We start from the raw sequence: 144,179 nt of genomic DNA on the forward strand, positions 1-144,179 counted from the left end.
AAATCGTACCCAATGTTGAACTAATTCACAATTTTTACGCTAGAGCGGTTCCTTTGTGCCAACTACTGGTCTGGTCCGACCAACCCGACCGACCCGGCCAACCCAGCCAACCCGACCAAACCGACCTCATCGAGTTTGCTTTATCATTGTTGTCATAAACGTGAATGTCGTTATTATTGTTGTTGCCAATGCTGCTGTTATTGCGCGCCTGGAAAATGAATAATTTATTTGTTTTGTCATTCAACATTGTAAATAATGAGAGAGATTTTCAATAATCTTCTTTGTTAATATTAAAATTAATTTGTTTACAGCTATGCTACTTAATTAACCAGAGCATTCTCGTACGCAGCACGCAGCCGAGAAAATCAGTTACACCCGCTCCCACGCTACCTGCCATCCTCTGCCCTCCTCTGTCCTTATTCTCCAGAGACATTATTGCACAACTTCAATCCCCTGCCAAACCGTACTCGTGCCACATAAATAACGAGCAGACATCGGCTGACCAGGCATCGCCTGTTTATGTAAATACGTGTGTACATGTACGTACACATGTATATACATAGCTCCTATTTAGATAAGGTTATGGCCTGCCTGCATTTTAAAGCCTCGCCAGAACTTTGTCCTGCTCAATTATGCAATAAATTTATCACTGATTTCACACACTTGGTCCGAGGCGGAAACGTACAGTGCATTGGCATTTCTCCTCTAGTCTGGCATGGAACTCTCCTGCTCGCTTCCACATTGTTGCCTTCTCGTTCTGGCTGCGGTTTATTTGCCTTCCAGATGCAAGTAGTCGTAGTGGATGTCTCTTTTGATTTGGCACGCACAATTGCCTTCATTTAAACAATTTCATTAATGCGGAGATTCAAATTATGAAATATTTATTAGCCTAGCGCGTTACATATACTTGTATGTTGAAGATTCCCTTGTTGTTGTTGTTGCTGTTGTTTTGTTGCGGCTGTTGGTGTTGCTGCAGCAATGCCTTAAATATGCATATGAGAGAGACAATTAATTTGATGATGGGTCGGTCGTGCTGGCATTTTATTTATCATAAGGAATCAGCATTTAATTGCATGAAATTTGTTTATTTCCAAACAACACAACAAATTAAAAGAAACACAAAATACATGAATGTATCTGCTTCGATCGGCCGTTGGCTTCGTCCGCGATTGTATCTCGCGATTGTACGCCCTGAGATGAGAAAAGCGTGTTGTCAGCCCACGACTCGCATCACTTACAATGCCATGTGTGTGTCTATGTATATCTCACGCTATAAAATAAAACGATGTGTACCTATGACCATAAACAAAGCCGCTAGGGAGAAAAATTAGAACAACTTAGCGACAACACGAGGCGACAACACGCTGCCTGTCATCATTTATTTTGTCAACCGAAAACAGTTCGACGTCTAGCTGGCAAGCTACGAATATGTATATACATAGATACAAAAATTCCTGCATACTAGATGCTTTCTCATATTCTAAGACTAGCATAGTGCCTGTTAATGATGTGTTGCCGTCCCTGCATTGCTTTCTGAAAACTCTGGTTGTCTGCCATACCGGACGCCTCGTCTGTTGAAAGTCCGCGCCTACACAAGTCATTAAGTGTTAATTTAATGCCCCAAGATCTTTATCACAGATAACAAATGCATGCATCTTGGCGCTTGTTTGTGTGTGCTTGTGTAAGACTGCCATCGCCATCTGACATACATACTATATGTTCATACGAGTTTAAGTTCGTGGAAAGTATTTTGTAAGCAGCAGGTGATATATCGGCCAGAGAAGTTGGACAAGAACGCGCGTGGTCATGTGATACGTCGAAGTGTTGTCGTTCGATCAAAGGCAATTAAGTGTCTTCTTTATGCGAGTAGCTATCGAAATACATACATACATACAGTATGTTGATTTGCCGACAATATATTCCGGCCGATAATTGATTGATTACAGAGACAAGAGAGCGGCTTCTAGATTGCCTTTGTTGTGATGATCCAAGACAAGCGGCATCAATTGGTAGCAGGATAGGATTGGTAGCAGGCAACAGCAGCAGCGATTACCAGTAATGCTAATCAAACAGCTATGTATTTTGGGCAATAAAAGAGCCAAGCCAGAAGTATCTCAAGCCCAGATGGAGCGGAAACTTTTTAATTAAAATTCGGGAAATTAATTAAATATTTTTCTGACGCGAAAAAACAGCGACGGCATTGACGATGACGACTTTGAGATTACATTTTTACCTACCTAGCTACCAAGGCGGGAACAACAATAGCATCAACACCAGCGGCACAAAGACGCGAAAACTTTGGCCCAAAAAACGGCATCAGAAGCACGCAAGAAACTGCAGGAGAGGAAGCAACAAAAAATCAGCAGGCGCCTGCTTCTGATGATGAACAGCGAGTTGTTGGTTGAATGGGGAAACAATAGGGCAACAATATCAAGTGCAAAATAACAAAATTCACTTGCCGCACTGCAACTTTAACATCACCTCACAAACAACAACAGCAACAACAACAAGCCCGGCAGGAATTGTGCGAAAAGCTGTTTGAAAAAAGCGCACTCCCCTGGCAAATGCGGGACCAGTCCATTCCACAGGTAGCAATAGAAACAATAGACTTGTTTGACTATGCTGGGAAGCATATGAACGGAGAGAGGGACCATGACCAAAATAAAATGTTATAAAATGCAGCAGATAAGGCAGACAATCCAATCTAGAGATCTATCTATCTATCTTCTATCTATCTATCAAAGGGCGTACGCAGCTTTTTACAAAGGGGGTTACATTTTGATTAATTAATGCACGATGCGTTTAAATAATAATTTACGCATCTGATTAATAAAAAACTTCAACAAATCCAGCTCAATTACATTCTAAAGCGAAATACAAGTAGTGCGCCAAATAATAAATATGTGGTCGATTTTATAGAGGAAGAGGAATCCAAAACCGTACGTTCAGAAAAGTTAACACGCCCACAAAAGTTGGAAATACTTGAGCTGATTTAGGTTGAATTGGAGCTATCGAGCTAGGAGTATACATGGGCTTACAACTTACTTTGTATGGCCGTGATGCATATCTGCAACATACCATTTACAAGTATATGGATTTCTATACATATATTAGAAATGAGCTTGCAATTTACTTGTATTTGCAACGTCCCCTCTTTCGATTTCTCTGACCTTATCATACTTAAACATTTTGTGATTTCTGAAATTGAGCTAAAGTTCAAAGTTTTCTTAATTTTGCTCAATTTTTTCTCCGTGTTCTTTTCAATTTATGGTCGAAATTTCTCTGCTGATTCTGTAGCATTGTGCATAAACAAATTTATGCCAACGCACTCTTACGGAATGGAAAAGCACTTTTATTTGTTGTCTAATGAAAAATATCAAATAAAAGTGCCCAAAACACAGTAGTGCAGCAAATTGCATCGCTTTGTAGTTAGCCTGAGTGGCAGGTGGCCTCGGAGAGCATTCTTTGTTGTTGTTGTTGCTGTTGCTGTTGCTGTTCCTGTTGCTATTCTTTTGGAACGTGCCAATAAAATTGGCATAGAAAGCTTAGCGCAAACCCGACTGTGGCAACCAACCGGAAAATCGTTGGGCGCACTAATTACTATTTATTTCAAACGAAAATTGCTAACGAGGAAAAGATATTACCATAATAATCAGCAAAAAGGTTGCGCAGGCTGCCATCAAGTGCATGCCACATCGAGTCGGGGCGCCCTGAACAAAGCCAGAGTCAGAGGCAGAGTAAGAGGCAGAGTCAGAGTAGAGTCGGTAGGATAAATTAATATTTTTTATTATTTAAATTACGCGCATTCCACATTCCTGCATTCCCCTTTTGCCGGGGCAATTTATAAAGACCGGCTACTGCTCTGTTGGCCGCTGCTTCAATACTGGCCAGCAGTTTTCCTCTAATAGTTTTCATCAGGTTGAAAGTCTTGGCAGCTTTTAGTGCAATTGGCTGCTGGCGAGCAGGTAAACGAGCTTGTTTAATGATCATTATGACTGAAGAAGACACTCGGCCATGCAGCATGAAGCCTCTGCTCGACTGCAGTTTTGATTCAAACAGCTTTTGACCAGGCCTTAATAAATGGCACAGGTACGTAGTACTGGTAGCAGTGGCTTCGACTTGTTTTTCTGCCTCGTGGCATTTGCAAGTACAGCCCAACAGCGCCTCCTCCCATGTACTATACTATACAAGTACGTGTGACTGTGTGGAAGTACGCAGTGTGCAGCTCTAATTAGTCTTTCTTTTTTCTCAATTAAATCTCCAAGAGTCGTTGGACCATCTTCATCTTCATCTCCATATCCCTCCCCGTTCTCCGGTCTCCGGTCTCCATACTCCACTCTCCATTCTGCGATATTCGTTCTTCGTCGTCAGTCGACTAAGCAAATGATGTGCAGTAATTAGTGGGGCCATATACATGAGCACAAATATAATTCAGACGGCAGATTCGTCCGACATTCCTTGGAATCAGCTTCGGCGGCAATGGCCTCGACTGCCGCTGATAAATAATAATTTTTTCCTGTTCCCTTTCTGTTCGCTCTCTGAGGCAACTTTTATGGCGCAGCCACAAGGATGACAGGTGCATTGGCCAGGCCTGTTGGTTAAAGACATATAAACGCGCAAATATATATGTACATACGAATGTGTGTATGTAACTATGTACTAGTATATGCATCTGTCTCGTGAAGAGGCGGGCGCACTTATGTATGCACGAGTGTATCAGTATATCATACATGTCGTCTTGCAAATGTACATTTATAATCGAGCGCACAAATACGCATTACATTGTACGAGTATGTACGTGTATGTATGTATGTAAGTATGATGAAGTAATATCTACAAGTGGAGAGGTTGCTGCTTCTGTCAAAGCGGAGCGAGAACAGACTTAGCAGATCCGGAAGCAGGCAGCTTGTAGCTGCAAAATGAAAACATACATTGCGGTCGGATGGTTTAGTAAGTAAGAAATCGATGGCACAGTGGGCTGAATTCGCTCAAAGACTATCTGAACTAGAACGAAAGGCGACGTTGTAATTATGAATATGTAGTTACGTAATCTTAGACGAGTGTATTGACGTATTTGATAAGCCATATATGATTGCTATTGCCAACTCATTAAATAAAATCAAGCGATAGCTTATTCTCACTTTAGACTCTTTAGCTTTATTATGCAACATTTTAACAACAAACATTGGCTTTGTGCCACTGTAACTACAAACGTGCTCATCAACATTGTCGTTTATCGGAGACGCAACTGCCAGTGGCCAGTAGAGGCCAGATCGGGCCAGCCTAGTCAAGCAAACGGCTAACCAGCTTGCCAAGACAGGAAAGAGCAGCACAGACCCGGCTCGAACAAATCGTGCAATGATGAAAGCCATGAACAATGTCTTTGATTTGTTCTCGTTTTTGCTCCAGAAGCATCATTTTTGTTCCGACCACTCGCTTCCATGCAGCAGCTGAAACGGCAGCACGTCTTTCCCCCTCCATCCCACCATCCCTCCATCCATCCATCGCATCCTCTGATTTGTGTAAAGGCGACTAATGTGTCAACGGAAGCCATTTCGTGCCATTTAGCTTCTTGTTGCACGCTTCGACTGAGTCGACGGACCGAGCCAATCGCCAGGCCCAGTCGCTCTTTATGTGTGTTTTCATTGCTTCTGCGGCTGCTGGGCTCTTCGGCAAAAAGTGTAGTTAATTCGCCAAGTAATAATATTATACTTATGAATTTCATTGGACGTTCGTTGTCGTCATCATCGTCGTCATAGTCATCGTCGTCGTCATCGTCATCGGCGGCGCCGCCATCGTCGCTGTTGTTGTTGTTGTTATTGGAGACAACATGCTGTGAAGACCAGCCGAAGATGTTGCTGTTGACGTGGCTTCCAGCTAAATTGGCTTCAATTTTACGGTTTCTGCTGTTGCTGACATCGACAGCAACCGGCTCCGTCTTAAAGCGACATCATTCATCTGTGGGTCGACGGAGCAGCTCGCCTCCATCAACGTTGTCAGCTGCACAATGTCGATGGGAATGCGACGATCATCATGACGATGACAGCAACAGCAATAGCAATAATAATAACAAACAACAATAGCCAAAGGGCAGCCGAGCAGGCTGCCTGCTCGCCTGCTCTGTAGTACAAATTACAAGTCCGCATAATTATAATCAACGTCATTTAACGTAGCTGGACGTCACTCTCGCAACAACACCAACAGCAGACGCAACATTTACTTTAGTCAACAACATCAACGTGTAAGTCCACACAGCGCCTAAATATCGTAGCTTACATACAAGTATACAGACATACGTAGTATATATAGCATATTCTTGTATCTATGTGTATCTGTTGACACCAAATCTTTACTTCTGCCTGAGCTGAGCGCCGGAAGTGCTATTTATATCGAATTGCCGACGCGTTTGACATTTACCTAAAAAGGCCGCATTAAAGATTTAAATGGAACGCCCCCGATTTGTGGGTGTCGCTTTGGCAGTTTTGTTGGGTTCTGTACTTTTGACATGTAATCAAATGTAACCGCACACCAGATACTCGCAGACAGGAAGACTCGACATTGATGTCGTCCAGGTTAGGCCCAAGCCAGTGCGGTCACGAAGCTGCGCGGCTCAGCCACGACCATTTAATACAATAAACCGCCGCTATGTCAATGCAATGCCGCAGCAGAACGGTTGTTGTTGTTGGCGCTGGGGTTGGGTTTTTGGTTTGGGTTTGGGTTTGGGTTTGAGGATGGTGTGGAGTTATGCCAAGCTGATTACAAAGTCAAAGATGGTTAGCTGGGAAGACTTAGAGCGCGCTGTTTGTGCCCGTCTCGAGTTCTCGAGTTGTGCGACCTTCTTCATTAAAATTATGACAAGCCGTAATTATCTTCGATTTGCTTTCGGCTAAAGCCAAGCCAAACGCAACGCGCTAATTGCGTGAATTAAAGTGAGTAAATGAATAGGAACGGATGTGTGTGGGGAGCCAGTCAAGCCAACCCGTACTCTCCCTTGAGCAGTTAGGGAAGAAGTCGACTCAGTCGCCTGGAGCTTCGAGCAAGATGCGTGACCAGGCTAATTAGCGCGCTTTGGAGCCGATTCAAAAATCTGCTCGCTTTTATTTCGATCTCTCAGCTGTCACAGCAGACTTGAGATGTTAACATACGAGCCACATCACATACCTCATAATTATGTAATTATATACACTTAAGCATTGCAGCACGACATGTCGCGCAGCCAGCTACTGCGATCCGTTCTATTATACAATATGTACTTACAAGTATATAGCAACATCAAATTATAGCAGTTATATAATTTTTCTTTCCTACCCATCTGACTACTTCCAGGCAGCTACATGTACATCCGCAACCGCTGCTGAGAGACTCCGAAAAGTAGAAGCGACGAGCGCAGCTCTGGACTTGTGACAAGCGCAACTAATGAGCCCAACAACACGCACTGAGAGACAACAACGACAAGTATTTTCCCCAGCTCTGGAACAAGTCGGAAACAGAAAGCAGCAACAGCAACAGCAGCAGCAACAGCAACAGCATCAGAAACGAAAGTAAAACTGTGTGGCCATTATTATCATTACTAAATAATCGTAACTGTGATAGTACCAAAGACGAAACGACAGCAATAGCAATAGCAGCAGATAAAGACGGCGGCGCTGCAGCACACAAAAAGGAAAACAGTGGCATCTGTAATTACAAGCGACACGTCCCAGATTTCAAAGTAATAAATGTCGTACACTCAATTCCGACGACTGGCCAACTGTTTGTAGGAGCCGAACAGCCAACAAAACTGACCGCCTCCCTCCCAGTCGCGTGAAGTACAAAAGGCAGCCAACAAAATGGTGCGTATGAGGCATGCGGCAGCAGCAGCGGCAGCAGCAGCAGCAGCAGCAGCAACAACAACATCATCGAGACGAGGCACGCGTACAAGTTCAAGGCGGCCATCTTTAATCACATGTTTTATATCCTGCCAAATGTTGTTGTTCCTGCTGGACCGGACTGGATTGTTGGCGGAGGCACGGACTGCAAACAGCAGCAGCAACATCATGCTTAGCAGCCACAGCAACAACGCGACGACGACGGCGACAGCAGCAGAAACAACTGGGGGAAAAGGCGGGACCGCAGCAGTAATGTCGACTACGACGGCGATACCCATTTGGGATCATGCCATCGATTTGAATGAGGATTTTCGCATACTATGGCAAATCATTAATCAGGATATAACATTTGAAATACAAGCACGTACATTAGGTTATGTCGGCTTCGGATTCTCGCCCGATGGCAATCTGGCTGGTGCGGATATGGCTATCGGCTGGGTGGACAAGGGTCAAACGTATTTTCAGGTAAGCTTCAGCTTTTTTAGCACGCAACTCTCTTTTTCCCCTTCACCGACCCGAGCAGGCGAACGGGAGTGACTAAGCAGAAGACAAAAAGGTTGCACAACTATTTTTCATTTTTAACATTTTCATTTTGGAAATACTATACACGCTCTGCAGGGCGGAAATTAAGTTCCTGGCTAAATGAAACATTGTCGCCTAATACCAGGCCATTTATTTTCGGCGACTCTTCCCGAAAAAAGTGTGCGCGGAAGGCTGGCCAAAGCACACTCATTTTATATAAATAATATAAAATTGTTGGCAAAATAAAAGCAACAGCGAATACCCAAGTTGCCTACGCGGCGGCTTCTAATTAGTTTGTAGTGGCAACACGATACGGGGTGTGGTGGGGCGGTGCGGGGCGGGACGAAGCACCACCAATGCCACTGGTGGGAGAGAGACAAGCTCTGCAGAAGCTTAGCCGCCACTTGCTTGGTAGGGATACCTGGTGTATGAATAATGGAAGACTCATTTGCTTGAGCCTGACAGCTTTTTTTGTGTTTAAATGCTTCGTGTTGTGTTCCTTTTTATGAATTTAGACTGTGATGTTCACTTAGTAAGCTCAAATGCGCCCCGATGGCAGCTGGTGAGTTATAAGCTGTCTCCCATTTACACAAAACATAATATGGTATTATTAAAAAAAAAAAAGACTGCTCCTAAAAAATCAGATGAGCCCCGATAATGGATAAAATCATGCAAAAACTCCTTTTAAGGTTGACTTTGAATGTTTTCCTTTCGATAAGAAATGATGATGAAGAGCTACTAATATCATAATATTTGGCAAGCAATCTCTGCTAGAACTATAATTTCAGAAATCAGAGAAGAAGATAAGCATCCCATTTAATAATCCCATTTAATAAACTTGTGGTTCTTATCCCCTGCATCTTAAAGTGCAATGGGTATTGGGTATTAGATTAAAGAGTACTGTGAAAAATATTTAACAGGCAAAGGTATATATGTATAGTAATCTTGATCAGCATTAGAATTTAGCCAAGTCCATCTGTGTGTCCATCCGTTAGTATGAACACCTACATTTCAGAGACTATAACAGCTAGAGACTCCAAATTTTGCACACAGATGCTCCATAAGTCTATGGACTACACGTATATTTCAAAATTCGCAGTTCTCCGAGAATTTGTCCGACCTACATCTCAGAGATACTGCTCGTATAAGACTGTTTTTACTTGCTACATTTTGGACATGTATTGTAGCTCAACAAATGCTCTTCATGCTTAAGTAGCTTTATGCCCAGTGCTTGGTGTCGGATGTCAACTTGGGCAGGGCATCTTTAAGCCCAGTTCAACTTACATACTCGTACAAACATACAGAGAAAAGCATCGCCAAGGTTCTTTTGATACTCAGAGAAACAAATTCGATGTGATGGCGTTGTTGTCGTTGCTGCTTTTATTCCTTGATGCGGCCCTGCTTAGACGTCTGTTAGAGTAATAGGACTTGTCACTGTAAAGTGTCTAATGAAATGCGAGTATTGCGTGTTGTGGTTGCGTTGGTCTTCCTCCTCTTTTTGTGGCTCCTGCTGGCAGGATATGCCCGCCCGCCCACTATGCTTGTGAATTGGGAACATGGGCTGGGGGAGTCAGCCAATTGTGTCGCTGACACAAACAGAAACTTCGCAATTGCCCACTGAGGGTAGACTGGGCTCTGTTTTTTTGTTGTTTTCAGTTGCTCATGTTTTTGTCGGTGTGTGTGATTTAATGAATTGCAAGAGCGCAAATGTCACCGTCACCCACGATGTTATTGTTGTTGAATGTTAAATTCGAAGCACACACACACATTAATATGTGTGCTTAACGATTTCCCCTACCTGCTCCCTTCCCGGCTCCTTGCCCTTCTTGTATGACTCCTTGTGAGCGTGTTTGTGTGACGGTGTTAATTTCCCACCTTGACGTGTTGCTGGCAATTGCGAGTGCTCCAAATTGTAATTAACTGCATACGAATAACCTCAAACTCAACTTCGAACGTTCACGAAAGCTATAGCTTTTGGATACTTATGTTGTTTGAAGGCAACGGTGATTTTTCAAAAGGTTCGTCGCCCCAGAATGTGTCTTGTGTTAATTAGAGCTATTAACATACATGTATTTTAATTAACTGATGATGTGCAAATGTAAGTAAAGTTATCTAGATCAGTTTTCACTTATCATGCTGTCAGATCGATTTATCACGCTGATTGAGAATATATATACATTATGAGGTCGGAGAAGCTTCCTTTTGAAACCTAATATACCCTTTTCACCATTTGTTAAATAAAGTATCATGCTACTTATTATGGAATTCTTCTGGTGGCGTAACACATTCAAATAATGTATATTTTGTTCGAGTGATTAGCTGACTGCCCAACAGCTAACCATATTCCAACACTTTCTCTGTCGCAGATACCAACAAAAATTCACGCCATATTGAGTTACATTGCGATCTTTTTCGGTGAGGTTGGGAAATACCTATTAGTCGCCTATTATTTGTAGATACTTCGCGATAAGTCTGGCACAAGCATGCCGCCATCGGCGCCAAGCCTTTGGGCGACCAAAAATTCCAGCAATTCATTTACAATTTTTATTACAGCGACTTTAACGATTGTGCTTATCAAAATTTTAATTAATGCGGATCAGAGAAACTTTCTGATGCGGCTTTAACGCCTCGCCTTACCATGCGAAGGGCTTGGCCCTAAGCAAAGAAAAGCAAAGCCGTCCGTTAATTAGTGAGCCAAAGAAGCAGCAGCAACCGAAAGCTGTACTTGAAATACTTATTTTCAGTACTAGCCACAAGCCATTAACTGTTAGAGAACAACATAGCAAAAGAAACAACTACAGCAGGCGATTAGTATCTCAACAGTACTTAAAAGGTCATTACACCGTGCGAACAGACAGCGCAGCAGCAGCGAAAAACTTAGCCAGCGACTAATTATTTAATTTTGAGCTTTGAGCTCGCTGTGGCCAACCGAATAGCCCAAAACCATGCAGCCAACCAAAGAGCCCTACCAGCCGGGGGACTGTCAGTCATCCAGCTCCCCAGGCCCAGGCCCATGCCCATGCCCAGCACCAGCCACAGCCCCAGTCAGAGCCCCGCCGCACCCTACGAAAAAGCAGCGGCACAGTCGTTTGCCTCTCAGCGTTAACCCATTAAGCGCAGAGATAACAGATCCATTATAGAAGTATTACGAGTACAATGTCTTGTCGTTTACGTCGTCGTCATCTTTCGCTAATGGCCATCGATGTCTGCGCCAAGCGTGCACATCACTCAGTTGGCCCTCGTCCGCAGACACGGATGTTTCTATGTACGAGTATGTATCTATGTATGCATGTCCGTCAGCCGTCCAGTTGTGTGGCCATCCGCCTCACATTCAAGTAGTTGTGGCAATGCTGCACAAAAACATTTGGCAACCTTTTGAACCCTCCTAGCTGGCATACGCAACGCACTTTGCGTAGCTTGTGTACCTACAAGATACATTAACATTAGCACGTTGTTCTACTTCGACATAGTGTGCTGTTAATTATAAGCGAATGATTAATTATGGCCACTTCGGTGGTAGCTACATCGAGCGAGTTGTATTTGTAGCAATCGGCTGTGCCTCTGCTGCCCTCCTCTCTTATCGCCACGTCTCTTCACATCTGCGTCTATCCCAGCTCCACTCCATCCGGCTTGATTGGCGTATGAGTAATGAGCTTTTTGTTTCGCTATTCGCTATGGCGTTCTTTTTTATGATCCGCCACCCAAACGCTGAGCATATTTTTTTCTCAAGTCTGTTTTGTTTCTGTACGTTTGTGTGAAATTGTTTTTCATTATGCGAGTACAACTGTGCTGCCCACACTTAAGTATTCGACTCCCTCCACGGCAGACTCACACTCGCGATCACACACATCATCACGCACGCACACACACACACACACACACACACACACACACACATTCATGAACCGCTTGCATGTCATCAGTTGAGTTTCGTTTTTCTAGGAGCGCTTTCTTTGCTTTCTCACAGGAGAGGAAAAAGTTGTTAAATTGCTTTCGTAGCGTGCGCTGCGCTTAGAATTCAATTAGTTTTTATAGACATTATCCAATTTGCTATTGTTGCCGTTTCTCTAGTTGTTGTTGCTCCAGCGGTACGGGCATCTACCACCGACAGTTTCCTCAACCGCCAGTTTCATTCGCACTCGCGTGCGCGCATTCCCATTCTCAATCGCATGGTACGTCGCTGCTCAATAGCCCTCATTTTCCATTGTTCTTTAAGCACCACCGACTCTCACACACACACACACTCACACTCACACACACACACACACACACACAAACTCACACCCATGCGCCCACCTACGCACACACTTAATAAATCATAAATAGTATGTGGCGAGACACAAATACATGTCTCTACATGCATACATTGTTCAAAAACAAAAAAAATTGACAAGAAGCGGACGATGTGCGAGTAGAGCTGTGCGTGAGACAAAAAATTCATCCTCACGATCAAATGTTTTGTTTACGCTCACGAAGTTGTATGTTTTTTTAAACGGTTCTTTCTCATACGTTTTCGCATTTTTTGTACCGATATTTTGTCTCCCCCAATATCTATTGATATACTTGTAGTATTGTTTCTTTTGCTATTTATAATAGCGTTATAATATATAATAGCACAATCACATACTTTACTTATCTGGTATTGCGGCTTCCCATATCTAGTAATCTACACTGCATTGGTGAAAATGTAAAATGATGCGTATGTGAATATTATAATGATATTTAGAGGTTTTTTGTCACAGAAAAGATTTGTACAATGTACTTGTACATTTAATATATCGTATGAGAAAATGAAAATATTTGAAAACACATTGTTGTAATATCGATTAACCTTGCTCCCAATAGTTTTGTAAATATTACATAAGCTGCTCAAGCCCAGATTCAAGAATATAGTGCAGGAACCACCCCCTCCCCCCTCCAAAAAAAAAACAAGCGAGAATGCTATAAACGAAGAGCAAACCCCACCTTGGAGTACCCCATACCCAAACAAACTTCCCGAACTAAGTTATATCTCATTTAGCTGAAGCAAAAAGAAGAAGTAGAAGAGGAAACCCCATTCTGCAATTTGTGGGCGCAGTACTGAACTAGAGAAGAATTAACAGATTAACAGAATTCCATACTAATAACATGTACCTTCAGAATAACGGGCACTATTTACGAAATTATACAACAGGGGAAAGGGGTAAAAAGGAACTGAACTTGCTGTTGTTTGGTATGCGGTTAGCCGTTTCTGGAATCCAGGCGTTAATCCAGACGGAGGGACAGATGGATGGACTTGCATATCTGAATCGATTTCGCTCGATATGCCGATTAAGAATATACTTGCATGTATATACTTTATGCAGTAGGAGATGCTTCACTCTGCCTCTTAAATACTTTGCACAAATCTAATTAAAGGTTTGCCCTACGGGTACAGGGTTTACAAGTGAAAAAAAGAAAGGGAAATACTTGTATTTACCTTAATTAACTGTGGAGTGGGGATGCATCAGAAGTAAACACAAAATGTATCCATTTTCTGATCTATGTAGGAGAACTTAGGTTCGGTTATACTTTCCACCAGGATGGATGGACAGTCTGCATTCCTCGTTCCGTACATTTGAATTAAATGGGAACAAGGTGTATTTGAGTTTGAGCAGCGATTTTGTTAAATTGCATATTCTTATTCTTTTTGGACCCCGCTGAACGTTGTTATTTTTGATTTAACGCCACTTCCTGTGGTATCCTTATATTCTTAAACACTTTTCGCACTTAGTGTACTAATTACCCATATTAAACGATAACAAGCGATTTGCTTGCAGGTATAAATGGACAGATCTAGTTGTAAACAATTTCTGTGTCCGTTTAAAGCATAGATACTGATAAAATTTTAATTTTTTCTGTATGTTATTTGTTAATATGGGATTTGAATGTGTCTGGGAAGCCGGCAGAGCAGCATTCAACTGAGGCAGCTGCAAGCCCCGCAAGGCACATGTTGTCCGTTTTGCGAACTGTTGAGAGGACAAGGGCAGTGCACTTTGTTGAGATGCCTTTGGCAGGCAAAGCAACCTTCCAACTACTTAGATTAAATGTCATCATAATAGATTGGCCAATCATTAACGAGTATACTCCTCCCTATGACATACTCGTACATGTGTACAACCGCACAACATCGCATCATTTGAACTATCTCAACTATTTTGGAATACACGTATATGTAGTGCTTCCAAACTCTGAATAATTTGATATTAGTTTGTGTCACGGACGGCAGTCAATGTTCTGCACATGCTGTGAGCACACTGAACTAAAATTACAGCCAAATTGAAATAGCCTGTACCTAAAAGATAGAAACGATTAACTATTAGGTTGGTGCGATGGCCCCATAACGTCTATACATTCTTCATCAGCATTTCTGTCTGTCTATCCTCCGTCTGAACACCTGGATCTCAGAGAGAATATGAGCTGGATACACCAACTTTTGCACACAGACATATATATTATTTTATATGGATGTAACGGAAAATTTGAAGAATTAGGGAAAATCATTTAAGAAAAATAAAACTTGTCCTTTCTCGGACCTTTATGGACTCGTCTTGTCATACTGATCAAGAATTTAAGCATAGATTATATAATACCTACATTCACTCTAAGCTAGCATATCCTTTGGCTACAGGATATAAAAATACTTCCAACTCATTTGCTTGTTTGACTGACATAAATGCTTGAGAACATTTCTAGTATTAGAGGAATTATTCTTTCAGTGCATGTCTTGTGCTAATAACCTCAAATATCCAGCAGCCTTAGCCACTTTCGTTGACTGCCTGGGCTGCCTGAAACTTCAAATCAATTAACTGCGGAATCAATTTACGATTTATACATAAACTTTATAATCAATTGGCTTAGGCGCATGCTCATCCGGAGAGGCAGCCGTTAACCGTCTGACTGATGCACGCCTGCCGTCCTGTCCGCTTGACTCCAAATCCATTAGGCCATACAGGCTATAAATTCTCAATTATAGGAAGTAAATATTCACATTCAGTGCGCAATCTTGCGTAGACGAGCGGGCCGACAAAGGAGAATGTGCTGGCGCTGATTTTTGGAATTATCGGATAAGTACTGCATAGGCCAAGTGCGGCAGATGACTGGCAATGTTTAATGACTTGCAGCTGGGTTTGTGAAATTTAATTTTATTACATGCATGTGACATAAACCGTTGGCATCACAAAATGAACGGACCGGGAAGATCAGGTTGTACGGGTATATACTATACTTGTACATTCTGAAAACACTAGGCTCGTATAAGGCGAAGCATTTTGATAATTTATTACCAACTGGCAGCCATAACGCAAGTTTCAAGCCGCGAAATGTGCCACTTGCCAAACATAGGATGGTCAGGTTGGGCGCCGGATCGGTCGCGGAAGAGTCCGGGTCAGCTATTAGTGCGTCAGCGTCAGCGTCGCTCGCCACAATGCCAAGTGTATATTAACAGCAACAACAACAACTCAAATAACCACAGCACCGGGCTAAGACAACGATAATTGCGAAAGTACCGTTTTGTATAGAATTTTTGCAGCCTGACCTCGACTCGCCGGCTTTCTTTCCCTTTCTCCTCTCTCTATTCGGCCTGGCTTGAAGTAGCAGGCCTCGCATGCCATGCCTCTCATTGCGTCTGCAAAATATTTTTGCTGTTCAACAATTTATGAGCGTTAAAAAGACTTAGAAGTGGTTACCAGTGGTTGGATGCCCCATGCGGTCGGCCGTCGACGTCTTCGTCGTCGGTTGTCGCAGTAAGCCTGTTGATTATTTTGATAATGCTTGTGGACCCCACTTCGGCTATGGAGAACCGGTTTGCAGCATCTTCAGCCTCAGATGCAGCTCCGGCTCCAGCACCAGCTCCAGCTTCAGCTCCAACTCGACTCATGTGTGTACGTGCTTGGGAAATGAAAATTACGCTAGTCATATTAACGTGTACCGTTGTTGACTCTGTCGACAATGTCGACGATGTCGACGTCGTTTGTAGTACCTGTTGTCGTCGCTGCGTGCAACAAACTGCAGAAAGAACACAGAACCACAACATCGCTGGGACCAACTGCGCCCAATATGGTCAACGCTCTTTTGGCCATGTTTACACGGTAAATGTGTTAGTCGGAGATATGCTTTTTTAGCATACCTTCCCAGGCTGCAAGTATGGACCTAGGAGCAGCTGCCTAATGGCTAATCACATTTTGATTATAAAAAAGTTGTGGTTGTAGATGTCGCTGTTGTTGTTGTTGTTGTTATTTCTGCGTAACGGATATTGCTCGCGTGAAAGCATATTTATGTATTTTAGAAGCCAAGTTATTCGGCATAAATATTGGCATGTGGCTAATGGTGAATGGTGGATGGTGAATGGCGAATATCTGGGTAGCTGGTAGCTGGAGTCTTGGTGCATAACTATCTCGTACGCATACGAGTTGTTCTCAACTGCATCCCATCAAATTTTTTATTCATCATTAATTAAGCGCTAAAGAGCCGCCCGCTGCGAGCTTCGCCTGTCATCGTGTTGAAATTGGAAATGGGAAAGGGCTGTTGATGGTTATGTGGATGTGGATGCATGGATATACATATGTTACATATGTAGGCAATAGCATACGCGTTTGTATCTGACTGATATACGATTATGTATGTACATGCATGCACACTAAGTATGTATACACAAAACCACACAGAACTGATTTGAAAATATAGAAAGAAGAAATAAAAACTCAACCGCAGCCGCTGCAGATACATGTATGTATCATCGCTGGGCCCCAACTTAGCTGCGTGTTAATTACTAGAAACCACTGGTCATTTGAACGCTGCGGCGCGGCGCTAGAATTGGGAGTGGGAATGGGGCGAGGACAACAACATTGCTATTTCATGGCACTTAGTCAACGGGGCTCTTGATTAAAGCCCATTCTATAAATACGAGCAGACTAATACCCACACACATTTGCGCATAAAGGTCTAAATCGGCTCACAGTACGTAGGCCGATGAACGCATCAATGTGCAACAGGCAGGGCGGAAGTGCGGCTTCAGTAACAGCAGCGGGAATTAACAGCCGCTGACTAATGATGAAATGCGTGGCATTTGATAAACGTGTTGCGGTCGGGCGTCTTTCATTTATGGAGAAAAGGATTAAGGCCATCCACCGAATGGTTGACGCTTTGAGTTAAGCATGAAAAATGACTGTCGGCCGGCCGCTCGGTGCCACTTGAAGTAAACGTAGGTGTTTAAGAATCGTCAGCAATGGGCTGCCGAGTGTCGTGTAGACAGCTGGGTATTAGCTTGGTTAGAGTGAGGTCAGCTTCGGAGTAATGAGAATATCTAAAAAGGATAGCCTTTACAATCCATGTGTTCACCCTTATTATCGGAAGATATACAGCTTCATGAATCTCAATCAATATTTATGAGATAATTAAAATAGACAATTTTATGGTTATTTTTTTCCACATAGCTCTTCAATTCCAATTAATTTTTTACTATGCGCATTAATATTGTTTTTTCAAATGCCCACACATTTCCTTTGTAGCTTACCTGAGTATTATATAAATAAAGCCCTCACAGATGATATTTAAACCACCAAAACCAGAAAAAGAGTCGGCAATAATAAATCGATATACATGTTCATGAATCGGTTCCTTTCTTTTGGCAAACAAGTTGACTGCAGCTAATTCTAGTTATTATGCAGTAAAGTGCACATTTAGTGCACATTTAGTGCACCAAGACTTTATTAAGAATGACAATATTTTAAGTGGTTCCATTCATTGATTGACTGTGCATTCAAGTGCCAAAAATAAACCTTACGCTCATTTTTTGCCCAAATATAAGTACAATAAAAGTTTTGAGGGACCTTAAACGAGTGGGCCACTTGACCATTAATGCTTGACCTCAAAGCTTGGGCAATTGGACCCAGAGGCACAGTTACAACGCCCACGCAATAAGCGCTTCATACACACATACTAACATACACAAATCAAAAGTTTCTCAACAACAAATACGGGAAAGATTCTGGTGCTCGTACTTGTGCTTTTTTTTACAAAGAAAAAAACCTTAACTAATGATGCCTAAATTCCCAATAAAAATGACGCCGGCCAACAATATGGTCCATTAGTGTGTTTTTTGATGTGCCATTATAGAAATGTCCAATCCCAGCCCAAGTGCAGGTCGCATTCCTGCCTCCAACCGAAATTTGAAACAATTTTAATAAAAAGCCCATTGTGACAAATTTTAAGTAATTTCATTTTTACTTCTCGTCTACAACTTTATATTGTTCTTGCACTTAGGCGGGGCAGGCGCATCGCAAAACAAATTAGGCCATGTAAAAGGAGCGAAAGAGATGCGAAAATCTGGGAGCTGGTGGAAGGGAGAGCAACGAAGCAGTAATAGGCGAGTCCGAGTCCGAGTCCGAGTCGTGTTCAAAGCTGCTTTTGTGTGTTCTTAGGCGTAAAAGTTGCTTCCACGTCATTTAAGCGTCCACAGCATTTCGGGTGCCCTAAAGGCTACGGATTTTGTTGGACGCATTTGTTTACACCTATTGTTTCGTCGCTCCAACTACGCAGCGTGGCGAGCAACGCGTCAGCCACATAGCCGGTTAAAGCTCGTTTTTCATTTGTTTTGCGGGATTTGAGCATTTGGAAACCTTTTCGTATCCCCTTTTGCTGTGCCGTGGCATGAAGAAATATTGCGCATACGCCAGCGAGTGCGTCACTCATGCCCAACATTTGGCCCTTTGAGTCGGCGAATTTGCAAGGACCAGAGCTACACGTAAAGGTACGGCTGAAACGTAAACCACATGGCTGCAGGCGCCATCAAAGCCAAACGAAAACTTCGCCAATCAGTGTAAAAACACAAACGGTTCCGACATACAGACAAACAGACAAAGCAGCGAGGGCGAATAATCAAAAAATCCGGCAAGCGATTGAACACCATATGCCACTCACACACAAACAAACAAACAAACACACTCCCGCACAGTAGGACATAAACAATGCAATGGGCACTAAAATATATCTTTTTATCGATGAACTGAAAATATCATTGTTTTCAGTGTACGAGCATTCACCTACAGCAACATTTATACATAAACCTTCGAGCGCATCCGTGCCCGCACCCGCACCCACACCCACACCCACACATATACAAATACATACGTATACGTATATATCCCACACAGTTCGCCAAGCAATTGTGCTGAGCACAAGTTCTTGAAAACCTATTGAAGCTATAAATCCTTTGTGTTTTCAATTTTTATTTTATTGCTCTCTGCAGGCGTGGTATGGCTACGGGCTATGGGCTATGGCTATGGCTCTAAAGCACGGCCAACAAGGTGCGATGTCTGTGCGATTGCTCGACTGCTCGGCTGTTGGGGCGTGACTCGTTCGAAATAGAAATGGAAGCAGCACCCAGACATTCAGACAATCGTACTGGGTGACTACCCATATAACATTGGGCACCATGCACTAAAGTACAATTTAAAAGATACAACAAAACACTTGAATGGCTCTTCGTTTGTTCTCTCTGTCCATGGCCAAAGGACGTACAAATGCGCTACAACATCGGCCATTTGAGCTTTGAAAGTAGTTAAGGCTTTGTGTAATCGCATTAAAATACATCAATTTTGTTTTTGTTCATACGGCTATAATTTTTGTTGTTGTAAATTTGGTCTGCGTATGGATAAAGCAATAGAGCTTACCAACCTTGGACCCAAATAATATTTATGATCATACATATGCACAGATGGATCTATCGATTCGTTCCTTCATGCTCATCATATACTAGTAAATATGCTTTTATCATGAGGTCTACTCATACTTAATGAACTTCGTGGTACATAAACCCTTCTGTGTATAAATTAAGTATTAATTTTACTGCCTAAAATATTAAAATATTAATGGCCATCACACTTCTGTTTTCTATTAGAAAAAAAATTAACAAAATCAACAAGCAATGTAACGAATTGCAGGATTAAAGACAATGATGTAGGGTTATTTTAAAAGTTAGAAGCAGTATTACCATTCGTTTCCGGGAATAAGCTGTGAGTCGCCTAGACATTGTAGACAAAGAGAAAGACAAACAACGTATTCTAAAATAAAATCCAAATAGGCGAGCTTCTAATTACATTTGGGAAATCATTTTCCAGTTATGGCAAGCAATTTCTACATTCTTTTAAGGCGGTACAGGCTATTTAAGAATCGAACCCGCTTGGCCATATCTAGCATTCTATACTTGTTCCATAGTCTACAGTGAGTGTGCGCCTTTTTACAATTGTTGCTGTTGTTTTGCAGCCATGTAAACGAAAATAACCGACTTTTCAGCTTCTTGGAAAGTTTATTTTAACCTCAATGAATGGGAGAGCTCGCAAAGGCAGAGTGCACAAGTAATAATCGAATTTGAGTGAATTAAGATTGGGGAATTGCGTTGAACTGAACAGTATAGCCAGTAAAAGTCTCGGCACGAGTTTCTGAGTGTATCTTGGTTGGAAAGCAAACATACGTAGAAGATGGGGTGTATGTGTGTGTGGTTTTCCAGCTGCGGCCCTTGCCTTTTTATTTGTTTACCGATAACACTTGGCACTAAAAGGGACCGTAAGGCTGCTCCTGCTCAACCTGCCTCTGCTCGTTCCCTGACGTGACAGTAATCAGACGCTCTACAAATAGCAACAAGCCACTCGCACGCTCCATCCACACTCGCCCTCCATGTGCGTTTTTATGTGTGTGTTTGTATGCTCATCAAATAAATTGACACACACAAGTGTTAGTCGCTTTGTCTGACAGCTTTTGCCCTCTTGGCCTTAGCCTGACTTTAAGAGCTTGGTTAATTTTGTTCGCTTTTTTGATTTGACAATTTTGCTGAATTTAATTTGGGTCTGGGCCTAATTTGGTTTTGGGTTTGGCATTTTACGACGCCTGGCTCAGCAATAGAAAATTACAATTCAAATTACAGCAAACATCCCCGCATGTAAACAAACAACGAGTTGCAATTTCCAACATTTTTCTACCTACATCAAAAACGTCTTACATATCTGCCTAAACAGCAATCCAGTTATATCCTAATCGGCTATCCAGCCAGCCAGCCAGCCAGCCAGTCGCACACATTCAACCCTACCGGCATCGAGGCAAAGTTAAAAAGCTTTCGAGGCACAGTGAGTGCGGGGGCGGTGGGTGCCAATTGAAGTTTTAACATACAAATGTAATTAAAACGTTTTTCGCAGACGCCACAGGGCTCAACAGCAAAATGAAGTGAAATTGTGTGTATCTGTGTGGGTAATACTCGTAGTATTGGTTCGTGGACGGACGGAATTGTCCAAAGAGGAGTCTAACAACAAGCCGGCCCGAAATTGTTGCCTGCGGACGCAATAACTTGAGATAAGGTGTTTGTTCCCATGGGCATATTTGGGGGTGGACGAGCGAGCTGGTAAAAACCTTTTAAAAGTTGTCAAAAATCAGAGGAGAAACGAAACGTGCCGCACCAGTCCATGCTCTTTCGAGACTGTAACTTGTCGAGGGTTGTGCGTCGAAACAATGCCTGTTGTTAACCTTCTTCGCCCTGTTCCTGTTCCTTTTTTTCGCCTGCGTCTCTTCTCCAGCTCCTTTGCTTGCACTCGTCTTGAGTATGACAAAAACAATGATATTCAACTTTTTTTTTTATCTGCCAGCCAGTCTGCATGCTTAGCTTATAAATTTGCTTGCCCCTTGATTTTGGAGGACGGCAGCAAAAAATAGCAAAGGCAGATAATAGAATGGAGGACGATTGGGCGACAGGGCGAAGGACACATAAAAACGATATATAAAAGGGGACTCATATCAAAGCGATCATAGATTTATAGCCTTAATAATAGCCGGCCAAATTGGTCAAACGAAATGAGTTTTTCAGCAAACAAGTAATTAGGAAAAGGATTTGTATTTGAGATACAAGTACGAATTTATTCGGCGCCGCAAAGTATGCTACAATAACATTGTTCTCCTTTGCCGCCGGGCGACTAAAGTGATCAAAATTATTTAATTCTGAATAAATAACGATACCAGGTTATGAGGAGAATTGAGCTTCTTTTCACTAAGAATGAAATAGTGTGCCTAACTGGTATTTTACATATGTATCTTAAAATATGATATCAAAATGGACCCAACACCTTTAATGTATCATTCTTAATGATGCCGAATAAATTTAAACAATTTTGAACCTCCAAAATAAAACTGAAACAGGAAAACTATGTTGTCGCGAATCTCGACTATAGTACAGAGTATATAGTATAGAATAGTATTGCGATGCAAGAAAAAACTCTGTCAGTAATGACAATAACGCGTCTTACTTAATTAATTTTTGTAAAATGAACGTTTTAAAAAAACATTTTTTAAAATTTGAAATAGAGTTTAAGTGCTATGAAAGGTAGAGAGGGAAAATATAAAACTAAACAAGTAGAGAAGCTAAATTCGGGTATCTCGACTTTGAAATACTCTGTACATAGTGTAGAATAATTATGAGTGTATGTGTGTGTTTCTGTGTGTCTGTGTATGTCTCGTGTGCCTGAGCAAAGCAATAACAATAACTGTTAAATCGGCCTATCATGATGAAACTTGACATTTGGACTTATAATAACTAAATGGAGGAATTTACGGAGTTACGATTTGCGGGGAGAGGGGGGGAGAAAGGGAAATTCCAAAATATACATTTTCTGCGTATTCACATAAGGCATCTTGAACTAAAATTTGGTGTTCCTAGGTCTTATAGTCTCCGAGATATAGGCGATTATACGAATGGAAAATCGGGAAAACCCCCATAGGGGGAAGTAGGGGGCAAAATCAAAAAAACAAAACAAACTTGCACAGCGTACACACATAAGGCATCTTCGTGCATTTGGTCTCTCTAGCTCTTATAGTCTCTGAGATCCAGGTGTTCATACGGATAGACAGACGGACAGACATAGATCGACTCGTCTTGTCACTCTGAGCAAGAATATATTTTAGTAATATATAATATATGTATATACTTTGTGGGGTCTGCCACGCCTCCTTCTGCATGTTATGTTTTTCAGCTCGCGCAAACCTAATATGCTCTTGCACATTTCATGTACAGAGTATAACTAGAGAGAACGCTACAGTCGAGCAAGTCCGACAGTGAAATACCCTGTACCCAGGTAAACTTCCGGCGCTGAGGTATATGCGCCTATAGGAGAAGCAAAATGAAGAAGAAGAGCGAACTTGATGCTGCAGCTTGTGGGCGTAGTACCGAAGTACAATTGTTTCGCTAATAACTTATCTCAGAATTAACACATTTAGATGAAATTTTAATCAAAAGTAGATAAATTTTTAAAAATTATGTGTGCAAAGTTTGGTTAGGGTAGCTTTTGAAATGTGGACGTTATTGAAACTCTGTAGAGGGGGAAGGGGGGGAAAATTTCAAAAAATCAGATAAACTCGTCCTCGAATCTGGATACCAACTTTGGTTATTCTAGCTTTTATAGACGGTCAGACGGACGGACGGACATGTCTAGATCGATTTCTCTCGTCATGCTGTTTCAGAATATATATACTTTATGGAGTCGGAGATGCTTCCTTCTGCATGTTACATAGTTTGCACAAACCTAATATACCTTTTTTACCCTACGGGTACAGGGTATAAAAAGAAGAGCTGCAGTTAGTGGTCGTAGTACCGATTGACTGATTTGGATTTATTTATATACATAGCTTAGGGAAAGGGGGAAACAATCGAAAAAAAATTAAAATAAACTTTTGTTTCCCAAGGACTAGAAGAGCCTACATGCCAAGTTTCAACCGTTTCCGAATTCCAAGCTTTCATCCAAATGGACGGACAGGTGGACGGACTTACAAGTCGGAATCGATTGTTCTCGTCATTATGATTAAGAATGTACTCATTTATGATGGTACGTTCTATATTTATAGAAATGAAAATAGGCTTGTATTATTGGAGAGCTTACATACCAATTGGCAAAGCCGGCGGACATAGCTATATTAATTTGTCTCGTCGTGCTAATCAAGATTGTTCCAGATATTCCTTCTGTCCGTTGCATATAAATATTTGTGATTAATGATTAATAAAAAAAGGAATTCGAGATGATATACCACATAACATATTATTTGTTACGTTTTTTAAGTAGTTTCACGTTTTCATCGATAGCCGTGTTGTGTGTGCATGTCCTTTATAGAGGCTGAGACATGTACAAGATGAAGCGTACAATCGAACTTGAGCCTAAATTGGTTGAAATGGTGCAGCATTAAGATACTAACTCCATTTCTGGCCTCGTTAAAAGCTGCTCATCCCCATTATCTAGAGCTGTGCGACTTGCGAGTGCGATTCTGCCAGATAGCGCACCTAAAGTGTCAAACTCGCTTAACAAACAGCAGAACACAGAATTTAGAAAAATACTTTTGGACTCAGTGCGTCTGCTCGTTTCTCCAACTGTCATTCAGTCAAAAAGTCAACCGCTCCTGCAGTTGGACAGACAGTGGGAGCCTGGTGCCACTAAGTTGATTTGGTTGGACAAAAAAATCAACGCAATTGAATTGCACAATCAGTCGTTCAGTCCCCACCCTCATCCTGGCCCACACCCACACCTACACCCACACCCGTACACCACACAAACACTCACACATACCCGCTCAATTTCGCACACTTTCGTTTCAATTCGTTCGCTTCGTTCATTCGCTTGACAAATGGAGTGTCATAAATGCAGCCCTTAAGGGTAACACTCGCTTGCTTTTCCTTTATGCTAAACGACACGTTGTTGGATTCGGCCGTCCTGGTCCTGGCTACACCACAACACGCCGCCCTAACCCGCCGCCCACAGCATCAGGCGCTGCCAGCAGGCCGAGCAATGCCAACCAACAAACACCCAGAGCGGCGGCCTGTCGCTAAAAACGCACAAGGGGATTTAAAATTTATTTGAATTTGCTTTTAGTGCGCGTTGTTGTTGTTGCTGTTTGGGACCATTTTTTGGCTTTGGGAGATACATTCAACAGATTTCGATGGCAGCCGTTACACATCACATTTAAAAATCGGTTTCAATACAAACAACCCCGCTCGTCAGCGACTGACAGCTCCTTTCCCTCCCACCTCCAACCCCATTTGCGTGTCACGGCACGTCGAGACATCAGTCGTCAGCTTAACAATATGACAAATATAATTTTTCGTCTTTTTATAATTTCATTGTACTGTGTATATAAATGCGCCCGGAGTAAGTAGCTATGGGTGACAGGGACAGCTGTGGGCGTGTCCTGTTGCCAGCAATTGGTCGGTGCGGCAGTCGCGAGCAATTGCAAATGATAAAAAATTCGAAGAGTCCACATTTTTACTCATTTCTGTCACATTTTTCGCGCTAGTTGTCTGCTAGTCTGTTGCTGTTGCTTGCCCTGCCCTGAATTCATTTTGAGTGATGTGCAAAGTTTGTTAATTGAATTCGGTTTCTGAAGTGTGTGACATATTGATAATGTTCCAAGGAAGCAGGGGGGTTTCATTAAGTGGTCTTTACATGACATTAATTGCGTATGACCAAGGTTATATCGGGCTGCACCACAGTCTCGGGAGGATGTTCAAACATACATACTATATGTAGAAATTAAAAGTCCCAAGAAAATAGTATGCTACATACATTCACATCCCAATCCATTGCATTAGACTGGCTGTTACACTTTACTAAAAGTGCAAGGGGATATTAATTTTGGTGTAAGATTATAACACTCAAAAGAAAAATGGCATATGAATAGGTACATATAATATATAGTATAATCAGCATGTTCGAAATGTCCGTCTGCCGTTTTCCGTCAGATTACCATATCTTTTGTATATTTGTCATACAAGCCATATGATTTAGGATCAGTTGTTGTAAAACAGACTTTTTGCTTATTAACATATTTGAACCAAATTTAATATTGGGAATGTTGTTGGCATCATATCTGAGGGTATTGCACCACCCGTAGGACTCGAAAATTTACTACCAAATGAAAAAACGTAAAGAAATTATTGAAAAATATGAAGTGCGGACAAAGAACGGCTTGTATGGAACTCTTTTATATTTAATAACGAATTAACTGACTGAATAAAATGAAAGAAACTAATCATTTAATGGATGCCATTTTTCATTTTATAAAAAGGCTTTTTATGTGCAGCACTCGACCGAATAAAAGCCCAGCGAGCACGGCATCTAAAACTTGACAGCATTTACTATTTTATTTGCACAGAACAGGAGGGCTGACAGAGGTAGGCTGAACCAGGAAAATAGTAGATGATGCTTTTATAAAATATTAACTAGCAATTTCATTGATGAATATACATATACAAAAGCAACAAACAGACAACTGGAAAAGCCAGATCGACCAGCTTCACATTTTGAAGAAACATATTCCCTGTGGGGTCTGTCGTTTTTCTAAATGAGCTTTACTTAATGCAGGATAGAACCATTTTTGTGTATTGCATGTCATTGCATGTCACAAATCGACTATATTTTCCATCCATGCGCTTGAGTTCTCCCACCGCGTTATTTATGCAACGATTGCGGAAATTAATTGATAATAGATGTCCATCATCGTTAGTTTATGTTAACCAATAGTTTTTAATTACCTTAATAGCCCTCTTCAAACTGGCCTGATCTTAATGGACCAATGCAGTTGTGGTTAATTGGACTGACGAGCCATGGGCAGACAACCAGACAGCCAACCTTCCAGTTTGTTGCCTAATTAAATGCCACATGTGCACAAAATATATATAAATGCATATACATATATACATTTTATAACAATCATGGGGGTAAATCAATTGCTGTCATGCCCATTGCTACCATTACTATACTATATATAAATGCCAAAGACAAAGTTATTGATATTTAATCTAAAAGCTGAAGTTCCAGCGGCCATTACCCATTTCATTGAACAGCTTTTTATGTGCGGCACCCAACCGCCTAAGAGCCAACGAGTCCGACAGCTAAAGCCTAACAGCACTTACTGTTTTATTTGCCGAGAGAAGGAGGGCAGATAGAGGCAGAGGTATGTAGGCTGAGTTCGAAAGTCGTAGACGATGTTTTCGATTGCCAGGCTAACTTGCATTGCATTGCACAATTTGTTACTGTTTGCTTTTATAAAATATTAACTAGCAATTTTCAGTGTCTGCATACACACGTACTCGTATATATGTATGTTACTCTATAAATGCATAGATGGTGGGCTTTGCATACATAGACGCATATACGAGTATATGAGTCTAGTAAATGCAGCTGCAGAGTAGACAGTCAAAACTTGATCAAGCTCAAGGCGAGCCTTTCGAATACGCAAATGTAGCAGACGAGCAACCAAACAATCATCAATGAGGGAGGGGTTCAAAGGCAACTCAGGCGATTCAACTTGCCAAATAGCCAGGAAAACAACTTCAGCTTTGTAGCTCCAACTCCAGTTTCATCAACAAATTCGTTTGCTTGGCTCGGCCACGGTCTCGGTCTCGGCCTTGACTACCACTTTAATTGATATATTTGCTTGCAGCGGTAATTTCAGCAAACTGAAATCAGCAGTTCTGCTTTTGGCAATATCATCGGCAATGACGGCAAAGTTGCCAACGGAAGCAGTCGGCTCTGGGTGGGATGTGAACGTGAGAGTGGAGTACGTAGCTGGAGCTGGTTTTCTAGCATGCCTCAACATATCGTATATGTACGTAATCAAATGTTCAAAAGCTGCCCTCGCTTTGGCCATAGTCAGCAGACTATGGCTTTAACATACATCAAGGACAGGCAGGACAGCCATCAAGCCAAACAAGCAGAAGGAAAACAATTTATAATGCCGTTAAGTTGGCACTGGCAAACGCACAAATATTGAAATTCATAATTGAGAGGCTTGCTTAAGAAGTGCTCCTAAAAGTATGCAACAAACCCCGATGGTGGAACTGACCGAATCGGTAATCCTGCTGCATTGCGATGGAACCCAAGACGAAGATAGTTGATCCTCACACTTATCGATTGCCAACATTAACAGCATCTATGTATATGTTCTGTATTAAATGTGTACGCACTCTTTAATATTTTATACAATTCATACAAACAAGCATTTACCAGATCTAAAACACATGCCTAAAAGTTGTTGGGCTCTAAGTTTATAAATGCCATCATGACGAGACGTATCCAAGTGGCCATGTTCATCTGCCGGTCCATCCATTTGTCCGAATGTCTGCTTCAATTAACGCTTCTTCCAAACGAAGGAGATCCTGCAATGTTTCTTAGAGACATATGTAGCTGGATTCTTTGGATGAGTTGTATGTTAAAATTACTCTCTGCTCCCCACAGCAGCAAAGCATGCATCCACACTGTCTTCAGGACTGCCTTTTAGAGCCGAATTTTGTTTTCGTGCCTGAGTTTCGAAAGTGGACCTAAGAGCGAATACAACTTTTTGATTTTTTATAGAAGCTGCTTCCATTTCACTATTATGTTAGTCTTCCAAGTCCTTTCCTCCTCCTGTGCAAAATTATCCCAAGGTACTTAACCGTTTCATTGTCTGTCGATTCTCCGTTTTAATGAAAACTTCTGTCCTTCATTCTTTAACCATTTTTCGCCCATAGTAAGTTGTTCTTGTAGGTGCAGCGATATTTATGTAAACCATAATACTTTTTGCTATAAATGCTGCATAATCAGCATATGTTGGAACTTTATATAACATCTAACTATCATAGAAACGATATGATAAAATAGACATTTATTTGTAGAATAGTTTGCGTCAGTTATGGGGTCCGAATGAAGACTATGGTTTACTACACAGATGGATTTTGCGAAATTAAGTTTTTAGTACAAGGCACCACAACCACAAAAAACTACATACAACTATAACAATTTCATTTAGAAACTATGTAAATTATCTACACTAGGTATAATACATATTTACTATTTCATCAAATAAATCAACTGGGCTATTTACAAAAATACTATACTAAGTAAAGGATTCATCAAATCAATGCCACAAACTTTCGATTCCACTCACTGAACACGCACACTTAAGCAAGTTTAGACAAATACTTATATGCGAGCATATAGACAGATAGCTCACATTTTGATATTTTGAACTATGTATGTACTATGTGGCAACCAACCCTTTTGGTGTATGCTACTTATAAAGCGGAGCACTCATACACAATTTGGTGGTGGGGTGGGTGTTGGGGTAATAAGTTTAATGTGTGCTGTGAGCATATTTTAGGGCTTGCTACTTGAGCTTTTCGCTAGCCGGTTGTCAGATGTTGCTGTTCCTGATGGTTGGCTGCCCCTGCACCCACCCTACCCGCTGACTGCCACACTGACTGCGGCACAGATTGCTTACACTTGCAACAGCAGCCAGCTTCAAGCAGTTAAGCCTGAGCTTGATTGGTAGTCGGTTATGTGCGGGGCATATTTCAACCGTCTTCTGTATACTTCTTGAGTTGATGTACTGGCCCCAAATCTGAAATCAGCTGAACTGTCCCAGCTGACGTTGAATTATCATAAATTGGTAAAGTTTGTTTTGGCGAAACAACAACAGAACTTGTCTTCATCAGATGGACTGATGGTGTGTGTGCAAAAGTTTTCATCAACGTCATGCAACATAGAAACTGAGTACTGAGTACAGTTAGATGTACATTAATGCTCTACAGGTAAGGTTGTGGGGTTGTCTTGTGCCTTTGCTCACCTTTCTTGCAATTGCACAATGTGCAATGACAGAGAGAAAGCGGTGAGTGCTTTGCATAAATTTGTTTTGCTGTCAACCTCGAGTGACGATGTTGCATAATCCTATTAAGTTCTCGTTCGGGCTTTTTACCACAAGGTGCTTAATTTTCCGCTGTTTTTATTGATTTTCACATACACACACACACTTTAATGCTCACACGCATACCTACACACACACACACACTGGCTTACGTAGGCGCTCTTGTTAGAAACATAGCTAACGGGTATTAAAGTCTTGACAAGGCTATTAAATACTTAAGAGGCAGCGACGTTAATGACAAGAACGAAGTTGAGGGCACAGACTCAATGTTGTAGCTCAAGGAGAAGCGGAAAAATGAAGGTAAACGAGCGCCAGGGAGAAAAAGAAAGCGTGCGCAAGGATTACAATTTACGAGTCCTGCGAACCATGAAGGTGTGATAAAATTTCAGCAATTAAAAAAACGTGTACGTTGATGTCGACAGAGGCGGCACCAACAACAACAACAATACCAACTGTGTCGTAGCTGCAGCGTGAATAGTCAACGTTTCCTCCTCGTTGACGTCTTCGTCGCAGACATAAAAAGTTGTGAGCGTTTTTGTTGGCATTTGAAACATTTCACTGTGAATATTGCAAATTTATTCGCCTTCCTTCTGCATAATTACCTACCCAGCAGCAACAACAGCAGCATCAACAACAACAACAACAACAAAGCCCAGATTTTGATAACGTGGCTGGGTGCTTGCAACATTGCAACCCGTATTTTTAATTTCCGTCATTCCGAAGGCAAATGGCGCGATGTACTCGTTCTACTCGTATAGGAGTATGCGACTTTTTGGGTTGCGATAAGCGTCAAGCATGTCATCTGTGGGTGTGTGCCCCCATTTCTATGCGCCAGTGTGTGTGCCGAGGTAGATAATGCCAAATTAAAAGGGAAGCTTTGCAAAACAGCGACGGAAGTGGAACTGTGTGCGTGCGCGATCTTGAATTATGCGCTCATAGATTGCAGCGAAAAAGAATTTTTACGAATTGTGTTGCCATGCCGGTGAATTTATGGTAAATGTTTTTGAAATTCTGCACACATTTCTGCTGTGCGTTATGTTTTTGCTGAACTTTTAATTAGCTCGGAAATGGCGCACTGATATGATTTATGAAACGATGCTGTAATGTGGAGCACGCAATACACGACAGGGTCAAAAACAAAAACAAATGGCTGTAATAAATTGGTGGGAATTAATTGCAACAGCCTCAGGTGTGGAAAATTCCTTCTAATTAGATGATACCTAATCACGAATAGGCATTAGGTGAGCGTCTGTCCAAAAGTTTTGTCTATAATGACGATAATGTCTCGTTTGTGAAGGTACAAGCTGAGAACGGAAACTGAACTTTTAGCAGAAATCCAAAATTTAGATGATCAAATGTGCAGAGAGGAGATGAGCCAGCAGTAAGCAAGTCAGTCAGAACGACTGAAAAATAAGTCGCTGGAATACTGTATGATTTCATATGCATAATTAATCTTAACACTTTTCAAAGAGACAACGAAATGTCTATCAGACGTACTCGAAAAATTGGCATTGCTGTTGTAAGCCGAAAACCCAGTTGTAAATTAAATTTATTAGGCTCAAGTACATTTAAAGAATGAAGTTCCTTAGCATATGCCGTAAGAATCGTCTTGGAATATCCTTAGAATGTGCTAAAGGAATTGTATTGAAATGTATTCAATGAGCGGCTTTAGAATTATCAAGCAATTGCCAGCAGCTTAGTAGCTTACTACTGAGATTCCTAAAACCTCAACTAAACATCAGAATAATACATTTAAAATGGAATCACATATTATTTACATGAGAAAATGTTAGTTTATGTATCTTCGGTATTGCCGAATTGCTGCATAGGGACTAGGAGAAGTTTGATCAATATGGGTTCGTCCATGCGAACGACGGACATGTGTAGATGGATTTGCCGGGTTATGTTGGAAAAAAGTTTGGGTTCACAAATTCTTCTTTCAGCCTCTTACTTACATAGATTTTCAAAATCAGAAACAGACGCTTAAAAGTTATCAAAATGTTTGCATTTGATTGTTTGCCTTTCCTTATGTTCCACAGTTCACAGCTCTCTCATGTACAATTTTTTCCTACGATGCTCGCAAGCTGAATCGGTCTTGATATGCCACTAGGTCTACGTTGATATTCGAATGTTTCAAATAATTTTGATGATTTTGATACCACATTTACATTTATCGAGCCCGCCCCCGGACATTTTTAGTACTTTTTCTGTATTTGTAGTACAACAATTAATTAGTTAAAAAACATTGAAAGATGTAAATGGAGAGCTACTTAAAAGTTCCACCACGATAAGTTAAGGAACCATCATGAAAATGTCAACCATATAGTACAAGTAATGGTATAGGTAATAGGTACATGAATGAGCAAACTCGTCCCCAAAAAGTCGATGTAATATGGCAAACTAAACTCCCATTTGGAGTCAACTGCCAATATGCACAAAAACAAGCATGAGCAGAAACAACAACATGTTTATCGCCCGCCAAGGGGATGTTGCTCAATAGAATGGGTATGGGGAAGGGAAATTTATTGTGAAAATATCTCTATACAAATGTTCACGCACACACATGAACATCAGCCCCATATGAGGCGAAGCTGGCCCAAATGGGCACCAACGAATTGGAGAAGTAAGAACATTTTTTGTTTTTTTTTTTTGTTGGGGGGGGGGGGGGGTAAGTCGAGTTTTCTTGGCAAAAAGGGTTGGCCCGAAACTACTCAGAGACCTTTAACTTGGAAACTCTGTCAAAACACTGAGCCCGAGACTAGCGAACTTTTTGAAATTTAAATTATTTCACAAAAACCCGACAAGAGCCAAAAGGAAGATGAAAAATAACACATGCAAACACATACAAGCTCAGCCACAGTGAAAGTTGGTGTTTTTGCCTTTTGGGGATGTGCACAAAAATTTCCATACAAGTTGAGCGTCGAGTCAGTTTGCTTCGAAAGCCTGTGGTTGCTGCCTGCTTTACAAAAGGCACGCATACACGCGCCATTTAATGACATGAAAATATGCCGCAACGATGAAAATCGTGTAAAAGTCAAAGTTGAAGAAGAAGCAGCAAAAAAATGTTCAAAGTATGCTGCAAATTAAATATTTTCGTACATTTTTCACTCATTAATGAACGCTCTTTCTACTACGCTCCTGACTTATGCCTTATCTCCTCTCTTGCCTTGCAGGATCGCCATGTCACAAGAAACGGCGATGTAGAGCCTGTTGTGGATCCGTCACAGGATTACATGCTCATGCTGGGCTACGAAAATGCCACGCACACGGTCCTGCGCTTCCGCCGGAAGTTGGACACATGCGATGGCACGCATGACATCGCCATAACGGTAAGTACTGCCGACGTACGTTAATAGATATATAGGCAAAGTTTTCCAAGTGAAATTTATGCACTAGCGTCTGTGGCTCATAATTTATGTTAATAAAAAGTTTTCTGCTTGTCCTCATAATATAAGTGCTGCCATCAAAAACAGAATTGATTTTTGGCAGGCGGCCACGTAGGCACCCGAATCCCCTTCGAACGCAGCATCAATACCTATGGCCGGGGTAGCGCAAGTTCCTTAAGCAAATATTAACACAAAGGATTTGCAGTTTTGCGCCAAGATGCAGAGGTGGAGCCAAAGGGGGCTAAGGTGTTACTGATAGCTGATAGTTTGTTTTGTTTTCAAATCCTTTCTTTATATACTATAAGTAATTGACAAACTAACAACCGATCAATCCAGTGGCAACTCAGCAATGCTTTATTAGTTTTAAGTACTCGTATTAAACATGAGGCGTTTTCCTTATTCAACATTAAAAACAAATGCAGGAAACTGATCATAAAAGCTGCATCAGCTGATCCGATCATATACAACTACGATTACATGCTACTACCTATCACATATTTGACCTTATTGCCACGTTATAAACAACCTAATTGTATCGTTAAAAATAGTGGTATTTCCGGTTTTTATTACATTTTAAATCGTTCTGAGCAATGTTTAACATAATTTCATCCAATTGCCAACAATACTTTATTTTTGTGCAAAATTGTTCGGCAAATGAACAATATTTGGCAAATATTGTTTATGCTGTCAGCATTCAGGCAGTGGGGAATAACAATTATATTTCATTTACGAGCACATATCATTCGTTAGCTGTCCAAACCCGTAATATACAAACACTGCAAAGGTTGAAAAACCCGGGCACTTTATCAAATCAAATCAATCAATTCATTTTTACTTTTTTTAAATTTTAGCACTATTTTATTTTGTTTGTTTGTTTTGTTTTTAAATGTCATTCATCAACTCGGCTCTTTGGTTGCCTACAAATTTTATTCCATTTCTTTTAATATATAAATAAATACTACTCGATTAAGTAGTTTAATGGCAAATTTATTAAAAGTATATAGTAGCAGCAAGTCGAGCACAGAAGGCCGACATGGGCATCTGACTAATCCCAGTAAAAAGATTTAACGGGCATAACGAAACCATAAACTTAATTAAGCTAAATTAACTATTCGCATTTTATAACGGGTATTTGTTAAAGGATAATTTAAAAATGCAATACTAGCAATTGCTTAGCACCTTTCCAGTAAAGAGTGAAGTAAGAATTAAATTAAATTAGATTAAACTAAATTAACTATTATTATTTTATTGGAAATAATTGATTCTCGTCATGTTAGTTGTGAGACAAAAATGCGAACAAAATTTTATGTAATTGAATCACAGCGAAAAAGGAAGAGATTCTTAAGGACAACTGCAAAATGGAACACTATCAAGGGATATTCCTCAGCACGAAAAGTGTTAAGAGTGGCAAAGATTCCTCTGTATCCCATCAATACTACGCTCGGCACAAGCACCAGAAAGAGTCATAAATTAATTTAAGTTAAATTTACTTTTTTCATTTTATTGCGAATAATTATTCTCATCATATTAGTTGTGATACAAAAATGCCAACAAAATTCAATATCATTTAATCAGAGCGAAATAAGAAGATATTTTTAGAGACAACCGAAAAATGGAATACTATCAAGGGGTATTCCTCAGCAAGAAAGGTGTTAAGAGTTAAGAGTGGCGTAGATTCCGCTGTATCCCATCAATACTACGCTCGGCACAAGCAACAGAAAAAGTCATTGTGATAAAAGTTTTATCACGTAAAACTTAAGCGTAAATCTTAAAGAAAACTTTCGGTTAACTTAAACAAACAAGTGGCGTGTGGCACAAAGCACAAGCCCAAATAACGGGGCCCGCACACATGCAATGTTGGTGACACCACATACACGACCACCACCACCAAACCACATATTATATATACATAAGTATGCACATACTTGTATACAAGTATTGAGATATAGTTTACTAGTCTTTCCGCCGCCAGCAAAAATATTGCTCAAGAGTATATGTGTGGATACATTTCGTTATTGTTTTATTTAAGCGGTCTTTCTAGGGCTTTCACGCGTTTGTCGGAACTGATTCGCATGTTGGTGCTGATGAGGGGTAGTTTATTCGTTGTCTAGCAGATTAATTAGATTTGCCTCTAGTTTGAGAATTGAACAACCCTGCGGTTGGGTGGCTTCGTCTGCTCTGATTCAAAGCCGACAGGCTGTTTCAACTTCAGGGACTAAGTCACCTAGAAAAATTAGTTCGCAATAGAGCAGCTTTTATTTTGGGACTTGTTATATATCCCTATCAAACATATTCAACATAGTTTGGATAAGTTTTCACGTCTTTATATCTTCGCTATTCTGATAATCATTCTCAGAGGCGTTTCGGATGTTAGCCTATTCGCGTGTTTAGTATTTGGACTTTGTCTTTTAGTGAAAAAAGAGTTGGACAATAATAACAAATATAGATATAGACCAAGCATATAATATGTATTACAGTAATCGGAGCATATTTTAAACCGATTCGGAAATTGAAATCTGCTGAAGAAAGTTTCGACTAATTAAATTACAATTACTTGTGCTACCCTGTACCCGATGGGTTTATATCAGGTCATGAAGTTCATGGCATGAACTGAACAGGGGTGCTACGCAGATAGGCATTAGTCAGAGCCAGAGCTAGCAATGCGGAGTTAGTCAATCAGCCGATGCTAATGCCCAGTCGATGTATCTATTGATGTAGCCTTTGAAGTTCCTAGAGTTTAATTAAGCGTAAGCATCCTGCGTCAATAAACTTTCTTCTTTATAGTCACAACAATTTTTTATTGGCCAAATCGGTTTGCAACGCCAAAGGGCTGAACATATGTGACGCATTAGCGGGGAGTTCATGTGAAGCCCCTGCGTATCACAAGCTCTAAAAATAAAGGTTTATTTTTATAATTTAATTTATTTACTTTGCAAGACGCGCAACCCTTTTACCCCAAAACAACACAACCATATGCAAAAAAAAAAAAAGAGTGGAGAACATTAATCTCTCTTCAGCCCGACTTTTGTATATCCTATAGCTAAGCATCAATCATGTCTGCGGCAGCTGTACTATACAAGTATAATGCTCCAATTTCAATTGAACTTTTGATTACTGCGAGGCACTATTAAAAATGATTGAATACAAAATTTGGTTGCGATATTGTAATGAATAAGTTGTGATTTATTCACTGATTGTTCCTAAGATATTTACAATAATGACTTTATATCTCAGGGAAAAAGGTATGCACGAATGAGCATAGTTTTCTAAAAATAATAGTATTATAAACAAAACGAATAAGTCACATTTTTATTTTATTCTTGTGTGCATTTTTGACTTTAAGATTATTTTCACGGTTAATATGCTCTTCATTTCCCGATAAGTTCGCCAATTCTTCTAGAGTTAATTGACTGAATTGCTCGCAGTTTGCAATCAAAACATTTTAAGCCGTTTGATTGTGTCAATCTGTCTGCCATTCTTATAAGCTTTGGCAGGGTTCTCCAGAGGTTCTCAATCGGGCTTAAGCCGCTCTAGAAACTGTACACTTCTTAATTATAGAAATGATTACTGCTCCACATGCTTGGGTTTGGTGACCCTAGTACCAGTTATGTTTAAAAAGTTATCGGTGCTCATATGGATGGACATGTGTACTCGTATGTCCATTCATCTCGTCATGTTGATCAAATATGTAATTATAACGTGCGGTCACATGGCAGACCCCTTCTTCCGGTTACACACATTGGCGCACAAATTTGTAATAAACTTTGTAATAAACTTTTTACCCTTTGGTACAGGGTATAAAAAACGCATTTACTGCACCACCATAAAAACGTCAACCACAACACAAAAATTACATTCACTTTACGCCGCGACTGCCACTGCCGCTAATGGCACGACCGAAATATCAATCGATGTGGGTTCATTTGTGTGCTATGAACATTAATGAAGCGCAAACAGCGTGACTAATAACTAAATTGCCAATCGGCCAAACGAGTCCTCGTTTTACCCCAGTCGCTGAGCGTGGCAGAGCTAGTTGGCGTCACTGGGACTGGGACTGGGACTGTGAATGTGACAATGACATCCCTGGCGATCCTATAGATGGCTTTGGGTGACAAAATCAGGCGATACTGCTTGCAATATAGAAATACATATTGTGAACAGTAATTATGTGCCTATTCAAAGTTGTTCAACAATCTTTTCAATTCATAAAAATGTAGACTGGAATTTTAACAAATAAAACCGACTTCAGGTCTAATGCAGTGAATAACTAAGATAAGCAGATAAGCATCCTGTTCAGGAATAGCATTTTCAGCTACTCATGGATCCCATTGTCAGAACTGGGCTAACTTGAAATGGGACCATTCGGGAAGCACCAGCTTGGAAATAGAAAAAGAATCAACAACATCGGTCCACCCAGTCGAATACACATAAAACAAACAAAAATACAGAAGAATTGATAACCTCCTTCTTTTTTGAAGTCGGTTTAAAAGCATTTCAACCCCTCGGTATGAGGTATACAGGAATGAAATGAGACTGAGTATTCCAGGAATATACGAGTACATATTAACAACATATTTATGCAATATACGAGTTTCCCAAATGACAAATTATTTGTGTTCAAATGGTTCTTAGGGCCAAACCAAAGTTTTCATTAAATCGCAGCAGCCTCATTACACACAGCCTGTTCGACGGGCACGCATTAGACCCATCAAAAACTTTTGAGTGCCTTTCAACATTAATGTGCTGTTGTTGCCTTTGTGGCTTCAGCGATCTATTAGCTGAAAAACTTTGATTTATGCAAATAATTAAGTCATCTCGAGTAATGTGCTGGTCTGGGAGGTTAAGGTAATAGAGCCCTTGTACTTTGAAATTGAAATTACAAAAGCGAAATCAAAGCAAAAAGTCTAATTGGAACTCATTTTGGATGCAAATTTCTAAGCACGGAAAATTACAATAAACAATTCCCCCGAAAGTGACAATTAACACTAATTGCCATTAGAATAATTTCATTTTGTTGCGTGGCGTTGCGTTTTTGTTTTATGTTTTTTGTTTCTAAAATGCTGTTGTTGGTATTAAATTAAAGTTTTCATTGCATTTCGCTGTCAGGCAATTTGAAATGCAAAAATGTCAAAGTTTATTGCTGTCGTCCTCAATGCTGCTCCACCCTCCTCCATGGTCGGGCAAGTGCTCTGAAGTAGGGCTTGGACTGCACAAATATATATATTTTTTTAATATAATTTATGATGAAGCAGCGTGTTGGCAAGGAACAAAGGAACAAAGGAATGGAGCATGGGTAATGGAATTAAGCGTCTTACATGTGTCGCGCACACACATGTCGATGCATGGATTTTTGCTATGTGTTTACTATTTATTTTAACACGAAACTTGCTGAACAGTCGCTTACTCGCCTGGCGATTGCTGGCGCCCCACTTGTAAACAGTAATTTTTTGCATTAATGGGCCTAGCCCTGCTATAATAACTTTGAAAGGGCCAAGCTAAGGCTGCCCCGCCCACTGGTCGCCAGCACATATGCGCGAACGCTTCGTAATTGTTGTCCCTGCAGCTGGTCCTGCTCCTGCTACTCTTGTTGTTGTTGTTGCCGCTAGAAAACAAGTCAAGTCGACAGTAATTTTCAACACTTACAAGCGATGGCGGCCATAGCAATTTCAACATAACAATTTATTCCTAGCGCGCATTGTTTGGCTTAACTTTTGTGCAAAATCAGGCTATAAGCATGCACACACACACACACACACACACACACATACCGACCCATGAGCCATGAGCCATGAGCAGTCAGCAGTCACATATGTGTGCAGTTTGTCACGACATAAGCTCGAAATTGTGTAACTTGTAGGTTGGCTGTTGGCCCCGACTTCATGCCCCATCGAGGGCCCCTCCAAAACGCAAAAACCAAACCAAAGCACTGACTTTTATAATGAATTATTAGTGAGTGGTGGCTGCTTATGGTGTTGGTGCTGCGGTCTTGTGGCTTGTGACCGGCACTTAAAAACTTAATACTAGCATACAAAGGAAGAAAAAGCAAAAACTGTAAATGGGGAAATCATTACAAGAACGCAAGATTTTAAATGGTTGGCGAGAAAGGAATTGCTGTAAAGTTTCAATTTTTCGACTCGTAAACGGCTCTCGGCAGCTCGTTTAAAGACCAGAATACTAGGCAGTGATGAGGCCAAAAAATCAAATCCTTTCAACTTCTGCAGAACCAGAAGAGCGTAACGAAGTGAGGCCGTCACACAACATGCTGCCAAAAAGGAGCACTAAATAAATAGCATTTAGTAAATGAAAGCGAACCTGATGAGTGGAAGGATGGGCAAGTGGAAGCTGAAAATCGGATGCCAAGGGGCCTGCACAAAGGATGTCAGTAGGGTCTGCAATGGGCGGTGGCGTAGCTTCGCTGATAGAATAAAAATTTGAGTTGCCATTTGAAACATCTACGCGCACTTTAAGCAACGGGCTTAACCCTGCAACCAGTTCGCGGGGTCGCGAGCGCCGTTGAGCACTTGGCCCTTGTAGTGGCAAATGGGGAGCCGTAAAACACAAACTGTACATTTGCGCCAGCTGCTGGAAACCTTATTTGTGTGCTCCCATGCCTCAGACGTCATACCTCAGTACCTCGAACGGTACTGAAAAATAAGTAGAGCACTGAAATCAGTCGCTGCTAATGTTCGAACTCTCTGCACTCATTGTATAAGGAACGCTATTAATACGCCACAAAACCACATCGCCACTTTTTGTTCCGGAAAAGCCCCAAAAAGTATACTACAGCATTCGTGCCTGTATCCAATATGCATGTACTACTTGTATATGTATGTATGTAAGTACATTAATAAGCATTTATGAAATTCATATTTTGCTTACTAAAAATATTTATGTGCATATGTTGATATTTAAAATTAAGTGGCACCAGAATTAAGGCAATTATTTATGTACTCATTTTGTTCTAACGTTTCAAAATTTCAAAAACAAATGATAAAACGCGAGAATATATCTTATATTTTATATTGTTATCTGACTTAAAAAATGGCATTTCTATGCTGAATAGGAATAGCAAGCTATCAGCTGGCTATCAACTGGTCCGCGTCTTTTCTGTTTTCGGTTATAATCGGATAGATCATCACCATTATCATGTTGGTATTATTCTGAATACCATGTTCGATAATTGCGTGCCTGTAGCAAAAACGCACGGTCATTTACGATCCATTTGAAATTGAAAGATATGTATGAGTCGAACTGAATATTCGCTCTTTCGCAAACGATTGCTTCTCAGTCCTTTAAAATCTTGATTGTACACTGTTTTGTAAAGCCTTTACCCAAAGGGTAAAAAGGGAGAAGAAAGCATCTCTGGACAAAAATCTAATGGAAGTGGGTGCAACAAGTTACATTAAAGTTGGACCTACTCCACTTACTCATAACCGAAATAATTCTAAAATTATTCAAATGTATGTATGTATATATATGTATTTACTCGGAGCATATAATACTTGTATGTATAAAGCGGTAAAAAGTCTTTAATATAAGTATATAGTACGTGGCTTTCCCAGCCAGATTCTTACTCACTGAACTATGATGATGCACGCGTATACATATTTGTCCGGCAAATGGAAAACCCCGTTGCAATCGCAGTAACGTCAAAGCCAAACAAAAATGTTATTTGCCGTTTTGCCCAAAAATCAAGTACACAACCAAACGGACCTGCGAAAGAACCGCACAAGCCCATGAGTGGTCGATCCTTGGGTCTATGACTGGCTCTTGCAACATCTGTATATCTGTATATCTGTATGTGTGTGGCTGTGGTGTGTGTGTGTGTATGTGTGTGTGTGTATGGGTACGACTGTAGTCGCTTTATTAAATTTAAAACCAGTATTGTCCCTTTTTACACATGAGTAGTGAGCCGGGGCGAGAGGCACGAGTCGTGAGGCAGTGGGGGCGGCCACTTGTATGAACTGGCAGCAATTCGCTTGCTTCACGACTCCACGGCAACGCAACAGAACCAGCACCAGCACCAGCAACTGCAACGGGCTCGCAATTTTGGCTGTGATTTTGGTTGTTGGTGTTGCTCTTGCAGTGCGCCATTGAGGTGCTCGGAAAACGCGCAAAAAACATTGCGAAACGAAACGTTTGTTTTAATACCCTAAAGCGACAAATATTGAGGGAGTACTAACAAACAGGCAGTTGCCTGCTGGCCCTGTTCAGGGTAGGTGGCTGGTGGGAGGGGAGCTGGGTGTGTGTGTGACCTGCCTGCAACGCTTAACTCAGCACGGGATTTAGCGTCCAAAGTAATGCAATGACAAACAAAGCGCCCTTGTGTGCGTGAGTGTATTCGCGTGTGCTCTGTTCTGGGCGCGCTACGTTTTGGCCATTTTTCAGACAGTTTAGTTTGTTTTTGCAGTTGAACGTTGAAGCACAACTGAAGTACAATAATAAATAACGAGCCCAGTTGAGTTTTCCCGGAACGAAATGGGAGCTAAAGCCAAAGCTGCAGCCGGAAACTGTGAGTGGGATGGGAATGGAGATGGGGATTGTGACGAAGTTGGAGCTGTCAATGGCAGCAGGATGGATACAAAAACGCAAAGCTTAACGTTAAGCTAGTCGCGTGTCTTTAGCAGAGTAATTAAAGTGCAAGTCCGAGGGCTGGTGGCAGGAAGCCCCAGGCCAGTGTGAGTTTGAAGCCGCGGCACGAGCAACTTTTCCAGCTGCAACCCAATTTGTTTATAAAAATATGTATTAGATCTCACATCGCCGCTTTTGTTGCTGGTGCTGCGGCACATTCCATAAAGAATGCAATAGTTTCCGACCTGTAGTTATTTTATTATATTATTTATGGTCAAATGGTGCAGCTAGCAGCTACTGCTGCCACACTTTTTGCCAACTAACTCGTTTACTAAATTCATTTCAACCGTTTTTTACACAGGCCATCTCCTACCCACATTTATTTTGCTGTTCATGCACACGAGCATACACTCGTACCTACACTAACTACACTGCAAAAAATATATTACATAGGATAACGCCTGAACATTATTATATTCAATTCATTACTCAAATCTTATGTATTCAAATCAAATATGGCCAACGTAAATTTAGCTACTCGGATATATAAAAATCTCGTGTCTTAATGTTATTCCTCGATAGACTCCGAAACTACTGAATCTGAATCACATGTATCTCTAATTCGGATAACTTAAAAGATAGGATAGTTTTTATCTCGTTTGGATACTTTAATTGCGAATTAGTATTTTTCAGAAGTTTGTTCGTATTATTTCATCCATATGTTTTGGATATGTAATCAGACTGAAATATACTGTCGAACTAGTGTTAGTTAGTACTTAAAGTATTGAACGAAAGTCTGTTTGTTTGCCGGTAATAATAATTATTCAATTATGATTATTAAAACACTGGTCAAATACTAATATACTATTTATTCGTTCAAAACTACTGAAGGCTAAGGGTAAATCGTATACGCTTATTTGATTATAAAAAGGCCGCATTTTATTAGCAACACTGTTTCATAGAAAATGGGCTGATTCGTCCACAATAAGAAAATTATATTTTGAAATGTGACGTGTGCCAAAAAAACCTATAAAAAAGAAACAAACAAAAATATATATATATTGGAAAAATATTTTAAAATTAAAAAAAAGAGATGCCCACGACAAAATTAACTTAGCTTAGCACTCTGGATACCCATTCAAAAGACACTGTTGTACAAAATGGAGTCGGTTTTTCTCAGTGTATATGTACATGTACATATATACGTATACGCAAGTAAATGGCGCGCCACTGACCGAACCGACCGCAAAGCCAGAGAAACTAAGACACACAGGCACATAGATATATAGATGCATACACTCTCTTACAAAGTAACCACAAAAAAGTGGTCAGTTGGCCAAAACTAAACGAAATGTAATAAAGCAACGGATATGCCATTGGTCCTGTTGTTCTAAAAAGGGGAGCATGGGTATGGCGTGGGGCACAAGACAAGTTGGTCGATATATGCAGATAGATATATGCACATAAAAGGCAACTGCAGCACAATAAATGAATATGAATTAGACAGGAAGAGTAAGCCGTGCTGGGGGTTTTGGGAAGCTCTGCCAAAATCGGTGCTAAAACATTGAACAGGTACTCGCTACTGGCGAATTTTTAAAAGCTTTTATGCACATGTTGGATAGAGCTTAGCAGTGGCTACTCTTCCAATAATCTCAAATAATAACGAAGAGGAGCATTGGGTGAACAACACATGGATAGCATACGGTCCCTAACTATATCGACCAACGAATTCAGCCAAAGGTCTCAAAGGCAAGCCATTCGACTTAAATAGAACGTTCGAGTGTGATTTCCGTTAAGAATTTGCATAAATATTCCAACTAATGTCAATTAATTCAATCAGTACCAACATTCACGAACATTTCTGGACACATGGTCTGGTGGTGAACACATTTCTAACTTTGCCTTTAGAGATCTGCACTGACTAAATTGATTTAATTTAATGAATCTAAAGTTATGAGTCTTTTAAGGCCACACAATAACAAACACATATAGTACATACATATAAGTACGGGTAGAATGTAAACGCAAATGAAGCGATTAGTCGGTTATGTGCATGCAATTGCCCAAAACGCAATGAACTATTTGTGCGGCTTCGAACAGGAGAGACAGGCTATAAAAAGGCTTTCAACAAACATAACACGACTTGCAGCACCTCATGGGCCAAAACTGAACGTATTGGAAAATCGGAAGCCATCAGAATCATCAGTGCAATCAGAGCACCTGACAGAACAATTAGAAGACCAAAAAGTCGTTGGGCAGGCACCGGCCAACTGCCCAAGCACTTTGCATATTAGTTATTGAAATCAGCTGTCAGAAAGTTGAGCTCGGCAGCCGGACGGGCCAGAAACCAGCAGCCGTAGCATCTGCAGCAGCAGTTAGAAGTGCTCCAACGCCTGGTTGCAGCCCCCAAAAATGTATCGATGAGTGGACTGCCAATGCCAATGCCATATGGATTTGCTGTTCGACGACTGTCCGGACACACAGACACGTGGTCATGGTGACGACTGCTGCTCCACACATGAACACCTCTGAATCATCAGTGGAGTGCTTGCAAGGTTCGCCGCTGCCGCCCCGTTTTTTGTTGCAACTGCCACACGGCTCCCATGCCTCCCATAGGCCATGAGGAAGCAAGGAATGTGTAAATTTATGTAAATGTGTGTGCGTTTGTTTGTTCTATTTATAATTCAATTGTAAATGCATTTCAATTACGTGCGCATTTTACAAGCCGAGTATATGTGCTCTTGCCCACAGACCAAGTTTCGGCTCGCCACACTTAAGCATATGGTCGGAAAAGTAGTCGAGCTCGAGCTCGTTCGGACTCCCCAGGCTTCTGGTCAGCAGCGAGCCAAAGCAACTTAACCGCTGCCATTACCAGGACTATTGCCATTAGTGCCAAGTAGCGTGCACTTGCTTTTGGAACAATTGGCCATTATTAAAACGCGTTGAACGGCAACAAGCATCAGGGGCGAAGTTGGACAACAAAGCGGCAAAAACAACATCAACAACACAACACAGCACATAAAAGTACATACATACATAGAAACGAGTATGTACATACTTGTACATAGCAGCATACCAACTTGCAAAGTTTAATGGCCAAGTCCGAGTAATGGAATAAGCACTATACGTCTATCAATCTAAAAACCTCCTCATGAGGTAGCGACACAAGCATGAAACTCACAAAATTTCGGATTTTGATATTTGTGCAGAATAAAGTCTGCAGCAATGCTTACAATTATTCCAAATTATTACAGTCTTGCTTCGCCACTATGTGTTTTCTTGGTCCTGAGCTGAACCGGAACCACATCGGACAATATCCTCTTGCTATAACTAACTAGTGAGGTTGAATACAAATCAGACTGCCATGTTGTCTAAAGCTGTCTAACCGAGTCCAAATGTTAAGAGCTAGGATGCAGAAAATAACAAAATTTCAAAACGGGATCGATTGTTGTATGATTATGTTTAAAAAAAAAAAACGAATGCAATAGGAACTACATGATATGATTTTTATGGTTTTCCATAACTACTATAATTCTTAATTATTTTAGTCAACTTTTACAATTCAATCCGGATAGGTAGGTATATAGTATACACGCACATAGCCACCTGATATATACTTTGAAATGTTTGTCTGTCCATCCGTCCGTCTGTTTGTATGAACGTAGGCTTCTCAGAAAGTATAAGAGCTAGAACAACCAAACTTGGTATCCAGATTCTCCTTAGCCCAAGAAAAGAAAAAAGTATTATTAAATAAAAATGTTTTTATGTTTTTGTGGTAGTGGGTACAGGGTATTTAAAAGTTCAGCTCACTCGACTCTAGTATTTCTCTCTTGTTTTTGTTATTGAGATGAGCTTGATAGTTTGGCTTACGCCTTTTCACACTTTGTTCTACATTTTAAGGACACGGACGTCGCGCCCACACTTGTATACACTGTACAAGTATGTGAAGTGTAAACGGGTATCTTAAGTTTGTGAAAGTATGCAAGTATATAATAGACATTATGAAGCATTTGGATGTAGACCTGCTCGTCAGCCAGTTCGTCTGGAACATTGTATTGCAATGCTTTGATTTCGGAAATAGTTCGAACCGCAGTAACCAAACTTGGATATGTACACTCTAATTCCCAGCAAAAACACTATTTCCGACGTTCCGCACAGCGCGAAATGTTTCTACAAAAAATGTTTATTATATTTTCCAACATTATTTTCGTCTAAGTCAACACACTTCGCCTAGCGATGCTCCCACCTCTTCAACACAAATAAAAGAAATAGAAAGCATAGAAATAGAAAGACAAAGTAATAAACTCCTCATTTAATGAAATTGGTATTCCCTAAGCTCAACCTTAAGGATAGGGAGTAAAAAGAAATCACTAGGGTCTGAAGAGCAAGGAGGGAGAAAATAGTTCACAGCTCATAAGCTTTGCGAAAAGCGATACGTATAGCCAAATTTTCTTTCTCTGGATAATCCGTATATACGAGTATAACACCACGACTATCCCCAATAATTATTACTTTTTCAGCCGAAATAAAAGTTGTGGCTTTTTTGACGACGGGTCCCCCTTCGCACTTCCCCCTTCACAGTTTTGATTAAATTAAATTAATAAATAAATAACTTATGGTTATGATCAATAGAAAAATTTCAACAAATCCTATAATCCAATATTGAATTGTTATGAATTGTTCATATTGCTAAACATTTTTATGGGGGGGCAATGGCCGCCCTTGCCCCTCCCTGCCTACGCCCTTGATCCCGATTAATACATAGTATACTTAAATACTATATATTTATGTAGTACTTTTAATATCCTACCAAAGAACACTAGCTTACGAATTATAAATTAGTTTTGGCCAATTATACTCGGTTAGGAGGAAGGGCGGCTTAGTTCTTCTTCTTTTTCTTCTGCAGTTTTTAGGTACAGAGTATTTCACCGTTTTACTTACTACGTGAAAAGTGTCTAACACCCAGAAAAAAGAAAGCAGAAAAGAAAGTTGGAAAGCATAGTTAGGGGTAGCTTCTGAGATGGGTTTTTGGAAATAGCTATAGAGTATTTGGGAGCCGTGCTAAAATTTTATTTTTAATTTAACTGCAGCCTCTGCCATTGCCGTCCATCGCCTCCTGTAAAGGTCCTGACTGCGCGCTGTGGTCATACACGTTAATGACTCTCGTGCCCCTGTCGCACGGCAAATATTTAATACTAGCCAACGTTGCTGCCGGTTAGTTTTGTTCCTGTTGGCAATGGCCAGGCGGTTTGCGCGTTTGCACCCCGCAATGTTTGTCAGTCGACTGACCGGCCAGCCGATTCATTTGTACGGGATATTTTTTCTTCAGTCATTTGGTCCAGTCAGTTCGTCTGACAGGATAACCGGGCAACATTGCAACCGGCCGTGCTGGACAGGAAAGGGAATTGTTAATTAAAGTATTGTCTCCTCTGCAAAAATGAACAAGTAGACAAGGACTTGTCGCCCGTTGCTCTGCGCCGTCAATTGTCGAACATGGTACTCTACAGTTCCACTTAACAGCTACAATGGCCACTTTGCCACAATGAATTCAAATGTTGCTGCTTTTTTGCGCCCTCTATGTCTACATGTGATGTTATTGTTGTGTTGTTTTACTCGTACACCCATATACCCAAACACCCATACATACACGCACATATACTTACCTACAAGTGCAGATGACAAGCACACAATGACAGCTGACTGTTGGCTTCAAAAGCCCCCGAGGCGTACAAACACACAGGAGTTGGAAGGATGGGCGACCAATTGGTTCGGCTGTTGCAGCTGCTTTGCCGGGCCGGGCACTGCGCGTGTTGTGATTCTTTAATGAAAGCTTTAATTTGTGTTCACCAATTAAAACTACGTGGCAACTGAAAAATACATACAAACCACACATAAAATACAAAAGAATTGGCCAGTCTGGTGCTCTGGGCCAAAAGAGAGTTAACCAAACAGCAAACAACAACAAGAATGCAATGCTGGAGTCGAGCAGGCCCAACTCTTCAATACCCTTCATGCAAAAAAAATTATTTAAAAATTGTTAAATATTTTAAAATTGAATTAGTTGGATAAAATCAGAAATATTCTACACATACTCGCATGTAGAGACACATGTTTAAATTCAGTTACAAAAGCACACATGAACATCGGGATTATGTATATGTATGAGTATAGTTGAGTAATAACAAGAAAGGAATGCAAGAGTAGAGCGGGATCAACTCTTAATTACGCAGAGCATGGGCAGAGATTACATTTATGGCTATAACTTTCGTCATATATATATTCTGGATCAGTATGACAAGACGAGTCGATATAGCCATGTCCGTCCGTCCGTCCGTCTGTCCGTGTGTATGAACGCAAGGATCTCAGAAAGTATAAGAGCTAGAATAACCAAACTAGGAATCTAGATTCTCCTAAGCCCGAGAAAGCGCCATTTTTTGATGCACCGCTCCACTCCCGTAGGGTAAAAAGGGCATATTAGGTTTGTGCTAAGTATGTAACATGCAGAAGAAAGCATCTGCGACCCCATAAAGTATATATATTCTGAATCAGCGTGACGAGAGAAATCGATCTAGACATGTCCGTCCGTCCGTCTGTCTGGAATAACCAAAGTTGGTATCCAGATTCTCCTAAGTCCGAGAAAGGACGATGTACGGCTTTAAGCCGGTAACTTGCCGGTATGGCAAAAGCAAAGGGTTCACAAAACGTTTATGACGTTATGACATAAGAGCGGCAATTGCAATTATGCTGCTCGCAGGCAGCTGCAGTGTACGACAACTTTCTCTTAACTAAAGCGTTGCCTTCAATTATAATTCTCTTAGATAATCTTAAAAGTAAGTGAAATGCCTTTACAGACGAGTTTTTTTTTTATTTTTTTTAATTTCCCCCCCCCTTCCTCCGCTACAGAATTTTGTCAATACCGTCCACATTTCAAAAGCCATCTTAACCAAACTTCGCACACATAATTTATACAAAATAATAATCTACTTTTGTTTTAAATTTAATCTAAATCGATAACTCTAATAAAAGTTATTAGTTCGCTCTTCTTCTTCCTTTGGGTTCTGCTAAAGGCGCATATACTTCAGTGTCGGAAGTTTACCTGGGTACAGGGTATTTCACTGTCAGGCTTGCTCGACCGTAGCGTTCCCTCTTGTTTATAATTTCCGTGATTCTTGGAATTTCGGTAAGTCAAGTTTCATATAAAAAGGTCGAGTATGACGAAAGTTATAGCCATAAATGTAATCTCTGCCCATGCTCTGCGTAATTAAGAGTTGATCCCGCTCTACTCTTGCATTCCTTTCTTGTTATTACTCAACTATACTCATACATATACATGTGTGTTACATGGTACTTTTGTACAAAAGAAATATACCCTTTTACCCTTTGGGTACAGGATATGAACAAAAATACGAATACACTTGCATGCATATAAGGCATGCAAATTGTGCGCAAATTTCCTGTCTAAATCGTATAGCCCCTGAGATCTAGGGGTTTATACGAATGGAGCTATGTAATGTCACTAACAACTGGAGAGTGAGGAGTGCCCATATGGTATCTGTTTGCAACATTTAGAAGCTCCAGCTCTTTTTGCATATTGAGAATACTGTTTCATGAAAAATGGCATACTTAGTAGGTTTGCAGTAGGATATATGTATAGTATAAGAATGGAATATATCTAAACTTCTATTTAACTAATTTGTTGACTTTTTCCAGAATGACACTATGCGTTTGTTGTACATGTATCACGCACAGGACCCACCGCACGGATCTGTGCGGCCTGGCATGCTACCGGACCCTGAGCGCGCCTTTCGTCCTTATCGCCCAATGGTCCTGATGCAACGCGCCCAGTTGCAGCTTCCCGCGCACGACGAACGTGTTCGGGTGCTGGAGCTGCGCAACGAGGATGTTGAGCTACCCGCCGGAGATGCGCCTCTCTTTTGGTGTAAAATGTTTAAGCTGGAGGACATCAATCGCAAACATCATCTTATACGGGTAAGCGATACTAACTTTTGCTTGCAAATTATATTTACTAAATAATAATAAATAATAGTTTAACTTACTTACTTACTTACGTGGAAAATGAAAAATTATGGCAACATTTAAAAATAATAAGCTGCAAAATTTGAACATTTCAGCAGAGTTCGGCAAACACACAGCGACCACGAACAAATTCTTGGCAAAATTAAATATCTTGTAAATTTTACACATACTCCTACATACATGCAAATATGCATAGGTAAATATGTGTGCGAGTTTGAAAATGTTTTTATTTTTGTTGCTCTGTTTGGTTTTTCACAGCCACCATTTTATAGGTAAAGACAACTAAAAGTATAAACATATGATGTGAGGCTATTTTCACTGCACGGTAGCACACAGAAAGTGCAATGGAGTGTGCATCTAGTGAGGATGTAAGTGTGTGCGTGTGTGTGTGTGTGTGTGTGTGTGTGTGTGTGTGTGCGATTATGAAATCCAATCTTGAGTCGACTAAAAATACATGCAATTCACATTTGATAAAAATTTTCGCATCTTATGGTGGCCTGCGGTTGAAAATTGTTGGTTTTTCAGCAGCCATATTAATTGGGTCATAAATTTATGCATACGAGTATACGCGAGGGCAGGTCAAAAGGTAGGGGAAATGGAAAAGGAAAGCGGAAGGTGCAAATATATTCAAGACTTTCGAACCTCAGGTTAATTGTGGCGTTGAGCTCAGAGTGTAGGTCATCATGGTGTGATATAATTTAAAATCATTGTAGGCGATGTACTAAGACAAATGTGAAAGAAGTAAGGCGAGAGTAAGAACTTCCCATACCTGGGGATAAGACTCTTCGACCTCCCAGATCAATGCACGGTGTATCAGTTCGCAGTTGCAGTCAACATTGCAATTCTTATCCATTCTGATAACAAGGTACTTTATTACAACGTAGATAACTTACTTACTCACATGATATAACAACAATTGAATAGTAGAAACATGCTGCCCGATCCTTTAAAATACAGCACCCCTCCATAAAAAAAAAAACTATATTAAGTTATTATTACGGACAGACGGACATTCTACATCGACTCGACTTGTCACCCTGATGAAGAATATACAAGTATGTATATACTTTCTGGGGTCATACATTCATACAAACCTAGTATACCCTTTCACCCTTTGGGTACAGGGTATAAAGAGGGTTTGATAGCGAAATTCTTAGTTTATATCTATCTGGAATCACAATCAGAATTTGGAATAATAAAGCAATCACTTCATTGATTCTTCTACTATGTATAGACTATGCAGCTGTGCTGAGTAGATGCTCTTCAATATTTTCAATTCATCGGACTGACAAAGCAAAAGGACTATATCGGTAAAGTCCTACCTTAATGAGCTCAGATGACCCCATGTAGTATCTCACACACAGAAATTATTATAAATTATTCGTAGTGTTAGGGAAAAATGGTAGACCACATGTTATGATTAATGATGAGCATGGCGAGAATACAAGTAATACAAAACAAGTAAAAAAGCTAAAGTCGGGTGTCCCGACTTTGAAATACTCTGTACATATGCTTACAATAATTATAGAAAATAAAAAAATTAAGAAAATAAAAAAAAAAATTTGATCGATTTTACCTCTCTCGGTATTCGAACTCACGTAAAGGGTGTATAATTGCACATTTACATAGCAATTGCGTCTGTGTGAGTGTATGTATGCCTATGCGCATCTATTCGTGTCTGTGTAAGCATTTTCGCAGTCAACCAAACAGCAACATCAACAACAGCCGCGGGCAGCGCTGCAGCAGCGCTGCATCAGCAAATATATTTATGGCTATAACTTCTTGTTAAATCGGTCTATCATAATGAAACTTGGCATACGGACACATAATAACCAACTAGGGGTATTTCCAAAATTTTAGTTCGAAATTCCAAGAATTACGGGAGTTACGATTTGCGGGGTAGAGGGGGGAGGGAGGGGAATTCCAAAATATACATTTTCTGCGTATTCACATAAGGCATCTGGGACTAAAATTTGGTGTTCCTAGGTCTTATAGTCTCCGAGATATAGGCGATTATACGAATGGAAAATCGGGAAAACCCCCATAGGGGGGAAGTGGGGGGGAAAATCAAAAAAATAAAACAAACTCGTATAGAATACACACATAACGCATCTTCGTGCAAAATTTGGTGTCTCTATCTCTTATAGTCTCTGAGATGCAGGTGTTCATACGGACGGACAGACGGACAGACGGACAGACAGACAGACAGGGCTAGATCGACTCGTCTTGTCACGCTGATCAATAATATATATACTTTGTGGGGTCTGCCACGCCTCCTTCTGCCTGTTACATTTTTCAGCTCCCGCAAACCTAATATACTCTTGTACATTTCATGTACAGAGTATAAAAATTCCGTTTCGAGGGCAAACACATATTAATATTTGAGATAAGCCATAGCAGAATACTATATCATGTAGGATGTGGTACTAATAATCATTTAATTTGAAAAATTATTACGATTAAAACTCTAGTCTAATAGCTGTAATAGAAGGTATAGGTTTTACAAATAGTTTTTAAATCATCTTTAGCTTATAAAGATAGTGGAACCAAAATGAATATTGCCAAAATTATTATGTAGCCCAGTTGATTAAATGCAAAGTAACTTAAGGTTGCAAAGCGCTATGAAGGGGGTTTAGCTAAGCCACATACTAACATAAATTTTAAGATCGTTTTATTTCGTTGTTAACATCCCACACGAGTACATTCTGCAACAGCAAGGATGCATATAACTTACATCTTTGGAATTATCGATCAAAGTTAAACTAGTTTGAGGCCAACTCTAAGTTATTAGATAAAATGCATAATTAAATGTTATATAACATGGCACTTTTGTCAGCCTGTGCATAACCAAATTGGAAAATTAAATATTAAAATATATATCTCTGTTTTTATTTTCGCCCACTTTCTTTTCATGACCGTCTTGCGCATCGTCATCGCGAATGCTGACGCCGAATCCGACTCCGACTCCGACGCCGACACCAATGCTGCAGTATGAGCCGATTTATGATTCATCGTCCAGCATACACTACTTGCAGCACATCACGCTGCACGAGTGTCAAGGCGCACACGCCGAGCTAGAGGAGCTGGCACGGGAGCAGGGCCGCCAGTGCATGGGCGCACGGTCGATTCCACTGGCATGCAATGCCATTGTTGCTGCCTGGTCGCGCGGCAGTGAGGTAAGTGCAAGACCAAGAATTGAGCCAACGAGTCGGGGAGACGGAGAGGAGGAGAGTCGGGCAGTGAGGCAGTCAGGCAGTCAGGCGGTCCGGTGGTTCGGTGGTCGTCGTTGCCATGCAATATTCATTTAACATTCTCAAAAGCTTCATTTCAACATGGCCTGGTCTGGCCTGGCCTGGCCCGGCCTTGATCCGGCCAGCCTCCCGCCTTCCGCCTCCTGCCTCCCGGACCCGCCTTTCGCTATGTTTTTCATAATTTCATCAACGCCATAATGCAGTGGCATTGCATGGTCGCCAGGGGGTTGTGAAATGCAATTGAATGGCGTGGCATTGTGTGCATTTAAATTGCCAGGCACAACTTCCGCCGGCTGCTGTCGCCATTCACAAACACATATTTATATGTACTCATATATATGTATGTATGCATACTATGTACGTGCATACATGGAGATAACGATGTACTTGTACATACGTACTATAAGTACGGCAAAATCACATAACATTTAACTTGGCCACTTGCTCTCCATTCGCAGGGCTTCACGTACCCCCACGAAGCTGGGTACCCCATCGAGTCGCGTCAAGCCAAATATTACTTGATGGAAACGCATTACAGCAATTTGAAGCCCGACTTTTCCCAACTGCATGCCAGACAAATGGCGGATAATTCGGGTCTGAAAATCTACTTTACACACGTGCTGCGACCAAACGACGCTGGAATATTGTCAATCGGTGAGTAAATCCAGATGTAACTCTTGCTTTAGGTGGATATAAGTACAATTAAATATTGGATTCTGCGGCAATGAATAGTTCATGCATCTGCGAGAAATATTTACTATATACAAGTATTCTACTCATGAAGTGCAATTTAAAATCGGACCCAAATCAGTGAAAAACATAGACTTAATGTGCCTAGGACTTCGGAAACCTGTGTACCAATTTATTCTCTTGTACTTCACTTTTGTTCATACAGGCGGGCATGACTACATCGACTCGTACTTGGTGCGTCTGCCACGCCAGCTTCTGTGTGTTACTTACATTCGCACTAAACTAAGTAGTATAGCATCTTACCCTGTTGGTACAGGGTATTAAAACATATTCATCACAACTTTTCCATGACCGCCGGGCTACGTAATGTGTATATTACAGCGTATATAGAAAGAGGGTTGAAGGACATATAGTACTAGAAGAAGGTCATAAAGTACTAGAAGAAGGTCATAAAGTTCGACCGACCCGGGTAGCCAGGTGTAGACCGATGTGGTTCAGGGTAAGTGGTGGTGGTCGACAATGTTCAAATACACATAGCTAGTGGATTTATTTTTAGTTGAAATGAAATTTATGAAAAATAAATTTCTTCTACTATACGAGCTTAGTGCGAACATAAAATGTTAAGTATAAAAGCTAGAAAAACAAACTTGGCACCCAGGTCCTTCTAAGTTCCAGAAATGTATACTTTTTTGTTCAAGTCAATTCTAAAGAAAACTAGAGCCTTTACTGTAATCTGTGCCCCTGCTCTGCCAGTAGCTGTTGTTGTTGCTGCGAACACACACACACACACACACACATAGACTCAAAGGAAGAGAATTATCAAATATTGCTTAATGAAAGTATTGACTAAATTGGCAAATGTGAGTACAAATTCAAAGAATTACACGAGTTACGAAAAACACTTTATAACATTATGGGATATTCTATATATTTTCTGTATGTATATATCTTTTTATATTACGAGTAGAGTCATTGAATTAATCGTGTTTTTTCAAAAATTTGTTGGAATACAGAGTAGAGAAGAGTGTGGGCTATTTACTCGTATGAGTCAGGCCTGCTTTATTCTCTAACATTCTATTCTTGTGGGTGTAAGCACAGGGCTGCACCCTTTCGACTATAATTCCTTTCTTCTTTTTCTCAATTCCAGAGAATATTTAGAAAAGTTGCGTACAGGTTGCCCAGCAGCAATTATTTCTCGCATCAGAAGCTAATACACACACATACACATTCATTCTTATGCTATGTAGTATATCGATTTAGCAAAGTAAAGCGAAAATAAAAATAAGATCGGTGCTTTTTGAAGTTACTTAAAGTTGATTGGACCAAAATTTGCATAACTTAAAATCAGGAAAATTATTGGCATTCGTACAATTGTCCTGTTTATTAAAAAAAATCCCCTTCGCCACATCAAGTTTGTTATTAAATTTTTTGTAATCAAATCAGACAATCATCGTGAGATAAATAAGTTTGGCGGAGTCGTGAGTTTTTATGAAGTCATGGATGGTGACTATTCACTTTTATGCACACATTCAAGCACAGCTCTATTATGAATGGAATTGGAGCTCGCAGAACTCGAAGGGAAAACCTAACGTGAAACAAAATAAAAAATACTAAATAAAGCAAATTCTTCTTCTTCTCTCCCTAAGTCTATACTCGGAGGTCTCCCTCGCTCGCTCTCTCTTAAGAGATAACTACAATACCTACTTTAATTTACAATTCGCTGTAAATTTTGTTGTTGCTTTTGTGTTTGTTGTACGGTTTTGCGGGCTTGGTTTTTCTGTTTTCTTTTTCCATTTTGTTGTGTGGTCACCCACAACTGTTGGGCACCAATGGCAGCGACTCCTTCTTGTAATTGTTATTTTACTTTTGTTAGTCACGCAAACCAATATAACTTTTTTACAACCACACACAGACATGAGCCGAAAGCATAGGCACTACGGAATATGGAAACGGGCGTGCAGACGACCGACGAAAAAATCGAACAGTAAAATATTACAGCCTTGTGGAACATTCAGAAATTTATGGGGAGTCGGGAGTCTACATATATTTTAGAATGTTAAGCTCTGGTCTAATCCTACATACAAACAAAATATTAAATACGTGTTCGTCGACCTCAAATGGAAAAAAAATAGTTGGAACATACTTTAATTTCCGAATGACAACAACCTATTTCCTTCGAATTTCAATTAAGGTTAATAGTTTCTTATTAATAGTTATAAATCGAGAATGACTGCAGAATCTCGGAAAGTATAAGAGCTGGCATAAGTAAACATGGTATCCAGGTTGTCCTAAGCCCGAGAAACGTTTCATCCGCTCGCACTCTCACTTTAGTGACTTTTCCATAACTTTTGTAGTTCCTAGCAGTGATATGTACCATAATTGTTTCAATTTAAGCTGATCAGATACCGTTCATCAGTTAAATAGCCCACTCACCCCCTCGGAGCATATTCGCATTTTCTTTTTGCTTGATTTTCGACTGAAAATTTAGCTGGCGATATACGCTAATCAAATTGTCGAAAAAATATTTTCGCCATAAGCGTGACGCGTGTGTGACACAAATTCCCATTTAAAATAATTAGAAAAGTTGCGACCATTTTTGTTGCAGCTGCCAGTTTAATTCCCGGCGAGCGCACTGACAACATGGCGATGCTTGCAGCTGAACATCGCGTCGACGTTTTGTCGATTTGAAATAGTTATGAATCGCGCTCCACTTCAAGCCTGTGCGCCGTGCACTGGTCTGTCGAAGTCAAATAGCCCCGCTTCCGTTCTCGCCAATAATATCTCAGTCGCTCTCACGCACATGGCCAATATTGAATTTGAAATAATGAATGGATATTGGCAAAGGACAGGCAGGGACATGTCCGATGCATATGGCCGGCCAATCGAACCGCCACCGCCATTGCACAATTTTCTCCATCATAAAAACTTGTTCGCTTTAATTTAGCAAAATTTGATAAACGCGCATGAATTGTAATTTTGAATGAAATTGATGATTTCGCTGGAAAACACTTCGATGCGCACATAAAACGTTGATTGATTTTGCTCGCGTGACTTTTTTAAAAAGGCAGCCTGCGAGCGAAAAATACAAATAAAAAAAATAACAATAACAAAAATAACATAAATGCGATAAACGCGCAATGTTTTAAAGCCAAAATGGCATAGTTTAAATTCGGAATGATTTAAACAACACGGGCACTCGGCAAATATATATACAGGATAAACGCGCTTTATGATTATTAATAGAAATAATACGAAATATGCAATGCAAATTTATACGGAATATTGAAAAAGTTTCCTGGCCTGCTGAAAGCTACAATTTCATTACAAAACTGGGGCACGCTGAATTGAAACATAATACGAAGCTTATCCGAACAGAGTTCAATTAAATAAATAGTAGGGCTTCAAATACATGTACATGTACTTGTATAGCATTTAAATGCGTAACATTATGTCGGTGAAGTACCTAAAAAATAGGGAATGGAAATAAGAAAAACTTAATCACTAACAAGCCGGCGATAATATAACATTTCACAGCTTTTAGCAATTTGATATTTGCGAGTGTTTTTAAACTCTGTACCTGCGTTTGCACTGTCCGCCTGACAATCTGTCCGTATGAACACCTCCTCTCTCGCTTTTAGTGATTTTCTCTAACTCCTGTAATTCGTGGAATTTACTCAAATCTCTCCCGATAGAGCTCATTATAACAGTTAAATATTAAAGGAAGTTAAATCCACAAACGTAATCGCTGCATAAGATCTGCCAGAACCGGTTGTTGTTGTTGTTGTTGTTATACCCTGTACCCGTAGGGTAAAAAGGGTATATTAGGTTTGTGCAAAGTATGTAACATACAGAAGGAAGCATCTCCGATCCCATAAAGTATATATATTCTTGATCAGCATGACGAGAGAAATCGATCTAGACATGTCCGTCCGTCTGTCCGTCCGTCTGTCCGTCAGTCTGGATGAACGCAAGGATCTCAGAAACTATAAAAGCTAGAATAACCAAAGTTGGCATCCAGATTCTCCTAGGTCCGAGTAAGGACGAGTTTATTTTATTTTTTTTAATTTCCCCCCCCTTCCCACGCTACAGAATTTCGTCAATAACGTCCACAAACTTTGCACACATAATTTGTATATAATTGTCTATTGTTGTCCAAAATTTTATTCAATTCGGTCAATTTTAAGAAAAGTTATTAGCGAAACAAATTCTCGCCAGTACAACCCCCACAAACTGCAGCAACAAGTTCGCTCTTCTTCTTCCTCTTTTTGCTGCTGCTATGGGCGCATATAACTCAGTGACGGAAGTTTACCTGGGTACAGGGTATTACACTGTCGGGCTTGCTCGACTGTAGCGTTCTCTCTTGTTTTTGCTTTGGCTTAACTTATAATATAATATAACTATATAATTGATCGAAAAATTTTTTTTTTCATTTTTAAGCAACTTCAAAAAAATGGAGGCTGTGACTTCGTATGCTTGTTACCTCAGAACTTTTAGTCTAGGTGAACCAATTTTGATGATTATTTTATTATTTGAAAGCTGGTGTTTCCCAAGTGGTCGCATTTTAATTGTTTGTTCAGAATCGAAATTAAACATTTATTTATTAATTTGTTTATTGTTTAATTTGCTCCAGTTCTGACAATGGCATCCAGAAAAAAACATTTTGGATGCATTATTGAATTTGCATTAAGTATGTGAGCGACAAAGGACGAATAACTCAGAGTCTCGATAACCGATTGCGATAATTGGTTTTTATTGGAAAGGATGTACTTCATGAGAAGTTAGATTAAAGTTTGGTAAGGTTTTTAAAAGTAGGAGATTCTCAATTCGGCAGTATTTATTTTAATGACTGTTACCTCAGAACATTCGAATGGCTGAACCGATTTTGACGATTCTTTTTTAGTGGAAAGGATGTCCTTCAAGGGTAGTTTGATGAGAGTTTGGTTAGGTTCCGATTATGAGACCGTATATTTGAATAGGTAGGTAGTAGTAGGTCTATCCATATTCAGACGAATTGGTTATGGTTATTGGTTATTGGTACTTCAGATACAAAAAAATAAGAAAAATTAAAAAAACCGACTTAAATATTAAAAAACGAATTTAAAACAAATTAATAGGCGTTAAAAAGTAAAAAATACTTGCGTATTCTTCTACAATAATGTAGGTACAATTATTGTTATTTTTGGAGTAGGTGTCATTAATTCTAAAGCAAGTTATTTAGGAAAAAACTTCACTCCGGTAATACGCCCACAGGCAGCAAGTTGTTCGTCTTCTTCTTATTTTTGCTTCTGTTATGGGCGCATATAAATCTCTTGCCTTCTATTACTTATGGTCAACATTTAATTGAAAATGGTCTGGCAGGATTGACAAACAAAAGAAAACATTTGATGCGCTTTTACGTGGTCTCATTTTGTTCGTCCATAATCGATCCACCTCTATCTGTATGTACATAGGTGTGTTTCTGATCAGACTTAAATAAATGCGATGATTTTAAACAGAAATTCATTGCCTCCTTGCTCACTATTTGCATGCAATCCGAAGGGTTTCCCACGAGTATTTTGATTGGCATACTGGAGCACAAACACACACCCGTGTGCCTGAACCCACCCACACAACAATTGGAATGCCAGACGCAATAGCAACAAGGACAGCAAAAATGTGGCACTCATGAATTGCAAATATTTTTTTAACATGTGAGGGGATATGCGGCGGCATAGGGGCGTATTCGCAATATTTTACAGCCAGTCTCGCTGAATTTAACAAATTGTAAACAAATTAAGTTAAGGCAACACAAAAGTGGCCGAGAGTAAGCGTATAATTTGATTGCCGAAAACTTCAAAACCGTAAACACGAATCTTTAATTGATGTGAGGGTGGGGGAAAGCTAGAAGGCTGTACAAGCACATGAGTGTGTGTGACAAAGTTGTGAACCTTTCAAAGCATCAAATTTAATGTAATTACATGTTCTAAGCAAATTGCATTAAAAATCAGCGTTCAAAGTTAAAAAGAGTGCCAGACAGCGTTGTTCATACGAGTACATATAGTATAGCCTTGTGTGTGGCTGTTAACCGCCGAGTATTTATCGCGTCGAGAGCATTTTCAAACAGCCACAGCTGTCACAGGTGCCTGTTTCAGGCCCCCTTCCCCCTTGTGGGCCATCAGTACGTAATTTAAGTCGGTAATTAAGAGCGTAACACATTTTTCAACGCATATTTCGCAGGCATGGACCCGAACTGGCGCCACATCATTCCGCCCGGCCAGAAGCGCGTCATATCCGAGGGCCAATGCATCGAGGACTGCACAGGCTATGCGTTTCCACCGCAAGGCATTAACATTTTCGCGGTTATGATGCGCACCCACCAAATCGGCAAGGAGGTGAAGCTGCGCCAGGTGAGTGTCGAGCCTTTAACGTTTTATGTACATAAGTGAATGGGGGGTATCGGCGCCAACGCAAACCTCTTTCGACAGCCATTAACACACGTCGATGCAAAATATTTACCTCAATGCTAATGAGCAAACTTATTGCAGATTCGCCAAACCGAGGAGCTTCCGCCCGTTGCACACGATAGCAACATAGACGTCGCCTATCAAGACTTTCGTCGCCTGCCCCAGTCGGTGCATTCCTTGCCCGGCGACAGACTCATAGCCGAATGCATTTATGACAGTTCGTCACGAAAGGCAATTACGCTGGGTAAGTGTTTCCATTCTCGCAGCTGCTCCCCGATGGCCATGTGCCGAACAATCAACCGCCCCAAGAAAGCAAATAGAGCACATACCCATAAAATAAAATAAAAGCTGCCCTTGCCTTGCCGTTGCAAAATTTGTAGCACAAAGCAAAAGCACGGGGAAAAACCCGTGTGGTATGGTGTGCAAGGCGTTGTTAGCGACTCGCACTGCCACCTAGTATTGGTACGAAGATGCTCAATACCTAGAGACTATCCAGAGAGACCCCAACCCAAGCGCTCCCTGGAATGGAGCTTAAATCCACGAACCGGAAGGACTCGAACGAGCAAGCCGTTCTGTAAACAAGCTATGGCGGCTACAGCAACGTCAAGCAATTGTCGGAATGACACATTTAAATCAGAACAACGATATGCGACGAGACAGCGTGGGAGATGGCAACAAAGAAGGCGAACGAGGAGGACGGTGACGATTGCTCTGCACATGGCACATAAAATGAGAACAAGCACGAAAATCAGAAGGAAGACATGGAACTGCAACGACGAGCCACTGGCAAAAACGACGATGGCGGCGACAGCTATTTTGTAAAGTCGATGTCATTACTTAGCGAAACGGCTGGCAGGTGTAAGACAGGTGGAGGCATAGAGAGGATTAAACTGCTGACTCCGAACAGAGAACAATGAACTCGTATGATCCGTAGGATATTGATATTTTGAGTGCGATACAAAATATTACACGCAATTTAAATTTGTTATAAAAACGATGACCCCAAATATATACAAAAAGTTTTTTAAAATGATCACGAGCCTGACAAAGAATCAATGCTTAACATTTTTGCTGAAAAATACTTTGATAATGAGTACTCGATTTCCGATGTTTACCGACAATCATCGATATCTTTGGCAAAAATATCGTAAGCTTAATTTTAAAAATAATTAAAACCAAACGGAATGTTATTGGAGACTCAAGAACTAAAACCAAATCTAAATTTCACATAAATAGCGAAGAAAAACAACAAATATAAAGGAGTCGATGCATCGATTTTTTGTCGCGATTTATCGGAATGTAAGCAATGGCACTTGACAGATCGATTTCTTTACAACCCTGCTTGAAAGTTACGCTGATCTCATTTAAAACAACAATAAAATTTAATTTGGTTCTGTTAACGAATAATTTATTTTATTTGGGCATACAAGTATTACAACTAAAATCAATGGAGAAAATTCAATTTAGAAAAAGGCTTGACCCCTCGACTATGTAAGTGAGAGGATTCAGCAGCAAATCTTGCGACTTTTCACAAACTCCAAAAAATAGGCAATAGAAAAGTAAGTAAAGACATTTCTCGAAAGAAAGTTCAGTAAAACATTGAGGCAGCCAGGCGTGCACAAATACAAATATATCTCAGACACCTGCCCGCACTAGGGACTTCCACTGAAATAAAGTAATGACGACGATGCTGAGCTGATGCTAACGATGCAACGGCAGGCAACCGTTGTTGAATTTGTTGCTGGCGTCACAATATCCTTTTTCGCAGCCATCGTCTTCGGGAATATTATGACGGCGCCTGCTGCTTTACTGCCATTGAAGCGGACGCTTAATTTTTGTTTGCCTTTTGTTCGTGCGAGGAGCAATGTTGTGTTCCTGGCCAGCCAGCCAGGAAATTGACAGCGCCATTGCTGTGACTGGATGTTCTTGTGACTGTGCACATTTTTGCATTCTGCGCGTTGTCAGTTGTGCTTTTTTGTCACATTTCTTATGCATTTTTCGCTTCTTCCTTACAGGTGGCCTCACAATGAAGGAGGAGAGCTGCACGGTGCTGACACTTTACTATCCGCGCCAGAAGAGGCTGACAACGTGTCACTCTCTACCGAGTCTGCCCACAGTGTTGCATTCCCTTGGCATCGAGCAACTGGCAACGTAAGTCCTCATAGCATTATTTTATCATGAACTGTATGTTTGTGTGTGTGTACTCGAAAAGACATTTTCTTTGTACAGCTCAATAACTGAAGCCAACCTTAAATTATATGTATTTTGTGCCATTGTGCCAACGGACTTGACAATTCTGCCGCCACTTCTTGTGTATGCGGAAATTCAGTTAATTCCTCTGTTGACTAAAGTTGTTGGTGATTTAATGATGTTGTTGCATAACCAAATCACCGAACGAATTCACACCAGCAAGCCGAAAGGCAGACAGAAAATTGGGTGGCATGAAACGGACGAGAACGAAATCGGGAGTCGTTTGTATGCTGAACTATTTGTATAGTAAACAAAGGAGCCTGAACATCACTCCAGTTGAGATAGGTCAGAGAATAGTCCCCCTCTCCACCCATTGCATAGCTTATTTTAAAAATATTGATTTCTATGAACGTCAAGTGAGTGTTAAGCAAACAGAGCGTACCAGAAATCCAGGCGGCCATTGAACATTACAACTCTGCACTGTCTAATAGGTAGCTGTTCAATGCTGGAATAATCACATCAGGTGCATAAATATTGTAATGGGAGACTCGCATTGAATTAAGCCAAATTTGACCGAGATAAGATGATGTGATTGATGGTAGCTGTCAACTCCTTAACTTTTAATCACCACTTAACCACAACACAAGACAACTTAACGATCGTTTTCAGTACGGTGTTTCTGAAAGCAGCTTAATCAGGCGTGGCAGTGGCTGATGACCCCAAAGGACTCAGCAATGGTTAAACAGACGTTACTAGAATTTGTCGCTTAACTGTTATCGAACTATATACATTACTAAACGAATGGGCTTCCTAGTCACTCATGAACTTCATCACCAGATGGTACACATAAGTATATTGCCTTTTCGTTTTGGATTCGACACAAACAAGCCCCCTCACATTCTTAAGACTCTGTCCCGTCCTGTGCAATCTGCATCTCGTCCTGCTATTGTCACAGCCGTTGCTCTTCTCTTGTTTGTGTCTTTTGTTTATGGCGTTGTTCGTCATTTTGGTGCCTTTTGTCTTGAGACTGTTGAGCCGAACTCGACATGAATTGATAAAGCCATTTGCAATTATGTCGTTATGGTTACACGGTCACTGTTCACGTATCCATTTACTATCTTAATCAATTGGTTACTGGACTGTTAGGCATAGCTAAAGGAATTTCAAGCATTTTGCAATCCGCAGGCTGGCTCCTGTAATCAGATGATGGCAGTTTGGCAATAAAGTAATTATAAGCCACTTGTCTGGCCTGTGGACCCCGGCGCTTACTGTGGTCGAAACTCAATTGAATCGATACGCACAGATTTTGACAACTACTCGTATAGCCCGCGCTGCATCAAAAACTGTTTGCAGCTCAACTGTAACTGAATTGACCAATACAAAACCAATTCCGCTAGGGCCAACGGTGGTGAAAGAGAGTTATGGACGCCATCAATGACAGGAACAAGGACGATACTCCCGTTTTCATTTCATCATTATTACTGAACTTGGTCGTCGTCATGCAAAACTCATTGAAGTCGTTAGCCTTCGGCAAGCCCAAGGACATAAAATACAATGAAAACGGGCGGGTCGCACTCACATTCAGGCAAGCAGGCATGCAGGCAGGAAGGCATCCGATGATACACACACAGCACATGGATATGGAACAGAGCTGATTACCCCCTCTACTGGGATCCATTGATCACGCCATTCCTGCCACCATTTCAATTCGTACGGCCATTATTAGCTTAATTTACATTTTGGGTCTGTAGTTGATTTTGTTTGCTCGCGCTTGGGGTTTTTGGTTGAACTCCCCACTCAGGATCAAACTAACCAATGTTACGGTGGTTTTTGCCATTAAAAGACTTTTAATTGCGTGTGCGTCCTTTTGCAGGTGATTTTGCGTAATTTTTCAATTTGATAATTATACAATGATATAAGGTGGTTCGTGTCTTTTTACAAAATTTATGATTATTGGTAGATTCCAGGAAGCAAGTATTCACACTTTTTGATTTTATATGTGGCTACCTAGGCCAGCTTTGCAAAACTGGATTCTGTAAACCCAGTTTTCAAAGACGTTAATGAGGATTTGTTGCTATATCTCACGAATGGCTTGCTCGATATTCGCCTTGAGGGCCAGAATGGAAATGCATTTTTCGCATAATATCGGTTCTTTATGGCACCCCACAGAAAAAGTTGAACGGCGTCGAATCGTAGATCCGAAGTGTCCATTTGGATTACACGATTATTTGTGTTATGCGTTTTGTTTTTGCCTTGATATTTGGGAACATGTTGTAAATACGTCCAAGAAAACCTATAAACCCCTTATACAGGAGCAACGTAAAGTCCAGCATTTGTTAAAAAATTTCAAATATAAAATCTTGCATCAAAGTGATAGATTAGAAATGATCATGAGTCTATTACTCAACACAGAGTAGTTCCCAGTTGAAAATATACTTAAATTAATCTTTAATGCAGAGTTTACTGCTCCTTTCATACGCATTCCTTAGATTTTGATGTATTTTTTTTCGAAAACTACAGTCACTTCCTTCATCACGACGGTATTTTCCATCGAATGACAAATGACGTCTCAAAGGCACTTAATGAGGAGCGATGTATTCAGGCATTTTCGGCATCGTTGCTGTGTTAAAAATAATCGATATCTACATTTTGCATATCGATCACAAATAGCAATTGTCAAATTCCTGACATTCAGGAGTCCACCCAAAACGAAATATTATAATATTGATACTGATAATTATGAGTGTGTGTTTCATTAGAAGGTGTTTGTACTAATTTTTGAATTTTTTCGAACTTAACATTTATATGGCAGCTTGTATAATTACTTGTATTTATCAATTTCTCACATAGAGCAAATTTTAGACCTCTCCTTCAGTAGCACTAGTTTATTTATTTATTTTATATTTTATCAACAAATATGGGCTGTCGACATAGATTAAAATGTACATACCGCTGTAATTTCATCTTAAAATTACCGATTCAAATGCACAATAATTTCTATCAACGCAAGTGCCACGTTGGGCGAACTTGATGTGCGCCTAAGATCTGTCTTGTCTAAAATTCGACAGTTTGCAACACTAGATAACAACTGATTTTTGAAATATATGTAGCTATAACAACGAATCAACATTCTACAGATACGCAAATACACAGACAAAGAGACACTGGATCATTCAAAACACGACGGCCATTGCACAAAAGCGTCTCCTGCCTGCCTGCCTGCCGCAGTAGTCGCCATAATGGCTGTGCACGCCGGTCTCAGTCTGGTAGAACGGGTATATGCCCTGCAGCGGGCATTCTGATTTCAAATCTGTGACGATTGCATTTGGGTTTTGGGTGCATTTTGACGTGGTATTGGGTTTTATAATCAACGATGCCAGCCAGCCAGCCAGCCAGGTGAGCAGCATCAAGGCGACGTGCTTTGTCATTGTGGCGCATAATTTTAATTATAGTGAGTGCCAATGAAGTCGGCACTGCTCGAATCGGAGATAAGGCTTAAATGTCGCGGTTAACGGGGGGCGGACAACATGCCGTGATGTACTCGAATGCCGTATGCTGAGCTTTTAGCATTAAAACCATATGTGCGCACGGCTGCATTTTGAAATACTCGTATTTATGGAAGGTGGGCCGTGAGCAGAGCGTTCTGATGGCTTGACTTGGGGTTAAGGTTACGGTCACGCCGGATATATTAGCAACGCGCACGCTCTATAAACCGCAAACACCAATACAAACAGGATGCAGAAACACGCAGCATTTCCCCGCGCTTGCATCGATGTCCTTGATGTGGCAGAGCCGCACTAAAATTCACAATCACCCGTACTCGTACACAGACAGATGGATTCTGCAATATTTTATTATACTTGTATAGTATACTATACGATATGTTATTGTAGTCAGGCGCACACAAATAGCGAGCCATACGAGTACAAGTGTCTGCTTTTAGTTAAGCGACGCGACGTGGCAAGGGGGCGGTTGCAATCAATCCGCAGACATTAATATTTTTCGTGTTTTCAACCGCAAATTGTTGCGGCTGTTGGTTGGTCGGTCGCTGCATATGGCAGCAAGCTAGCGGTCTGCTGGACCACCAAGCACCCGGTCGTCAGACGGAGCCAGAACCGAACCCAACCCAACCCACCCCAGTCCAAACTGAAAGCGAGCCCCGCCAGACTTTGTGGCAGTGCGTGTATCTATCAGAAACCCCTCGATGCGGATTGAGTGGAATCATAAATTAATTAAAAGAGATTTGTTTACGGCTTCCAACGGATTCTTCCACAACCGAAACAAACCAGAGAGCAACCCTGCAGGGAGTCAGTCCATAAGGAAGGTGGTCGCTGCCGTGGGTTTACCCCACCAGGAAATTAAAGCAACATTTTACGTAATGCCCGCCAAAGAACAAAATTAATTGCCCTAATTGTGAGGGCCGCCCCTGAAATGTCGGAAAACGCACTAACAAAGCCGAGAAATATGATTTAAGGGGAAAAGAGAAGAACAAATGAGTGCATATGAAAGAAGTCTATAATTCAAAACCCATTTTGGTGGTGTAAAAAATGGTTGGGAACTATGGATGCCAAAAACTATTTACACATTATATTACTAAGTAGGAGAAAGGTTTGGAGTTCCATCAGAATGACAAGCCCTCAGGATAGACTATAAACGCAATCCCAATAAAAGCCTGAGAATGCTTAAATATTTCAAGCAGAACATTAAAGTCGCAAAATAGACTTTCTACTGGTAGATTCTATGAAAGCTATATCTATATATAGTTGTAATGAACTTGCTCTGCGTATGGATAAGACAAGTACTATATATATACAAAGTTTAGCTATTATGGCTAACAACTTCTTGGGGTTCATATGTTCAGACGGAGGGATACACGAAGAGTGTTTATATCCATTCATTCCATCATGCTATATACTCACATGTATGTATATATTTGTGCGCTTCAATTATTAATTCCAAGTTGACATTAACTAAAGAACCTTTTAACCATTTTCCAATATGATTTCAACCACAAAAACCACTTTATACTAGTACTTAAGTAATTTTCTACAAATTTAAAAAAATATAAATATAAAACAAGTAAAAAGTCGGGTGTCCCGACTTTGAAATACTCTGTACATATGATTACAATAATTATATAAAAAAAAAGAAAAATAAGAAAATTTAAAAAGCAAATATATTTATGAATATAACTTGTTAAATCGGTCTATCATAGTGAAACTTGGCATACGGACAAATAATAACTAACTGGGGGTATTTGCAAAATTTTAGTTCGAAATTCCAAGAATTACGGGAGTTAGAGAAAGAGTTTGCGGGGGAGAGGGGGAAGGGAGGGAAATTCCAAAATATACATTTTCTGCGTATTCATACAAGGCATCTTGGACTAAAATTTAGTGTTCCTAGGTCTTATAGTCTCCGAGATATAGGCGATTATATGAATGGAAAATCGGGAAAACCCCCATAGGGGGGAGTGGGGGGAAATCAAAAAAATAAAACAAACTCGTATATCGTACACACATAAGGCATCTTTGTGCAAAATTTGGTGTCTCTAGCTCTTATAGTCTCTGAGATCTAGGTGATCATACGGACGGACAGACGGACAGTCGGACAGACAGACAGGGCTAAATCGACTCGTCTTGTCATGCTGATCAAGAATATATATACTTTGTGGGGTCTGCCACGCCTCCTTCTGCCTGTTACATTTTTCAGCTCGCGCAAACCTAATATACTCTTATACATTTCATGTACAGAGTATAAAAATAATAAATTTGTTATTTATTGTATCTTCTCTTCGCCAAACTCAAATTAAGATTTCAAATCTTGTGTAAAATGCTTCTGAGCTTTTCCTCCATTGGAGGCTGCTAGGTAATTTCCCCTGGTTCTTGAGAGAGTGGATCGGATGAGCATTATAGTTGTTATTCTTGAGGATTTTTTTTAGAAAAGATCCATTTGTTTAGCGTGGTCACACCACGTGAGTCTTTTGTCAAGATGTACCAAGAACCAGACAGGAGGAGACGTGGCAGACCCCACAAAGTATATATATTTTGTAAGCCGCTGAGACCACATAGACCAAACGTAGATTCTCCCAGCGATTAGTCAAAACGAGTTTATTTTATTCTGCAGCTCTGTCTGCAAAGAAAAGGCAGGAGCGATAACATAATAACATAATACTTGCGAGCGAAACCAAAGCAAACAAAAGCCAAAAGGTATTTACATGCACTTTACTTGAAAATTATTTGCATTGCTCCAAAAAATTCCACCTGTTGGAAGAGGCAATGTTTCAACGCCCTCGCAGCATTCTCAGGAGGGCGATACAGCAATATTGACGTCAGCCTTCTAGACCTTAATGCTCCCATCTTGAATTTGATTTTTGTAAATCTCTGTTGGAAATTGTACGAATAATGAAACTATTGTAGTTCAGTACTACGCCACCAAATTGCAGTATAATCTGCTGTATCCAATATAATTTATTAAAATTTGTCCATGTTTGGAGGAAGCAGCGGTTTGAAATTCAACGCCTGAGCAATGTCTACGAAAATTACAGAGCAGTGTTCCCGGCCTTCAAATTCAGTTCGAATCTCTGCGGTTATGCGGTTGATTTGGTCTATGTTCCCGTGCTGGGGGATGCTATTTTGCACAAAAATATTGATTTTATTTCGACAGATTTTGACAGACACTGCATCAAGCTAATGGTCTTATATTATGTGAAGTGTCCACACTGTAAACAGTTTTGTTTGTAATAATATGTAATAGCTCAGTTTTGCAGTTTTCAAATCAACCAGGTGGATTCTAGTTGGATCTGAGAGCATGAATGTACTCGTATTCGGGAGTAAAAGAAGCACATATCCGTTAGTTAGTATTTTTGAAGATTTTCTACGTTTCGACGTTGGACCAGTTGCTCTACATTCGGCGCTCCTAGCAAAATATCGTTCAGTATTACTTTTAGTTACGCCGTGATTTTGTCTCGGAGTTGGAACTTAATGACTCGGATGAGTGATCTAAAGAAAGAAACATAGAATGCGAGCTGCACTCCCATATTATTGCTATTATATGGTATTAGGGTCAGTCGGATTTTATGTTCTGTACCTGGCAGATATCAGATTATTTTGAATTTTGTTATCCCGATTAAAATAACAAATTATTGCCTACCTAGAAGCAATTTCTAGGTATTTATCTTTATTATATTTAAGCTTGATCGGAGAGAACGTGTAACGCTTTTTTCTTATCATTAAGCTTATTACATCGAATTGCCCGTTGGCGGGGTCATGCGAATCTATTCAGATTAAAAGGCATGAATTATTAAACTAAAGTGAGGAAAGTTTTCTTGGCGCGTCTACTTAAGTCGAAGTGTACAAGACGAAAGTTAACTGATAAAAAGGGTGAGCAGAGAGAAGAAAAATGGAAGTGGAATGTAAGTTGCCAGATTGCTACTTTGATGTAGATATACGAGTATATACGTATGTTACACTATATGTAGCCACAATTCAGCATTACATCTCTAGTTGACAGAGGCTGGTGCTTATACTTGTAGTATGTGTGTGTACGAATGTGTGGCTGAATTGTCAGGGCAAGGAGTATAACAAAAGGAAAATTTGACCCTGGCTTTGTTGTTCACACTGAATATGATTTAAATTATTGGACATACATACTAAACGTACATACAGAAACGACGGCCTTGGTACCGTCACAGGGTGTCGTCACAGGATAAGCTGAGCGTGTAGGCGTTCAATTTTCCAATAATAAATTGTGAATTTAATTTTGTTGTTTATTTATTTGCAGTGATTCGAACCCCGTACTGATATCATCACCGCCCGAACTGGCTGGCATGACACTGGAGGCGCGCCTGATATCCTACGATTGGGAAAATCAATTTGGCGAGTTTCAAGAGGCTACGCGCAAAGGCAGCTTCAAGCCGATCTGCTGGGGAGCCAAAAATCATGTGGTGCCGGTAAGTAACCAGCAGGCTCCCTCTCAGGCCCTCCTGGCACATATAGTACATAGGTCCAAAGGAAAGTCGCCAACGACGAACAAAGGGAACTCTTGTCGCCATTTTTTCCTCTCTGCCTTTTGCACATTAATCGGTCCAACATTTTCCTACTTTACATCCATCAGCGTAATCAGCTAAATTGCTAGACAATATCTGGAATAATTTTTCTTGCTGCCATTTGAGTGTCACCCTCAACCTTACACATCCACACACACACACACACACACACACACACACACTTAAAGGAGTCCTAGCCCGACTCCACCTACAGGACCCTCATTTATTCATCGCAGCCCAAAAGACATTAGGGCGCTTGCTGCTGAATGCGGAATGATGTGGCTGGCTGCAGCCTGGATAATGTCTACCGGAAGCCACACGTTATAAAGTGCAATCAATTGCATTTGCGGCGATGCGGCCATGGCGACCCTTATGTGCGGACTGCGAACAGGACTGTAAGGAACAGGAAGAGTTTGTTAGACCCCTCCACTTCACTAGGCGGCTCTTAACTAAGCTGGCACGTACGATTCCGACAACGATCACTCACGGGGTCACACAAAGCTAAACCAAGCCTGAGCGAAGCATACTCGCATAGTTGGCCCTCGGTCGTTATACACTCGTACTTAGTCTATGCAGTCGCTAGCCAGACAGTGCTCCAGCAGCAACCCATTCGTCTAACCATGCGAGCGACTGACTGACTAACTATCCCATATGAGCGGTCACTCAGCAGGCCTGACTGGGAAATGGTACGCAATTTCTTAAGTTAGAAGCTGGCTACACTTGAGTAACTTTACAGCCGCTCGAATTGTCATCGATTTTCCGCTATTGCGTTGAATATTAGTGCCCTTTTTCTCGTTCCTTGCGCAAAACTCAATAATTCATTGGGCTGCCAAGGTCTGTGGCAGCAGCTTTTTAGGCCAAAATGGATAAGGACACAACAAATGAAAAATTTTGTTTGACAGGTTGCTGAGCATCTCGAAGACGAAATGTAAGCCCAAACGACTGGAGAACTCTCAAAATATGTGCCATAACGAATTTGTAAGCCCTATCCCCAAAGAGGATGAACCGGTATTCTAGTTACGTGCGAATGCGCTTTATGTAACACACAGAGTATATACTTGTATGTACATCTTCATATTCATATCAGTATGATAATGTTAGTCGATATCGCCATTTCCGATTGACCGTTTGTCCGTCCATCTGTACTTGTATGATCCCACACCACTATAGACCACAGAATTCTTGGATGTATGTAAGTTCGGAATTTCGTTCATTTTCTGTACAACACTTTCGTTAAAAAGCGGGTTCGGGGCCTTTCTACTCTTATTGTCCTTCCGATTCTTGTGAAACAAACGCTAGATTACTTTTAGCACGGTTGAGGCGTATATTTTCACAAATACTGACATTTTTGATTTGCAATCCTGGGCAAGTAGATAGTATTGGACTTGACTGGCATTCTATTTATTTGCGTTTTAAAAATAGTATTTTACGAGAAAATTGTAGGCACGCATTAATATAAGCTGTGAGGACCTGTTTACTTCTGCCTAGGCTCCTTCTGTGAGTGTGTGTCCTACACTCGTTCGCACTAAACTAGTATACCCTTTTACCCTTTGGACATAGGGTATGAAAAGAATTCGGGTTGACTGATGGAAGTCTGCAAACAAGGATAGATTCAGCAATACATCTACCACAGTCTCGTCCCGTTTTATTTCTTGGTTTCCTGTGATTTTAATGATAATGGAATCCTTTTTTATGTAAAAAGCGACCTTCGCAATTCAATTCGTAAATTGTTCAATATGAAAGCCTTGTTATTTTGGGAGAGTAACTATACTGGATGAAAGCCCATAGAAGGGACTTACAATTTGTGATTTGCGGGATTCCCTTTAAATTCGCTGCCCTACCTGGGCAGCAAACAACACAAATCTAAAGTCAACTGAAATATAGGGATTTTGGAAAAAGCTTATTTATTCACTTCCGCCACCATGTTTACACCAATATGACAAAGTCTGTAGGTATACGTGTATAAAGCAATGCTACAAGCTTTAAAGCTTCCAACAAACATTCCGCATTCCTTTTCAATTAAAATATCTGTCAGGACCAACGCGTTCTATCTTAGCCCCGCGCCACAGTGTCCACAGCATAGACTGTCCAAACACACCTGCAAATGCCTGTCAAGAGACGCAGTTACCCAAAGGACATCCAGACAGGCAGACTTTCGCAAAACGATTCAAAAATGTTTTCTCAGAAATTTAACAACAACCAGGGAGACGCCTGCCCTTCAGCTTTGGCCGTGCGATTTGCATAATATTATTAGTAAACACTCGTTATAAAGTCACACACACACAAACATACACACACACACATATACACATGCACATATAAATACAGACGTTTTGCTAGATTTAGATTCTGGCACGGCAGGCAGCCGTAAAATATTTGACCACAACCCAAAAGATGGGAACGCGAAACCGGCCGACAAAAGCAAAACAGAGCAAGGAGACACACACACACACACACACACACACACACAAAATACAGTCGCATTTACATACAGTCGGCGAGACCGCCGTTGCCTATTTATGTACACAAATTTATTCGGCGTAATTAAAACACAAAATTTTGTTTCGGAGGAGCAGCGGCAAGGACGATGTGCGATTCGACGCAGCTCTGCCGCTACCGACACCTGCCCCTTTATTTGCACGGGGAATCGGGCATCGGAAATGGGATTGTTTTGTTGCTGCCTCTATTTGTATATTCGCAGAGCCATTTGCATCACTTGTTGTTGGTGCGACATGAACGGCATAAATAAACTCTCCAATTTCCTTTCGAAAGCAGCAAAAAAAAATTAATTAATACTTATATTGTGTGTAACAAGCTATGATGAAACAGATTTTTAACTATTTACTCTCTGGATTGCAGGGCTCCGAGTTTCTCGAGGGCTACAGCATAAATGTCACCAAAACCTACAAGAAGCACAAGCGCTGCAAGCCGAAGCGCCTCTACGCCCCCATCACAGAGCGGACCACCGTCACGGACCTCAGCGAGCTGCCCGTGCTCCACGAGCTGGACAACAACAACATCATTGAAGGCGCTGCCCGCAGCAGTAGGAGCTCGGCCACGGAAACGCATAGCTTGAATAAAGCTAGCCAGGCCACGGCGCACACATTGACGCTCTGGTACGGGGCGTGGCTCCTCTTCCAGATGGTTGGCGGGGGCCGGGCCGTCGCAGCTGGTAGCCGCCAATGGACGTGAAAATGAGGTGCGACGTGGCAGGAAGAGGGGAAGTAAACAGTAGCAGCAGCAGAAACAGCAACAGCAACAGCAGGCACCACCGTCTAACTAAGAACTCAACTACAACTAAAACCACAACAACAACAAAAACAACAACAACAACGTTCACAGCGTTCACAATGCGAAAAGCAAAAATGTAAACTAAGAACCCTATCAAGAAAGGCCTTCTCTTAGGTCCTCTACAAATTACGAACATCAAACTACAACAACATTTAAAGTGCAGTACATACTATTAATTATTTAAGAAGCTACCAGTACCCAAAGGCTCTCTTCCCGCCCTTCCCTTCCCCTCGTTTATTTAAGTACTATCAGGCCCACTAAGTTGTTATTTTTGTTCTAGCAGTTAGTAAATAATTAACGGATTATTTTTCTAAATATGTACATTCTTCGAAAACTCCGCGTAGTGTAAGCAAGCAAAAGAAAATGACGTACCGCATTTCAAAAACCGAAAAGCAATAATTAGTTGTTGTCGTTATACAATATATTATACAAATACACAAATACAAGTATATATATATATATATACAGACATAGATATACGTATAGTGAAACCCAATACTAGTGCAGTCACTAATCCTGCACACATACATACATATAGTATTTATAAATATATATATATATATGTGTGTGTATGTATACTCGTAGCATTTAAGTTTGTAAAGCTTGGACGTCTGATGGTTTTTGTTGGACATTGCAAGAAACAATCGTAGAAAGAAGGGATATCAAAAAGGAATATTCGAGCAAGACTAGGAAAAATTGCGATGGAGATATTGAAGTCTCAGTTAAGTTTAATTATTTGTCGTGTGCATGTGCGCGTGATTGCGTGACTGCGTGAGTGCGTGAGTGAGTGAGTGCGAAAGTTTGCCCTGGGAACTGAGTTCTTATGGGGAGCGGCAGCGAACCGAAAACACATAGTTAAATACATACGAACATATATAAAAATATATAAAATTATACGTCCATATTAAAGCAGAATAATCGTTTAGTTTAGTTGGAAATGATGTTTAGAAAGACTTGAAATTACTTTGTTTAATGAAATGGCGCAAAAGACTAACAAAATAACTTCTTAGCGAGTGATGTCAACCCCACATACATACATGGGCGTGCAAAATCAAAACTCAAATTTAACTGAACTATGGAATCTATGAAAAATTTCGTGTGCTTCTCTGTTTTTAGTGGCAATGCAAATGCAAATTCACCGTATGTATATACAGTGTGCTATAACGGATAATGTGATCGGCATATATTCATATGGCATATATATCTTTTTACATCACAAATTCAATATATTTAATCCTCTTTGTGAATGATTACTAATGTGATTTCTGAAACAAAATAATTCAACAGCTATAAAGGAGAATGGGATTTCTGCGTTGTAAATTGGTTGTTTTCGTATGTTCCAGTTCTAAACACTCTTCTAGCTTAATGACTTTGAATTTTTTCCATCATTTTTCAAACCCACAAAATAATACAACAATAGATCAAAGTTTGTACCTCTATCAACTTTTCCCATGTGACCATTTGAACCATAACAAGTTCGGTGAATCCAGAGATTTCGGAGATCCTAGCGCCCTAGCGATCCTAAATATTCATAAAAAAGCTGGAAGTATTATTTTCTGAAGTAATTTCGTGAAATGGCTTGGCAAATACACAGTGAAAACAACCTTAATGGACACCTCTTTTATCCGAACACTCTCATCGGCGGACATTTTTTCTAAAACATTCGATCGGTATATAAAGTATTTAAGTATCCCCTTTAGCGGACACTCCCCTTGGGCGGACAAAGTTGGCCCAATATTCGAAAATGCCTAATGGCTATAAATTTCCTTCTGTCCATATGTTTTTGGGGTTAAACGCAACCTAGGTCTCAGATGTACTGATCTGACAAAATTTCTGACAAGGCTGAACGGATTATAACTTTAAATCATTAAAATGGGTTTACTAGTTTCAATATTTGCTTTCCAATATTTTGAAGCCGTAGATTCTCTTTATGATCCTAAACAAACATGTAAAAGTATTATGTTTTACTTCGACACTATTTAAGATTTTGATATTGCTAATATATGGCTATATGTTTCTTGAAATATTGCCGATCACTGTATCTGCTGGTCAGATCTAACCAAACACTGTTACAATACTTGTAGCACTATGCCATGAGATATCTAAGTAGCTCAGAATCTGGATGTCAAAATATAGTAGGATATAATCAAGTAACCTAGCAGGAGCCGTGCAGACCGCCCACTGTAAACAAAGCAATACGAGAAGATATAGACATAGTTGTCTTTAAATTGAAGATTCATCACTGTACAAGATTCTTACTTACTTACTTACTCTGATCAGCGGATAACCCTAGAGAACCTACTCTTCATATTGTCTCGCCCCACTATTTATATGCATATTTGTTGTCTGATTTTGTTTAGTTTGCATCTGGTTTCATGTGATTATTCTCTTTAGCTCGACGGCATCTACTAAAACCTTTTGTCGGACTCCTCCCCTCTTGTTTTTAGTAATTCCTTATACTCATATAGTATAGTATATAAATAATTAAGAAACGGACTCGGAATTGCTAGCAAACTTTTAAGAAAATGGAGCGTGAGCTATGCAGTATACAGGGTGTGTGATTATATATAAATATATATATTGGTAGGTCATGTGAAAGGGGGCTGTGCTACCGGAAATCACCAAGAGCACTAAGCACTAAGACCTCTTATAGCCAGTATGTACAGTAAGGTCGCCAAGCTCTGCTCGAAGTAGTTAAAATATACCACATACATACATATATACATATACATGCATACACCCATACTAACTATAAAGCCTATATATAGTATATATATAGATATACATACTTACATCTATAAGTAGTTACGTGGTTCGTAGTTGTAAATGTGAATGTGAGTATTTATACAATAGAAAATAAAGCGAAGCATAAAGCAAAAAAAAAACAATGTAATACAAAAGAAAAACTACAACTAAAGTAAAAATTTTTTACCAAAAGCAAGACAGTAACATAAGAAAATAGGCAGCAAAGGTCGTGCTACATATAAATAGCATTTATATATATACAATACAAATCATATATATTTTTAGGATAAATACTATATGGCATTCTGTAATATGATTAGTGACAAGTTGCAGCAAACAAAATGCACATGCAAAGTTAAAGCAATCAAAATAACAGTAAACAAAAATGCGAAACAAGAGTGAAGTGCGCAAACTATTAAAAGTTTATCTACTACACACAATCTCCTCTACACACACACACCAACACACACCAACACACACACACACACATGTACATGTTTTTGCGCTGTTCAAAATGGAAAACTTTTGTGTAGTCTGTTGAGAGGGCGTTAAACATGGGCCGCCATCGTATTTGAGGTTTTTACTTTTTTTCTGCGAGCTCTTGACGTGCAACATTTAAATGGGCATGGGCCCATCTAGTCCAATTCTGGACACTTCCAAACGAGTGCCGCCGCTTTAACCCAGAAAAACGAAAGATAAGTTACCAGGTCAACTGACTAATTGGCAAAGCCCAAAAAGTTTTTAGTCACAGGGTGCAACTATTTGTTTGGCACGTTAATTAAAGTTTGGTCTCGTCCAAACCTCGCAAAACAACATGGGTACTATAGTTACTGCGTTCTGCTCAGAGCAAGGCCCAAAGGCACAGGAAGCTACAAAATTGTTGATAACCAATTCAAAATTAGTTAATTAACAGCAGCAGCAGCAACAACAAGTTCAACCTCAACTTACAACACGGCTACAAAACGTATTCACACAACATAAAAGCAAACAAAAACGGTTTTGGAAAATGTACTTGCTATAACTATAGTTACGACAAAAAGTCATAAAGTCTAAAAAATTATGTAAATACAACAAAATATGTAACTAACCCTAAACAATATTGAAAAGGAGAGCTCCAAGCCCATGCACACATGCAAACAGGGAATTCCTGGGATATAGACATTGTTCGTACCATCAACAAGTCCGGCCTCGATTTTGGAGAGGTCCTGCAGACAGGGCTACTATATCACACAATTCAAAGCACAACAGGCGTGCAGAAGATGTAACGGAATAAGAACTGGTTGATTAATTGATTAGAATTTTTTCTTTATCTATAGCTATTTTCTACAGTTTCGAGTCTCGATTATGTCACAATAATTCTGGTCCAAAGTTTAAATTTCGAGTATTACCACAAGGGTTCCTATTAGGTTTACATTATTTTGGATCACCTCCTATATTATATTTTTGTAGCCCAGTAAAAATAAAAGCTGCAAAACCTTGTCCCTATTATAAACTTTGCAGAGCTCTAAAATCTTACAAATACGAAAACATTTGTGTGTTATATATAGTAGCATGTTAGTAGTTTCTATCTTATTAGATCCTCTATCGAAAGGGTTTTTATTTTTGAAAGGAACGTTAAGAAATTACTTACCTACGAAAAGAAAACAACAAAGCAAAAAGAAACTATTTTTATTGTGTACCTCGATTTTTTCAAAACCATCAACTAAAAAACGCATCAAGCCCAAAAAGCAAACTCTATATGATATACAAAACGAACACATACCTACATGAACATTAGCTTAAAACCTCAGAGTAAAAGTAAAAGTAAAAGCAATTAAAAGCAAATGCGTAGACATCAAAATACAATATGAACTTAGGTAAGAACATTAGCAGATAGTTTATGAAATGAGCGACGAGTGGAGCATACTTTTTTGGGACAGCCTATTGGCAGGGTGTGCGTGAACAGTGACGTTTTGGCGTAAGAAGAACAAAAACAAAAACAAAACTATTTTAAAGTAGAGCAGTTGCAATACATACATATTTAAATGTGTCGTTAGTAGTGTCGGAATAAAAACAACACAAAACAAAACCAAACAAATAGAAGTAGCATTGTCGTTAGCCACATTAGCCACAAGGGGAAGAATCATAATGATAGATAATGAAGCATACTGAAGGTAGAGATGGCCGGTTCATAGAATACTTACACAAGACATACAGCAAGCCAGCAAGTAAACAAAAAACTGCTACATGCATACTTAATAGCATTAAGCTAAGCATCAGTGTTTCTGTATAACTTTAGCATGAAATGGCAACCTACATACTACACGTACATACATAGTAACACAAATAAGTACATCATACAAAAGTAAATAACATACATATGGTATGCATAAAGTATTTTGGTATAAATGCATGCAAATATGGTAGCATATATAATTACATACATATATAGAAACTCATACGTGTATGTTACATATTAGATACTTATAGTGACCCAGCTGGCCCGTACCAAACACATTCCACGCCCTCAACAATACTCTGAGTAGACGCCACAAAACAAACGAATCCAAGACCCGATCAAGCATATAGTACATACATAGATACATACATACTCGCACACAGTAGCGCCAATAACCGATTTAGTAACTAATGTAAACTAAACTAACGTACACGTAAAACGGATTTACAAACTAAGGTACTTCAGCATAAAAGAGATTGTAGGCGCGTTCAGGGGACTGCCATTTGACAGGTAATTGGCAATCCGATGAATCTGATTAGGCCGATGATTGGAGTTAAGTAATACCCGTTGCCATCTTGATCTAAGCTAGTTAAGTACTCGTACATTATCAACCGAAGCTCAGCCGAACTCTGCCCAGAACCATAGCCACGTAAAAATCATGCTCAAACTAATATTTAACGCATACAGCCAAGACCCATCTAGACAGCCAGTTTTTATACCAATAAGAGCCAGAAACAGGTGTGTGCGAATGTATATAGGATACATGCATACCTCATTAATTGTGAACTGTTTGATTGTGAGATAAGTTCCCACTGCATAACTCTATCGGCTTAAGTTAAATACTCATTAATCTGTCTGTAATATACTAATACAAACCTAAGTAACTACAAGTAATTGCTATGCAGCCCTCTTTTGTAACTGTATGAACCTATTTTAATCAATAGTTCTGTTTAATTAAAATCAGTTCAGATGTACTACTACTTTATGCAGCGCCAATAACCAATAGCCGACAACCCTCTTAGCTAACAAATTTGAAAACGTGTAGGTCTATGCCAGAGTCATTTCTTTCACTAAGCGCTCAAAAGCTATTAAAAATCCTTGCGTATTTATTTATGCAAATTAATTGCGAGCACATAACTGCATTAAAAACGCAAACCTAGCAACATAGCAGCAGCATAACAGTATAAAATGAAAATGTTTACAAACAATAACAGCAACAACAACAACAACAACAAGAAGAACAACAACAAAAGTGACAACAGCATGCAGGCACGCATGCAAATAAACACACAACGACCCGAAGCAAAAATTATTTTCGCATCATTAATTTAAATTTATATTCAATTAAAGCACAAGCACATGGTGGCGAGCAAAAGCGCTGGAAAGGGGATGCACCTGCACCTGCACCTGCACCTGTATTTATCGTACTACGAATACTATATACGAATATATAGTGTGCAAGAGCAGCATCTGAGAACTGAGCAAACAGAATCACTCGCTTGTTCTAGGCAGGGCGATAAATAGATTTGGCCATAAATCTTACTTTTCAGTTCCAATAGACTAAAGCACTTTTCCTAATTCTGGAAATTTGCAAACAACAATTAAGATTGCTGATCGCTCATTTTCCTTTCCCTACTAAATTACTGAGTGTTTAACATGATTTGCATATGTATGTAATTATTTGAAATGGCAGGACAATGATATTGAAGTTTCACTAAACATAAAAAAGACCACACAAACTACTTACAGATATAAATAACGAATGGCAAAACGACAGTCAAGTAAATGTGAAAAAGAGATAATGCATAAAAAATTTACAAATAAAAGTTTAAAAATAAATGATTTAAAAATGCATGAACATTCAAAAGAGTTTCAATTCCAATCATTTTAAATGGTGGCTGTGTCGCTATGCACCATATCGAAATCGAAAACCTGCGTATTTTATCCTTTTGAAATGGATACAGAGTTCACTCTAATTACCAGATAACACGCAATTCCAACCCATCGCTCGCAATGGTGCTAGAAAAATGAGGTGATTGCCAGCAACAGCTGCCCTTAAGTGGCTGGTCGTTATGGGTCATCGTCTGAAAAGGGCTGGAATGCTCCATAAGTTCTATGCCACATTACCTGTTTGGTTGCCAGTTCGCTCTGTCGATGTATTGGTTGAGGTACCTCCACTATTTGAATGCCGCACATGTCTTGTGGCGCAAATTTCTGTCATTCGAAACGTTTCACGTCCCCTGAAGTTTTGACATTTGCACTGTAGTGGTCCACCTGCTTCACGGGCTGCTTTGAAATTTAGATTTTTATGGCTGGAAAGGTAGTCAGGCAGAAGGTAAGTGCTAAACTAAGCTTTGCCATGAGTTGCCGTCTATCAGAAATGTACATTTCAGCCCCATTTGCATTATAAACTGTGATATTATGCACAAAATATCTTTGGCTAGCTCAAACGATACGCATACTCGTATGTTCTAAGAAAAACGAGTTAAAAAGCTGCGTTCATCCACGTCGATGCTATACCCTTCAGAGTGCCCTACAATACAAACTTCATGGTTCATGGCATGGCCATTGTCAACTACTGGATCCGCTTTATCTTATCTATTTAAAACCAATAAGCTGCGCCCACAAACTGAAGGCGGGGATGACGTTTTTGTACCCTGTACCCCAAGGGTGAAAAGGATATATTAGTACAAAGTGAATAACCCAGAAAATATATCAACATATATTCTTGGACATGCTGTCCGGGACGAGTCGATATAGCCAAGTCCATTTGTTCATCCGTCTGTCTGGATGACCGCCTGGATTTTGCAAACGGCCGGTCCCACATTGACCAAACTTAGCAAGTAGTTTCTCCTTAGTCCTAGGCAACACGAGTTTATTTTATTTTTTGCTTCTTCCTCGAATTACGTTAATAGTGTCCACAATTCCAATGCTACATAAATAAAACTGTGCATACAAATTTCGTTGCATCAAGAAAAGTTATTAGCGAAACAATTTTTCTCCAATACTACGCCCACAAACAGCAACATCGAGTTCCCTCTTCTTCTGGTAAATTTTCTTATTTTATTTAGGGATTTAGATGCAGATCATATTTGAATGTAACTTGAAAAACAATGTACCCTTGATTTTTCGGTGAAGAGAACATAAAGGACAGGTGGGCCATAAAAACGGTTAATAGTCAAAGAAATGTGAAACTTGTCAGCAGAAATTGTTTTTCTTTTTATTGTGCGTTAGTTATTCAATGGGGTGGCCCCAATATTATAAAAAAGCTCTTGCTTGCGCTTGCTCCTGCGAAAGGTAGCGGTTGGTGGCAGTTAACGAATTTTCCACTCAAATTTGATATGGCAGCATTTTTATACCCTCTACCCGCACGTTAAAAAGTGTATCTAAGGTAGGTGAAATGTATGTAACAGGCAGCAGAAAGCATCTCCGACCCCATAAATTGTACATATTCTTAATGAACATGAAGAGACAAATCAATATAGATGTGTCCGTCCTTCCTCTCTTGCTTCTGCGTAGAACTGGACTTTTTTGGATTACAGGATGTTTCACTATCGGACTTCCTCTTCTCTACGTATTTTTGGTACGAATTATATTACCGAGTATTAGTATGGCTATTTGTATGAAGAGTAGGTGTGTGCAGGTTCAGTAAAGGCATTCAATGAAGGTTATGGTTCCACTTCGATGACATCTATGCGAAATACACGACAGTCTGATCTACCAATACACACAAAAAAGCATGTATGGCATGTCGAGGTAGGACGGTTCAGAAACAACCCATGAGAATGGCAAGTGCTATCTGCTTGCCGAGATTAAAGCTGGGCTGTATCTCTTGCTTGGCTCCGATATCCTGGACTAGTGCACTTACAAAAAGATTTCTGTATATATTTTTGATAAAGATGACAAAGGAACAAACATTATTATTGGAATACATTCAGTTGGCGGAATCCGTCGGTAACTTTATATTGTGCTCCCATAATTTACTGATAATTTAGATCCATCTCTCTCTCTCTCTCTCTCTCTCTCTCTCTCTCTCTCTCTCTCTCTCTCTCTCTCTTAGCCCAAGAACTCAGAAACAGAGATACATTTTTCGACCCCAAGATCATGCTTCGCTTGGAAAACATTGGGCACTACAAGCATTAAATAAAGAAAATTTTAAAACATGTGGCCTTTAAGGCCTAAGTGGATGATGAGCACGAACGCCTTAGACATGGCCAACTATCGGTTATTGCTTTTATCGGTTAATACATATGTATTTATATAAAACAAGTAGAGAAGCCAAAGTCGAGTGTCTCCAATTTGAAATACGCTGTACTGTAAACAAGAGAGAACGCTACAGTCGAGCAATCCTGACAGTACATTAGTCTGTACTCTCCAAAAAAAAAAAAAGAAAATTAAAAAAAAACAAGAGAGAACGCTACAGTCGAGCAAGCCCGACAGTATAATACCCTGTACCCAGGTAAACTTCCGTCACTGAGTTATATGCGCCCAAAGCAGCAGCAAACATAAAATGTACAAGAGTATATTAGGATTGCGGGAGCTGAAAATGTAACAGACAGAAGGAGGCGTGACAGACCCCACAAAGTATATATATTCTTCATCAGCATGAGTCGATCTAGCCCTGTCAGTCTGTCCGTATGAACACCTAGATCTCAGAGACTATAAGAGCTAGAGACACCAAATTTTGTACAAAGATGCCTTATGTGTACGCTGTGTTTGTTTTATTTTTTTGATATTACCCCCAACTCCCCCCCTATGGGGGTTTTTCCGATTTTCCATTCGTATAATCGTATCTCGGAGACTATTAGACCTAGGGACACAAAATTTTAGTCCAAGATGCCTTTTGTGAATACGCAGAAAAGGTGTATTTTAGAATTTCCCTCCCTCCCCCCTCTCCCATGCAAATCGTAACTCCCGTAATTCTTGGAACTTCGAACTCAAATTTTGCAAATACTTCCAGTTGTTGGACCGATTTAACAAAAAGTTATACTCATAAATATATTTGCTGCTCAAGCGCTGCCCGCAGCTGTTGTTGATGTTGCTGTTTGGTCGACTGCGAACATGTTTACACAGACACGAATAGACGCGCATAGGCATTCATACACTCACATAGACGCAATTGCTTTGTATATGTGGAATTATACACCCTTTACGTGTGTTCGAAAACCGAGAGAGGTAAAATAGATCCAAATTTTTTTTAAATTTTCTTAATTTTTTTTATTTTCTATAATTATTGTAAACATATGTACAGAGCATTTCAATGTCGGGACACCCGACTTTAGCTTTTTTACTTGTTCTTTGCTTGTTTTTTGCAATTCATCTAATCACTCATAAGTGGATGCTGATGAAGACTCGACCGCTCTCAGAGCAGCTGAGGAATTAATTAATAAGTTTCCGAAGTACGAGGAGATGAGAAAGATATGCATATGTCAATTGGAAAACCATATGTAAAGCCGTCAAGCTCTACCAGTAACTGGGTTGCCTTAATCACTTGTACCTCGAATACAAGTACCCTTACATTTCCTGTGGTGAACTCAAAATCAATGTGTAGCGACATCAAATGGCAGTTAGTGCTCCACACCCGTCCGTGTACTCACACCGGCTTCTAACACAAACTTAGTTGCAAATCCGACTCAGGCAAAAGCGTATTCGTTTCAAATGCCAGTAGCCCCTATTAATAGGGAGCGAAAATCAGCCATCGAGTCACTTCAATTGGTTCAAAAAACTAAGCCAACTCCTGTTAACACAAATCAGGGGCGTTGAGCTATGTTCTCCTCTCCGCTAGATTTTCAGCGCTTTCTGAAAAAGCTGTATCCATCATGGAAATGGAAGAGCAAGATTCCGAAGATCAATCGAGCCAGCAAAATGAAGCTAGCCGTTTCCAGCAGGGAAGCATTATTCACTAGCCTCCTGCTATTTGCGTGCCACAAACAAATTGGATAAAATGGAGATGGCGCTCAATTCTGCTGTCCCACCTGACGATTACGAATTGTGAATTCTGGCACCACCAGTTGTGGAGAACAAACTCTGCAGATTGATGCTCAGAGATATTTATCCCACGGCAATTAATAGAGCGCACCATTATTGACAAGGCCTTTAGAGTTTTGAATATATACTGCCCCAGAAAACCGAACAGGCGTAGCATACAAATTAATGAGGAGGATGGTAAGGATGTAAATAGTGTCAAAACAAGTAGAGAAGCTAAAGTCGGGACACCCGACTTTGAAATACTCTGTACATATATTTAGAATAATAAGAAAATTTAAAACAAGATAGAACGCTACAGTCGAGCAAGTCCGACAGTAAAATACCCTGTACTCTCCACAAAAAAGAAAATTAAATAAAAAATTATTTAAAAATTAAAATTTATTAATTAATTAAAATACAAAATTTGCAATACATATGTACATACATACATACAAAGTACAGTTTCAACAGCATACATTTACATCTTCGTGTCTATGCGTGTACGTATCCAGTACTGGAATAAGTCCAAGCAACAACAACAACAGCTTCGGGCAGAGCTACAAGCAGAGCATGGGTAGCGATTTTATTTATGGCTAGAACTTTCTTCAGAATTAACCTATCATGATGAAACTTGGCATACAGGCACATAATCACTAACGGGATGTAGTTACCAAATGTAAATGTTACCAAATAGTTTTAGTTCGAAATTCCCGCAGAATTTAAGCAGAATTAGTCAGTCAAATATAATCGTCGACACTCAGTTGCTGCTGACAGCTGGCTCGGAGCGGAAGTTCGGCACAACTGAATATGTATACTTTAGGAGAATTACCACTTTTTATTCTAAAACAAAGGAAATTCAGACCATAGTGCACTGTTAAATAGGCGAAATTCCAGTGACATTTGATGACACCGATAAAGAGACTATGGCGGTAACGGTAAACGCATAAGTTAGCAAAGCGAGCAACGGCAGAGATAGAGATGTGAACATCAACAGCGGTGTTAGCAGCATCATTAGCAGTGGGAGCAGGAGCATAAGCAGTGTGAACAGCAGCAAAAGCAGTGTGAGCAGTAGCAAAAGTACAAACAACGACAGTAATGGCAGCAGTGTAAGCAGGGTTATCAGTATAACAAACACTATTGCTAAAAGCTTGAAAGCACTCGAGTGGATGGAATACGAACCGCAGTATCGACAGTGCAAGCAGTGCAATGAATAAACAACGAAGTAAGCAGTGTGAGCAATGAATGTACATACATATCTATATTAAACAACAGCGACAACAGAACGAGCAGCGGCATAAATACAAACAACGGCGTGATGGCCGCAACGTAAGCAGTGCTAGCAGCAGCAGAAATGTAAATGGTAGCAGGATAATGGGTGACGACAGAAGTGTGGACATACCCTTCAGTACGGCGCAATTGCTCTAAACTAATCAAATTGCTACCCACTATGCATTGCTTGGCGCACGTTCTCATCTGGCAAACCTCTAGTACTACTGCCGCACTTAGAATTTATTATAACAAAATAAAGCTTATTAGAAACAACTGCAAGAGCTTAGGGCACAAACATAGTAAGCTCTGAGCTGAAGCAGAAGAAGAATTGCTTGCGATGCGAGCAAGCTGACAGGTATTCGATAGTCACATCGGATTTGTCATCAGAGGGAAATTTTTGTTAAGAATTAAAATTAATTCAAAGAAGTGGATTTCTTGGCTTGATTCCTGTGGTGATGATGCATTCTCCGATAACTGAGCTGATGCTGAATCAAATAAATTCGGTGATGGTAGAGATGATACGAATGCGTTTTTCACATTTTCAATCTGATAGACGCGCCCCATTTTGTATGCATGATTATATAAAGATTTTTATACCCTGTACCCAAAGGGTACAAGGGTATATTAGTTTTGTGCGAGTGCACATGGAACACACAGAAGGAGGCTTGGTAGACCCCACAAAGTATATATATTCTTGATCAGCATGACAAGCCGAGTCGATATAGCCATGTCCGTCTGTCTGTCTGTATGAACGCAAGGATCTCCGAAAGTATAAGAGCTAGAATAACCAAACTTGGTATACAGATTCTCCTGAGCCCGAGAAAGGACGAGTTTGTTAATTTTTTCTGATCCACCCCCCTCCTTCCCCCCTAAAGCTTCCGTAATTCTTGGAATTTTGAACTAAAATTTGGTAGTCACATTAGGTTAGTGATTATATATCCGTATACCAAGTTTCATTATGATGGAATGATCGGAAAAAAAGTTATAGCCATAACCATGTATGTAAGCATGTATGGAAAAATTTTTTTTTATTATACCCTGTACCCGTAGGGTAAAAAGGGTATATTAGGTTTGTGCAAAGTATGTAACATACAGGAGGAAGCATCTCCGACCCCATAAAGTATATATATTCTTGATCAGCATGACGAGAGAAATCGATCTAGACATGTCCGTCCGTCTGGATGAACGCAAGGATCTCAGAAACTATAAAAGCTAGAATAACCAAAGTTGGCATCCAGATTCTCCTAGGTCCGAGAAAGGACGAGTTTTTTTTTTTTTTTTTGGATTTTCCCCCCTTCCCCCGCTACAGAATTTCGTCAATAGCATCCACATTTCAAATGCTACCTAAATCAAACTGCACACATAATTTTTATATAATTATCTACTGTTGTTTAAAATTTTATTCAATTTGGTCAATTCTAAGAAACTGCAGCAACAAGTTCGCTCTTCTTCTTCCTCTTTTTGCTGCTTCTATGGGCGCATATACCTCAGTGTCGGAAGTTTACCTGGGTACAGGGTATTACACTGTCGGGCTGGCTCGACTGTAGCGTTCTCTCTTGTTTATTTTCTATAATTATTATAAACATATGTACAGAGTATTTCAAAGTCGGGACACCCGACTTTAGCTTTTTTACTTGTTAGATCCAGTCTGTACATGCAAAAAATATTCAAAAAATCGAATATGTGAATGTAGTGGCGATAATCCAAACTCAAAACGTGCTTCATGAACCTTCTTTGTCAAGCAAGTTTCCAAATTGTTCATCTCTGTTGGCTTCGCTTCACATATGTAGCACTTAGAAGGTGATGTTTTACTAAGAGAACTACAGATTTTGCCATGGACCATAGTTAACTAATTTGAATTTGTTTTGCCGATACTGAACATTTTGTTGGCTGTAACAGCTCAATTTTATCTTTGAAATATTTCTCTTCATTTACAGCTAACTGAGCAGTTTCTTTTTTAAATTGAAATCTTAGAGGTCGGCAGTAACGTGTCGATGAAGGTCGCGGATTCTTCCAAATTATCTGGCGGTGCTTAGGATCATCTGCTATTTTTAAAAGTTGCAATGGCACGTATGATGTCACAAAAAGATTGGAATCATTCATATCATTATTGATGACTTTCTGCTTATATTCTGAATGTCCGGAGCTGCCGTCAAACCCCCATTTTCCAATTAGAACTAGGTTCTCACCGAAAACACCTGCAATGTTGTCAAGAACATCACGCTGAAGTTTTATAATCCGCGACGCGGTATTATCAAGCAAGCTCTGCAGCTCGACTTCAGCTTGTGATTCAATCACACTGATTTTATCGGGATACCTGGATGCTTTCGCTTTTAGAAATAGCTTGTAGCTTGGTAAAAGTTCGAAGGACGTTTTAGAATTTATAAAGCTTCGTATTAGCAAATATAGATGTTTGCTCATGTTTGGCTCTATGAGAAGTGATAAGACTTCGTCGACGTCAGCTTTGATAAACATTTGCTTTATTGGAATGTTGCACGATCGTAAAGCAGCAGATTCGTCGCTTTTTGACAGCTCAGCAATTCTTCTTCACTTTGTTCTATTGGAAGACTCACTAAAATCACCTTTCGTACGTCCACACTTTGCACTTTTACCCATTCTTTGAGGTATACTCTCCGTGCGCCGCCATCGCGCAGGGCAGAGACAACAAGAGAAAAAAAACAAGTAAAAAAGCTAAAGTCGGGTGTCCCGACTTTGAAATACTCTGTACATATGTTTACAATAATTATAGAAAATAAAAAAAATTAAGAAAATAAAAAAAAAATTTGATCGATTTTACCTCTCTCGGTATTCGAACTCACGTAAAGGGTTTATAATTGCACATTTACATAGCAATTGCGTCTGTGTGAGTGTATGTATGCCTATGCGCATCTATTTGTGTCTGTGTATACATGTGTGCAATCAGTCAAAGCACCAGCATCAACAACATCCGCGGGCAGCGCTGCAGCAGCAAATATATTTATGGCTATAACTTCTTCTTAAATCGATCTATCATAGTGAAACTTGGTATACGGAAACATAATAACCAACGGGGGGTATTACCAAAATTTTAGTTCGAAATTCCAAGAATTACGGGAGTTAGAGAAAATCGCGATTTGCGGGGGAGAGGGGAAAATTCCATTCCGTATTTTCATAAGGCATCTTGGACTAAAATTTGGTGTTCCTATGTCTTATAGTCTCCGAGATATAGGCGATTATACGAATGGAAAATCGGGAAAACCCCCATAGGGGACAAGTGAAGGGAAAATCAAAATAATAAAACAAACTCGTGTAGAATACACACATAAGGCATCTTTGTGCAAAATTTGGTGTCTTTATCTCTTATAGTATCTGCGATCCAGGTGTTCATACGGACGGACGGACAGACAGACAGACAGGGCTAGATCGACTAGTCTTGTCACGCTGATCTAGAATATATATACTTTGTGGGGTCTGTCACGCCTTCTGCCTGTTACATTTTTCAGCTCCCTATACACCCTTTACGTGAGGTCGAATACCGAGAAATGTAAAATCGATCAATTTTTTTTTTTTTTTTCTTAATTTTTTTTATTTTCTATAATTATTGTATACATATGTACAGAGTATTTCAAAGTCGGGACACCCGACTTTAGCTTTTTTACTTGTTTTTGAGTGTGTTTAAACAAATCCAAATGAAACATGGTACAAGTAACACGTTAAACATACATATGTAACAACAGCAACAACAGTAAACACCATGCAACAATACAAGAACAGTGAATCTAAATACAGTGAAATCAACAAAACAACGCAGTGAAAAGACAACAATATACACAAAGTGCAAAAAGTTCACAAGCACAAACAACAACGAGCAAACGAAACAGCAAAGCACAAGTGCAATAGTTATGCGCGGTATTGACAGTGAAGTGCGACGCTGACCTCACTGACAGTGATGCGCGGTAACATCAGTGATGTGCTGTACCACCAGTGATGCGCAAAGCCGTCAGTAATGTGCGCCGTCCGGAACTGGTGAACGGAACCGGTTCACTACTACCATTACTTTTTTTGTTTTGTTAATTTTTTCTGTACAAAAGCGACAACAATAAAATCTGAACAACAATAAACAATATCTGGGACAAAATAAATAAATAAAATATAAATATATGTAAATAAATAAAACAAATCCAATGAAACACAACGATACAAGGCAAACAAGCATAAGAACAGTGGAACAAAACAATACAACGCAAACAAGCATAGAAACAGTGAAACAAAAACCAAGCAACAAACAATAAGAAAACAAAAGAAAGAAAGTGAACAAAGATGAATCCAGAAATTCAGGGTGAGTACGTTCCAGTAGTCACTAGAAACTCTGGGGTGGGAACCGGCTATATTTATGCCCGGTCGCAAGCGGAGCTAGAAGAATTCTCAGTCGAGTTCGGGTTCGACAAGGCGAACTCTATGAGTTAAAACAGAACTTCGCAACGTTCGTTGCGGGAAGAGCATTGCAGCTCGAAACTCGGGCTCGGTTGGCGGATCTTGAACGGCATTATACGTCGAAGTCCGTACCGGCCCCAGTTCCTGAGTCTGGACAATTGTCGCGCACATCGATGACGGGTGCGCCGCGTGATTTCCAGATACCCGGAACTGTTTCGCCTGCAAACCTCTCGCCCGTTAATGATCGACTGTTCCCAAAATGGCAACCAAAACCAAATCCATCGAATGCAAGTCGCGCAATACGCTTCGATGAACCCAACCGGAACCGGTCCGCGGCAGGCAACGCTATCGCCTCAATGGCACCTTATAATACAAGTCCAGAGCGCATAAGAAAATGGGTAATTCGTTTTAATGGGCGTACAGACCCACTGGCATTTATCGAACAACTCGAAGAAAGGGCTGTATCCTACGACCTTGAGTTCGAAGATCTACCGCGCGCCACGCCAGAGGTTCTAGCTGAGAAAGCTGCGCTCTGGCTCCGCACAAGCCGGCTACAGAATGCAACATGGGCAACCTTCCCAAAAGAATTTTTAGAATTTTTCCTGCCCTTCAAATATTTTCAGAGGCCGCACACGCCTGTAGCTGCAACGTATGGCCGCGAAACCAACAACGTTCGAGACGCCGCGCAATCCTTTCCGACAGCGACCAATGCCGCAGCTGGAACCACCAACGATGACGTTGGCGGTGCCTGGGATGCAGCAAGGTAGCAGTCGAGAGGCAGCGAACCGGATGATGACACAGGACTCGCATGTTCCGGGCGACGCTCGACGAGCATGCATGAATTGTGGCCAGCAGGGCCATTTCCAGGATCAGTGCCGTAGCAGACGGGTACTGTTCTGCTGGGAATGTGGTCGTCGAGGCGTACGAACCCTTGCCTGTTGCCCACAACGAACATCGGGAAACGAGCAGCGTCTCCGCTCGACTGGGAACCCAGCGGAGGCAGCACGAGGAACACTCCAAGCCTAGACAACCAGATGTACATGTGCAAAGGACGCATCGTGGCCAGAGTCCAGATAAGCGGTCAAAGCATAGTTGCCACAATAGACACCGGGGCAACTCACAGTTTCCTCAGCGAAACGTGCTTTGATACGGTGGCTCGACAAGATGAGATCCGCAGCGCCAGCACGAACATTCGGCTTTCCGATGGATCCAGATGCGAGATAAACCGAGCCTTACACACGAGTGTACGCCTAGACAATCGCACTGTTCGTATTACATTCCTGGTTATGCCCAACATGCTCGACCCCGTTATCTTAGGCATCGATTTCCTACAGATTATGGGCACTATGATATAATGCGAGACCGTTTGCCTGCAACTTGGACCAGGTGAACCAGAAAGCCCTAAGCACAACGAGAATCCTGATCTACCCACTAGCCGGAGAAGAAGCACAACCAAGATCGCATCGCCGCGCCCTGCATCGGCCAAGAATACAAGCGTACCAGTTACTCGCCTGCAAGCCATAGAGAGGTGTTGTCAATAACACGAAGACGACAAGGACACAGAGTCCTTCAACGACCACGACTACGCAAGCCAGCCCATTCGACGTAACTGAATAGGCTGAAGAACCCGAGAAACCAGATTACGACTCGGTGTTACAACGAGAACCAGCAGAACCATGGCCACAGGACATACAGCTCAAAGCCCAACAGTTCCTAGATGAGAAACTACCAAGATTTGGCATGCTCAGTGGAGTAACGCATATGGCGAAGCACTCAATCGTCATGAGAGATAATCGCCCAATCAAGCAGCGATACTTCCCAAGAAATCCGGCCATGCAACGTATAATAAATGAACAAGTGGATGAACTCTTGGAGCAAGGATTAATAGAGCCTTCTCGGAGCCCATACAGCGCACCCATTGTGCTCGTTCGTAAAAAGAATGGCAAGTATCGTATGTGTGTGGATTACCGGCAACTCAATGAGCGCTCAATTCCACATACTGGAGCCACTACGCAACGCGAAGTTTATAACTTCACTGGATTTAAAGAATGGCTATTGGCAAATACCCATGGCTGATGACAGCCGTGAATGTACGGCATTTACCGTACCTGGTCGTGGTCTATTCCAATGGCGCGTCATGCCGTTTGGGCTACATTCGGCGCCTGCTACGTTTCAACGCACTCTCGACACAGTCCTGGGCACAGACGTGGAACCCAACGCTTTCGCCTATATGGATGACGTCATCATCATCGGCAAAGATTTTGATGACCACCTCAGAAACTTGCGCGAGGTCTTCAGGCGACTACGTCAGGCAAATCTCAGAATTAATCCAGAGAAATGCAGTTTCTTCCAACAGAGACTGAAATACTTGGGCCATGTGGTCAGCAACCATGGCATCCACACAGATCCCGCAAAGTTTCTGCTGTACGAAACCTAGAGCCGCCAACAAACTTGAAGGAACTTCGCCAGTGTATTGGGGTGGCATCCTGGTATCACAGATTCGTTCCAAACTTTGCTGCAGCTGTGCAGCCAATGTCCCCACTACTCAAGAAGGGAAGAGAATGGTGTTGGGGCGAAGAGCAGCAAACAGCATTTAATAATATTTACTCACCACAGCTCCAGTGTTAGCATGCCCGGATTTTAGCCACAAGTTCGTACTCCAACGGACGCTAGCAATCTTGGGATCGGTGCGGTATTAACGCAGGAGATCGATGGGCAGAAGCGAGTCATTTCATACATCAGTCGCAGACTAAGCAAAGCTGAGCAGAATTACTCTCCTACCGACAAGGAATGTCTAGCTGTCATTTGGGCAATCCAGAAGCTGAGGTGCTACCTAGAGGGCTACCGATCCGAGGTGGTGACTGATCACTTGGCACTCAAATGGCTAAATACGATCGAGAGTCCCCTAGGGAGAGTTGGGCGCTGGAACTGCAACAATATCAATTCGACATTCGCTACAGAGCCGGCAAGCAAAACGTCGTGGCCGACGCATTTTCAAGGCAGCCTCTGGAAAACATGTATCGCATTGAAGCCGAAGAAGAATCATCTTGTCCGTGGCTTACGAACAAGATAAAGCAAGTACAGGAAGATCCACAAAAGTTCTCGGAGTACACTCTGGAAAATGGGCAACTGTTTCGGAACCTGGGTCGCAGGCCAAACGTCGACGACTACGTCCCATGGAAGCTCTGTGTTCCCCGGAATCATCGTCGCCGTGTTCTTGAAGACTGCCATGACGCTCCAACAGCAGGTCATCAAGGCATCCGCAAGACAATCATCAGGCTATCCCAGCGATACTACTGGCCAGGAATGTATCGAGACGCCAGACGCCACGTCCAGAAATGCGAAAGCTGCCAACGATTCAAGATCAACCAACAGCGGCCAGCGGGAAGAATGCTCACGAGACAAGTCGATGAGCCATTCACGACACTTTGCGCCGATTTTGTCGGGCCTCTACCTAGATCCAATCATGGGAACACTACACTGCTCGTCTTCTTCGATTTGTTCTCGAAATGGGTCGAATTGGTCCCCCTTAAAAAGGCCACTGCCACCCATCTGGTACGAGCATTTAGAGAACAAGTCCTCAGCAGGTTTGGAGTCCCAAAACTCTTCGTGTGCGATAAGGGCACACAGTTCACGAGTCGGATATTTACGACGTCCAACATACAGCGCCGTACTGCCCCCCGGAGAACCCAACAGAAAGGGCAAATCGGACAATCAAAACGATGATATCGCAGTTCATAAGCGGCGATCAAAACACCTGGTAGTTATTAAAGTAAGTAGTTATTAAAGGGGTGTAATAATCAGAGGCCCTACACTTACAATCATCGCTTACCAATGTAACTTATCTAGACCAACACTAGCTTATCTTACGCACATCGGTGCAAAATATACTCTGTGAAGTATAGATAATAACGAAAAATTCAATCTTCCTCAGCAAACAGTAGCGTCAACAGCCAGATGGAGAGAGAGAACGAACATAGTGCGGGGCAATCGTCTCCAGAGCAGGGTTGGGAAGACGATAAGTCCACGTCCCCGAACCTTCCTCACGACCAGGGTGGCCAGTCACTGGATGACCTGTCCCCGGCCAGCAGTGGCCGCGGCAACGAGTGGCTCTCCTCACCGGACCAGGAGTTAGTCGACGACCAGCTCGACGCAAGATTTGAGCCCGTATTAAGATGGGACGAATGGGACTGGCAAGAGTCGCCAACCCCTCCCAGCCCGGACAGCAACACGACACACGAGAGACACTATCCAGACAACGAGCGCGAGATTTACGATGAGGACGCGCTACCACACCGTGGTTTCCGAGGTCCCTCGTATCCGCCCCGGTTCCAGGGTCATCAGGGCAGCGATTCCGGATCCAGCTCACAAACGAGGGCCCCGACGCCTGAGCCCCGCCGAGACCCACGACACGGACGAGGTACATCACCACCGAGCCATCGACTGAACTGGAGAACTACACGGCCAGTCCAGCCAGCGAGCCCTTCAGCGACGATGAGACCACTTATTATCGTAAGCTGGTGCAGTCCAAGGAGGAGTACCACCATGTAGATACACCCTATGGTGCCCGCGTCACTCGCACCGCCACCAATACACTGGACCTGTTCTTACCCCTGGGAAAGACGATGAGCTCGATGTTTAATATCCCGAGGGAGTCACGGCAAGCACTAGGGGGTCGTGATGAGGCTCGATGTATGCGCATCGAACTGGAAGCGACCACCGATGGCCGGACCAGAGCTCCGAAGAGAGGCGCGGCCAATGACACGCGGGAGGCATGAGGTAGGCGAGACGATAGCCCGCGGGCGCGGCAACCGCGACAACGCACACGGCCTGAGACTGTCCAACGGCTTGTCTGGGAGCCAGCAACGTCGGACGAAGATGAATACTAGATTTGAAACTTTTTCTATTGCACAGTTGAATATTGCATATTTTTACCGTATTGCACTTTGAATATCGCATGCAAAAGTTCCTTTATTTGCCAACTAGAGTTACGAAGCAGCGATCTTTTGAATAGAGGGAGAATAAACGGGCCGGCATCACCGCCCACGCTTGCATAGAGATTTTAGAAAAAGAGAATAAGGCCACACAAACAAAGGCTAGAAGGGCGAGCGAAAACGGAAGCTCGATCTCTTCTCCGGCGAACCATCGAGCAAGGCAGACGTATTTCGACACCAGCTTCCAGCAACCGAATACAGGAGTTAACCTAAGTTAACTAATCTGAGTAAGTCTAAGTAATCAAGCAACAATAGTGGTGGCCAACAGTGCTTATATTATAAATAAACAAGAGAGAACGCTACAGTCGAGCAAGCCCGACAGTGTAATACCCTGTACCCAGGTAAACTTCCGTCACTGAGTTATATGCGCCCAAAGCAGCAGCAAAAAGAGGAAGAAGAAGAGCGAACTTGTTGCTGCAGTTTGTGGGGGTTGTACTGGCGAGAATTTGTTTTGCTAATAACTTTTCTTAGAATTAACCGAATTGAATAAAATTTTAAACAACAGTAGATATTTATTTATAAATTATGTGTGCAAAGTTTGGTTTAGGTAGCTTTTGAAATGTGGACGCTATTGACGAAATTCTGCAGCGGGGGAAGGGGGGGAAAATTAAAAAAAAAAAATAAACTCGTCCTTACTCGGATCTAGGAGAATCTGGATGCCAACTTTGGTTATTCTAGCTTTTATAGTTTCTGAGATCCTCGCGTTCATCCAGACGGACAGACGGACGGACATGTCTAGATCGATTTCTCTCGTCATGCTGATCAAGAATATATATACTTTATGGGGTCGGAGATGCTTCCTTCTGTATGTTACATACTTTGCACAAACCTAATATACCCTTTTTACCCTACGGGTACAGGGTATAAAAACAGCAGTTGTAAAAGGGCAGACTGGAAGATGCGTCGAAATTGCACTTATCGGGCATCAACCAGTGAGTACAAATTCCACGTGTCGCTGCCGATTGTCCCCTACAGTGTGCATCGAGCCCTTTGGTTGCAAGCTCCCGCAACTTACAAATTTCTTGTAAGGGATCCTGGACAGCTGAGCCATTACCCCAGCTGGAAATAAAACTTCTTTACAAACGGAAATTAATTTCTTCGAAACGGGCGACATTGTAAAACATGCGAATAAGAATCTTTATAAAGGATACAACTTTGAAAAAAGATTAAAACTCTAAATATTAACACAAATGTTGAAGAAATGCTTCGTGACCGCTGCACAAATTTCGTGATTGCGCATTATTGGAGAGATTGCAGGCCGAAATCTCAGCGAAACGGCCTCACATGAACATTTTTATTTGGGGTACAAATTTAGTTTTTGCACCGGTACACGAGAGCATCGCAACGACGGCTAAAATCAACGATTTAGGACTCAAAGTGCTTCTCCATGCACTTTATTCACCTGATTTTGCTCCCTCGGCCTATTATCCCAAACCTCAAAAGAAAAAATTGATACTTTTTTGCCAAAAATTGATACTTTGTTGTTCAAAATTGATCGCCGAAGACTCGAATTAATTTCTTAAAAGAGTGAAATTTCAATAATTAGGGCTCGTGTTTGCGGAGAGGCTCACAAGCTGAAATTAGATCTGCCAGTGTCACCTCTCACCACGTTAAAGGATTTTGAAGCTTTTGAGAACAGCCTTAAAGAATAAAAGACATTTAAGGATTTGGTAAACACTTTTGAAATACTGGTTTTTATGATTTAAGGTTGGATAACTTGGCATTTGTCCGGAAAAAAGTTTTGCCAAGTTTATTAGAAGTGCTTGGCGCAGGCTAATAACAGACGCAATTGTCTTCGCGCAGCACGGAAACGAAGAAGTGTGTAAGAGGTAAGGTACAAATTGGGATGAAACGGCTCGTGAATCCTTTTTCATGCGAGCCGTATATGAAAGAAAAGGCCAGCAAAAGATAACGCATAAGTATTTGTTGCGAGACTATTTTGATATTTCCAGCGAGTCCCAAACGTAATCGAAAAATGCTCGCAAAATGTTCGCAACCCTATTTCTTGCGACTGTCATAAATGTTACTTTTTCTGCTTCAAACTGAACGACATATGAATCATATTGCAATCATGCGGATCCATTTGCGAGCATTTGGTCGGCTAGGTACATAAAATTAATTTGGACTCAGAATTGGTCACTTTCACCGCTAGCAGCAACTTAAATTCAGAAGAATCACTTGGCCACAAAAATAAGACTAATTAAGGTTATTCAGCTTAATGAAATATTAGCTAATTTACACAAATATAAAGCAATTATATGAAATTCGTCACCAATATCTAAAATCGACACTAGATGAAGATGTGCCTACAAGAAAAAGTTCAATGCAACTGCCTAATCCCTCTTTCCACCAATTATTCTCTCATTAGTCGCGTGCCATCTGTAGCCAGTGTTGTCAGTTGAGCTATTTTACCGCCAGCTCTCGAGATGTCTAATACCTATTGCGACAAAAACTAACAGAATTATATATGCCTATAAAACTTACATTTCTAAGCAAAAATTACACAACATAAGGAAGGTTGTGTTTTTGGCCGTAATACTTATAAGTACCACTTTTAGCTTAGACACAAACATACTGACACTTATAACGCAATAACTTCACTTCCAATCGATTAAATGTAATGAAATTCTCACTGGAAAATCGATAAAGATAGCAGATTCTAACGCACCAGTCGAAATATAGATAGCGCCACCAGGGGGCGCTAGATTCAAAAAGTTACAAACACGCATAGACACGATTCTGATGTCAATGTAAATGTATGTATGGAATCTATATATATAAAACAGTTTGTCCTGACTGAATGACTGACTGATTGGTGATCAACGCACAGCCCAAGCGGTAAAGGCTAGGAAGCTGAAATTTGGACTCAAGTATCCTTTCATAGTCTAGGTGCCCACTAAGAAGGATTTTGGAAAACTCGAGCTCCAAAGGGGGGATAACAGGCTCCAACGTTTGTATGAAAAATCTACAGTTTTCATCTGATTAACTTCAAAGTTAGTTTGTATACAACAATTCCAAGAAAAATTGTATTGGTTTTTTTATATTTTTTTTGGGGCCCAAAATATTCCTGTAAAAAAAAAGTTGGAGCACAAAAGGAAACCGCGTCAACAGCCCACAGCCCAAACGGTAAAAGCTAGGATGCTGAAATTTGGGCTCAAGTATTCTATCATGGTGTAGATGCGCACTAAGAAGGGATTTTGGAAAATTCGAGCTCCTAAGGGGGGGAAAACGAGCTCCAAAGTTTGTTTGAAAAATCCGCATTTTTAGCCGATCGACTTAAAACTTAGTTTCTATTAAATCAATCAATTAAAGAATACAAACAAAACTGCCTAGTTAGATTTTTGAAAATTGTGTTGGAGCTTGAATTATTGCGGTTTTAATATTTATTCACTATTTCAAATGAAAAGTTTGTGTTATAAATTTTTTCCGACCGATTTCAAATTTGGGGACTGTAATCTACGTAACTAAATCTACAACCTTGCGTTCAAGGATTTTCAAAATATGCATTTTACAAAAGCAGGCAGAACAAACAATACAATATATCAAACAGTTGGGGACAACTAAGTATACATACACACACATACAAACAGCTGTTCGTGTAGTTGCGTGTAAACGATTGAAAGAGCCAAAGCAAAATGTGAGAAACTAATGTGTGAATGTCCATACATATGTGCACATCTATGTATCTACATATGTATGTATGTACATTCGCCTTGCACTGACAGAGCAAGAAATGTTAATTAATTGAAAATTATATAACATTTTTAAAAGTAATTATACCCTGTACCCAAAGGGTACAAGGGTATATTAGTTTTGTGCGAGTGCACATGGAACACACAGAAGGAGGCTTGGTAGACCCCACAAAGTATATATATTCTTGATCAGCATGACAAGCCGAGTCGATATAGCCATGTCCGTCTGTCTGTCTGTATGAACGCAAGGATCTCCGAAAGTATAAGAGCTAGAATAACCAAACTTGGTATACAGATTCTCCTGAGACCGAGAAAGGACGAGTTTGTTCATTTTTTCTGATCCATCCCCCCACTCCCCCCCCCCCCCTATTAACGATTTTCTATAACTGCCGTAATTCTTGGAATTTTGAAATTTGGTAGTCACATTAGGTTAGTAATTATATATCCGTATACCAAGTTTCATTATGATAGAATGATCGGAAAGAAAGTTATAGCCATATAACCAGGCCCAATGCACACATACATACATATGTACAAGTACACAAACACGCATAAGGCACGATTCTGATGTACATGTAAATGTATGTATGCATGCATGGAATATTTTATTTTTAATTAGTTAATTAATTAAATTAATTTAGTTAATTAATTAAATTAAATTAATTAATTCATTTAAATACTTTTTTGTGGGGTGGTACAGGGTATTTAAGAGTTGAGCCTGCTCGACTTTAGCATTCCTTTCTTGTTTTTTCTTTGTTTAGTGCAGCGGTGGGCACGCAATTTTAGTTTGGGAGTCCTACAACAACATCTACAACAAAAACTACCGTTTGGGTTATGAGAAGATCATAAACTGTGAGAAAAAAATTATGAAAAAAAAGTACACCGAAAAAAATTTTGATCACATTTATGAACATTCATTTAATAATTTTTCGAAGTCTATTTCCTCTTCACTTAAAGCAATTCGTAATAAATCTGATAAATTTATGTCACTTAATTTATTCCTATAAACATTTTTAATATATCTCAATCTATATTAATATTAATTTCATTAGCCATTGTTCAGTTTTAAATCAAATATAAGTAAGATTATAAGTAAATAACTTGACGAAAATCATAAAAGTTTTACTGAAACACTATAATTTATAATTTGTCAGTACACTTTTAATGTCAGTGCATAAGTGACCGTCAGCGGGTAGTGCAAATCGATCATCACACACACTGTGTGTATTTTGTTATTGCATCGATCTACTTGTGTGTCTGGCTGGCGACAACACTGCGTGTATTTTGTTATTGTAAGTTTGCTCGAGATCGGTACTTTGCTTGTGCGTCTGAGAGAGAGCCCTGGGAGCCCAAAGAGCCACTACGTGCCCACCGCTGGCGTAAGCGATAGCACTAACCATACAACATTTAGATGCGTCATTTCATACAACGAAAACGTCCCATCAAAATTGTTAGCGACAGCTCAAATAGCTGTTCTGGTATTTGCCGAATGGGAGCTGTCGCACTTCGGCTATGAGCCGACTGGGAGCTGTCGCATTCGTGTTCTCTGTGAGCGAATTTCATTTCATTCGCAGAGAGGCAGTCAACAGAGACGGTCGGTTCAAGCCGCTTATGCACTTTGTATATGTGCGTGCACATATATACATGTACTAGCAGGTATTGCCCGTCTTAACCCGGCTCAATATGTTTCCAATTGTATTTATTTTGTGTGTGCATAACTTACCCATATGTTTTCACCTTAAAGGTTACCAGTAGGAAGGCATTTAAGGTATTTAAATGAACATTTTCTGTTCTTGACAAAAAATTGTTAAGTAGTCCGTTACATTTTTGTTCTTGACAAACTATTTCGTTAAACGAACATGACCACTATAACTAATATTTTTTAAAGCTCGTTTCCCCCCGTTGGAGCTAGAATTTTCCAAAAGCCTTTCTTAGTGTGCTCCTACACTATGATGGATACTATGAAACGATACTTGAGTCCAAATTTAAATTCACATTTGAGTCTTTTCGTGCCATATTGAGTCAATACGGCCACGCACAAACTCGGAATATGAAACACGGCACTCGTGTCAATGCCGTGCAGCGATGAGCCACGATCAAAAAGCACTGGCACCGATACCATAAAAATATCGAAGTTTGAATGCAATAAGCAGAATATTTAAATAACAAAATCTAATTATTTATTGACATCAATAAGAACAAATCATATACATATGTACATACATCTGCCCGCAATTCGAAGCAGAATATGCGTAGCTCCGTTATTCGGTTTCTGCTTTACTATCGCTTACGCAGTCGTTGCCTAGCGACGGTAACTGTAACATTTTGGCGTTTTGCCTTTGCAATTAACATTAAATGGTCAAAACGAAAGAAGAAGAGCGAGCTAATGACTTGCAGTTGTTGTTGTTTTTATAGCATTATTTTTTTTTTCAATCAAACAACTGTGTTCGATTGCCCAATGTATACATTAATACGAATGTACATACATGCTATATTCATACACAGGCATACATATGTACATATGTTTCTCTTTACTTTTTCAACCGTACGTAGAGAACCGCACACATAGACACGAACTGTTGCTTGTTGTGTGTGAGTGTGTGTATGTGATGTCCCCAACTATTTGATATTTGTTGCTGCTGCATAAAGCTATTAATGAAAACCCTAATGCCAAATGCACTAAACGAAGAAAAAATTACTTTTAAAAATGTTATATAATTTTCAATTAATTAACATTTCTTGCTCTGTCAGTGCATGATGAATGTACATACATACATATGTAGATACATATGTACATACATAGATGTGCACATATGTATGTATGGACATTCACACATTAGTGTCTCACATGTTGCTTTGGCTATTTCAATCGTTTGCACGCAACTACACGAACAGATGTTTGTATGTGTGTATAGTTGTCCCCAACTGTTTGATATTTTGTATTGTTTGTTCTGCCTGCTTTTGTAAAATGCATATTTTGAAAATCCTTGAATGCAAAGTTGTAGATTTAGTTACGTAGATTCAATTATCCAAATTTTAAATCGATCGGACTAAATTTATAACACAAACTTTTCATTTGAAATAGTGAATAAATATTAAAACCCCAATAATTCAAGCTCCAACACAAATTTCGAAATTCCGTATGCAGTTTTGTTTGTATCCTTTAATTGATTTTAGAAACTAAGTTTTAAGTCGATCGGTTGAAAAATGCGGATTTTTCAAACAAACTTTGGAGCTCGTTTTCCCCCCTTTGGAGCTCGAATTTTCCAAAATCCCTTCTTAGTGCTCATCTACACCATGATAGGATACTTGAGCCCAAATTTCAGCATCCTAGCTTTTACCGTTTGGGCTGTGGGCTGTTGACGCGGTTTCCTTTTGTGCCCCAGGAAAACCCCAATAATTCAAGCTCCAACAAAAAATTTAAAAAACCGAGTATGCAGTTTTCTTTGCATTCTTTAATTGATTTTAGAAACTAATTTTTAAGTCGATCGGTTGAAAAATGCGGATTTTTCAAACAAACTTTGGAGCTAATTTTCCCCCCTTTGGAGCTCGAATTTTCCAAAATCCCTTCTTAGTGCTCATCTACACCATGATAGGATACTTGAACCCAAATTTCAGCATCCTAGCTTTTACCGTGTGGGCTGTGGGCTGTTGACGCGGTTTGCTTTTGTGCCCCAACATTTTTTTACAGGAAAACTCCCATATTTTAGGCCCCAAAAAAACCCCAAAACCAAGTATACAGTTTTTCTTGGAATTGGAATTGGAGTATACAAACTAAGTTTGAAGTTAATCAGATGAAAACTGTAGATTTTTCATACAAACGTTGGAGCCTGTTTCCCCCCTTTGGAGCTCAAGTTTTCCAAAATCCCTTCTTAGTGGGGACCTAGACTATGAAAGGATACTTGAGTCCAAATTTCAGCTTCCTAGCCTTTACCGTTTGGGCTGTGCGTTGATCACCAATCAGTCAGTCAGTCAGGACAAACTGTTTTATATATATAGATTTGTGCATTTGGTCTTTTGCTGTTTGCGAGCATATTTCTGTCGCATTGTATTTTGGGAAGTTGTCAATAGTGTATGGGTTTCTCATAATGCCTATAAAAGCACACATACATACAACTACATACATATGTATGTGTGCAAATGTTGTGTTCATATGCAGACACTTCGTATATGAACGCGTGGCAGTAGCCTTGACATTGTCATGATCTGCCTCAACTTATATTTATGCACAAGCAATTTCGTTGATAGACTATTTCTTATTTTTGTTTGACTTGATTACAAAATATTTGGTAAAAATGTCAGTTGGCATTTAAATCAAATTAATTCAAAAATATTAGTTTAAAAATATTTTATTTTATTTATGTTCTTGGTAAAAATGTCGGTTGACAAATTAGCCGATATTTAATATGAAAATAAGTACATTTAAGGGTCGCAAAATGTGGTAAAATTTGTAAAACAAGTGTAATTAAATAAATAAAAATACATATATGTTTATATTTATGTATGTACATCTTTTGATAATTTAATATATATTGTTTTTTTTAATTCGCCGCTCAAATTTGTTACCGATCTAATATTGTATATGAGCAAACATATTACATCGGTATCCAGGGAACACCACGTGGAGGCCATCAACATTTTAATGGGGTCGTAAATTAATAGGACCTTTGAGTCGACTTGAAATGACTTAATTTCAAAAATGCATAACATTTTAATTACTATTTATAAGTGTTTGAAATTAAGTCAAATCCATGTTCCCCACTTAATATTACCTTATTTAGTGTATTAACTAACATGTAAATATTTTATATTTGCTATTATTTAAACATAAAGTAAGAAAAAATTGTACTGCTTAATTATTTTTAATTTCTACCCTGGAGTTCTTACTACCAGCAATCCCATCTGTTATCCATTTACAATTTTTTCTAATTAAAATAAAAATGAACTCATTAAGCAATTGAGTTCAGTGATTATAACACGGACCAGACTCTGAAAACCAGCATGCGTATTTATCTGACTTTGATGTAACGAATACGCATTTTTGAACTATTGTTTTTTTCAAATGGAATCTGTGAGACTTTGTCTCGAAATACCGTTTAAAAACATCAAAGTGTATTTTAATTAAAGTAAAAAAATCATCGGACGGAGCTTTAAGTTTAAGGTTACTATTAACGTAACCGAAGTTTTTATTTAGTATTAAATACTCGGAAGTGCATTGGACTTCCACGGACGGTTTCAACAGATTTGAACACCCTTTGCACCCTGCAAAATAACGCAAAGCATTCTCATTGAAAGCGTCTTGAATATTCAAATCTGTTGCTTTTATAGCCAATTCTAATTCGTCATCAATGAAAATCAAATCATCATCTTCAGAAGATGTTAGCTCTGATGATGACCCACAGTCTTGTATAATGTTAATCAACATAGTATCGTCATCGGGGGCACAGTTCCCAGATACTGTTGCTGATGTCAAGACTTTCATGGACAACATTTTGGACATGATGAGATTAAACCCATACAGAGTGGGATTGCTGTTAGTGACTCCACGTGATCTAATTAAATAAAATACATTTTCTAATGGGTCTTGATTTAATTTTGACGTAGCAACAAAAAAAACTTCTGCAAATTCGCTCCAAACTTTTTCAGCCAAATTAATAATGGAATATATGGATAATATCATTCCTTTTAAACAATATACTTCCTGTGGATACTTACATTCTTGTAAGTATGTTCGCATATCGAGCAGGGTTTGGTGAACAATATTGTTTTGTTTTAAGGCACATCTATAAGGATTTTTGTCATATAAAACATGACTATTCAGGCAGTCAATTAATCTGTTGACTTTTTCAATAAATGTGGCTGTCGCTTCTGCAGTCTCTATGCAATTTGAAAATGCATCACAATTTATCATTGTGCGGAGTGCAGCAGCCACACTATGACTAAATATTTGTGTGGCATATTTAACTTTCATCCTCTCAAAATTATTTGGATGTATATGTTTGTTTGTTAATTTTGGACAAAGTCTGGTTGAATTTTTTGAATCAATTTCAAATAATTCTTCTATTACTTTCCATGAAACAACGCCATCAGGCGTATTTAAATTTCTTTTCAATATTATGTGATGTGGAACATCGTATATCGCAAATATTTCTTTTTCATTTACATGGAAACTGGGATTATTTATCTCAACTCCCAATCTTTTAAATACAGCTCTATTGTTTGAGCCTTGGTCGCAAATAGCCGCTCTTATATTGAGTCCTAAGGCTTGCGCTTGTTCTACATTTGCCATCATTTTGTTCAAAAGGGCTTCATGCTTTATACCGTTGGCAGAAACAGTATAGCTTAGAAGATATTTCCAATTTTCAAAAAGTCCTCTTATCATGAAAACACAGACTTGTTGCCCTAAAAGTGGTTTTGTGTATTGGCCATCACTTTCAAAACCCTGAATTTCATCAAGAGCAGTATTGTACTGAAGACCTTGTTTGATCTTAATTTCATCATACACAATTACTGCTTCTTTTCCCTTTGCACTCATTTTGCCAACGATTTCTTTTAAACTGCCAAGTAAATCGGGATTAAATCCTGGTCTCATATTTTTCAACACGGCCCATCTCGCTAAAGTGCGTTTTGATGGCAGCTTTAATTTGAGGACATCTCTTAAATACTCGTACGTCCTAGACGAGTAAAAGTTTATATTTTGAGCTATAACCCTTTCTGCAAGGTTATAGCTTTGTCGCTTTTTCAAAAGATTTATACATATTGTTTTTGTCTCGTTAGAGACATGAGACTTGTTGGCTATTATGGGGAGTGCATGGGATTTGCCTTTATGCGAAATATTCCTTATTTTCGATGGCTTATTTCGGCGTGCCCCTTTTTTTTAATGCCACGAATTTTGTCTTTAGGTTCTCTAAATTTTCTTCTGATTTTGAAAGCTTGGTCTTCAAATCATACCACTGCTTTCTATAATAGGCCTCGTTCTACTCTTTTTTTAGGCAGTTATTACAATAATCTGAAGACTTGATATCAATCAATTCAGATTAACTTTTATCTGATGTATTACCGTCTGGTACATCGGCCAATTTTATTCTTTTTGAATATATATACTGTTGAATCGGCTCAACAGTATTGTCTGAAAATTCAAACGCTTCACAAAGAACAGCATTCAATGGAGTCAATAAAGAATTTTCAGACAAGTTTAATGTGGGAATTGCCCCGGCCTTTAAGCGACGCTTTCCTAAATATTTGGACTCAAAATGTCGTTCGCAAATACGTGCAGTTTTCCTATTTATGTTGCTATCCAAATGGCATAATTCAACCCATTTAGAAAACAACCCATCATTAGATGGGAAAGAAAATAGCTTAGCTATTGAACTACTTCTATAGTCCCTAAGGCAGGTATCAATTATGCATTTGCTGATACACCGTCTGGTGTCTTTTTTATTAGAAAATGCCATAATATCTAATAAAAAAGTTAAATAGCAGCAGCAATTTTACCCACGGACGGGGAGTCACTTTCACACACACAAACACACAAAAACTAATCTTTGAACAACCACCAAAGGGCTTCTGATCGGACAAGAAAGTTATACGCTAACACTCGCAATTATATTAAGCACAATCAATAATTTTAATTACTCACACAATGAACAGGTGCTCCGGACAATGCCGCCAAATTAAATTTTAGCGCCTCTTTTGGTCAATCGCTAATGGCTTACCACTAGAAACTATAATTATTATGCTATTATACTTTACGTATTGAAATCACTTAATCATAACAATATTTTAATACTTAATATTATATTAGCAATAATATACGTAGCAATTTTAAAAAGGATACACACGGCAGATCCACATCAATTGCAAATGCACACACTTGTTTTAAAGCTTCGCGCGCTTTTCTAATAGTTACATATACGGACATACAGTGGACAAAAAAAGTTTAAGTACACCCAGTTAAAATGCAATTAAATCACATTGCCTTAATTTCGATACGATATGTAAAAGCAAAAAGGCTGCTGTGTTCATAAATATAAATCCAATCATAATATGAACATTTTGGGATTTTTTATTCAAAAAACAACTAATTTAATCGAATTTTCCTTAAAAATCAAAGTGTACTCAAACTTTTTTTATCCACTGTCCATGTATATAGTACAAAATAGCGCGGGCTATTTTTGCAAGTTGTATGTATGCACTTCCGAGTATTTAATACTAAATAAAAACTTCGGTTACGTTAATAGTAACCTTAAACTTAAAGCTCCATCCGATGATTTTTTTACTTTAATTAAAATACACTTTGATGTTTTTAAACGGTATTTCGAGACAAAGTCTCACAGATTCCATTTGAAAACAAGAAAGGAATGCTAGTGTCGTGCGAGCACGACTCTTAAATACCCTGTACTCAGTCAAGTTGAAAATTATTTTAAATTGAAAACAAAATCTTTATTTTGCATTCATCACTCCTTATACTATTTATTATGACTGAAGAGTAATTTGTATTCATTATTCAAAAACTCGGAAGAAAAGTTTCCTTATTACAGGATATTGAAAATGAATAGTAAAATGCGCCGCTCGAATTCGCTACCGATTTAGAAAGCTAATATCGATTCCCATTAAATTAAAATATATATATATATATATCCTGAACTATAAATAAAATAATTTGAGTAGTTATAGGCTTTTCTATAACTGATATTGAGCAAGAATTAATTAACAACTGTGAAATTGTTCCATTTAAAAGTGCGATTTATTAACCAAGGTTTGGTTGCGATTGAATAATACAAAGTTCGGTATTAAGCGACGAAACAAGCTTAGAAATGTGTATATTAATTGCCGAAATGCAATTCAATTTATTAAACAATTGCCGAAGTGCAATGTTAATATAGAAATTGATCGAGTAGACGGAGAACTAGGGTTCACCGTACCGACACAAGCGAAAACGAACGATTTATGATGAATCTTTTACATCTGGCTGCGTAACCAAATATAATTAATATGAGTAATTAATTATAAGCAAAGAAATAAAAAGGTTAATAAAAAAACGAGTTATATGTAAATAAAATTAAATAAGTTATATAAAATAAAATACATAAAAATAAATAAAATAATTTTTAAAACATAATATTTACATATTCTACCTAAGTAATGCCCCTAACGCTAACTGAGACTGCATCGTGGTAGCTATAAACAGTCGGGTAAATCCTAGTGCTCGTCCTATCACTAATAATCAATGTGTGTATCACAGTTGGTTGTTGACGTTTTCAATTCTAACTCTGAACTAAAGCCTGTCCTTTGCAAAAAACTATAAGTATCCCTAGCATAAGTCATAGTGCGCAAACACAAATTAAAATCTCCTAATAAATTGAAGAATCGCTATATAAAAAGGGATAGTCAGTAAATAAATTCTCAAATTCATCTTTAAATTTATCAAGCGGATAATTAGGACTTCTATAAATAACTTAAACCCCTAAAGACAAGTACTTAAAAACGGCATACTCAAACACACCTAAGTCACTACAATATCGACCACTACGCTGAAGACTAATATTTCCTAACAATTCATTTTTTATAAATATAAAAATGCCTCTTTTAGGTCGTACTGTATTGGATATAGGACAGTCTAAACGTACGACAGAGCTAAATCCAGGAATTTCGCATACTTCGTTAGAGAATATGGAAGACTCAACAAAGCATAGAACGGACACATTAAGCATTAGCTTATCGGACTGAACATCGCTAAGGTGGCAACGAAGACTGTGTATTGTGGAAAATAATGTTGAAATTGGGACTATTTATTAAATAGAGGAAGTGTGTATGGAGCAATTTAGCTGAACGCAATTTACTTAATTCTTTTTCCACTTTATCCTCAGCATGAGGAGGAGATGGAGGATGAAAATCTCCTATTATGAAAAGACCGGACGCACTAGTTGCCCTACTACAAGCTACATATATTGATGCACGTTGCATACGAGCGCATGTGTGGACCACCACCTTGCTATAAGTAGCTCCCTGACTTTTGTGAATAGTTATACCTTCTGCAGGTACAACTGGAAACTGCCTACGGTCAATATTAACGTTGTCGTTTTTCTTATATTGAAAGCTTCGAAGAGCTTTCTGAATACGGGTCCAAGAACGTTGTGCAAGATTTCTACATTTCGAACGTGCAACTGCACCTACACTTTCCTCCAAAAAGTCTATCCACAAAGTAATAGGACTATTGGATTCATTGAAATCTACTTGCATAAGAACGGCTGTTGCTCCATTAACAAGGATATCTGCAGTATCTATATTGACCGTCATCATATATTTAGCGCTAGTTTTTAAAATGAGAGAGTTGCGTAAGCCCTGAGTTTCAGAAGTTTTGAAATTTTTTATGGATTCTAAAATCCGACTCCTATTTGCGCTATTCAGATGAGTGGCTTTGATGAAATCTTCGGAATAAGAAATGTGTTGGAATTGATTTAAGTTTAGATCTGTTGAAGTTATCGGTGGCCGCATTTGTACTAAACAGATGAATGGCATCATTAGGAACATTTGCATTTTCGACAATCCGTGCGCGAATTAATGCAATGTCATCTGGGGTCATTTTACCTGATGCCATATTATTTAAAGCCAAGGCAAAATTTTGATCTCCTATTTGGCGCATAATTTCTGTTAACTCGAAGAATTCGAAATTATCCCACAAAGGTGTAGTTAATACACTATAAGGGTCGGACGGATTGGAATCGAATATCCAATTATCCCCTACCGGACGCAACTGTCTCAAGTCCCCGAAAACAATGACGGAAATTCCCCCAAATACTGTTGGACTTTTAAAAATTTGTTTTAGTCGAGAGTCTAAATGAGCAAACATTTTGGCACCTACCATAGAAATTTCGTCAATTATGAGTAATTTGAGATCAATTAATCTCGAATGTAAAGTATTAACTAAGTCGGAACTTAATGGTCTTAAGTTGGAACCGGACTGAGTGCAATGTGGAACCGCTGATGCCAAAGGCAGCTTTTCCCGTAGGTGCACACAGAAGAATTTTAGTCGATGTCGGATTGCAACCTGGCTTTTTGTTAAAGTATATTGAAAGGGCTTGAAAAATAACTGAAATTAAACGACTTTTACCAACGCCAGCACCACCCCCAACAATCTCCAGAAAAACTGATTTCGACCTAATATTGTGCAAGGCGTGGTTAAAGTAGAGTCTCTGCTTTAAATTAAAGGATTTAATAAGATCTAATAAATTTTCGGAAGAAATCAAAGACGGAAGTTTTATAATTCGGATATTATTATTGTCGGACAAATCGGAATTTTCGTTATTTGTTTCTAAATTTAAAACATTTAACTGAGAATTTATTTCAGGCAAGCCTAAAACTCGAAATCTATCATCTAACCCGTATTTATATATTTTGCAGCGTTGCTGCTTGCTGATAATTGCATTCCTAGACAACAATATACGACTTCTTGCGTATCTCCGTACCCGAAATAAATTTGTGGCCCAAGTGCTGTAGCTTTTGCTTTATTGTAAAATTTCCCCTTTTAACTTCGTCCATAGCCTCTCGCATTAAATTTGAGATACCCCTTTGAGACTTATTAATATAATTAATAATGTAGCTACAACAAGCATACGGATCTAATATGAATTGAATATCCATATTAGCCCTTTGAAGAGAAAGAAGGTGCTTGTTGTAGGCGTTAGTCATACGCGCTTTAAAAGATCTTTTTAGAAAAACATGGGGCTTCTTAAGGTTCGATCTTAGCGCGTATTTATAGTCTTCATAGTTCACAGGGATGTGTGAAAGAAAGTTGTCAAATGTATCAAGATAATTGACAATTTCTGAATCGAAATCAGCATTTAATACTTTTTTAATTTTTTCAAATGTGGCCTTATGAATTGAAATATTGGGGAAGTTTTCAGGCAATGGAACTAAAATTTCTGTTCTAGGCATAGGAGGGTAAGGTATACCAAAGCGACAAATAAGCTGTTCCTTAACTTTACGCTTACACGAATTACTGTGTTTATGACTTTGGTATCCTATGAACGGACCAATGGCTTCGTCATTTATATCAGTTGTAATATACTGATCAATAAAATCGATGACAGGAGGAATTGAAGCGTCATCATTTAAATTTAATTTTGGGGCATTTTCAAGCCAAAACATACCATGTATGTGGGGTGAACCTCTATGTTGAAACTCAACACGCCAGTAAAACTTAGTTACATAATGGCTACCGAATATACCCCTATTTTTCCTCATTAATTTCAAAACCTCTCTAAAACGAAAATCAAAATATCTAGCACAAGTGACTGAATCTATTCTAATTAATCGCGCCTTCTCATTAAAAGTTAAACCTGATGCTATTTCTTCAGTTATAACAATATAATCTACTACTACATTGGAAATAATAACTAACAGTTCGGGCCACTTAGTGTCAGCAGCCGACAAAGTTATGAAAAAGGTAGGAAGGCCGAATTGTCTAATCATGGTCAGTACCTTTTTCTTCTCATCTTCCCAATGGGCTGGAGACGAACGAATACCTTTCAAAACTCTATAGCCATCATCATGGCGAACTATATTGTCCATGTGATCCTCATTAAGGGCATTTCCATCCGTTATGCCTTGGATGGCGCTATGCTTACGTAAGCAAGTAGAAATATTATTTCTAATATTAATCATTTCTAATGACTTATAGTCATGAAATAAACTATCTGGCCTACAGGCTCTTCTATCTATATTCCTAAGTTCTCATCGCACTATATGCGTTAAGCTTCTAGAGCTTTTTCTTTCGCTACCTGCATAAATAGTCTGAAAAGCCAACTCCTTAGAATGGGAATCTGTAATAAGATTCAAAGGGATTCGGGAAAAATAAACAAACTCGTTCTTTCTCGGGCTCAGGAGAATCTGTATACCAAGTTTGGTCATTCTAGCTCTTATACTTTCTGAGATCCTTGCGTTCATACAGACAGACAGACAGACAGACGGACATGGCTATATCGACTCGGCTTGTCATGCTGATCAAGAATATATATACTTTGTGGGGTCTACAACGTCTCCTTCTGTGTGTTCCATATACACTCGCACAAAACTATTATACCCTTGGACCCTTTGGGTACAGGGTATAAAAAAAATATAAAAATATATTTAAACGTAAAACCATAATTCAATTTCATGCAATTATAATTAAACAAGATAGAACGCTACAGTTGAGCAAGCCCGACAGTAAAATAGCCTGTACTCTCCACAAAAAAGAAAAATTAAAAAAAAAAAAATTAAAAAAAAAAATTTTAAAAAAATAAATTTAAAAAAAAAATGAATGAATGAATTAATTAATTAAATTAAATTAGAATACATGTTTTTGTTCAGTTTTAACAGCATACATTTACATCACGTACCTATGCGTGTTTATATGCGTGTATGTATGCAGCACAAAGTTGAACAAAAGCAGCAACAACAACAACAGCTGCGGGCAGCGCTGCCGACAGAGGCAGCGCATGAGCAGCGATTTTACTTATGGCTATAACTTTCTTCAGAATTGAACTATCATGATGAAATTTGGCACACGGACACATTAGTACCAACTGGATGTACCTACCAAAATTTATTTCAAAGAATTACGGAAGTTATAAGAAAAAACATGAATTGCGTGGGAGTGGGGGGGTGCATCGAAAAAAAACTCAAACTCGTACTTTTCGGTCTGAGGAGAATATGGAAACCAAGTTTGGTTATTCTAGCTCTTATACTTTCTGAGATCCTTGCGTTCATACGGACAGACAGACGGACGGACGGACACGGCTATATCCACTCGGCTTCTCATCCTGATCAAGAATATATATACTTTGTGGGGTCTGCCACGCCTCCTTCTGTGTGTTACATACATGCGCACAAAACTAGTATAGCCTTTCACCATTTGGGTACAGGCTATAAAAAGCAGTCTTTAAAAATCCTATGGGATGGTCCAACTGTATATAATGTTGTATGTATGTATGTTTACACACAAAACAAACACTAACGTTTGTATGCAGACAAATATAGTAGGCGCAAGACTTCTGGTAAAAATAAGCAAAAAATATACAGCTGATACGTGCGTGTACGTGTAAAAGAAGATCACTCCCGTGAAGTTACGATGCCGTACAATCGCGCCAAAAATATTATATGTATATACTGGCAGGTATTGCCCGTCGTAACCCGGCTCAATATGTTTCCAATTGTATTTATTTTGTGTGTGCATAACCTACCCATATGTTTTCACCTTAAAGGTTACCAGTAGGAAGGCATTTAAGGTATTTAAATGAACATTTTCTGTTCTTGACAAAAAATTGTTAAGTAGTCCGTTACATTTTTGTTCTTGCCAAACTATTTCGTTAAACGAACATGACCACTATAACTAATATTTTTTAAAGCTCGTTTCCCCCCGTTGGAGCTAGAATTTTCCAAAAGCCTTTCTTAGTGTGCTCCTACACTATGATGGATACTATGAAACGATACTTGAGTCCAAATTTAAATTCACATTTGAGTCTTTTCGTGCCATATTGAGTCAATACGGCCACGCACAAACTCGGAATATGAAACACGGCACTCGTGTCAATGCCGTGCAGCGATGAGCCACGATCAAAAAGCACTGGCACCGATACCATAAAAATATCGAAGTTTGAATGCAATAAGCAGAATATTTAAATAACAAAATCTAATTATTTATTGACATCAATAAGAACAAATCATATACATATGTACATACATCTGCCCGCAATTCGAAGCAGAATATGCGTAGCTCCGTTATTCGGTTTCTGCTTTACTATCGCTTACGCAGTCGTTGCCTAGCGACGGTAACTGTAACATTTTGGCGTTTTGCCTTTGCAATTAACATTAAATGGTCAAAACGAAAGAAGAAGAGCGAGCTAATGACTTGCAGTTGTTGTTGTTTTTATAGCATTATTTTTTTTTTCAATCAAACAACTGTGTTCGATTGCCCAATGTATCTCTATATATATAAAACAGTTTGTCCTGACTGACTGACTGACTGATTGGCAATCAACGCACAGCCCAAACGGTAAGAGCTAGGGAGCTGAAATTTGGACACAAGATCCCTCTTATAGTGAAAGTGAGCACTAAGAAGGGGTTTCGGAAAATTCGAGCTCCAAAGGGGGGAAAACGAGCTCCAACGTTTGTATGAAAAATCTACAATTTTTATCCGATTAACTTCAAACTTAGTTTGTATACTCTCACAAAGAATACAAAAAAAACTATATACTTGGATTTTCAATATTTTTCCTGCGGCCTGAATAATAATGATTTTCCGGTGGAAAATTCGGTAAACGAAAAGCTATGTGCAATCAACGCACAGCCCAAACGGTTAGAGCTAGGAGGCTGAAAATTGGACACATGTTGTCTTCAGTGGTGTAGGTGAGCACTAAGAAGCGGTTTTGGAAAATTCGAACGCCAAAGGGGGGAAAACGGGCTCCAACGTTTGTATGAAAAATCTACAATTTTCATCCAATTAACTTCAAACTTAGTTTGTATACTCTCAAAAAGAATACAAGAAAAACTGTATACTTGGTTTTTCACCATTTTTCCTGGGGCATGAAAAAGGGGGGGTTTTCCGTGGAAAAATTGAAACACAATCAACAGCCCAAACGGTAAAAGCTAGGAAACTGAAAACTGGGCTCAAGTATCCTATCATGGTGTAGATGTGCACTAAGAAGGGATTTTGGAAAATTCGAGCTCCAAAGGGGGGAAAAGTAGCTCCAAAGTTTGTTTGAAAATTCTGCATTTCTGAATCGATCAACTTTAAATTTGGTTTTTATAATCTATAAAAGAATACAAACAAAACTGCATACTCGGTTTTTCGAAATTTGTGTTGGAGCTTGAATTATTGGGGTTTTAATATTTATTCATTTTTTCAAATGAAAAGTTTGTGTTATAAATTTTGTCCGACCGATTTCAAATTTGGGTAATATAATCTACGTAACTAAAATTACAACTTTGCATTTAACGATTTTTAAAATATGCATTTTACAAATGCAGGTAGAACAAACAATACAAAATATCAAACAGTAGGGGACAACTAAGTATACATACACACACACACACACACACATACATACAAGCAGCTGTTCGTGTAGTTGCGTGCAAACGGTTGAAGTAGCCAAAGCAAAATGTAAGACACTAATGTGTGAATATTCATTTGTACAAATGTATGTACATATATACATACATACATATGTATAAAAGTACATTCGTCTTGCACTGACAGGGCAAGAAATGTTAATTAATTAAAAATTATTAACATTATAACATAAACATTTTTATGTTATTTTTTCTTTGTTTAGTACATTTGGCATAAGGGATTTTTAGGACAACGGACTACAAGGGCGTACGCAGGTTGGGCAGGGGGGACATTGCTCCCCTTAGAAAGAATTTCGCATTATGAATTACACCAGCACCATATGTATTACATACGTACATACATATATACATACGTCTGTATGTATAGTATGTACATATGTACATCAATAAGTATGTATGTACATACATACATTCTTATATACATATATAGGTTTGTATGTATGCAGTGGGCCATCGAACACTGTTGTTTAATTGTAATAAATAGTGTTCTATGTTTTCAAATCAAAATTTTTAAAACAACAACAACAAGTTATTGGCTCGCAAAACTTCTTTCGTTTTGATAATTTACGGCTGTTAATTGCATACGAAAAATGCCAAAAGTTTACAGTTACCGTACACACACAAATACATTTGTATGTATGTATGTACATATGTGTACAGTGAACAATCGAATACAGTATTATAATCAATAACTCTCAAACGATGTTTTTCGATGTATTTGTATTCGACATGTATTACGATATATCAACACAAGTATCGATATTTTCGATATATCGCATTTAATTTTATTATTGGGGTTTTAATATTTATTCACTTTTTCAAATGAATAGTTTGTGTTATAAATTTTGTCCGATCGATTTCAAATTTGGGTAATGTAATCAACATAACTATATCAACAAATTGGCATTAAACGATTAAAATATAGCAATATGTTTTTTACTTGCCATATATCAAATATCAAATAGTTGGGGACATCGCATACACACACTCACACATACATACAATAAGCAACAGTTCGTGTCTATGTGTGCCCATGCATACATACATATGTACATGCATATGCATGTATGCCTGTATATGTATGTAGCATGTACATACAAAACAACAACAACAACTTTAAGTTGTTGGCTCGCACATCTTTTTTCGTTTTGACCATTTAATGTTAATTGCAAAGGCAAAACGCCAAAAGTTTACAGTTACCGTCGCTAGGCAATGACTTCGTAAGCGATAGTAAAGCAGAAACCGAATAACGGAGCTACGCATATTCTGCTTCGCATTGCGGGCAGATGTATGTTTGTTGTATGTATATGATTTGTTCTTATCGATCTCAATAAATAATTAGATTTTATTATTTAAATATTCTGCTTATTGCATTCAAACTTCGATATTTTGATGGTATCGGTGGCTTCAACTATCGAAAGTTTTACTCTAGCAAATTGAGATAAGAATTGTCAGTGCTTTTTGATCGTGGCTCATCGCTGCAAGGCATTGACACGAGTGCCGTGTTTCATATTCCGAGTTTGTGCTTGACCGTATTGACTCAATATGGCACGAAAAGACTCAAATGTGATTTTAAAATTAGGATATACCCTTATAATTATTCCCCTTTTTTGCACATAGTCTATCTTAAAACGTTGCGTTATCTCTATATATAAAACAGTTTGTCCTGACTAATTGGTGATCAACGCACAGCCCAAACGGTAGAAGATGAAATTTGGACTCAAGTATCCTTTCATAGTATCCATCATAGTGTAAGAGCACACTAAGAAAGGCTTTTGGAAAATTCTAGCTCCAACGGGGGGAAAACGAGCTTTAAAAAATATTAGTTATAGTGGTCATGTTCGTTTAACAAAATAGTTTGGCAAGAACAAAAATGTAACGGACTACTGAACAATTTTTTGTCAAGAACAGAAAATGTTCATTTAAATACCTTAAATGCCTTCCTACTGGTAACTTATAAGGTGAAAACATATGGGTAGGTTATGCACACACAAAATAAATACAATTGGAAACATTATATTGAGCCGGGTTAAGACGGGCAATACCTGCTAGTACATTAATACGAATGTACATACATGCTATATTCATACACAGGCATACATATGTACATATGTTTCTCTTTACTTTTTCAACCGTACGTAGAGAACCGCACACATAGACACGAACTGTTGCTTGTTGTGTGTGAGTGTGTGTATGTGATGTCCCCAACTATTTGATATTTGTTGCTGCTGCATAAAGCTATTAATGAAAACCCTAATGCCAAATGCACTAAACGAAGAAAAAATTACTTTTAAAAATGTTATATAATTTTCAATTAATTAACATTTCTTGCTCTGTCAGTGCATGATGAATGTACATACATACATATGTAGATACATATGTACATACATAGATGTGCACATATGTATGTATGGACATTCACACATTAGTGTCTCACATGTTGCTTTGGCTATTTCAATCGTTTGCACGCAACTACACGAACAGCTGTTTGTATGTGTGTATATGTATACTTAGTTGTCCCCAACTGTTTGATATTTTGTATTGTTTGTTCTGCCTGCTTTTGTAAAATGCATATTTTGAAAATCCTTGAATGCAAAGTTGTAGATTTAGTTACGTAGATTACATTATCCAAATTTATATCGATCGGACTAAATTTATAACACAAACTTTTCATTTGAAATAGTGAATAAATATTAAAACCCCAATAATTCAAGCTCCAACACAAATTTCGAAATTCCGTATGCAGTTTTCTTTGCATTCTTTAATTGATTTTAGAAACTAATTTTTAAGTCGATCGGTTGAAAAATGCGGATTTTTCAAACAAACTTTGGAGCTCGTTTTCCCCCCTTTGGAGCTCGAATTTTCCAAAATCCCTTCTTAGTGCTCATCTACCCCATGATAGGATACTTGAGCCCAAATTTCAGCATCCTAGCTTTTACCGTGTGGGCTGTGGGCTGTTGACGCGATTTGCTTTTGTGCCCCAACATTTTTTTTACAGGAAAACCCATATTTTAGGCCCCAAAAAAAATATTAAAAAACCAAGTATACAGTTTTTCTTGGAATTGGAATTGGAGTATACAAACTAAGTTTAAAGTTAATCAGATGAAAACTGTAGATTTTTCATACAAACGTTGGAGCCTGTTTTCCCCCCTTTGGAGCTCGAGTTTTCCAAAATCCCTTCTTAGTGGGCACCTAGACTATGAAAGGATACTTGAGTCCAAATTTCAGCTTCCTAGCCTTTACCGTTTGGGCTGTGCGTTGATCACCAATCAGTCAGTCAGTCAGGACAAACTGTTTTATATATATAGAGATAATGAATATTGTAAGGACCAGTATGAACGCTGGGCCCTAAAATTTTATGAAAAGACACTTGACTATGGTTTTGTTTGAACTTTAATAATAATGATTTTGTGGATAAGTAATTATTGAGAATATGTGATTAAATGGCCGTTTTAAATTAAATACAGATAAATTTCAGTAAGTTTTGGAGAGTTTCCGCGAGTTTCAATTTCGTGTTTTGTCGACGACCAGCTTCTTCATGACACTGTGTGACCATAATTCGATTCCAATACAAATAACAAAATATTTCATAGGACTTTATCGATAACATTAGTATAAATTGGTATTTCGATCTTTACACCCCCTCTCCTAGTGAATCGCTCCGCGATTCACAATTAAGCTTCAGTATAATAAGTTTTGACACCGGACGACGTAAGCTGCTGGTTGCTGTTCTTATGTCTATGTTACGAATTTGTCCATCTTTGGCAGGATATAACTTTGTAATTCGTCCTCGCTTCCATTTTTCTCGTGGGGTGGATTCATCCATTATAATGACCAGATCATCTACTTTAATTGCTTCTGGGTTGTCATGCCATTTTCTGCTACATACAAGTTGTGGTAGATATTCATTTATCCACCGTTTCCATAAGCGGTCCTTGATCGATTGCGCAATATGCCACTGTTTTCGCAAACAAGTTATATTTTCTAGTGGGTATGGCGTCTGTGTCGAACTTACGCATCCCAATAGAAAATGATTTGGCGTAAGTGGCTCATCATCCACGTGATCGACCGGTAAGTCTGTCAATGGGCGGGAGTTCAATATGTTCTCAACTTCGATCAGCGCTGAACGTAGCGTTTCCACATTTTCCGTAAACTAATAATAAAGGCGTCCGTCGAAAGGTTTTCAACAATTTCCAAATGGGTGGCACGTATAGTGAGACATGTAAATATGGTTACCCAGCGTTTTTCGCATCGACGTCCAATTGTGGCATTTATGGGCCCAAACAGGTCTACACCACAGTATGAAAATGGGCGTACTTAAGGCGTTAATCGGTCAATTGGGTGTTGACCCATAAGCGGTTGACGTGGTTGACTTCGATCAATAATGCATCTATTGCATGTCTTCTGAACTCGTTTAAGTAGACCTCGAGCATCTGGTATCCAATATTTTTGGCGGCATTCATTAATTATGACAGCAATGTTCTGATGATGGTACTTGTTATGAAAGTGTTCCATGATTAAAGATGAAAACAAATGATTTCTTGGCAGTATTATGGGTCGTCGTGCACCAAATGGTAGATAGCAAGCTTCATCAATTCGTCCAGACAGGCGTAACAGGCCATCCTCTTCCAAGTACGGTGACAATCTGTATATACTGCTTGTCTTTGGCAGCAGTTGTTTGTGGCGTAAAGTGGAAACTTCACCAGAGTAGACTTCCTGTTGTACAATTTTGCATAACATATTTTCAGCATCTACCAACTCTGTTGATGATAATGGCGGGATCCTCTCACTCTTCTTCATGGAGGTGCGGTAGACCAGGTTGTGTTTTGCACGCAAAACCCAGGCAAAGACTCTTATTAACCTTGATAGAGAAGAAAATTTAATAAATTTTACAATGGGCTCGCTTACTTGACAGCTTAAAACGGTTTCGGTCTCGATTTCTTCCTCAAGCATTCCACTAATTGTTTTTGGCCATTGGTTTGAAGACTTCTTTAAAAGTGCAGGTCCAGTTAGCCACATACTATTGTGATTAATTTTCGGCACTGCAACTTGACGAGTGGCTGTGTCCGCTGGATTTTCGGCAGACGGCACCCATCTCCATTGATCAGCGTGGAAGATGGATAAAATTTCGGTTAATCTGTGAGCCACATATGGCTTAAACTTTCGATCCTTTGAATGCAGCCATTGCAAAACCGTTTTTGAGTCACTCCAAAAAACTGTCTTATGCAATTTGAATTGCTGATGCTTTACCACCAGCTTATTTAGGCGTACTCCCAAAACTGCGGCTTGTAATTCCAAACGAGGAATTGACAGAAGTTTTGTTGGTGCAAGGCGAGTTTTCCCAATGACAAAGGCAACATCAGTTTGGCTTCCATAGACAATGCATAGGTACGCGGCGGCGGCAAAGGCGCTTTGACTGGCGTCTACAAATATGTGTAACTCTATGTAGTTACTACTGCTCAAATTCGGTGAATGACAAGGTGGTTTTCGAAACTCTTGCATGTTCTGCAGTGCTGTCCACCAATGACCCCATTCATCCTGCAATTCACCCGGTAATACCTCATCCCATTGAATGTGAGGACTCCAAATTTTTTGTGTAAGGATTTTGGCGAATATGCAGAAATCCGCTATTAGGCCAAACGGATCATAGACTGCCATTACAATACCCAGCAGCTCTCTTTTGGTAGGAATGCATTACTTCAGCTGCGATTCGATGAAGTTTTTAAACTCAAAACTGTCAGTTGTCGTGTTCCAGTACATTCCAAGTATTTTGTCGTCAGCACTTTTCCCTTCAACGTTAACCACACTTGTCTCAATCGGTGTTTTATTCAGAACCTCTTGTAGCAGTGTTGAATTGGAAATAAAATTACGCAGTTCAAACCCGCCACGGCGATGGACTTCGACAATGTCATGGCAAATTCTTATGGCTGCTTCCTCTTGGTCAAAACTAATGACTAAATCATCCACGTAGTGTTGTTCCAATATATCTGCTACAGCTTCTGGCATCTGTTCTTGGTAGATTGTGGCGTTCTTGTTTTTTATGTATTCAGCACAGTAGGGGGAGCAGACTGCTCCAAATATTAATGACGTCATGGCGTAATGTTGTATTGGCTGCGATGTAAGTCCGTCGCGCCAAAGGAACCGTTGTGCTTGTTGATCATCAGGTTGGATTCGAATTTGTGAGAACATCTCTTTAATGTCGGCTGCCACTCCAATTGCACAATTCCTGAACTGTAACAGAATAGCAATGAGTGGATTAGTTACTTCTGGACCTTTAAGCAATGAAGTATTTAACGATACTCCGTCCACTGTTGCAGCGACGTCGAAAACTATCCGCAACTTTTCTGGTTTGTGCACGGTTTGTACTGAAAAGTGCGGCAAGTACCATACTCTTTTTGACTCGTTCTCTATTTCTTCTGGCATTAATTTTCGAGCATATCCTTTCTCCAAATATTTGTTCATTTCATTTCTGTATTTTTCAGCATAAATTTCATCGCGTTGCATTTTCTTCTGAATTCCCAAAAGTCGTCTCTCTGCCATTTTATAGCTGTTTGGCAACTGTACGTTCTCTTTCCAGAGTAATCCTATCTGAAATCGGTTGTCAACTTGAATAGTGGTGTCGCATAAAATTTCTCGAGCGCGAATATTATCTTTAAATTCCAGCAATTGCAAATCGTTGGTTCCAAAATGTTCGGTTGAAAAGTACTGTTTAACCAATTCGTGAAGGCTATCTGTTTTAATGTGCATAACAAATGACGTGCCTGTCTTATGATTGGTCGGCCCATAAGCCATCCACCCAAGTTTTGTGTTCAGTCCTATTGGCTGTGTCGCACCATTAACAATACATGTTCGTGACCATCCCAAATGTGCGTTATCTAGCCCAATAAGAGGGCTTGGCTTAGCATCTTTGTAATCAACTATTGGCAAATTTCTCAAGTGTTTATATTGATGTCTTTGGAACGATTGTCGCGGCAGGTTCAACTTATGCACTGTCTGTGCTCCCTTTATTGTGTATCTTACTTTGTCCTTACTATCAGCAATCTCAAAACTAGTTTTTACAGACATTTCTGTGATTACACTTTGATCGTACCACTGCAGATTTAAAGCTTGACGTTGACCAGTCAAACCTAAGGTGTTTGCCATATTTTCTTCCAATAATGTAACAGCGCTACCTTCATCAAACATTGCAAATGTTTCGTATCTGCCATTTGGGCCATAAAGTACTACAGGAATAATTTTGAAATATTGGCTAAGCAATCCTGATGCAGTACTGCAAGTGAACATTGGTGCTGTTTTCTCTGTGTCTGGACTTGACGTCTTGTTAAAAGTTAGCTGGCTTTTTAACAAAGCACTATGTAGTGTCTTGTGATGTACGCGTGTACATCCTCCAATATCGCACTACATCTTTGAATCACAGTCTCTCATACTGTGTCCTTTTGACAGACATGAGAAACACAAATGGTTTGCTTTGGCTATGTCCCATCGGGCGGTGATATCGGTGTCATCACACCATGATTTACAATCACTTAATGTGTGATTTTCGTTGCATAACAAACACTTCTTTTCGATGTAACTGGTGTGAAGGATAGTCTTCACATTTTTCTGTTTAATGGCATTTTCTGCTATGGGCAATCGGCTTATAATTCTAGCAAAGCTGCTTAACCATGTTGAAAACTCCGCAACTGAAGGATTTACAGACAACGAATCCGCATGTCGTATCCAATCTATTTGAGCATCCATTGGGAGCTTGCTGATCACCTCGTCCAGTAGTATTGGATTTTCCAAGTGCTTAGTACAATTGGCAGATGACAAAAAGGCAACGACCCCACGTACTTTTGTAGACAAGACTATTACTTGATCCAATTTATTAATGGAGATTTTTGGGAACTCCCTTATCATGGCGATCTTAAGCTCTTCAATGACCGTTGGCACGTCGTCGGGATATATTAGCATGGCTGCTACTGTTTCTTTTGCTTCGCCGGTAAGGCAATTCTGAAGTCGGATCAAATTTTGTCGATTGGTGTAATTGAACTCCTCGGTTGTGTCGTTAAAGTTGGCTATGAACAACGGCCATTGTTCAGCGGAACCAGAAAACATCGGCAAATCATATATTTTGACTTTAGATACTGCAGGCATCGCTGTTGTGTTTGTGAATAGGTGATTCATGTTCACAATGTCTTGTTGACTTTGACAGTAGAATTGACAGTAGAATTTTTTCTTATTTTATGTTTAAATAATAGCAAATATTAAATATTTACATGTTAGTTAATACACTAAATAAGGTAATATTAAGTGGGGAACATGGATTTGACTTAATTTCAAACACTTATAAATAGTAATTAAAATGTTATGCATTTATATACCCTGTACCCGTAGGGTAAAAAGGGTATATTAGGTTTGTGCAAAGTATGTAACATACAGAAGAAAGCATCTCCGACCCCATAAAGTATATATATTCTTGATCAGCATGACGAGAGAAATCGATCTAGACATGTCCGTCCGTCTGGATGAACGCGAGGATCTCAGAAACTATAAAAGCTAGAATAACCAAAGTTGGCATCCAGATTCTCCTAGGTCCGAGTAAGGACGAGTTTATTTTATTTTTTGGAATTTTCCCCCCCTTCCCCCGCGTCAATAGCGTCCACATTTCAAATGCTACCTCAATTAAACTTTGCACACATAATTTATATATAATTGTCTACTGTTGTATAAAATTTTATTCAATTCGGTCAATTCTAAGAAAGGTTATTAGCAAAACAAATTCTCGCCAGTACAACCCCCACAAACTGCAGCAACAAGTTCGCTCATCTTCTTCCTCTTTTTGCTGCTGCTATGGGCGCATATAACTCAGTGACGGAAGTTTACATGGGTACAGGGTATTACACTGTTGGGCTTGCTCGACTGTAGCGTTCTCTCTTGTTGAAATTAAGTGATTTCAAGTCGACTCAATGGTCCTATTAATTTACGACCCCATTAAAATGTTGATGGCCTCCACGTGGTGTTCCCTGGATACCGATGTAATATGTTTGCTCATATACAATACTAGCAGGTATTGCCCGTCTTAACCCGGCTCAATATAATGTTTCCAATTGTATTTATTTTGTGTGTGCATAACCTACTCATATGTTTTCACCTTATAAGTTACCAGTAGGAAGGCATTTAAGGTATTTAAATGAACATTTTCTGTTCTTGGCAAAAAAATTTTCAGTAGTCCGTTAAACTATTATACTAAACTATTTCGTTAAACGAACATGACCACTACAACTAATCTTTTTTAAAGCTCGTTTCCCCCCTTTGGAGCTAGAATTTTCCAAAAGCCTTTCTTAGTGTGCTCCTACACTATGATGGATACTATGAAAGGATACTTGAGTCAATGCCGTGCAGCGATGAGCCACGATCAAAAAGCACTGACAATTCTCTTCTCAATTTGCTAGAGTAAAACTTTCGATAGTTGAAGCCACCGATACCATCAAAATATCGAAGTTTGAATGCAATAAGCAGAATATTTAAATAATAAAATCTGATTTATTGAGATCAATAAGAACAAATCATATACATACATACATCTGCCCGCAATGCGAAGCAGAATATGCGTAGCTCCGTTATTCGGTTTCTGCTTTACTATCGCCTACGCAGTCGTTGCCTAGCGACGGTAACTGTAAACTTTTGGCGTTTTGCCTTTGCAATTAACATTAAGAAGAAGAGCGTGCCAATGACTTGCAGTTGTTGTTGTTTTTAGAGCATTCTTTTTTTTACAATCAAACAACTGTGTTCGATTGCCCAATGTATACATTAATACGAATGTACATGCTATATTCATACACAGGCATACATATGTATGTTTCTCTTTACTTTTTCAACCGTACGTAGAGAACCGCCCACATAAACACGAACTGTTGCTTGTTGTGTGTGTATGTGATGTCCCCAACTATTTGATATTTGTTGTTGCTGCATAAAGTTATTAATGAAAACCCTAATGCCAAATGCACTAAACAAAGAAAAAATTACTTTTAATAATGTTATATAATTTTCAATTAATTAACATTTCTTGCTCTGTCAGTGCAAGACGAATGTACATACATACATATGTAGATACATATGTACATACATAGATGTGCACATATGTATGGACATTCACACATTATTGCCTCTCATTTTGCTTTGGCTATTTCAATCGTTTGCACGAAACTACACGAACAGCTGTTTGTATGTGTGTGTATGTATACTTAGTTGTCCCCAACTGTTTGATATTTTGTATTGTTTGTTCTGCCTGCTTTTGTAAAATGCATATTTTGAAAATCCTTGAATGCAAAGTTGTAGATTTAGTTACGTAGATTACATTATCCAAATTTGAAATCGATCGGAAAAAAATTATAACTCAAACTTTTCATTTGAAAAGGTGAATAAATAATAAAACCCCAATAATTCAAGCCCCACCACAAATCGAAAATCTAAGTATGCAGTTTTGTTAAGAATAATTGATTTTAGAAACTAAGTTTTAAGTCGATCGGTTAAAAAATGTGGATTTTTCAAACAAACTTTGGAGCTACTTTTCCTTTGGAGCTCGAATTTTCCAAAATCCCTTCTTAGAGCTCATCTACACCGTGATAGGATACTTGAGCCTAAATTTCAGCATCCTAGCTCTTACCGTTTGGGCTGTGGGCTGTTGACGTTTTCCCCCCTTAGGAGCTCGAATTTTCCAAAATCCCTTCTTAGTGCGCATCTACACCATGATAGGATACTTGGGCCCAAATTTCAGCATCCTAACTTTTACCGTGTGGGCTGTGGGCTGTTGACGCGGTTTGCTTTTGTGCCCCAACATTTTTTTTACAGGAAAACTCCCATATTTTAGGCCCCAAAAAAAATATCAAAAAACCAAGTATACAGTTTTTCTTGGAATTGTTCTGAGAGTATACAAACTAAGTTTAAAGTTAATCAGATGAAAACTGTAGATTTTTCATACAAACGTTGGAGCCTGTTTTCCCCCTTTGGAGTTAGATCGCTAACAAATTTGAGCGGCGAATTAAAAAAAAAAAAACAATATATATTGAATTATCAAAAGATGTACATACATAAATATAAACATATATGTATTTTTATTTATTTAATTACACTTGCTTTACAACACATTTACCACATTTTGCGACCCTTAAATGTACTTTGTAACGACGCGTTGCATAGCGGGCAGCCGCGCGTCATTACGAGTAGTTATAAGTATAAGTAACTTTAAGTACAGTAAGCCATGAAGGCAAGTAATTTTAAGTTCTTTCTAAGTTTAGTTTCTTTTTGGCTTTCGGCCCACACGCACTGAAGCGCGGGCAGGTTGAATTTTGGTTGTTTTTTAGGAATAAAGGAAACACGTGGAGAAGTTTTGGCGCACCGCCCTCTTTTATTTGTTGGACAACTCGGCACTTTGGGGTGCCTTATTTATATTAGCATACTCTGGCCGGCGAGCATACCCGCGGCAGAGTAACAACGTTACAAGTGGCGCCCGAGCAGGGACCCCAAAGAAGTTTGAGGTTAGATCCGACCAAGTAGGGAAGAGAGCGTGGACCTACAATGCTACGAACGAGCTGGATACGTGTGCTGCGGAAGGAAGAGCTCAGCACGGTGCTGCGCGAGTTCGACATTGAGGAGACCGGCACCGTGGAGGCGTTGCGGGTACGGCTGGCAACGTTCGTGAAGTCGGCCCAAGAAGAGTACCGACCCCGCCTTGAGGAACTAGCGGCATATTACGAGAACATGTCGTCGCGTACCGCGGCGATCCTCCTCGTAAACTGGGCTCCGTTGTCTGTAATGAGCTTCCTTGGTGTGCCAAACCGTGCCAGAATCCGCTCTCGCAAGGCCAGCTTCACTGCCGCTGCCGTCGCCTTGCGGATGGGGACCAGTTCTGCCCATTTACTGAACTTATCGACCAGGACCAGTAGATACGCGTTGCCCCGCTTGGACCGCGGCAGCGGCCCCACAAAATCGGCGCAGACGACGTCCCACGCTGCCTCCGCTGGTTTGAAGCGCATCTTGCCTGCCGTCAGCTGTTGCTGGGCTTTATAGCGTTGGCACAACAGGCACTGGTGCACATACTTCGCTACGTCGCGATACAGACCAGGCCAGTGGTATCGGTCTGCAACGCGTGCACAGGTTCGGCGTACTCCCATATGGCCCGCTGTTGCGTCGTCGTGGCATTCTCTCAACACCTCCAGTCGTAGAGGCGCGGCCACGCATAGCCTCCATGGTGACACCTCATCTTCTCCTAGCACGTGAGCGATGCGGCGGTACAACCTGTCGTTCTGTATGGCGTAATCTGGGTACTTGCTGGGACTCTCCAACACCGCTGCCGTCAGCCGCTGTAACCATTTACAAGTTGGTGCTGCCTCTGACTCCACGTGTGCACGGCCGACCACCTCGCGTGGTTGTCGTGACAGTGCGTCGGCCACCACATTCAAGGCTCCTTTTCGGTACTGGACATCGAAGGTGTACTGCTGCAGCTCCAAAGCCCAGCGTGCGATGCGGCCGGTGGGGCTCTCAATCGAGTTGAGAGAGCGACGCCAGCGGATGCAGCAGGCACGACTAGATGAACAGCAGCGAGTGCAACGCCAACGGGCACAACAGGCGCGGCTGGAGGAGCAGCAGCGCGTTGAGAGGCTGCGGCGGCGGGAACAGCGACAACGCGAGCAGCGCGAGGAGCAGCCGCGGCTGGAAGTAGCCATGCGAGTGGTGGAGGCGCATCTAATATACGCCAGATGCGTACAGGAGCTGAAACGGCCGCATGCAGAGGGGCCGCAGGTGGTGCAGCCGCATGTCCATTGGCCAGTGTTCATGGCGTGGGGAGAGCCCGATGGCACGGCGTGCGAACAGCCGATGGTGGTGCTGGAGAGGTGCGACGGCCCCACCAAGCCCCTTGCATGGGCTATGTTTACACCAGCGGAGGCGCATGGCTTACGACGGATGACGGAAGAAGGGAGGCTTCCGATGGTGGCGTTGGCAGCCACCCCCCTCGACCGGATCGTGTTCCGCGCAAGAAGGGGAAACGTGCCCCGCTCAGGAAGGGGGGACGTGTAACGACGCGTTGCATAGCGGGCAGCCGCGCGTCATTACGAGTAGTTATAAGTATAAGTAACTTTAAGTACAGTAAGCCATGAAGGCAAGTAATTTTAAGTTCTTTCTAAGAAGTTTTGGCGCACCGCCCTCTTTTATTTGTTGGACAACTCGGCACTTTGGGGTGCCTTATTTATATTAGCATACTCTGGCCGGCGAGCATACCCGCGGCAGAGTAACAACGTTACAACTTATTTTCATATTAAATATCGGCTAATTTGCCAACCGACATTTTTACCAAGAACATAAATAAAATAAAATAATTTTGAACTAATATTTTGGAATTAATTTGATTTAAATGCCAACTGACATTTTTACCAAATATTTTGTAATTAATATGCAAGTCAAACAAAAATAAGAAATAGTCTATCAACAAAATTGCTTGTGCATAAATATAAGTTGAGGCAGGTCATGACAATGTCAAGGCTACTGCCACGCGTTCATATATGAAGTGTCTGCATATGAACACAACATTTGCACACATACATATGTTTTTTTTTTTTTTTTTTTTTTTAATTCGTTTATTGAGAGTAAATACAGAAAGAAAAAGAAAAAAAGATATTAAAGTAATATTAGATGTAGAGCAGAGGAGTAAGGAAAAAGTTGTGAATAAGTGGTTGAGACAAGCCCGCGCCCAGGCGGTACGGCCGTGGAGCATTGCTTCGCCCGGGCGTCGACCTGACTACATCTCGCCTCGATGTCGTTCCCGCTCAAGTCTGCGCAACTCCCCCATGATTGTGGCTGCAAAATTGCAGCAGGCATTCCAGAATTGCTCGTCCGCTATCATGTTGCTGATGAAATTCATTGGAGACACAGGTTCACCTAGCCAGTTGTTGAGGTGACTTCTTGCTCTCTCAAACCTGGGGCACACAAAGGTCACGTGATGTGGGTCCTCTATTACCCCGGGCCTGCAGAAGATGCATTCTTCTCCGTCGTCATGTCCGAAGCGGAACAGGTAACTACGGAAGCACCCATGGCCGCTCAAAATCTGCGTGAGGTGGAAAGTGACGAACCCGTGCGTCCGCCCGACCCAAGCCTGAATATCTGGAATCAGATGGTGCGTCCAGCGGCCCTTGCAAAAAATCTTCTCCACGTGTCTTTTTTCATAAAGTTCTTTAATACAAAATAACAAAGAGCGCTTCAGTTCGCGTTGGGCAGAAGCCAAAAGCAGACTCAAACTAAAACAGAACTTAAAATTACTCGCCTTCATGGCCTACTGCTACTTACAATTACTTGTTAACTTATAACTACTTAGCATCGTAATGACGCGCGGCTGCCCGCTACGCAACGCGTCATTACACCATACCCGCGATGACCAGGGCTGCGTCGTCCGACACGGTCCTGAACGCGCTGCATACGCGCAAAGCGCCAAGGCGATATGTTACTTCCAATGGCTTTATGTAACTCCGATGGCATCAATCGTTGAACGCGCCTTGCGGAATCCATATTGGTTTGGGGATAGTCCGCCAGCAGTACTTAGGGCTGCCTCCAGTCTCGTGCAGAGAAGCTTCTCTAGCACTTTCCCCGCCGTGTTCAGCAGGCAGATTGGTCTATAGGATGATGCCTCTCCAGGTGGTTTACCTGGTTTCGGGAGCAATAACAGCTTTTGGACTTTCCAGCAGTCCGGAAAAACACCTGAATTCATGCAATTTTCAAAAAGTGCTGCGAACGAGCTGGGATGCAACGCAAGTGCCAGCTTAAGTGCCCGGTTTGGGATTGCGTCGGGGCCTGGTGCCTTGTCCTTTAGAGAGCTTGCTACTGCAAGTACTTCGGATTCTGATACCACAATAGTCTCCTGGAATGGGCGTGGAACGCTGTCCTCCTCTTCTCCGGTCACCGGCCCAGAGGGGAATAGTACACCGACTATTTTTGCTAGAGCGTCTGGAGTTGAAGGCACTTCGTACCGAACTGCGTTGATTTTGACCAAAAAACGGGATCATGATGACGCGGACTTGTCCTCCTCTTAAACATGCTCCTATCACATGCAGCCTGAAGATGTGCTACAGCAACCTGCGCCATACTGTGGGGGTTCCCGGCCAGGATCAATGCAGGCAGAGCTTCCGAGAAGGCAGCAGGGTTAAAAGTATTAATGCGATACGCGTGATACGTGCGCGGCCCATGCCGCTGGCTACTCGTCCTTTCCCCGACTGTGTAGATGATTGCATAGTGATCAGTAGCCGTATAGACGTCACTGATAGACCACGACGCAGAATTGAACAGAGAGCTGCTTGCGAACGTGAGATCGATAATAGAGCTTGCGCCAGCTCTACTAAATGTGGGTTGGGTGCCTGTGTTTAGCAGGGATATATCCATGTTGGCGAAGGTTTCAAGTAGTATACGGCCACGAGTGTTCGTACAAATACTGCCCCAGTCCACTGCCCATGCGTTAAAATCGCCGGCCAAGATAACCCTACGGCGATTCGCTGCGTCGGTCACCAGCTCGTCCAAGAGAGCTCCTGTGTTGTTTTGAGCAGCAGATCTTGTGCCGCACTACAGTGGTTCAGATTAAGCTGGATGAACTTCAGTGTTTCGCCTGACGCACTGCTTCTTTTAACGCTGGGCATTTGAAACTGCCGGTGGCGTGGGCATAGTTTGATGTTCCTTTCCTAAAGCATAGCATACATTTAGGATCCTTGCTACAGGTCTTAGCAACATGGCCCTTCTCGCCGCATTTAAAGCAATTCCCTTTTAGTTCCTCGCTGCTCGTGCATCTTCAATTCGGTCAATTCTAAGAAAGGTTATTAGCAAAACAAATTCTCGCCAGTACAACCCCCACAAACTGCAGCAACAAGTTCGCTCATCTTCTTCCTCTTTTTGCTGCTGCTATGGGCGCATATAACTCAGTGACGGAAGTTTACATGGGTACAGGGTATTACACTGTTGGGCTTGCTCGACTGTAGCGTTCTCTCTTGTTGAAATTAAGTGATTTCAAGTCGACTCAATGGTCCTATTAATTTACGACCCCATTAAAATGTTGATGGCCTCCACGTGGTGTTCCCTGGATACCGATGTAATATGTTTGCTCATATACAATACTAGCAGGTATTGCCCGTCTTAACCCGGCTCAATATAATGTTTCCAATTGTATTTATTTTGTGTGTGCATAACCTACTCATATGTTTTCACCTTATAAGTTACCAGTAGGAAGGCATTTAAGGTATTTAAATGAACATTTTCTGTTCTTGGCAAAAAAATTTTCAGTAGTCCGTTAAACTATTATACTAAACTATTTCGTTAAACGAACATGACCACTACAACTAATCTTTTTTAAAGCTCGTTTCCCCCCTTTGGAGCTAGAATTTTCCAAAAGCCTTTCTTAGTGTGCTCCTACACTATGATGGATACTATGAAAGGATACTTGAGTCAATGCCGTGCAGCGATGAGCCACGATCAAAAAGCACTGACAATTCTCTTCTCAATTTGCTAGAGTAAAACTTTCGATAGTTGAAGCCACCGATACCATCAAAATATCGAAGTTTGAATGCAATAAGCAGAATATTTAAATAATAAAATCTGATTTATTGAGATCAATAAGAACAAATCATATACATACATACATCTGCCCGCAATGCGAAGCAGAATATGCGTAGCTCCGTTATTCGGTTTCTGCTTTACTATCGCCTACGCAGTCGTTGCCTAGCGACGGTAACTGTAAACTTTTGGCGTTTTGCCTTTGCAATTAACATTAAGAAGAAGAGCGTGCCAATGACTTGCAGTTGTTGTTGTTTTTAGAGCATTCTTTTTTTTACAATCAAACAACTGTGTTCGATTGCCCAATGTATACATTAATACGAATGTACATGCTATATTCATACACAGGCATACATATGTATGTTTCTCTTTACTTTTTCAACCGTACGTAGAGAACCGCCCACATAAACACGAACTGTTGCTTGTTGTGTGTGTATGTGATGTCCCCAACTATTTGATATTTGTTGTTGCTGCATAAAGTTATTAATGAAAACCCTAATGCCAAATGCACTAAACAAAGAAAAAATTACTTTTAATAATGTTATATAATTTTCAATTAATTAACATTTCTTGCTCTGTCAGTGCAAGACGAATGTACATACATACATATGTAGATACATATGTACATACATAGATGTGCACATATGTATGGACATTCACACATTATTGCCTCTCATTTTGCTTTGGCTATTTCAATCGTTTGCACGAAACTACACGAACAGCTGTTTGTATGTGTGTGTATGTATACTTAGTTGTCCCCAACTGTTTGATATTTTGTATTGTTTGTTCTGCCTGCTTTTGTAAAATGCATATTTTGAAAATCCTTGAATGCAAAGTTGTAGATTTAGTTACGTAGATTACATTATCCAAATTTGAAATCGATCGGAAAAAAATTATAACTCAAACTTTTCATTTGAAAAGGTGAATAAATAATAAAACCCCAATAATTCAAGCCCCACCACAAATCGAAAATCTAAGTATGCAGTTTTGTTAAGAATAATTGATTTTAGAAACTAAGTTTTAAGTCGATCGGTTAAAAAATGTGGATTTTTCAAACAAACTTTGGAGCTACTTTTCCTTTGGAGCTCGAATTTTCCAAAATCCCTTCTTAGAGCTCATCTACACCGTGATAGGATACTTGAGCCTAAATTTCAGCATCCTAGCTCTTACCGTTTGGGCTGTGGGCTGTTGACGTTTTCCCCCCTTAGGAGCTCGAATTTTCCAAAATCCCTTCTTAGTGCGCATCTACACCATGATAGGATACTTGGGCCCAAATTTCAGCATCCTAACTTTTACCGTGTGGGCTGTGGGCTGTTGACGCGGTTTGCTTTTGTGCCCCAACATTTTTTTTACAGGAAAACTCCCATATTTTAGGCCCCAAAAAAAATATCAAAAAACCAAGTATACAGTTTTTCTTGGAATTGTTCTGAGAGTATACAAACTAAGTTTAAAGTTAATCAGATGAAAACTGTAGATTTTTCATACAAACGTTGGAGCCTGTTTTCCCCCTTTGGAGTTAGATCGCTAACAAATTTGAGCGGCGAATTAAAAAAAAAAAAACAATATATATTGAATTATCAAAAGATGTACATACATAAATATAAACATATATGTATTTTTATTTATTTAATTACACTTGCTTTACAACACATTTACCACATTTTGCGACCCTTAAATGTACTTTGTAACGACGCGTTGCATAGCGGGCAGCCGCGCGTCATTACGAGTAGTTATAAGTATAAGTAACTTTAAGTACAGTAAGCCATGAAGGCAAGTAATTTTAAGTTCTTTCTAAGTTTAGTTTCTTTTTGGCTTTCGGCCCACACGCACTGAAGCGCGGGCAGGTTGAATTTTGGTTGTTTTTTAGGAATAAAGGAAACACGTGGAGAAGTTTTGGCGCACCGCCCTCTTTTATTTGTTGGACAACTCGGCACTTTGGGGTGCCTTATTTATATTAGCATACTCTGGCCGGCGAGCATACCCGCGGCAGAGTAACAACGTTACAAGTGGCGCCCGAGCAGGGACCCCAAAGAAGTTTGAGGTTAGATCCGACCAAGTAGGGAAGAGAGCGTGGACCTACAATGCTACGAACGAGCTGGATACGTGTGCTGCGGAAGGAAGAGCTCAGCACGGTGCTGCGCGAGTTCGACATTGAGGAGACCGGCACCGTGGAGGCGTTGCGGGTACGGCTGGCAACGTTCGTGAAGTCGGCCCAAGAAGAGTACCGACCCCGCCTTGAGGAACTAGCGGCATATTACGAGAACATGTCGTCGCGTACCGCGGCGATCCTCCTCGTAAACTGGGCTCCGTTGTCTGTAATGAGCTTCCTTGGTGTGCCAAACCGTGCCAGAATCCGCTCTCGCAAGGCCAGCTTCACTGCCGCTGCCGTCGCCTTGCGGATGGGGACCAGTTCTGCCCATTTACTGAACTTATCGACCAGGACCAGTAGATACGCGATGCCCCGCTTGGACCGCGGCAGCGGCCCCACAAAATCGGCGCAGACGACGTCCCACGCTGCCTCCGCTGGTTTGAAGCGCATCTTGCCTGCCGTCAGCTGTTGCTGGGCTTTATAGCGTTGGCACAACAGGCACTGGTGCACATACTTCGCTACGTCGCGATACAGACCAGGCCAGTGGTATCGGTCTGCAACGCGTGCACAGGTTCGGCGTACTCCCATATGGCCCGCTGTTGCGTCGTCGTGGCATTCTCTCAACACCTCCAGTCGTAGAGGCGCGGCCACGCATAGCCTCCATGGTGACACCTCATCTTCTCCTAGCACGTGAGCGATGCGGCGGTACAACCTGTCGTTCTGTATGGCGTAATCTGGGTACTTGCTGGGACTCTCCAACACCGCTGCCGTCAGCCGCTGTAACCATTTACAAGTTGGTGCTGCCTCTGACTCCACGTGTGCACGGCCGACCACCTCGCGTGGTTGTCGTGACAGTGCGTCGGCCACCACATTCAAGGCTCCTTTTCGGTACTGGACATCGAAGGTGTACTGCTGCAGCTCCAAAGCCCAGCGTGCGATGCGGCCGGTGGGGCTCTCAATCGAGTTGAGAGAGCGACGCCAGCGGATGCAGCAGGCACGACTAGATGAACAGCAGCGAGTGCAACGCCAACGGGCACAACAGGCGCGGCTGGAGGAGCAGCAGCGCGTTGAGAGGCTGCGGCGGCGGGAACAGCGACAACGCGAGCAGCGCGAGGAGCAGCCGCGGCTGGAAGTAGCCATGCGAGTGGTGGAGGCGCATCTAATATACGCCAGATGCGTACAGGAGCTGAAACGGCCGCATGCAGAGGGGCCGCAGGTGGTGCAGCCGCATGTCCATTGGCCAGTGTTCATGGCGTGGGGAGAGCCCGATGGCACGGCGTGCGAACAGCCGATGGTGGTGCTGGAGAGGTGCGACGGCCCCACCAAGCCCCTTGCATGGGCTATGTTTACACCAGCGGAGGCGCATGGCTTACGACGGATGACGGAAGAAGGGAGGCTTCCGATGGTGGCGTTGGCAGCCACCCCCCTCGACCGGATCGTGTTCCGCGCAAGAAGGGGAAACGTGCCCCGCTCAGGAAGGGGGGACGTGTAACGACGCGTTGCATAGCGGGCAGCCGCGCGTCATTACGAGTAGTTATAAGTATAAGTAACTTTAAGTACAGTAAGCCATGAAGGCAAGTAATTTTAAGTTCTTTCTAAGAAGTTTTGGCGCACCGCCCTCTTTTATTTGTTGGACAACTCGGCACTTTGGGGTGCCTTATTTATATTAGCATACTCTGGCCGGCGAGCATACCCGCGGCAGAGTAACAACGTTACAACTTATTTTCATATTAAATATCGGCTAATTTGCCAACCGACATTTTTACCAAGAACATAAATAAAATAAAATAATTTTGAACTAATATTTTGGAATTAATTTGATTTAAATGCCAACTGACATTTTTACCAAATATTTTGTAATTAATATGCAAGTCAAACAAAAATAAGAAATAGTCTATCAACAAAATTGCTTGTGCATAAATATAAGTTGAGGCAGGTCATGACAATGTCAAGGCTACTGCCACGCGTTCATATATGAAGTGTCTGCATATGAACACAACATTTGCACACATACATATGTTTTTTTTTTTTTTTTTTTTTTAATTCGTTTATTGAGAGTAAATACAGAAAGAAAAAGAAAAAAAGATATTAAAGTAATATTAGATGTAGAGCAGAGGAGTAAGGAAAAAGTTGTGAATAAGTGGTTGAGACAAGCCCGCGCCCAGGCGGTACGGCCGTGGAGCATTGCTTCGCCCGGGCGTCGACCTGACTACATCTCGCCTCGATGTCGTTCCCGCTCAAGTCTGCGCAACTCCCCCATGATTGTGGCTGCAAAATTGCAGCAGGCATTCCAGAATTGCTCGTCCGCTATCATGTTGCTGATGAAATTCATTGGAGACACAGGTTCACCTAGCCAGTTGTTGAGGTGACTTCTTGCTCTCTCAAACCTGGGGCACACAAAGGTCACGTGATGTGGGTCCTCTATTACCCCGGGCCTGCAGAAGATGCATTCTTCTCCGTCGTCATGTCCGAAGCGGAACAGGTAACTACGGAAGCACCCATGGCCGCTCAAAATCTGCGTGAGGTGGAAAGTGACGAACCCGTGCTTCCGCCCGACCCAAGCCTGAATATCTGGAATCAGATGGTGCGTCCAGCGGCCCTTGCAAAAAATCTTCTCCACGTGTCTTTTTTCATAAAGTTCTTTAATACAAAATAACAAAGAGCGCTTCAGTTCGCGTTGGGCAGAAGCCAAAAGCAGACTCAAACTAAAACAGAACTTAAAATTACTCGCCTTCATGGCCTACTGCTACTTACAATTACTTGTTAACTTATAACTACTTAGCATCGTAATGACGCGCGGCTGCCCGCTACGCAACGCGTCATTACACCATACCCGCGATGACCAGGGCTGCGTCGTCCGACACGGTCCTGAACGCGCTGCATACGCGCAAAGCGCCAAGGCGATATGTTACTTCCAATGGCTTTATGTAACTCCGATGGCATCAATCGTTGAACGCGCCTTGCGGAATCCATATTGGTTTGGGGATAGTCCGCCAGCAGTACTTAGGGCTGCCTCCAGTCTCGTGCAGAGAAGCTTCTCTAGCACTTTCCCCGCCGTGTTCAGCAGGCAGATTGGTCTATAGGATGATGCCTCTCCAGGTGGTTTACCTGGTTTCGGGAGCAATAACAGCTTTTGGACTTTCCAGCAGTCCGGAAAAACACCTGAATTCATGCAATTTTCAAAAAGTGCTGCGAACGAGCTGGGATGCAACGCAAGTGCCAGCTTAAGTGCCCGGTTTGGGATTGCGTCGGGGCCTGGTGCCTTGTCCTTTAGAGAGCTTGCTACTGCAAGTACTTCGGATTCTGATACCACAATAGTCTCCTGGAATGGGCGTGGAACGCTGTCCTCCTCTTCTCCGGTCACCGGCCCAGAGGGGAATAGTACACCGACTATTTTTGCTAGAGCGTCTGGAGTTGAAGGCACTTCGTACCGAACTGCGTTGATTTTGACCAAAAAACGGGATCATGATGACGCGGACTTGTCCTCCTCTTAAACATGCTCCTATCACATGCAGCCTGAAGATGTGCTACAGCAACCTGCGCCATACTGTGGGGGTTCCCGGCCAGGATCAATGCAGGCAGAGCTTCCGAGAAGGCAGCAGGGTTAAAAGTATTAATGCGATACGCGTGATACGTGCGCGGCCCATGCCGCTGGCTACTCGTCCTTTCCCCGACTGTGTAGATGATTGCATAGTGATCAGTAGCCGTATAGACGTCACTGATAGACCACGACGCAGAATTGAACAGAGAGCTGCTTGCGAACGTGAGATCGATAATAGAGCTTGCGCCAGCTCTACTAAATGTGGGTTGGGTGCCTGTGTTTAGCAGGGATATATCCATGTTGGCGAAGGTTTCAAGTAGTATACGGCCACGAGTGTTCGTACAAATACTGCCCCAGTCCACTGCCCATGCGTTAAAATCGCCGGCCAAGATAACCCTACGGCGATTCGCTGCGTCGGTCACCAGCTCGTCCAAGAGAGCTCCTGTGTTGTTTTGAGCAGCAGATCTTGTGCCGCACTACAGTGGTTCAGATTAAGCTGGATGAACTTCAGTGTTTCGCCTGACGCACTGCTTCTTTTAACGCTGGGCATTTGAAACTGCCGGTGGCGTGGGCATAGTTTGATGTTCCTTTCCTAAAGCATAGCATACATTTAGGATCCTTGCTACAGGTCTTAGCAACATGGCCCTTCTCGCCGCATTTAAAGCAATTCCCTTTTAGTTCCTCGCTGCTCGTGCATCTTCCTGCGATGTGCCCATAGTCTAGGCATTTGTAGCACCGCATTGGGTCAACTAAGGTTCGCACGCGGCATATGACCCATCCAATCCGGATCTTGCCAAGTTCCAAAAGTGACGTGGCTTTGTCAGCTGGCAGTGATAGCACTGCAGGTTGCTGCCCACCACGTGCCTTGCGAATCGACTTTACTGACAAGCAGTCCAGGCTGATGTTCTCCACATTCGCTACGATCGCTGCACATATCTCCTCCTTGGTAGTGAGTTCATCAGGTCGCGGAGTTCTACTCTAGCTTGTTCTGTCAGGGCTCTGACTTCTGCTATCCCGTGTAGTGCTTTCTCCACTGCAGCATGCAACGAACTCTCGCTATGGGCTGGGGCTCTGCTTAGCTGCAGAAGAAGGCTGCAATTCGCCGTTTTGCGGATGCCTTGGACATCATCGCGCGTGCTTTGAGGAGTTGGGTCCGATTTGACCGCCTTCAGCAGGTCAGAAAATTGACATTCGCCTACGCTCTTGGCAATAATGGCGTCTAGTTTACTGCGTCTCTTTTGCCCACGACCTTTCACCTTGGTCCAGGCGCTCTTCTTGGCGGTTACTGGCTCCATAATGGACTGGATCTCTTCGCTCTGGACTAGTGGCGTCGGTGCCGTGGCGCGCTCCGCGGTAGTGCGCTGATTACCTTTTGGGTCTTTGGGCCTTTTAGGTGTACTAAGTTGGGGGCGCTGCTTCATCGGTGGTGACGTTTGGGTGCACTGGTTTACCCTCTCCTTTCCTGCACACAATATTAGCGCCGCCTTTTGCAGAGACAATAGTTTAGCCAGCTCGTCTTTAACCAGCTGGTTGATATGCCTCTGGCCTCCATTTATAAGGGCCATCAGGCCTTCCACCGTTGTACCGATACCCAGTAGGGTGGGCTTTTGGGTGATTTGAGCATCTCCGCGGTTGGCACTGCTACCGCTTTTGGTGGAGATCGCATCAGCACCGTGCTGCGCAAGAAGGCTTGTTTCTCCTCATCCATTTCTGCTACTGGGGTTTTTTTTTTTTTTTTTTTTTTTTTTTGATATCATTGTAGTTGGGTCCCAACTTGAGTCCGTTATTGCTGTTCGTGCGTGTAGTTACCTTAGTGATCCCGTGGGTGCCTTTCCATGAGTGAGGTCCACGCGAGGGTTGACTTTGCTCCTTATGGGCAACAAAGTTCAGAGCCAGATCGGTGCTAGTCAGGAATGTGCATCTGAGCCTACCCGGCCAAGTTAATGGCGACGAACAGCAAGCGTTACTCAACGCTGCCGGCAGCGCTGCCCGCAGCTGTTGTTGTTGTTGCTGCTTTTGTTCAACTTTGTGCTGCATACATACACGCATATAAACACGCATAGGTACGTGATGTAAATGTATGCTGTTAAAACTGAGCATAAAGATGTATTCTAATTTAATTTAATTAATTCATTCATTTTTTTAATAATTTAATTTTTTTAAAATTTTTTTTTTTATTTTTTTTTTAATTTTTCTTTTTTGTGGAGAGTACAGGCTATTTTACTGTCGGGCTTGCTCGACTGTAGCGTTCTATCTTGTTATACTCTGTACATGAAATGTACAAGAGTATATTAGGTTTGCGGGAGCTGAAAAATGTAACAGGCAGAAGGAGGCGTGGCAGACCCCACAAAGTATATATATTATTGATCAGCGTGACAAGACGAGTCGATCTAGCCCTGTCTGTCCGTCTGTCCGTCCGTATGAATACCTGGATCTCAGAGACTATAAGAGATAGAGACACCAAATTTTGCACGAAGATGCGTTATGTGTATATTCTATACGGGTTTGTTTTATTTTTTTGATTTTCCCCCCCACTTCCCCCCTATGGGGGTTTTCCCGATTTTCCATTCGTATAATCGCCTATATCTCGGAGACTATAAGACCTAGGCACACCAAATTTTAGTACAAGATGCCTTGTGTGAATACGCAGAAAATGTATATTTTGGAATTTCCCTCCCTCCCCCCTCTCCCTCGCAAATGCGATTTTCTCTAACTCCCGTAATTCTTTGAATTTGCAAATACCCCCAGTTAGTAATTATGTGTCCGTATGCCAAGTTTCACTATGATAGACCGATTTACCAAGAAGTTATAGCCATAAATATATTTGCTGCTGCAGCGCTGCTCAAGCGCTGCCCGCGGCTGTTGTTGACGTTGCTGTTTGGTTGACTGCGAAAATGCTTACACAGACACGAATTGATGCGCATAGGCATACATACACTCACACAGACGCAATTGCTATGTAAATGTGCAATTATACACCCTTTACGTGAGTTCGAATACCGAGAAATTTTTTTTTTTTTTTTTTTTTTTAATTGTTTATTATTGCGCACAAGGCCGAGAAAAGGGTACAACAAACTTAATCTAAAATTAAATACTAATCCCAATTTCAGCCAAGAGTGTGCAGTGGTAGGAGGCAGCGACATTTAGATTATGTCTTAATCCTTCCCTTTTAAAAGATTAGTGGGAATTCGGGGAGAATCCGAAGCAGTGATGATTAGGCGCCCCTTCCCTCTAGGGGGCACCAAATGGTGAGTTAAAGTTGTGGGTGTTGTACATAGTCATAATAATAAGTATAAATGTAATTAAATTTAAATGATACAATGTGCAAAATATAATTAATTGTGATAAGCAAGTGCGAGTTAAATTTGTGAATGTTGTGCAATAGTAGTATAATAATATAGTATAAATATAATTAAATTTGTGTGATATGATGTGCAATATATAATTACAATGTAATAAGCAAATGCAAGTTAAATTTGTGAGTGTTGCACAAATAGTAGTATAAAAATATAGTTTTAAAAATAATTAAATTAATGTGATATGATGTGCAATATGTAAATACGATGTGAGCAAATGTGATATTTTTAAAAAATTTCAACAATATATAAGACCAAATTTTGGAACTTAAAAATAATAAATGCAATGTATAGAGTAAGTAATAAGAGCTATTGAATTGAAATGAAAGGAAAATTCAAATTATTTCATTATGAAATTATATAGAACAATATTTTGAATGGCATGTAGCTCAAACTTTTGGGTATGAGGTATAAATTTAACAAAATAATATGTATATATACGTTAAAGTAAATTCTAAATTTGCGCTGCAAAAGTTCCGAGGCTGAGTGGTATCCAAGTCCGGGCATGTTGTGCCAGCAGAAACAAACTTGTGAAGAGCCGCCAGTTAGTCCATTATTGAAGTTTGGGAAAGTAAAATGAAGAAGTAATTAGTGTTTTGTTATATGGAGGATAAATCCAGAGAAACAATGAAGATGTGTGATTTGTGGTAGAGTGTGCTGTCTGATGATGTATATATTAGAAGATGTGAATCGGCATGAGTGTAGCAATGTGTGCAGAGAAGTGTTTGTAGACGGAATGATGTGTGTGTAGAGTAGGAGTCCAGGACCCAATACGACAGAATTGACAAAATAATGTGCGTATAGATGGATTATTTATATTATTGTTTTCTTTATATGGTTTGAAAAAATTTATGAATTAATGATTGATTATTGAAGTGCGTTATTAAGAAATTTTTGTAGTATTTTTATAATATTTATAGGGCTTGTTTTATGGTGTTATGGGCTATTAATATATTTATGGTTATATATAGTTATGTAACTAAAGATGTAAGTAAGTAATTATATTGGCTTGACAAATTTAACGAATGAAATGTGATTATTATGAGTTTGTAACGTTGTTACTCTGCCGCGGGTATGCTCGCCGGCCAGAGTATGCTGAAATAAATTAGTAAATTAGGCACCCCAAAGTGCCGAGATGTCCAACAAATAAAAGAGGGCGGTATGCCAAAACTTCTCCACGTGTTTTATTACAAATAATCCAAAATGCAGCCCGTGCTTCAGTGCGTGTTGGGCGAGACCAAAAGAAGAACTAACTAAAACGAACTTAAAATTACCCGCTTTCATGGCTTACTATTCTTACAATTACTTATTAACTTACAACTACTTGGCATTGTAATGACACGCGGCTGCCCGCTACGCAACGCGTCATTACAAGTTAGTTATTGTGGCTTTTAATTTATGGAATGAAAAAATGTGTAAATGTGTGATTTCATTAAGTGTGTGTAATTAATAATACGGTGGTGGAATTTTATTTAATATGTGTTTTGATTAGGTGTATGTAATTAATTGTGAAGTTGTGTGGAAATAATATAGTGTTTATTATAGTATGTAGATTAGTTTCAAATTTATAAAATGAAGAATTGTGTAGATGTGTGTTTCCATTAAGTGATGAAGTTATGTAAATATACGTTTTAATTAGATGTATGAATTTTAATTGTAAAATTGTGTGAAGTAATATGGTATTTATTATAATATGTGGATTAATGTAAATAATTAATAAGCAAATTTATATTTGCTTTGTAGGTTTTAGCGGGAGATGTAAATAAGTTATTAAATTTGTGACTAGTTTATCAATTACAGTGTGTTGGTTTTAAGTTAGTTATTGTGGTTTGCAATTTATAAAGTGAAGAATTGTGTAAATGTGTGTTTCCATTACGTGATGAAATTATGTAAATATGCGTTTTGATTGTATGAATGTATGAATTTAATTGTAAAGTTGTATGGAATAATATGGTATTTATTATAATATGTGGATTAGTATAGATAATTTATAAGCAAATTAATATTTACTTTGTAGGTTTTTAATTGACGAGAAACAAAAATGTCGACGTCTTATCCAGACCATGGTGCACTAGTAAATTTGCGAGCATCAGGATTTAATGGTGGAAAGTGCAACACCAAGCAGGCAAGGAGTGTGGGCGTCCCGTCCGAGGTCGCAATGCGCCCATAATTTTGCGAACGTTGGTTGCAAGGATGAACGATCCGGGCTCCAGGCAGGTAAAAGATTAGTGCAGGCATCCAATTCATAAGCCACGATGAGAAAAGTAAAGAGCGGTGAGTGTGCGAATGTCTTAATAGTTATACTAAACTTTGACCGGTGAATCAGCCTTGCAGGATTACGTCTGATGCGAGATTCAAGTGAGCGAGAGGAATATATGTCCTGTGAGAATCGCCATGTGCCAGTCCATTGCAAAGATGAAGGATCCGATTTCCGAGTTACGAAGACTGCGGTGTATAAAATATAGAGTGGTGAGTATATAAATGGTTTGTTAAGTGTACAGAATGATATGGTGATGTTAATTGCAGCGACGCGAAGGCAAAAGAGTCCATCGGTGACAACACGTAGGCCTCAAGAGGATGAATCAACCTTGATTAATGATGGATGTGGAGTGTCGAATGAATTTATAAAAGGTTCCGGAAGGTGTGAAGTTAGGTTAATTGAATTTCATATTATTGTGATAAGATTATAAAATTGTTAGAAATTAGGTGAATTAATTTATATGCGAATTTAAAAGCCAATATATTTTGATTATATGGTGTAAATAAAAAGGTTATATAGCCGGTAATATAATTGTATGAATAATGTATTAGTTATTGTGTATTGCGGTATGTAAATGCAGTTATGAATGTTGTGTATGGTTATAGATGGTTGATTTAAAGGTTTGTAATATTTACTGTATAGATGTTTGTCGATTCGTAGTGAGGTTGGGCCTGAATTTCATGTATATCCGTAATGAATCTATATATGTCCCGCGTTGCAGCAACATCCGACAGAAAAATAGCAGCGCCGGCCATTCAAGAAAGTAGGTGATTGGGTCAGGTTAGCGACATGATTTCCAGATTGCACATGAAATGACAGCAAAGTATATAAGCTGAGTCCCACGTCACGACGTCGTCCAGCAGCAGGATGAGTAAAGGCCGTTTAACCAACGTTCGAAGTCAAACCAAAATTGGTGTGAGAACACATAGCGGCAGCCAGAACC

General features: G+C 40.3%; 1 protein-coding gene across 1 annotated transcript; it reads left to right on the plus strand.

Annotated features, from left to right (window-relative positions):
• The first annotated feature begins 7,698 nt into the window (after nucleotides 1-7,698).
• On the plus strand, nucleotides 7,699-73,967 carry LOC115634051 (MOXD1 homolog 2). Its single transcript, XM_030531596.1, has 10 exons — nucleotides 7,699-8,333; nucleotides 33,284-33,439; nucleotides 49,778-50,056; nucleotides 53,095-53,280; nucleotides 53,814-54,009; nucleotides 60,262-60,431; nucleotides 60,570-60,732; nucleotides 62,504-62,639; nucleotides 70,458-70,626; nucleotides 73,582-73,967. The coding sequence occupies exons 1-10, from the start codon at nucleotides 7,830-7,832 to the stop codon at nucleotides 73,912-73,914; spliced, it is 2,292 nt and encodes a 763-aa protein (XP_030387456.1). The 5' UTR covers nucleotides 7,699-7,829; the 3' UTR covers nucleotides 73,915-73,967.
• Nucleotides 73,968-144,179: the final 70,212 nt, after the last annotated feature.

The sequence above is a fragment of the Scaptodrosophila lebanonensis genome, unplaced genomic scaffold, assembly GCF_003285725.1.
Source record: "Scaptodrosophila lebanonensis strain 11010-0011.00,11010-0021.00 unplaced genomic scaffold, SlebRS2 tig00000001-arrow-pilon, whole genome shotgun sequence".
In the NCBI taxonomy this organism is placed as follows: domain Eukaryota; kingdom Metazoa; phylum Arthropoda; class Insecta; order Diptera; family Drosophilidae; genus Scaptodrosophila; species Scaptodrosophila lebanonensis.

Coding starts and splice junctions, on each gene's coding strand:
- LOC115634051 (XM_030531596.1), top strand. CDS start 7,830: ATGGTGCGTATGAGGCATGCGGCAGCAGCAGCGGCAGCAGCAGCAGCA. Junction 33,440..49,777: donor CGCATGACATCGCCATAACG/GTAAGTACTGCC, acceptor GACTTTTTCCAG/AATGACACTATGCGTTTGTT. Junction 60,733..62,503: donor ACGAAAGGCAATTACGCTGG/GTAAGTGTTTCC, acceptor TCTTCCTTACAG/GTGGCCTCACAATGAAGGAG.